The following is a 144,179-nucleotide window of genomic DNA, read 5'->3' on the forward strand; positions in this document are numbered from 1 at the left end:
CTGTTCTGGATACCACTCATATAACCATTTCTTGAGCAAATGCCACATTACAAACAACACAAACTCACCTTAGAAGGAACAGTAAACCATCCTTATTTGTATCATTATAATAATATGAATCCCTGCAGTCACGAAAGCTTTAAATCAAAATTCATCCTTATTTGTATAAAATTACTATGGTGGAAAAGTGTGACAATTCCACAACAATGTGTTCCTTCATTGACTTATGGCATTCAGGCAATGGTGCAAAAATAAGGGTCTCATTTGTGCATGAATTTTGCACCCATCATACGCTAGAATATTTATGAAGAGACGTATGGAGAAGTGTGGTGTAAATGATATTGTAACGTGAACCCATGAGTAAGCTGTCAATCACTAAGACAGGTTCAACGATATTTATTACCTTCGTAGTGCTGGACTATAAAATTTCATGTGGAAGTTCCCTATGCGTTGGTTGTATGCGATTATACATGGCCGTACACTAGTTGCTTGCTGTACTTTCATTCTCATTGACAGTTTAAGACATCATCCTATCAACGAAAAGGAAAATACACATTCAGATGTGCACATGACTTAACATTAAAGATGGAACCGAATAAACATATCGCTGATCTGGTTGACAAAACTCTTAAATTAAGTTTTCCAAATGCACGCCAACCTTCTCTTGTTCAAATTTGTATTTCATCATTTTCATCGTGGTCCTCCTTCAATAACTATCCCACGAATATATATTCAGTTTTGTTTTCAGCCGTGTCCCCGCGATTCAAATCACATAGTTTGATAAACAAGTTGCACGTGACTTAGTTATGATCCAACAGGTCTTGAGCTCGATTGTGCATTTGCAGTTCAATGTTTCATTGGTAAAGCTGATCGACAAACATATCCTACATTATTTTTTGTCCATTTTTCCAATCCAATTTTCATAAAACCTCGTCACTGTGAATAACCTCGGCAAAAACACGTCCTCATGGCCGACTTCCTTCATGTGTGTAGCTATATGGATCCTTGCAGTCACGAAAGCTTCAAATCTAGAAATGTGTGTAGCTGTTCCATTTATGTAAATATTTCATATCTCGGCCTGCGTTTGTAAGAGCTTCGAAGAGTCTCAGGCTGCGCATAAAATATTAATATTTTTTTTAAATCGACATTAACAAATGGTAATTACTGTATATCCAATAAAAACCCATTGCACATTTTCAGATCAAATTCCTACGACAACTCAATAGGGGTCACTATTGACTTGCAAGATCGCATTGAACTGCCTCTATGGGCTCCAGTTACCCATTTAATGTTCATTGAAGCTGTACTGTATGACAAAACACATTCCTACGATAAGCAATCATCGTAATTATCCCAATTACAGTCGCTGTTCTTTAATCACGCACAGCTGTTTGTTCCTCTGCCCTGGGCAGTGGTGGAAATTCCACATTCCCGTGACGGGGGCCAATTTGACCATTGTACGACCGCGACTGTACTTACCCACATCAACGCAATGCTCATTACTCATCTATAATTTTAAACGTGAATCATATTAGAAACAGTGATATATCCGTTATTAATTGCGATTCACGCATTTAATAATTTGGCTTACGCGTGCTATGGAAATTTCACATCCCCACGACGCAGCCTCTGGCAGCACTTCGTGAGCAACACGAACACCCGACTCCCAATACGCCTACAATCGAAAACATTCACACGATTCACACCGAACGGTCGCGTAGTCTCAACACCACATGCAAAGAAGCAGCAATCTCAAAGCGCAGGCTGTTCGCTATTTTAACCGGTTACATGCGCCGTCGACGCCACCAGATGAGGGCCTCACCAGAGAAGTCGTTTTAAAACAAACAAAATCTCCACCCCCACACTCCCCACCCCACCCCCGCCATCAAACCGTTGCTCGAACCGTCGTAACAACCACCACTCAGCACAAAAGAGTCGATTAATTAAGCGTCGCCTCCTATTGTGTCTCCTACTCACCGCTCCTCCGAGGCCTGGTGGGTTGTCAATGGTCGGCGGCGATTGGTGGTAGTGAGGGGATGAGTGGTGGTGGTGAGAGAGAGGGGGGGGGATGGGGTCGATACGCCAGGAGCAATTGACGGTATCGGCGGGCAGGGCCGTGTTTGGTTGCTGCTGCTGCTGTTGTTGTTGTTGTTATTGTTGTTTATTATTTGTGATGTTTGTGTCCAACTCTGCGCGTCGCTTTAACTCACGCGGAGGCTTCCGCTGGGTTCCGGCCACTGCACCGCCCCCGACCGCCGCCGCCGCCTTCGCTTCCGGGTCAGCGGCGGCAACTGCGCCGACGGCATCTACGGTGGCTGCGAGGGCCCTCGGCATTGGGCGTTTGGTAAATCAGGCTAAATGTGCAGGGGCGCTTTAAAAAAAATGTTAACACTTTTTTAATATATCGGACTGTCGATTTTGATGGGAAAAGAACGGGCAATAAACCACTGTAACACGACAACAAATGTAATGTTAATAGCTTAAAAAAGTCAAAAGAGTCTCCCACTTGTTCGCCATCGTTGTCAACACGTGGCCTGGGAATCTTCTTTAGGTGGTCTCCAGAGCCTAGAGGAGGCAGCAGCACATTTTCTCCTTTGGTTCTTTCGCTAAAGTCACGTAGAATGAGAATAAAATAATAAATTGATAGAATACAATAACACGATAAAATTCTCACGACGTTTCGGCCATTCTACGTGGTGACTTTACCGAAAGAACCAAAGGAGATGAATCCTTGCAGTCACGAAAGCTTTAAAGCACATTGTGGCATTGTTGCAAATTCTCAGAAGTGTTTAAACAATTTTTTGACAGCACCCTGTATATGCAGGGTGGTTTAACGCGTAGGTTTTCGAGATCAATATAATCCATAATATATATTTTTGTTAAATCGCGTAAATATAAAAACAGGATTTCTCCACAAATCTGGCTGTTCGCCTGATGATGGCAGTGATAATAACTGGCGAAACGTCGTACTCAGATTGGAAATGTTGCGGCTTGGCTCGTTTTCGTGACAAACCTTACGAATTGATTGTGTCGGGTGGTGGCGGGTTTAATGATACATTTAAATTTACGCGATCTAACCCAACAACAAAAAAAACCCTACAGTATGGATATATACAGTGTACGAAAAATGAATATACACGTTAATCGACTTGTAAGTTTTAGTTTATTAACGTGTTATGGTATTTATGAGATTGTCTCGAATTATTTTTAGACTTAAAACTTTTCGTGACCGCGGGAATTCATATTCTTTGGGTCTTTCGGTAAAGCCACGTAGATAGCAAAAATGTCAAACAAAAATATATCAGGACTTTTTCATCGCAACACAAGCAATCGTCATCAGGTGAAAAAAACAATTTCGCCCCTTTTTTCACCTGATAACGATTGCTTGTGTTGCTATCGAAACGTTATTTTTTTATATTTTTTCTATCTACGTGGCTTTACCGAAAGACCCAAAGAATACAACTAAACATAAACAGCAATTGTAAAGAAATGCGTTTTCCATCTACAGGGTGGTTCAGATTGATTGTGATCCACAATTTATTGACTCCGAATTTGTTTTTCCTTTGCGTATTCATTTCTGTTTAAATAAACCTCAATTTTTGTATTATGTTTTAGAGAATTACATGGGGGGTCACAAGGCATCTGCACAGACCAATTCAGACCTTCATATTCTGTTTCTTTCGATAAAGTCACGTAGATAGAAAAATAATAAAAATTCAGTGAATAAAAAAACCCACTAATATAGACTGTAGCCTGGTTCTTAATCGGAGTGAGTGTGCTGACAGTCTATAATGTAGACTGTAGCCTGGTTATTAACCTGAGTGAGTGTACTGACAGTCTATAATGTAGACTGTAGCCTGGTTATTAAGCTGGGTGAGTGTACTGGCAGTCTATAATGTAGACTGTAGCCTGGTTATTAAATTTGGTGCGTGTACTGGCAGTCTATAATGTAGACTAGCCTGGTCATTAAGCTGAGTGAGTGTACTGACAGTCTATAATGTAGACTAGCCTGGTCATTAAGCTGAGTGAGTACTGGCAGTCTATAATGTAGACTGTAGCCTGGTTATTAAGTTTGGTGCGTGTACTGGCAGTCTATAATGTAGACTAGCCTGGTCATTAAGCTGAGTGAGTGTACTGACAGTCTATAATGTAGACTAGCCTGGTCATTAAGCTGAGTGAGTACTGGCAGTCTATAATGTAGATTGTAGCCTGGTTATTAAGCTGAGTGAGTGTGCTGACAGTCGATAATGTAGACTAGCCTGGTTATTAATCTGAGTGAGTGTACTGGCAGTCTATAATGTAGACTGTAGCCTGGTTATTAATCTGAGTGAGTGTACTGACAGTCTATAATGTAGACTGTAGCCTGGTTATTAAGCTGAGTGAGTGTACTGACAGTCTATAATGCAGACTGTAGCCTGGTTATTAAGCTGAGTGAGTGTACTTATTCTTGGTTCTTCCTTATTCTTAGACTTATTCTTGGTTCTTTCGGTAATAAAAAAAACCACGACGTTTCGATCACAACACAAGCGATCGTCTTCAGGAGGATAGAGGGGGAAAGTCGGGCGGCACTTGTTCCACAACCATTTATTTAACTTTGAAAAACAGTTGCCTGCAGTGCAGTCGCGAAAGCTTCAAATCTCTCATCGACATCAGTTCATTTCATTTATTTTGGTATAGCCCTGTGAGCCATTCGGCTCTTGAATCGGGTGCAACCGCAACAAACACAAACAACATGAACAAGAAAAACATTTTAAAGTGACTACGCGCAAACAAAACAAAATCTAGGAAAAAACAGCAAAGTCTTCCAGAAAAAGCACCGTGTATCAACGCCGTGTGCAAAAAAATCCCAGTGGGATGCAAGTCAAACAATATTTATCTGTTCATAATAAAGGTTTTTTGGGTTAGATCGCGTTATTTATAAATGTGTCGTAACCCTCCACCACCCGACACGGCCAATCAGCAAAAAAAGTGTCACGTTTACAAAAGACAATTAGTTCACTACTTTAGCCCACCGGTGTGTTGAAGAGTGAATAATTCACTACTTTAGCCCACCGGTGTGTTGAAATTGTGAATGTTGTGGATTCACTCTTCAACACATCGGTGGGCTAAAGTAGTGAATTATTTGTCTTTTGTCAACGTGACACTTTTTTTTGCTGATTGGCCGTGTCGGGTGGTGGAGGGTTACGACACATTTATAAATAACGCGATCTAACCCAAAAACCTTTATTATGAATAATATTGGTCGCGAAAGCCTACGTGTTAATATTTATCTACAACCCCTCTCTCTCTGCCCCCCTTCTCTCTATTTAAGGCCTCGACACAGAGGCGTTGTTTGTCTGTGTGCCTATGTGTGTGTGTCTCTCTCTGTCTCTGTGTTGTCTCTCTGTCTCTGTGTTGTCTCTCTCTGTGTGTCTCTGTGTTGTCTCTCTCTGTGTGCCTATGTGTGTGTCTCTCTGTGTGTCTCTGTGTTGTCTCTGTGTGCCTATGTGTGTGTCTCTCTCTGTGTGTCTCTGTGTTGTCTCTCTCTGTATGCCTATGTGTGTGTCTCTCTCTGTGTGTCTCTGTGTTGTCTCTCTCTGTGTGCCTGTGTGTTGTCTCTCTGTGTGCCTCTGTGTTGTCTCTCTCTGTGTGCCTATGTGTGTGTCTCTGTGTGTCTCTGTGTTGTCTCTCTCTGTGTGCCTATGTGTGTGTCTCTCTCTGTGTGTCTCTGTGTTGTCTCTCTCTGTGTGCCTATGTGTGTGTCTCTGTGTTGTCTCTCTCTGTGTGCCTGTGTGTCTCTCTGTGTGTCTCTGTGTGCCTATGTGTGTGTCTCTGTATCTCTCTGTGTGTCTCTGTGTTGTCTCTCTCTGTGTGTCTCTGTGTTGTCTCTCTGTGCCTATGTGTGTGTCTCTCTCTGTGTCTCTGTGTTGTCTCTCTCTGTGTGCCTATGTGTGTGTCTCTCTCTGTGTGCCTATGTGTGTGTCTCTCTATGTGCCTATGTGTGTGTCTCTGTGTCTCTGTCTGTGTCTCTCTCTGTGTGCCTATGTGTGTCTCTCTCTCTCTGTGTGTCTCTGTGTGTGTCTCTCTCTCTCTGTGTGCCTATGTGTGTCTCTCTCTGTGTGTCTCTGTGTTGTCTCTCTCTGTGTGCCTGTGTGTGTGTCTCTCTCTGTGTGTCTCTGTGTTGTCTCCCTCTGTGTGCCTATGTGTGTGTCTGTGTTGTCTCTCTCTGTCTATGTGTCTCCGTGTCTGTGTTTTGTCTCTCTCTCAAATTTAGCAATCTTTGGAAGAACGTTAATCAACCAAGTAGGGTTTCGATTTAAAGCTTTCGTGACTGCAATGATTCATCTTCTTTGGTTCTTTCGGTAAAGTCACGTAAAATGAGAATAAAATAATAAATTGATAAAATAAAATAACACAATAATATTCTACCAGACAGTCTCGCCCCCTTCACCTGATGAAGGCCGCTTGTGTTGTGGCCGAAACGTCGTGAGAATATTATTGTGTTATTTTATTTTATCAATTTATTATTTTATTCTCGTTCTACGTGACTTTACCGAAAGAACCAAAGAAGATGAACCAAGTAGGGTGTTGACTATTGTGTTAGCCGACTCTCTGTGTTGTATTGCATTATATTTCTAAGTTTACTAGGTTTGTTTTTTTCTCATTCATTCGTACCTGATGATGATTGCTTGTGTTGCAATCGAAACGTTGTATTCTATTTTTTAAAATTTTCTTTCTACGTGACTTTACCGAAAGAAACAAAAAGACTATCTATTTGCCCGTATTGAAACGGCTGTACGCCGTATGGACCTGAAAATTATATTTCCCTGTAACAAGAATACGGGGTAAACCGTATGGGTTGACACGGTATGTAGTCGTGTAGTGTATCATGTAGTGTATTGTATAGTAGCAAACCTGTCAACCCCTTATCAGTGCCCTACCTTATTACAAACCAATTTAGACCTTAATGGTCACCCCGTGCCCCTTATAAATCTCAACGTTCATCCTACAGAGCCCCATCACAAGGGGGATACACACAAATACTCACCACTAGTACACTCACCACTACAAACCTGTCAACCCCTTATCAGTGCCCTACCTTATTACAAACCAATTTAGACCTTAATGGTCATCCCGTGCCACTTATAAATCTCAACGTTCATCCTACAGAGCCCCATCACAAGGGGGATACACACAAATACTCACCACTATTACACTCACCACTACAAACCTGTCAACCCCTTATCAGTGCCCTACCTTATTACAAACCAAATTAGACCTTAATGGTCACCCCGTGCCCCTTATGAATCTCAACGTTCATCCTACAGAGCCCCAACGTTAATCCTATACGCCGTATGGACCTGAAAACCCAACTACAATAATACGAGCTTAAACCGCATGGGTTGACAGCTATATATATATTTTTTAAAAATACAATAATAAAACACCAGCTGTTGGGCCACCACGTCACAATCACACAAAGATTAAAGGGGGGGAGGGGCCGCAATCGGGCTGACTCCACCCCCCACCACCACCACCACCACCACTCGCGGACGCAAAGGGGCGCGCGCCCATTGGCTGAGCCGCGAGCACGTGACGCGGCCACCCGCGCCGTTGCGAGGGCGCTCGGCGTCTGGGTAACGGCGTCAGCCACCGCCGTCACCGCCGCCCTCTGCTGAGCGAGACGACTAATCACTCGACTAAGCGTGCATTATAATTGATGATTGCTTTAAGAATTTTCTTCAGAAAGAATCCCGCGCACGGTAAACGCGGTGTCCGGTGGTTTTCTAAGCGCGCGTGTGTGTATGTGTGTGTGTGATGGTTGGTTGGTTCGCGCGCGTGAGGGAAGAGAGGGCCGCTAACGGGAGAGGTCGCTAGAATTGACCAGGCCCACCCCACCATTAGCCGTCAATAGAACATTGACGGTGAAATGTCGTCACTGTTTTAGTCGCTTTAATATATACACGTGTGTGTGTGTTTCATGTCAGCATACATCCCGTGGATTTGTTGTGTGTATCTGGAGTCAATTGTCGTGGGTCGACCGGTATTGTTTTGGAACGTGTGTTAATTACATGACGTCACGCACCTAGGGGGGGGGGGGTTGAGAAATGTGACGTCGCATCAAAATGCGCAACTTTAAGTAAATATAGACAACACGTTTTACTTAATTAAATAGAATTGTATTCTTGGTTCTTTCGGTAAAGTCACGTAGAAGGGAAACAATAAAATAATAAAAAAATATATAAAACAAGAACCAAGAATATGAATCCCTGCAGTCACGAAAGCTTTAAATCAAAATTAAATAAAATTGTTCTAACACTAATTTGCTTCGCTTTCATTATTAACTATTTTAGTATTTAAATTTACTAAGGTCACCTTTTATTCCACGAAGGAACATTTTGCTTCTCCATTGGATAATGGAGAAGAATTACATTTATAATTTTTTTGTAATGATTGCTATTAAACATTTTGATTCTAATGATTCTACCAGGGCTTTTCATTCTGCGGAATGAATATGTGATTGTTATAATTGTACTCTCTATTTTGCTTCGTTCTACAAAGTTTCAAGTATTTTTTATAGTTATAATTGCATTTAATATTTTATAATTATAAGATAATTTCAATATAATATTCTGAACATGTGCAGTTTTATATTCTTGGTTCTTTCGGTAAAGTCACGTTGCAGGGAAACAATAAAATATATATAAAACAATAAAATTCTCACGACGTTTCGACTGTAACACAAACAGTCATTTTCAGGTGTGAAAACCAACGGCAAGAAACATTTGAAAGAAGTGGCGGTTTGTATTTATTTATTTTTAAACGTTAGCACCACGGATAGTTTTAGTTAGACGTTGAATATTTTCAAGTGAATTTTATGCTAAATTTCAGCTTTCCAACGCCTCCTTTATAATAAATGTTTCTCCTACAACATCAGAGTGCAGCGCCACATTAAATACGCACTACAATGACAATAGTTTAAAGCGATTTGAAGCATGTTTTATTTTCCAAATGGAAATATGGTTTGGGGGGGGGGGCAGAGCTTTGTGACGTCATATTTGAGGGGGGTCAAAAATCGTCCAAAATCCCGTGACGTCATTTATGGACGGCCCCTACATATAAAATATCTTTCCCTCATAAATGAGGGCTGCTCTCACGAGGCCGCGGTGTTTCACACACACACAGAGTTGTGCATCGTAGTCTGCACATGCGTGCATTGCCCTTGTACTGGCGTTGTTTTCTGGTCTGACACCGGTGAGACTTGGGCCTCAAGAAGGCTGTTGTTTCTGGTGTAGGGCAATCCGTTTCAAAGACACTGCCATATATTAACAGAGCATGTTTGTTTGCACGTTCACCACAGCAAGGATGTGTGGTTAATGCGGACTTCTTTGGTTCTTTCGGTAAAGTCACGTAGAATGAGAATAAAATAATAAAATAAAACAATAAAATTCTCACGACGTTTCGGCCACAACACAAGTGGCCGAAACACAAGTGGCCTTCAGGTGAAGAAGGCCACTTGTGTTGTGGCCGAAACGTCGTGAGAATTTTATTGTTTTATTTTATTATTTTATTCTCATTCTACGTGACTCTACCGAAAGAACCAAAGAAGATGAAGCCTTGCAGTCACGAAAGCTTTAAATCGAAATTTAATGCAGACTTGATTCTGTGCCAAAAGGTTTCTGTTTGGTGTGTGAACCTGATTTATTTCCAGAAAGGATAAAAACCTGTTCTTATTTTTTCATACTTTGATACTGGCGAAAAAGTCGCATTTTGTAGTCTGTAGTATTTTAACCAACATATGAGGGGAGGGGTGATGTTACTATGTGTTTTTCCCCAATACAAAAAAATGTTGGTGATTCAACAAAAGTTGGCTAATTTCGACTGATGCTGGCACACAATGGGCTGTTCTTTTTTTCCAGTAACGTACACTCTTAAGCAGACACAGCGTATGTGTTTAATGCACCACCGTCTGTGTTATTAACCAGGGTGGTCGTGGTTTCGAACCGTCATGTCACACTGCCTTTTCACACGATTAAGAAGAAACCATTCTAAAGTTGCATTTCAGCATTAAATCATTGCACATTCTTTAAAGTTCATGGGCTTATTTTTTCAATGGTATATTTTGATAATGTTTTACCCTTTATATATTTGATGCACTGCTCTTTTGCAGTGCACGTTACATTGTACTGGTAACAGGGTATTACTACTGTACAGTAGAATGGTAATACGTTTTAGGGAAAAAAAATCCACAATAGATTCACCTTCATTAATTAATATTAAGAAACATCCAGTCTAGACCACATGGTGTGTGCTTTAATGTGATTTCAATCACATCGACATTGATCGCCCGTGCGTGTTCCATATTCTTATAACAATAAAGCTGTTAAATATATTTGCATGTAAAATATAATACATACACTGCAAATATACATCACTTTGCGATATCAACTAAATGTTATAGTCTTTACTATGTTAATTTATATTTAACTGTTAGTTAATTCCTATTTCACATGTATGTCCATTGACATTTAAACTCCCGTGTGAATTTATAATACGCGTTGGATAACGTCCACTTGGAGTTATAAATGTGATCTAAACCGGCAACAGTATACCACACCTCTCCATTATTTGACTCGATGCATGACGGAGTAAAGATAAACACGGGCAATTTTTTAATGGATTAGAAATGAATCCGAATTTAAATAGACCACGCTTGCACACATTCGAACAACAGGCACTTGACCAGTGATACTTTCATCAACGATTAACATTTTGGTTGTCGTCTCTTTTATTCTAGTCGACAACATGTGAAATATTAGTCGAGTCTTAGTCGGTGGCTTTCACTTGGTCATTTTCTTGCTCTATGTGACTAAAGCAATCAAAATTGTAGTCCCCTCTTAGTTATGTAACGTTGGTGTGAGGGGCTCACAGTAACCCCCCTAGATTATCAAGGCCAATTAGTGAATTAAGTTTATCGTTTTGTATATTTATCCGTTTACCTTTTTTAATCAAACTTATGCACTACTGTCACTAATAACATTACTAAATTGTCTTGGTCTGTGTCTTCATTCAGACTACAGTACTTTAATGTGATTATAGTCATGCTGAATTATTTTGTGGGTGATCATAGTCATCATCATGCTTAATAATTTCTGTTCACTCATAGTCATATCGTGGACTAAAATAAAATAAAGTGTTCGTTAAATATTTGTCACTAATTTTATGAACAAAATTAACACAACTCTTTGGTTCTTTCGGTAAAGTTACATAGGTATAAAATAAATTAAATCACGACGTTTCGATTGCAACACAAGCAATCATTTTTTTTATTTAAAGCTTTCGTGACTGCAGGGATTCATATTCTTGGTTCTTTCGGTAAAGTCACGTAGAAGGGAAACAATAAAATAATACAAATATGAAACAATAAAATTATCACGACATTTCGACTGCAACACAAGCAATCATCATCAGGTGTGAAATCCACAGCAAGAAAATTTGAAAAAAGTGGCGTTTTTTTAAACGTTAGCACCACGGAATTTTATTGTTTTATATTTTGATTATTTTATTGTTTCCCTTCTACGTGACTTTACCGAAAGAACCAAGAACACAAGCAATCATCATCACGTGTGAAAGCCACAGCAAATTTGAAAAAAGTGGCGTTTTTTTTTAACGTTAGCACCACGGAATTTTATTGTTTTATACTTTTATTATTTTGTTTCCCTTCTACGTGACTTTACCGAAAGAACCAAGAACACAAGCAATCATCAGGTGGGAAAACCACAGCAAGAATTTATTTTTGCTGAAGTGGGAGAGAGAGTTGCCGTGGAAAGTGGTTATAGAGGTAAGAAAGGGGGGGGGGGAGAATTGCCGTGGTAAGAGGTTATAGAGGTCAGAAAGGGGGGAGGGGCAAGGGGGGAGAGAGAGTTGCCATGGTAAGAGGTTATAGAGGTAAGAAAGGGGGGAGAGAGAGTTGCCGTGGTAAGAGGTTATACAATTTTTTTTCTTGCTGTGGTTTTTCCCACCTGATGATGATTGCTTGTGTTGCAATCGAAACGTCATGATTTCATTTATGTTATTTTATACCTTACGTGACTTCACCGAAAGAACCAAAGAGTATGGATCCCTGCAGTCACGAAAACTTCAAATCTAAAATTAACACTGCTCGACAATTACGTCACATGGTGAATGAGCAGATGACCATCATTACCACTGAAGGTGAAGATGATTGAGAGTTTGAGACCCATTTACAATTAGCACAATTCTTGTTACATTAATATGGAAATGTGTTGTCACTCAGATCTTTCTAGGTGTAATCACTGAAGACATATCTTCATCATGGAGTGGAGGTCATAACAGCTGATGCCATGCCTATTGGTAAGAGTGAATTATGTTAAGGACGTTTACTGTAAGAGTGAATTATGTTCGTTTTGTATGTTTTTGCATCACTTACTTTGCAATTAAAAACAATTATGTAGAGTACAGTAATGTTAACAGGTCCATATTTTTCAGCTTTACTTAAGTATGACAATGTTTTGCTTAATGTGAGTGTGAACTATAAAAAAAAACCACGCAATGCTGTTTTATTTCGAATTTTAATTTGGAAAATTAATTACCCATCCATGCAAAGGGCTGTTATCAGCTTGTATAGTAATACAACTATAATGCAGTTGTCCCATTTACCTTTACTCACTACCATATTCCCGATATATACACACAAAAAATCCACACTGTGGGAAAAGCAAAATGGCTTGGTAAAATTTTAAGCCCTCAGCTCGTTACGATGTACTGCTAATAAGCACAACGGTGATAGCCGAGCTGAGGAGAGCGATTTTGAACGTCAATTTGCAGGGGTGACGGCGGAGGGAGGCGAGGTGCGCTCTCAAAAGACGCGTACGCGCATCGAGGAGGTCCTCAAGTCCTACGCGGGCGGCCAAATCTCGACCGAGAAGAAAATGAGAAAGAAGAAAGCGGCGGAGAGCGACGCTTTCGTCGTGAGTGACCCTTTTCATGCTAAACTAAAAATGTGTTTTTTTTTTTTTTACCATGTAAGGCCCACTGAGCTATATAGCTCTTTTTCAGAAGCGACCTGGTCACAAATGATAGCTCGACAAAGTGGCTTATCGTGCAGAAATTTAAAGCAGCCAAATACCCGAAACGTATGTTCATTCTAAATGTGGAGGGAAAAAAACTGGAAAACCCGGAGGGAAAGTTCCACGCGACCAATGGGGAGAACAAATATACAGGCCTCAAGGTCGGGATCGAACCCACGGCCTATATGCCAGGAGAGGTAGTTAACGTCTCGCCACTATGGCACAACACTGTACAATAATGCAGCCATGGGAAATAGGCGCAGAACAGTGCACCAATTTTGCGATTGAAATGTATTTGTACGCTCTCAATTTATGCATCAAGTATTGTGTGTTATTATTGTTGTGTAAAACACGCAGAATGTATGGTAATATTCTGCTCGGGATAATGGATTAAACCAAACTGTCTAAGCAACATCAAATATGAAACGATGCAAATGAGATGGTAAAAAGATGTGTAAAAGATTCATTTTGTGACCCCCAAATAGGAATTTCAGATATGTAGGGAGGATTGGTAAAGGCTTTAGAATGTCAATTAGTGCTTTTAATATAATGATTATTGTCTGCAATTTAAAATGAATGCAACGATTGCAAGAATATAATGTACATATATTTAGATATAACCGTGCCCTGGATTTCGAAATTAGGTAGATATGTGTCGAAAAGAGTGCAGTAATTAACTCGTACAGTTTTCATACCTATTCATAGTCATGTGACCTTACTATGAAGACCCATGGCTGGGGTAGAAAGTGTGCTGTCCCCCAGAGAACAATGAGAGATGCTGCATCGCACGCTTTCAGATGTGCTTCTGCGGTCGTCTGGAATGCCCTTCCGGTATTAGGATGCCACTGGAGCTATGCACTTTTAAATCTAGATTGGAAACTCATTTCATTACAATTGCCTTTTGTGTTTAGTTTGTTGTCCTTTCCCCACACCTCCGATAAGCACGGTTGGCGATATACAGTAAAACCTTGGATTGCGAGTAGCTTGGTCTGCGAGTGTTTTGCAAGATGAGCAAAAATTTTAAATAAATATTAATTTGATAAACGAGCGAGGGTCTTGCAATACGAGTAGTACGTATACGCTTTGTCTGCCGAGCATCACGTGATCACAACTGATATACGAGTGCTTTGATATACGAGTGCTTTGGATTACAAACACGTTTCCAGAACAAATTATGCTCGCCATCCAAGGTTTTACTGTACGGTCCAAAAGAAGTTCAATATACATGCATGCTATGATGTTAACTATCTCGCCTGGTATATAGGAGGTCGTGGGTTGGTTCCAACCCTGACGATGCCTGTATATTTGGAGTTTGCATGTTCTCCCCGTGGTCGCATTGATTTTATCCGGCTCCTCTGGTTTTGCCCTCCACAATTGGAAATATTCGATTAAAGTATCTGGTTGTAATACATTTCCAGATGGTAAGACACTTCGTTGAGCTATCATATGTGGCCAGGTCGCTTCTGAAAGAGAGCTATATAGCACAGTGGGCCTTACCTGGTAAAATAAAAATAGTTTCTAAGTAGTTTTCTGTACTTTGTGTGTTGACTGTGTTCGTTGTATTTGCAGCTGGAAAGTCTACGCAGGAGTCTGGACCTGCAGAAGAGCGGCGACAATGAGGAGACCATTCTCCACAACACCTACAACCAGGTAGACATGCATTTGGTTGACTCATATACAAGCAACAACAGGTGTTACGATGGCGATCTAATAACAACCACGTTTTTTTGCGATGATGGAGAAGATATTTTCTCTGCATATTGTTTTAATGAACTATTTTAAACGACAATACACATCAGTGTTCATTAAATACAAGCCGTTCACTGCATAACATTAATGTGCATCAACGTGGCATATTGTGCATAATGTTGTAGTAAATAAATAAACGGACAAAATATGTAATATCACGAGCAAATAATACAGGATAACATTTGGGTCCATCAGCCAAAAAGTCTTTCTGTACAAGTGTCTCCGCATTCTCTTAAGTAGGAAAATTCTGGACCAGTTTTTGACATCTCAGTCTCAATCAGGAGGGTGTGATCTGTTTAACAAATTCTGCTGGGTTGCCTGGTATTGTAGGCAAGAGACAGATATCTTGACTTGTTTGGGTCCCCCCCCCCCCCATTGTTTTGTCTCATGTGCTGCCCAGGAGCAGCAGAGCCCACGTTTCAACAAGAACAAGCAGCGGGAGCGGGTGCCCACTGCCAAAAAATCTAGCAATGTCATGGCCGAGGACATAGAGGCCACAGACGCAAAGATCAAAAAGAAGAAGAAAAAGCCACGGCAGTTGCCGTTGCTCCCTCCAGATGAGGACGACCCTGGAGGCTACACCACCAGCCAGGTCTTTACAATATCGGACAAAATCAAGGTATTGGAAACTGCTAATTCATTTATCTCTGATTCTGGTCCCAATTCTGACTTCAATTATCATCTCTACCAATATTGTTTGTTGAGTTGTACACCAGGTGATTTATGTTGCAGTGCTCATGCTAATTGCTGCAACCTGGAGAATTGTAATTCAGTTGAACTCTTAGGCCTTGTGTTTATTGACACCGCTTATTAAGTTTCTTAAAAGTAAAGGTGCAGCTTGGCAATAGCCAGCTGATGCTGTCACTGGTGTAATGTGTAATGTGCACTCACGCCTACTTTACTGAGGGCGATATTGGCACGTAAAGTAAAGATTGATTGATTGACTAAAGGGTTTAAGGAGGCCCCCCTGGCAGGTAATTTGAGCAACTTTTCATACTCTTCCACACACGCGCCCTACTGATTAACTAAGTGTGGTGTTCTTTCGGTAAAGTCACGTAGAATGAGAATAAAATAATAAATTGATAAAATAAAATAACACAATAAAATTCTCACGACGTTTCGGCCACAACACAAGCGGCCTTCACCTGATGAAAGCCTTCACCTGATGAAGGCCGCTTGTGTTGTGGCCGAAACGTCGTGAGAATTTTGTGTTCTTTTATTTTATCAATTTATTATTTTATTCTCATTCTACGTGACTTTACCGAAAGAACCAAAGAAGATGAATCCTTGCAGTCGCGAAAGCTTTAAATCGAAATTTAAGTGTGGTGTACCCATTCATACTGCTGGGTGAAGAGAGGCAGGGGGATTCGAGAGACTCAACTGCAATGCCAGGAGATCGAACATTCGATTTCTTTATTGCAAGTCTTGTGCGTTCATTTTGTGCCACGGCAGCCTCTGTTACGTTTATGTAAACTTTTGAAGTGATTACTATTGGCTCCAGAAACCGTACATGTTTCACTTCACCCTTGCATGAACCAAGCGGGAACTGTCATTGGTAGGATGTACTATGATTACTGTTAGTTGGTAGGTGTCCAAAGCATAAGTCAAGTGAAATCTTAATGAGGCAGCATATCTCCTTTGCAAGGGGGGGATTATAACGTGTCAAATAATGTAGAAATTTTGATGCAAAAATACATTTACGACAAACAGCAATCGTACAAATCCGTAATGTAATTTAAAGTTATCTAAATTCAAAAGGAGCGGTTTATGATAACACTTACAATCTGAGTATGACGTTTCACCAGTAATTACAACGAGCTTCATAAAATTGATTCAGATTGTAAATGTTGTCGCTTGGCTCTCCAACACACCGGTGTGCTGTATTAGTGACGAATTGGCCACGTTCTGTTTACGTGACAACCCTTACTAGTTGGCTGTGTCGGGTGGTGGCGGGTTTTAACGACACATTTATATATTTACGCGATCTAACCCAAAAACCTCTATTATGGATGATATTAGTCGCGAAATCCTACGTGTATACCGGTTTGTCTGCCGTTACATCGGTACATAAACACCAAACTCCACCCCTGTCCAGGAGGATAAGCAGCAACTGATTCTAGAAACCAGCACACCCAGCGATGACCAGCCCAAGAAGCCCAGAAAGAAAAGAGATATGATGACTCAGGGTGAAGAAGTTGTCACGAAGATAAAAATCAAGAAGGAGCCGACCCTGAACAACGAGACGATAGAAGCAGACAGGTCAGAATGGCTATTTTTGTTTTACAAAATGACACCTTTTGCCCTTTATATGTTGTGCACAGAGTAAGAATAATAAGAATGCTAATGATGTCTAGTTTTACATAATGCCTTCTTGGTTCATGGAAATTGCATCTTACAATTGCCGAGGAATCCCAGACCAGCTGGAAATGCAGCCAGACAGTGAGGCAGCATCAACAATTGTCCAAGCTCTGCAGTCCTCTATTAAGATGTTTTCAGTCAATTAATGAGTGTTTATACGAGTTGGAGAAAATCGGAGCACCTATGGGATAAAATAATTACATAATAAGATACATTTAGTGCCCGCTTTAATCACGCGATGCGCGCCTCTTTATCAATGGAATAACTTGGCTCTTAGGATGACGAACAAACACGGGTAATTGGAATTTCCAAGGATTAGGGGCTGTAGATGACAAAATTGTGGATTCGATGAGTTCTAACAAATTCGACAGCTCATCTGTGATGGCTTAAATACATATTACTACTTGATACATGTAAAATTACTTATTTCAAAACAACGAGGCATGTTTTTCTCATGTAATTTGGTTAATTTGTACGTCATTGTGCTTTTGTATGCATTTTGTTTAGAACCATGACCCTAGCTGACCTGGACAATAGCCCCCTGCCAGCGGTTCGGAGGGCAAAGGTTAAGTCGAGGACGCCGTCCAGAGGAAGGGAGGCCCGCACGGCCGAGGCCTCCCCCGAACCACCGGTCCCTCGGCCACGGCGGAGCAGGGAGGGTCGCGCGAAGAGCAGGGCGGCCATGAGTTCAGATCGCCCTGACGAGGAGGTCGTCGCACTCACCGAGGAGGGGGAGGAGGCCGAGAGGCGACCGAAAGCCGCCAAGAGGACCAAGAAGAAGAACGCGAAAGGTGAAGATGAACACTGAACTATTTATTTTGACCTCACCAGGTAAGGCCCAGAGCTATAGAGCACTTTTTTCAGAAGCGACCTGGCCACAAATGATAGTTGAACAACGTGGTTTATCACGTGGAAATGTATAGGGACCAAATACTCTAAACGGACACTGGGTCGTCCAGACACAGAGGGAGTGTTTAGAATGAGCAGCAGAGGAGCCGACCTCTTGAGGCCCAACTATACGGCGACATATATAAACAAGAGTGCTAACCACAATGCCACTCATCCCCTTTTTCTCACGAACAATACTTGGAACAAGGAATTTATACTTATTGTGTACCTATGACCATTGCGCAACGGGGGCAAGCTCTCAAGTCCCGGTGCGTTTCCCTCCTCGCCCTTGGCGACCTGCCGTCTCCTGACGAACGCGTTTGACGGAAAGCGTGGCGGTGCTTTGATTTAACACGCAGCGGTGGCAGGCGGCAAGGAAGCCTCGTCAGCGGAGGTGCCTCAGGAGGCGGAGCGGAGAGAGGAGGACGAACAGGCGTTGGGCGTGGTCGTGCACCGCACTGACCGCCTGGCCTCTGATCCGCTGCTCGCATGTGCCCTGGTGCGCGTGTACGTGGTGGACGCTGCCACGGGGCAGCACGTGCACAAGGAGGACAGGTGGGAGGGGAGGGAGTGTTGCGGGGGGGGGGTGGGGAGAGCTCAGTATCACGCCGTGTTTGTTGTTGCCGTCATCGTGACCACCGCAGTCGGCATCATCATTGTCTTCGTAATCATTGTCATGATCGTCATAATCCTCGCAATCATGATCGTCATCATCACATTTGTCATCATCTCCATTGTCATTACCATCATCACTATTATTGCCATAATCAGAATCATCGCAACACTGCGGGTCCAGCATCATCGTCTTAATTGTCATCATCGCTCTCGTTGTGTCTTCCAAAAGATGTTTGTGCATACATATGTTAAATCTTGACTTAAAGCTTTTGTGACTGCGGGAATTTATATTCTTTGGGTCTTTTGGTAAAGTCACGTAGATAGGTTGACGACCGCTTGTGTTGCGATCGAAACGTCGTCGTTTTTTGTTATTTGCTTTGAACTTATCTACGTGACTTTACCGAAAGACCCAAAGAACATACATATGTTACTCAGTGATGTGTTTGAATACATAATTCAACTTGGAAGGATTTTATACGAGACAGCATTTTTTAGACGTTAACACAAGAGATTTAACAAACATTAAAGAGTCAGACATTGTTATTTTCTATCAGTGTACATTACCTCCCATTAAGCAGTCCCAAGCGAGCGACCTCTCACACGGTTTCCCTTTCCTGCGTCCCGCTCATGGTGGCCGCGTGGCAGCGAGCAACCTGCCGCAGCGCCCAGCCAGCCGGGCTCCTCCGACTCGGAGCATCCTCTGACCACGCAGCCATGCGACGTGCGCGCTCACCGCTCGCTGCTCCCCGAGTGGGAGGAGCAGGTGGTGTTCAACCACCGTCTCGGCCCATTCCTCCGCGTCGAGCCCGGAGCTGTGCGCGTGCTGCTGCTCTTCGAGGTGGGTATGCATGGTGGCAGCCGGTGGCTTTTGGTGATGGCGGTGGTACCCCGTGGTGGCGATGCCAACCTGGGGTAAAGCCTTGGACTCCCCTCTGCGAGCCGGCCCCTCAACACCGATTGCCCCAACCGCTGGAGAGTTTGAGAGGCGGCCTCGTTGGCTCGTGTTGTAGGATTTCATTCTGATGATTTAGTGGGCCATACAACTGGTTGTAATGTGTCTGCTGTGGTCTCTGCAGGCAGGATTCGTCCACTAGGGGCGTTGGGGCGCTGCCACACCAAGCAGCTGGAGATGAGAAATTATTTTTCTAAGAAAAAATTACTTTTCTATCGATAGTTCTGTGTTCATTTTTGTTTTAAATATAATGATTCTTTCAACCTGAATTGCCTTATGAAGATAACATTTTTACTTGTTCATATTAGAAACCGCTGCAACACCACAGTGTGATTTGTGCCTTGGGGAGGTCTCAGGGTGGCTGAGTGAAAGATATCCCTTCATGCATTGCGATTAGCTTCGTATTTTAGCCACGCCGTTTGAGACCCATTCAGGGCGGTGAAAAAGGCACCCATGGGTGTAATTACTATGTCACAACGCTAGGTTGCACTGTGCCAGTGTTGAAGGGCTTTTGTAGTGTGGACTTGGAAGGTCATGGGAACAGCATTTGCATGACATTATGAGACCTCCTTTGCCAGTAACAAGATATAGTAATAGGTTTTTACCCTTTTAGCTGGCATTTTTGACTGCTTGTGTTGTGGTTATTGCAAACATGATCCCTTGTATAAAGGTGTCAGTTTTTGTGCCTGCTAAAAGGGTAAAAACCTATTACTATAGCATTTGCATGCTTTATTTTGTTTTGTTTCGTATTGTTTCTAAATGCCGACCGTTGGTAGATAAGACAGTTACAGTATATCACTTTCACGGAAGGCCAATAACACGACGAAGTTTTTCTTTAATTAGAACACCATATTTTCAGAGGTCACTCACAACAGCCCCACCTAGTGGACATGGCACGAGCCGCTACTGCTGCTCTGCTTGAACGTGTATCAGGTTTGATTTGCTGTACTTTTTTGTTTGTTACCCAGGCCTCCTTCATAAAGGAAATTTGGTCTACTCTTTAATCAAGGTTATAAAGGTTTAACGCAGTTATAAAGGTCATCTGTACTTAATTAGGTATGTCATGAATGAGCCACCAAATTGATGAATTCTAATGATTCAATACAATAAATTATTATTTTGTGGTCTTGATTTTACCATCTCATTTGTATTGGGTTTTTTGTCTCATTTGTACACTTTTGTTAAGTCCATTCTCTTAAATATACGATGAGAATATCACTCAATTGATGTTGAAATGCACTGATGTGCGAGCACTAATTAAGATTGACATAGCACACATGCATGATGATAGGGGTAGTGGTGGAGGAGCCAGCATCATCTCTGTCTCCCTGACTGATGACCACACATCTGTTAATTGGTGAAATGCTATGTCTACCTCTCCATACACATTGGGAACAGATATTTGGTGATTGAAACTTTATACTTTACTCATAAAGCCAGTGTCATCAGGCCAAGTGGCTCTGTGATCTGAGTGATTGACTCAGCGAGTGCGAGTTCAAAATAAGAGCGCGAGTTAACATTCTGTTTGAAGGTTGACTCATTACTTCATTGTTGCATGGTTGATAAAATAGCTACAGCTTTGTGAAAAGACAACGGTGGATGTCAATATGAATGGAGATGTGCACAAGGCACCTAACAAATGGCTTTGGTGTTGGTAATGCTGGCCTTTATGCTTTAGGTGGTGGATCTTGTGAGCATGGACGAAACTCAGACCAACTACTCCGCCCTGGAGACAGACAGCGGCGGCCGGCGGTGCCTGGCCTGGGCCTTCCTCAAGGTGTGCCCCATTGAAACTTTGCCATCAATCAACCTGAGATAGTACATGAGAAAACATATCAAAGTATATATATATAATTGGGGGACAAAGAGACAATGATTATGATTATACATTTGGGAGTGTATTACACTTGAGATTCTGGTTGTGCCGTTCGGCACGTGTGCCGTTAAACAGCTGGTCGGTGCCAACGGTGCGGTGAACGTTGGCGGAAAGATGCGCCTGCAGTTGTTCTACCCGCCGGCTCGGTTTCGTCCCACGGCGGGCGTGTTGCCCGTGTACGAGTGGTACGCGAAGCACGCACGCCTGCGCTACCCGGCCACAATCTACGTCACGGTCAAGGGGCTCCGCCTGCCCTCGCAGGTGAAAAAGAGCCGTCGAGCCAAGGAGCCGCACGCGGCTTCGGAGCCGCAGGTTGCTGACCCCTGGACTAGCTTACCGATGGTTTATAATCATCACTCTCTAGCCAAACCGATGGCTTATGATCACTGTCGGACGAACCGATGTATTGTAATCGCTGTCTGAAAGAGCAATGGTTTATAATTGCCACAATCCATTTAACTCACAAAACCAGTGTCGTATACGAGAAATTAATCGGCAAAAAAAATATCTAGCAGCGTCCTCGTGAAAAGAGTCGCAAGTTTTTGCTTGGTGAGGCAAAGTCTGGTTAAACAAGCATGGAATGGTGCTCATTTCTATTTGTGGTCTTAAGCCAGTGTCATAAATTCCACATTCACATACTGGTCTCTAATCTCTTCTTAGTATGACCACTTTTGACATCCCACAAAGTGGTTCTCGCTTTATTGGACGTCAATATTTGTTACGATAGAAAACTATTTTCAACGATGATTCCCAGTCGAATTCCCCAAAGCATGTCATGACTTTAGCACATACATTTTACCTGGCTTGACAGCACCGCGTGCTCTCCCCGTGTATTTTAACCCCTTCTGTGTCGCGTGCAGCTGGATCCATCTGGGCGCTCCATGATGACGCTGCAGCAGGAGCAAGGCTCCCGAGCACCAGACGAGCCGGGCTCCGGTGCTGCGTCATCGCCCGTGCGCGCCTCCCAGCGTCGTGATGCCCTCAAGTGGAGCCGCCTGCCAGGACAGGTACTGCCACTGATCATTGCTGCCCAGCGGAGTTTTAGAATGTGCTGCCGCTCACTACATACGTACCTCTATACCAGGGGATGGTCGGCAACCTGCGGCTACTTTAAGGGATACTTCGTGACGTTATTTATTAAGGACCACCGTCTCGTATTCACATGCATTGCGGGTCTTGAAAGATTGAGTGTTTTTTTTACTGAATTCGAAAAAAATGGCTCCTCTTGTTATATTGGTTGCCAACCCCTGCTCTATACTATATTATTAAAAGTCTTTCTGGCTGGCTGGCTGGCAAGTGCCCTGCAGTGACGTGACTACGCACGTGGGCATTATGACATCATCCCGCTTCCCGCAGCGTCTAGCCGGATTCGTGCGTCGTGATGACGTCAAACCTCCTCCGCACACCCTCCAACTCGGCCGTGTATCCTGTTCAAATGCTTAGGCAGCACGAGTAAATATGAAATTGCATTGCATTGTTGTTTCATTTATTCATATGTATTTTCCTTTTTCCACGTTATGTTCTATACCTTCAATTTTCTTTCATGCTGCGTGTTGTTACTTTTGAAATATTTTCTTCGATACTTCCTTTCACGTAATTATTCTATATTATGCGAATTTTGTATTTATTTTTGCTTCATACTCAAGTTTGCTAAATTATGTTTAATTTAAAGTTCACTTTGCAAAAGAAACTTCCGGATTCAGGCTTCTTACCTGGCTTTTAATTAAGGTTATTTGTCTTCCTGAGGCTAGTGAAGGGTTTACAGCAGTTTTTGTCTGCAGCGGAGCTTAATGAGCATCTACTGCATGAATGGGAGATTGATATAGTTACCTTATTTTAGAGCATAATCCGTGTCGCGTTACCTCCATATAAGAAGTTACAATTTTTGCCATAATCCTGTCTTATATCACAAATAAATATTGTTAGCGGAGGCAGTGGCCCCTTTACTGTATTACAGTCAGGATGGCATTAATAACAAACTTGGTGAGTGTTTTTAATTCACGTGTGTGCACCTCTGCGAACACAGTCCCTTACACTTTTTGTTTCCATAAGGATGCATTTTGCAGTATAAGGCTTTTCGTTAACACATATTAAATGAATTGACCGCTGCATGTTTCATGAATTAATTATTCTTGGTCATTATCTGCACAGTTTTTCTCAATTAATGTTGAGAAACATTCATTCCATGGTGTAAAGTGCTTTCAGGCATACAAACAGCATTCACAATCAAATTCATATTGGTGCTGGAGGAAAGTATAGTTCGAGGTTTATTGAAAAGACACCTATATATTCTTGGTTCTTTCGGTAAAGTCACGTTGAAGGAAAACAATAAAATAATAAAAATATAAAACAATAAAATTCCGTGGTGCTAACGTTAGAAAAAACGCCACTTTTTCAAATTTTCTTGCTGTGGTTTTCACACCTGATGATGATTGCTTGTGTTGCAGTCGAAACGTCGTGAGAATTTTATTGTTTTATATTTTTATTATTTTATTGTTTCTCTTCAACGTGACTTTACCGAAAGAACCAAGAATATGAATCACTGCAGTCACGAAAGCTTTAAATCGAAAAGACACCTCTTTGTTTCTCTCTTCCCTCTCACTCCTCTGCTCATCTGCATCCACGCTTTCCCCTACACCTCCACTTGCATCATGCCTTGCTTAGTCTCCATATGCTGCTTTCTCTGTCACCACGCATCCACGTCTGTCCCATCCTGCACGCTCTCTCCCCCTGTGCCTGCATCTTACTTCCTGCGTTGTGTCTTAATCTCGTGCCCCCGGCAGACCTGCTACATCCCCAACAAGTTGGCACTGACACTCAAGGTTGGCACGGCCGGCTGCTTCCGCGTGCGCTTCTCTCCGGACGGACGGGCGCTGGCAGCGGCGTGCGCGCACCGCGACAGCCATCCTGTGTTCGGTGAGCGTTTCCCAGCGCCGCGGTGGCGAGATGTTAAATCCCTCGCCCGGTATGAAGGAGGTGGATGGGTTCAATCCCGACCCTGACACCGGCATATTTGGAGTTTGCATTTTCTCCCCGTGGTCACGTGGATTTTTCTCTGGGTCCTGCTGTTTTTCCCTCCACATGATAAGCCACTTCATTAAGCTATCGTTTGTGGCCAGGTCGTTTCTGAAATATAGCTATATAGCTTAGTGAGCCTTACCTGGTAAAATAAAAACGGTTTATTGTTTTAGATTATAGTTTCTTTGTTATTGGCTACCCGCAGCGTTGGTCGTAAAACCACAGCCACTGCCCCTGTTGTGGGCAGTGGCCACATCCTACATTTGCAAGGCGTTATAATCATCACTGAAATTTTTTTTATTGTATTCCTACTAGGTTTGTAATCGGTTCAAATTGATTCTTACTATGAGTGAACCACGTTGCGGGAGATTCACAATAGTGGTTGTCCTATGGAGAGGCTCGCCCATGCCATAGGAAGTTGGAATTTCTACAACTGGCGCAGGGCTATAAACAGGAGATTGGCGTGCCATCTCAATGTTTATTTCATTAAAAAACAATCACTGACTTTTGCATGAAGTATCTATTGAAAACGATCCTCATGACAGTGTGTACAATAATTGTTTATGATTATTCTAATGCTATTAAAATTTAATATTACCTATAGAATTTCATGGATTTAATAAATTAGTATAAATAAGACAGACCGTGACATGGACAATTTGAACAAGATGAGAAAGAATTGATTTTTCAATGTAACGGTGAACTTGAATTATGAATAGAATAGTGGGCGGGATGAATAAATCCAGGGGTTTATAGTCCCCTCTGGAAGGAATCCATGAATCTGCAAAAAAACTCAGAAATGTAAGGATTACCGCCCCCGCGGGTTATGGGAGTTGCCGCGAACTGCAGGGTGCAATGAATTTTAGGATTCAGGGATGATTGGAGTGCGGATCTTTACAAGAAACATAATATTGTGGTAGTGGGACTTGGGGAATCGTTTTATTAGTAATTTTGGTGTAGGTAGTATGCATGGTGGTAAATCTTTCCATTCTTTAGTGGTATAACATCTTTAAATATGTACGAATTGTAATTAAGCATCTTTAACCAATGAAACGTGACCACACCTAGTGACTTCCACCTGTAGTACAAACCACACCACAGGACACGGATTGCGTCAGTAGATGGCGTTGTGGGCTTACGGTAGTCTCACGTGGCATGCTTTGATGAGACACGATTTCCTTAGTAGAGCAGATAACCTTATATCATTCTACCACAATCTGTACGCTTAGTGGACACGATTTCCTTAGCAGAGCAGATAACCTTATATCATTCTACCACAATCTGTACGCTTAGTGGACGTACATGCAGTTTTCTGTAAAATCTGAGTAACCAGTAATGGCAGCGTTTACTGGAATGTGGTTTTATGTGAAAACTCGCATGCGAAACACATTTAATTTGAACTCCTGCATACTCTGGAGCGCAGCTTTGGTGAGTTTATATTTTGTTGGCCAAGGCTCGCTTGTAAACTACACTTATAACATCACGGTGGCCCAGGCAAGACATGTGTTTTGCAAAAACAATAGCGTACACAAACACTACTCATTGCTGTGGAGCATTTTGTGAAAACCAGATATAAGTGTCTAACTACAAATAATGTGTCTAACTACAAATAAAACACATTTTTAGTCTTAATAGCCCAAGCAGGATCTTTTAAGCAATCAAACTATGGGCCATCGGGTTCACATCGGCAGTCAGGCTTGTTAAACAAAGGCTGCTAGATTACCGGGTGTTATTGATAAGTATACGTTTTATAGAATAATATATGTCCAGTCCAGAAATTGCTTAGTTAAACAAATGCTTATTTTGTAACCTTCCTCTGGAAAGACAATAGGCTGATAGAATAAACACTTGTTTTTTTATTATTGTGTGGAGACAGTGTATTTTGGCCAAAAGCACGGTTAGTACGGCTGGTTAAGTACGGTGCGCGAAAGAAGTTCAACATACATACAAAAGCAGGTCAACAATCAAGAGTTGCTGCATGGAGCGTCTAGTTTTCAGGCAAGCTATGGCAAATTTACATTTATTATTTGGTGATACTGCATTGGCAGTGGTGCATAAAAAAACTAAAAAAATATCTGGCTCTACCTCTCTGGCATCACTATGCACTGTGAGCTAAGGCCATTGCCTATTATATATTATAAGGAAGCGCTATTGACAAATGTAAATGAATAAATGCGATTTGTTTATGCTACTGTTCTCTGCTCTGTCCACGTGGTCAGTGTTTGAGGTGCCATCGGGCCAGCTGTTGATGGAGCTCCCAGGACACCTGGGTCTCGTGTATGACCTTTCCTGGTCGCATGACAGCTCACACCTTCTCTCGGCATCATCGGATGGCACTGCACGGTAGTCACCCGCCTATGCGCCACCTACTAAGGAAAGAAAAACATCCCCCGTATAGCCATACAGACTTTTTTCAGCAGGTGAAGCTAGTGAGCACATGTTGAGGCTCGTACAGCAAACAGAAGAGGTGGTGTTGAAAATAACACGTACTCCTGGCTGCCTTTGTCTCCCTTGTATTGATGTTGCCTCTTCAATGCACCAGATGAGAATTTGGTAAGCAGGGTTCAGGATCAAATTGCTGCCTGCGTTTATGGCCTAGAATTTAACCAAAGTTGCTGGGATTGCATTGTATAAGCCTCTTTGCTTTTATCTATATTTAAAAAGGGCTCTCCTCAATGGCATATCCATGTTCCTTAAAATTAATTAAAAAATATACACCCTATTTTTTAAGCGATCAGACGAGGTATAAAATTATCTATTCTTTAAAGAAAGCGTTATGAGCGTCCCATTTGAAATCTTTGCCTGAACTTTTTTATTGGCTTGTTATGCACATCAAGGGCATCCATAGAAACGCTAGCTACGTCACAGCACTCAAAAATCTACACAGATAGGTCAGCTGCAGAAACCTACTTTCTGTACTGCTTCCTACCAGCCACCTCGCAGCCATATAAGTCGGCTATCCCACACATGCGGTGGTGTCTACACGATTCAACAAACCCCGTTGCAGTATTGGACTAGTGTGTCTGGTGTGGCTCACAGAGACCTCTCAGCCAAAGGAACCATGCTCCCATGGCTTCAGAATCTTAATAATAAAGGTGTAATGCGCACAGATTTTGCTCGCTGTCAGAGAGAGGGAATGATTCACAGTTGCGGGAAATCCGAGACAGACGGGAAGGCAGCCGGTGTCATTGCCAATAATTGTTATAGCTCTTTGATCCTATATTTGGACGTATGACCAACTGCATTAATGCTTGTTCATACGTGTGCGAGTTAATTTTGAGGATCCGGAGAAAGCCTACGCGTGCGAGGGTGGTAACACTGAAGTCTCCTTGTACGGACAGATATTAATCCACTCGCTTTACTGCCATACCCTTGCAAGCCAGGAGACGGAGAACTTAACAGTCACAGGCAGGGAGGGAGCTTCACGAACATGTGCGATCAGCAAGTGCTGAAATACTGGGGTGCACAGAACTGTTAACTATTTTTATTTTACCAGGTAAGGCCCACCGAGCTATTAAAGCTCTTATTCTGAAGCGACCTGGCCACAAATGGTATCTCAACAAAGTGGCTTATCACCACGTGGAAATTTATAGCAGCCAAATACCCAGCTCACTGCGGCGCACACTCTCGGCCGCCCTGCCCTGCCCTGCCGCTATCACAGCCTGTGGAACGTGGAGGGCCGCGTGCGTGCGGCAGAGAAAGTGCTGCCCCACCCTTGCTTCACGTACGCGGGGCAGCTGCACCCGGGCGCCACCGCTGCGGTGGCCGTGACGGGCGCATACGACGGCGTGCTTCGAGCCTGGGACGTGGGCGGTGCGATGGGCACGCGCGACGGCCGGCTCCTGCGCGAGTTGGACGGCCACCGAGGCTACGTCAACGCCGTGTGCTTCGACGCGGATGGTAAGTGATGCGTCCTCGTGGTCGTCGTCGTCGTCGTCATCATCAATCGGTCGCCACCATCCTTAACCACTTCAGTTTCGGTTCAGAGGAAATGGAGCCAAGCTGGCGCTGTGGTGGGGAAAGTGGGAGAATCATAGTTGCAAGTACAAGCTCATTTTCTGATCAGATTTGCACAACATCATTACTATTATCTATTGTCATATTTATCTGCGTCATCATCATTATCATTGTGATCATGCGTTTGGTAAAATCTGCCTGTGCACTTCTGAATGACTGCCAATGTACGTTTCTGAATTATATTTTATGTTGGCCATCTTATTAGCTGTGCAACTCGTTGGGATGTTGGCAGTGGTCATTGTAAATCATGCAAGTAACACAACATCCGTTTGTCAATCCACTGATCGATAAGTGCCTCCCCACACAATATCAAGTGTAATTTGGCCCTTCTGTGACAATGTGTCATGTGCTCCACTTGCTCAGAACCACCTAGTGTTAGTAAGAGAAAGATTAAAAAATGTTCAAAATTAATTGTGGAAAGGGCAGCTAATTGTACATGATTGTGACACATCCGCAGACAGCCTGCTGTTGTGGATGCACTCACGCATTTCTTCTGCCCACACATTCTAAATTGTCTGGATTTGCTTGTTGATTGACCCATTGTCTGATGGTCGTGATATTAATTAATCTGTGGAATGCCAGATTTCATAGCAAATACACAAATCACAAAAACATCAGGAATACTATAATTCTGAATGATGCATTTACAATACTGATATATATATTTGAATCCTTTTGCTGATGTGAAAAAAATACATGCTCTGGTCGCTATGGTCAAGGTTATTTAATAATACACGCAAAGGAGAAAAAAAAACAAATCCACAGCATAAAAAATGCACACTGCTTCCATCTCACAACCATGAACAGAATGCTTAGAAACTCAAGCAGACATGTTTTACCTTGGTGGGGAATTTTGCAGCAATTCTTTCAATGGGTGCCTGGGGAACGAGTGTGCACGTGACTTTATTTAGCGTCTAGAGCGGTGTGTTTGCATTTTTGGGCCATACAAAATCCCCACTTGTTTGTTTCACCACAGGCCTGCAGATGTTCAGCGGCGACAGCACGGGAGTCGTTCTTGTGTGGCGAACGTTTGTGAGTCAGACAGCGAACAGCAACCCTGTGCGCGACTGGGCCGTGACCAAGGTACGAGTGGAACGTGTCGAGTAAAGATGCGCTGTCGTACAAGTACAGCGCTTGAGTTGTAATCCACTGCTGGGTGAGAGCCTCTCTCCACACCGTGTGGGGTCGTGAGGGGGGTTATTTCACCAAATTCCCACCTCACTGATCAGTGCGGGTTGGTGAAGGCGCGAAGCAAATACATGGGAGCATCGAAGTACAGACAACAATGAATTTTGCCGCAACATTCTCTTCTCCTGTGATATCCCCCGCAGCCTAGAACACATGTTACGCTTAGCAGTTGGAGAGCTCAGGGAATTCTAAATGGCCATGTTGGGGCACTTGGCTAGTACATTCCATGATAAAACTAGATTCTCGTGTGTAGCATATTTGATGGTCTTATCTCACCAACGCACAGAAACAAGTTAATGTAAGTTGAAACACACTCATTAACATGGAATTGGTCAAACATTTCATTCCAAGACTCAGCTGAAACGAGTCTTAAGATCCCGAATGCGGCTTTTCTGTATAAAGAAAACACATTCCTGCGGAGGGAGCTGGTAGGAACGTTGGGTTGCTCGGTCAATGGCCAGGTCAACGGCACCATGTGGTGTATTCCGCAAATATGCCCCACTGTGAGGGCGGGCACAAGCTGGCGTGAGTAGGTTAAACGTTGAGTTTTATAAGGGCACCACGGGGTGACCAGCCCCTCCCCACCCAGCCCCACCCCTCCCATCCTCCACCCAGCCCCACCCTCCCCACCCAGCCCCTCCCCACCCTCCCCACCCAGCCCCTCCCCACCCTCCCCTCCCCACCCAGCCCCAACCTCCCCACCCAGCCCCTCCCCACCCAGCCCCTCCCCACCCAGCCCCTCCCCACCCTCCCCTCTCCACCCAGCCCCACCCTTCCCATTTTTGGATGCACGATGGACGGATGGACACAATAATCCCCTGTGGGCTGGTGTAACCAGGAGGTTCCTACCAGTATAATGTTATTTAATTGAATATTTAAAATTATTCAGGCCTACCCCATCGCCGGGTGACACAGTTTACAATACTGTTTTGAGTCAGATGGTCGATGTGGAAAATGTGTGATGAAACCTAACACATTTATTGTAAAATTCAGAATATTGTATCAGCTCTGTTCATCACGGCAGATTGAAGGCCTTCCTTAAGCATTAGTTAGAGCTGAATTCTGTTTTAGTGTTCATCATCGGCATTGACCTCTCCACTGGTAGATGAAGACCTTTCCACAACTTAACCGCTCACCATGATCCCATAATGCCATGATCCATCTTGCTCCCACACAAGCTGAGCTCATCGCTGCAACTCTGCAGTGGACATTATCCTGGGCATTGTCTGTCCTTAGGCTGTCCCACCAACCCCTTGTTAGTCTTCACCGCTGGCCGGCATCCCTTTTCATGATATTTCCTGCCCAAGTACACTTTTATAAAGAGTCAATGTGCTATGTCTAATTTGTTATCTGATACATGAGTTCTGCTGTCTGTCTGGCAGTAATTCCCAATGCGCATCTCTCCACGCTTCTGTGCATACCTTTTGAGATGTTCCATTTTTTTATTTCGTTGTGTATGTTTCATGCGTATCTCTGTCTTCTGTTCATAACTGCTGCTAACTCTCAGGTTTTCATTTGTTATCCCATCTCACTGCTTTTACTTTCTTCTTCTTCTTGGTTCTTTTTTGTGCTGTGGCCGAAACGTCGTGAGAATTTAATTGTCTTATTTTGTTTTATTGTTTTATTCTCATTCTACGTGACTTTACCGAAAGAACCAAGAAGATGAATCCCTGCAGTCACGAAAGCTTTAAATCGTGCTTTTACTTTGTTCTATGTTTTGCATATGTTCTGCTATCATGGAAAACATGTGCTTTCTCCTCAGCCCATTTGTTATACATTTTCTCCCAAGTTTGAGATGCAAGAATTCATTGATTTGTCAATTAAATTAATTAGAAATGGCTCTACGATGCAAAATTATTTGAATGTTTTTGGAGTTCAGCCCTATGATAGCTCATTCATCAATCTAATATTGTCATTCAAATATAACTTTTTTAAATAGGATATAAGCCCCCCCTTAATCTGACAGATTGGCAAATGTTAAAATTGATACCTATGCTCACGATACATGCATCATGTATATATCACTATAAATCATTATAAATTAATGACACTACAAATTCCAAATGCAGCAGTGTCAAGCAATAAAAATAAAACATTGATTCGAATCATAAATCATGACAAACAATCAAGGAAACTGAGAATTGTTACATGCCAGTTCCATGATCATTAGACTCAAAAAATGATCGAATGTGAGTAAGGTTTCAAGGTCTGGTGCCAGGCAACATTTCACTGAGCTACCTAACTATTACCAATAGCAGTATTTGAGGAAAGGGACGAACTGAACGCCGGCCATGGTTATGGGAAAAGTCTGTTAATTGTCACGTAACGATGCATTGATTCGTTGGTTAACATTAATGCTTAGACTCCCTATGCACCCATTAAAATATCCACGTGAGACTCATGAAGTGCTGGAGAAGAGGCCGCGCCAGCTGGTCGAGCCTCAGATTCAGGAGGTACAATGCGGGTTCCGTCAGGGCCGTGGAACAATCGACCGGCTCTCTTACCTCTCCCAGATATTTGAGGGGTCATGGGAGTACGCTTCTCCAGTCTACCTCTTGCTTTGTCGACTTGATCGTGTTCCCCGGAATGTCTTGTGGGAGGTGCTGCGGGAGTACTATGTACCGGTGCCGTACTATTCCATGGTATATTCTAATAAATAAAATACGTGACTTTACCGAAAGAACCAAGAATATGAATCCCTGCAGTCACGGAAGCCTTAAATCGAAATTTCTTCCATGGTAGTGAAGCGGGAGTTTATTTCTTGAACAAAGCTCTCGGTTTACAGGTCGATCTACGTTCCACAACCCCTACCTATTTGTCATGACCTTTGGGTAATGACCAAAAGGATGAGATTGCCGGTACAATGGGCCGAAATGAGGTTTCTCCACAGGGTTGCCGGGCTCACTCTCCGTGATCGGGTGAGGAGCTCGGTAATCAGGGATGGCCTCTGAGTCGTGCCAATGCTTCTCCGGATCAAGAGGAGCCAGTTGAGGTGGTTTGGGCACCTGGGAAGGATGCCCCCCCCCCCCCCCCCCAGTAGACTCCCCATGGAATTCTGCCGGGCACGTCCCACTGAGCGAAGACCCCGGGGCCGGCCCAGGACACGCTGGTGGGACTATGTCGCTCAGCTGGCCTGGGAACGCCTGGGAATTCCTCAGGAAGATCTAGAGTCCGTTGCCAGGGAAAGGGAGGTCTGGACCACTCTACTCAATATGCTGCCATATTGAGTAGAGTGGTTTCTCAAGCAAATTGAGAAACGAACAAAAGAATAGAGTATTCATGATTTTTTGTTAATTATATGCGAATGTTTACATTTAGGTGACACAATAATTTAATAATCTCATGACGCTCAATCTTGTCAATTCAATTAATCACTGGGTGGTGAACTTTAAGGGCCTCTATTTATGAATACATTACTCTGGGGTTTTAAATGTAACTTATATGGTGAACATCTCAAAGCAGTGTAGCAGCTGCACATATCAATGCTGCTAAATGCATAATGGGTTACGCATATAAATTAATCACACATTTACTATTGTTGATGTTGCACTAAGCACTTATTGAAAGCAGCCATTCAAGGCCATCTTTATTATGCAGCATATTTCTACAGGAGCCATTCTGCCATTGTGTGATGTGGCCTTGTGAAATTTGGTCTTGAATGGGCAATTTACATAGGTTTTCACTTGGGGCCTGAAATTTTCTGTGGTGGACTGAATTTTCTCCCTGCTGCCCATGCGTTTTTTTTTTGTAGATGTTTGCTGTTCTTGACTTTGTCATGAAACTCATTGAAACTCATGAATGTAATCAAGTAAATTTAAACCCAGGACGATGGTTTGCGCACACCTGTCAACCAGCACTGTGTAGGCGGACTTGATACTGTAGATGATGACTTGTATGCTGACAAACTCCTTTGCCCGTGGCCATAAAGGTGCAAAACCTTAGCTTGCCAGGAGAGGGCAGTGCAGCCAAATTGTAGACTCCACCTGTTCCATCTGTACGGGGACAGAGTGTTGCCCCCCCCCACCCCCCCGTACATGTGGGTTTTCTCCAGGTTCTCCAGTGTCCTGCCAGATGTAAAGCACGCCTTAATTGGCTGATTACACCCAAGTAAATAGAAGACCGCAGTACTTTGGGGGGCGAATTTGACAAGCATCAAGGACAACCCATGCGGTTGTCCTTGACGCTTGTCTGTGGCTCCTCATGACTGTGAGTCGTTCTCTCCAAGAGTAAGCAAATACTGTGAGCGTTCTAAGTTGAGTGTTGTTATTATTGACCAGTGGCGCTCAAGAGTGTGTGCTTGCAAGAAGTGTCCGGGTTGATTCTGGAAACTAATGCCATGTCTCAGCAGTGTAGTGTCATCAAAGAGACACTCGGTTCTCATCCGAGTTTCAGGTAATTGTCTGCTAAGCTAAGTTCTCAAGTTTAGCGAGTGGATGGTTTTGGCGCAAGCCAACAGTGAACGACAAAAAATAACCAATATTGTAATCTAGCTTTTCATGCTATTTCGCATTTTTACACTGTGAGAATGAAAATATTTGGTTTGATTAACATGAGACAAGAGGGGCATATAGTATTAAAGGATTGCATCCATTATCGGTTAAGATAGCCAATTTGAAGTGACTTTAAAGCTTATTCTTAATGTAATTTTTGGGGGCATATTTTCTAATCTAGATTTGTGTGCTGCTATCTGTGAGAAGTCAGAATAAGAATGTCCTTGTCTTATGGCATGATGCCGATGTTATACTAGGAATATAATTAGGTGAAAATGAGTGAAAAGAGAAGAAATAATGGCTTTGTGTGTGCGTTGATTTTCCTCGCCTCCCTTGTTATTGGAGGTAGCACTCGGGACCAACTGAATGTGTAGGACACTCACCTTTAGGGATATGAGTTGGCATGGGTGGCAGTATGGCTCAATTGTGTGGGTTTTCTCAGAATAGTAAAAAAAAAATATCCTGAGTAAAATCACATTAAAAAAATAAATTGACCAAACAGCCCAAGCACAACTCTGCTAAAAACATACTCTTGTGATTCCTCCCTGAGTAAACTCCAAAGTCAATTCAAAAGTGTCTCTCTACTCACCGAGCTTTGGGTGCTGCTAATTTATATTGGCAGTCTTTTGTGGAAATCTCTCATTTCCGTGGTGTCAACCAGACTCTCTACAGAATGGCTATTGTTGACTTATAATAATTTTATAAACTCAGGATGGGCTAATTCGACCTCCAACCATGTGTTAGAGCTCTGAACCATTTTATTGTGAGCTGTATATTGTCATCACACTCCCACGAGCCAGATCAAACATTGTTGGATTATAAATGTGCTTGGATTGTAAAGGCGCAGCTTGGCGTTGGCCTGTTGCCATGTGCCGATTGATGGTCCCTCTGCTCTTCTCCCCCCCAAATAGGAGATCAAAGAGCCAGACCTCAAGGGGGTCCCCATTAACCACCTATGGGCTCATCCCAATGGGCGCAGGCTGCTTGTACATGCCCGAGACAGCGCCCTGCGCCTCATCGACGTCCGAGTGTGAGTGAATGTGCCCCTTGTTATCCGCGGCATCAGGCGAATGTTATGCCTCATTGGGCTTTAAGCGTAGTTTGCATGCGGTAAAACACCAGTGTGCCAATAAAATACATACACATGCAAGCGGAGAACATTCCAAACTTCACGCGTGTAGATGTACATCGGTAACATACTTACTCTGATGCATTCTTCCGATATCAGGAAGCCACTAAAGATATGCACTTTTAAATCTAAATTGAAAACTCATTTTCCAAGAACTGCTTTTTGTGTTTAGTTTGTTGTCCTTCCCCCGCACCTCCAATTGGTTGGCTACGTACGGTGTGAAAGAAGTTCAATACACACATGCTGATTTTGTGCGTTTGCCCACTGACAAAGAAATGATCAGTCTATAATTTTAAGGGTAGGTTTATTTGAACAGTGAGAGACAGAATAACAACAACAAAATCCAGAAAAACGCATGTCAAAAATGTTATAAATTGATTTGCATTTTAAGGAGGGAAATACGTATTTGACCCCTCTGCAACACATGACTTAGTACTTGGTGGCAAAACCCTTGTTGGCAATCACAGAGGTCAGACGTTTCTTGTAGTTGGCTACCAGGTTTGCACACATCTCAGGAGGGATTTTGTCCCACTCCTCTTCGCAGATCTTCCCCAAGTCATTAAGGCTTCGAGGCTGACGTTTGGCAACTCGAACCTTCAGCTCCCTCCACAGATTTTCTATGGGATTAAGGTCTGGAGACTGGCTAGGCCACTCCAGGACCTTAATGTGCTTCTTCTTGAGCCACTCCTTTGTTGCCTTGGCCATGTGTTTTGGGTCATTGTCATGCTGGAATACCCATCCACGACCCATTTTCAATACCCTGGCTGAGGGAAGGAGGTTCTCACCCAAGATTTGACGGTACATGGCCCTGTCCATCGTCCCTTTGATGCGGTGAAGTTGTCCTGTCCCCTTAGCAGAAAAACACCCCCAAAGCATGTTTCCACCTCCATGTTTGACGGTGGGGATGGTATTCTTGGGGTCATAGGCAGCATTCCTCCTCCTCCAAACACGGAGAGTTGAGTTGATGCCAAAGAGCTCCATTTTGGTCTCATCTGACCACAACACTTTCACCCAGTTGTCCTCTGAATCATTCAGATGTTCATTGGCAAACTTCAGACGGGCATGTATATGTGCTTTCTTGAGTAGGGGGACCTTGCGGGCGCTGCAGGATTTCAGTCTTTCACGGCGTAGTGTGTTACCAATTGTTTTCTTGGTGACTATGGTCCCAGCTGCCTTAAGATCATTGACAAGATCCTCCCGTTTAGTTCTGGGCTGATTCCTCACCGTTCTCATGATCATTGCAACTCCACGAGGTGAGATCTTGCATGGAGCCCCAGGCTGAGGGAGATTGACAGTTCTTTTGTGTTTCTTCCATTTGCGAATAATCGCACCAACTGTTGTCACCTTCTCACCAAGCTGCTTGGCAATGGTCTTGTAACCCATTCCATCCTTGTGTAGGTCTACAATCTTGTCCCTGACATCCTTGGAGAGCTCTTTGGTCTTGGCCATGGTGGAGAGTTTGGAATCTGATTGATTGATTGCTTCTGTGGACAGGTGTCTTTTTTACAGGTAACAAGCTGAGATTAGGAGCACTCCCTTTAAGAGTGTGCTCCTTATCTCAGCTCGTTGCCTGTATAAAAGACACCTGGGAGCCATAAATCTTTCTGATTGAGAGGGGATCAAATACTTATTTCCCTCATTAAAAATGCAAATACATTTATAACATTTTTGACATGCGTTTTTCTGGATTTTGTTGTTGCTATTCTGTCTCTCACTGTTCAAATAAACCTACCATTAAAATGATAGACTGATCATTTCTTTGTCAGTGGGCAAAAGTACAAAATCAGCAAGGGATCAAATACTTTTTTCCCTCACTGTACATCCTATGGTTACCTTGCTTTCTTTGCTGGTGGGCATCTTACATGCACAATCTTGTCCTCGTCCACAACCCCAACCTCCCAAGTCGCTGGATCGCGGGCATGAGTCACCCGGAAAGCTGCGCTAACCGTTAGACTCTGGGCAGCTTTCGACGCAGCTGTCCTGAGTCGTGGCACCGGCTGTGTCTGTGCAGGCAGGTGACCAGGAAGTTCACGGGGGCCTCGAATCAGCGCGAGCGCGTGCACAGCTGCGTCAGCCCCTGCGGAACCTTCCTGCTGTCTGGCAGCGAGGATGGCGTGGCTTACGTTTGGAACGTCGACACGGGTATGGCTTCTGGTCTTGGCCTTCTACGTGCCCCGGTGTGTCCTTTAATCCTGGGATCAAAGCAGGCACGTGCGTGTTGGCCAACGTGTCCACGATAAGATCTGTGATCGGTGTGCTTTGGTTTGTAATATCGACATTGTCATACTAATCTGAAATTCCGATTACCACCTTGACTCAAATACTCTTTGAACATCCTGACTAATTGTACGGAAATGTTATTTTTAAAAAACGCAACCCAAAAAACAAAATAGCTGTTATTTGGTAGATACACGCCTGTGTTATGTATCGCAGGCTTCCAAGATGCTTTCGAGGCTTTGTTAATTGGAAAGAAAGATTTAGAAAGAGGATATTTTGGAGTTTTTTTTTAATAATTGCTATCGGTACATCAGTGTCATTCAAGCAGCACTGAAAATGTATTTAAAGTCTTTTTTGTCATTTACAAAGTTTCAACCTCTTGATGGACAGCGTGCAACACAAATCCTGAGTGTGTATCTACGAAATAATAATTGTTTTTGTCGGTTACATATATCATTTAAGTCTTTGCTCAGGTGTTTGTACACAGCGGATTTTAGGAGTGCATCGCAAATTAAACATCGGTATGTTGCTGTAAAAGCTGCGCGGATTTTTACTTGATTGTGCTGTAGTCAAATGTGGGTTGTCTTTCTGCAGCAAATCCCATTCATAGTCATAGGCTAGGAGCACTCAACAGCGGTTTATGTTTCAGGCAGGTGTGTGCGGCAATAGTTTACATCTCTCTTGGCTGACCTCCTCAAGAGGCAGTTGACACCGGCTGACTGACCGCCAATTGTCAGCCGATACTCGGGCCACATTCCTGTCACTTCTCCAAGTCCGTCCTGAATGAGGCTTCTCGAGAGCTCACTCGAAGCGCACCTGCTTAGCCCCGTCTCCTTGCAGGGTCCCCCCCCCCCCCCCCCCTCACATCTGGCAGCCTGCCGCCCTCTTCCTCCCCACGCCCTACCACGCCGGCAGTCTGTGAGCGTAACGTGTGTGCTTGAGCTCCCAGGTCGTCCCTTGATGTCTCGGTCTTCAAAGCGTGGGGGTCCCTCCGTCCTCACGTCTTTTAAAAGTCACCTGCATGGTGTTACGGCTGAGCCCATAGAGTGCACCGTGCTTGGCAGTTAGCGCTGTTAAGCGTTGCCCCCTTTGTACATTTGTGAGCGCTGTTCACACCTTTCTGCTGTCACCTCATGCGTTAGGACCTTTTTTCGAATGGGTTCAACTTCTTTAAATGCCATGTGCATGTATGAGTGTGTGTGGAGAGCGCTGGCGTAGCGGTTAGTGCTCTGTGCTATGAAGCCGCCTTGCAGAGTTCGATTCCCACTCACGGTCAACACCCGTGATGATATCTTAATTGGTTCTGGGGAGATACAAAGGCTGGGTGTGGTGCTTTACTGACCTTCATAGGTGCTCGCTAACAGCACTTGCACCAACAGTCTTTTAAGGATCCTTGTCTCTGTCTTTTATGTGCGAGTGGTGTTGCAGTGGCCACTGAACTGCGCTGTGATCCCAGCTCAATTGGAATTAATTCCTGCCATTGCACCACTCGTGGCAAGTGATATCTAAATAATACCTGGCCTACTGTATGTTAATTCAGCCTTGAATGAGTGTTTGGTCCAGTGTACAAAAGATGGGAGCTGCAAGACAATGGTGGATAGCTGTGCTGCTGGTCACACCATCCACTTGTGCACTCTGCCAATCTTAGTAGGTGCATGTTAACAGCACATGTGTATTTGTGTTTACATACACAAAAAATGCACACACTAACATCGTAATACCCCCTGGTATAATTCATGGCCACAGTATAAAACAGCATTTTTATCATTTTAGAAGGAAGGAAGCGATGAGCCGTAATGCGCTGGGATGTGCATTGGATTGAATTTATACGTATTTTTTCCGGCAGCAAATGTGATGCGTTGAGGTGCATATAATGAGCACCAAGCTTAATGACCTAGGCTCAGAGCTGCTGGTTCCTGGACAGCTGTATTTGCACTGCCAAGGTAATGGCACTGCACCAGAGTTAATAAAAAAAAATCAGTTTTAGTAAAGCGGTGGAAATTCTCTCACCCATTGGCACACGCGCTGTTTGGCCAGCGTGCACGGACACAAAAAGCACAGGAGCGTTGAGCTCATCATCACCACTCGGGTGTGTTTGTGTGGACCCGACGGGGCAAACACAGTTCATCTCTATACCTGGGTGGCCCTTTGGTGTGAGTGGCTCTTTCTCAGGATTGCCACTCTATGCCCACTTATTGCTTACCGGTTCACAGGTACGTTAGCATGTGGCCTTCCCCCTTAGGTTAACGTTGCCAACGGGGGGAGGGGGAGTTAGAAACAAATAAGACAGCCAATCACCTGAGCCCATCTCCTTCGCCCCGATGTCCCGCAGTGGAGGTGTGTGAACTTGAGCTCGCGATGTCACGCCCTTGATGTCCCGGTGACTCTTAGATTATTTGCCTGGTATGCATTTCCACGCGATAAGCCACTTCGTTGAGCCATCATTTGTGGCCACGTCGCTTCTGAAAAATAACTAATAACTCAGTGGGTTTTTTTACCTGGTAAAAAAAATATCTAGTTTATTTTTTTTTATTTAGAGTGATTTGCTTACCTTTCCTACCTTGCACTCCTATCACTGTTTTTGTATATTTGGAACTTTCTGATCTGCCCCTACTCGACATCTCTGAAAAAGAGCTGCATAGCTCATCGGATTTCTCCAGGATAATTACAGGTTCTGATTCTGACTTCAATCCCCGAGCCCATGTGGATTTGGATCATCCTTAAGATTTAGGAGCATCCTTAGGTCTTTAATGATTTGGTTAAGGACAGTCGTGTTTTGCACGATGTTTTCCCTCTATGGACCCCATAGTCTAAAATAATGTTCATGAACATATTCACTATTATGCAGTTTTTTGTTGCATGTGACTTCTTGGTAGAAAAAGCATTTATTTCATTCCACAGCCACTCTTGAATGTGTATGCATATATGTGTGTGTTTGTGCAGATGCCCATTATTTGCTTGTATCAAATGAAAATGTGGCCCTGGTACACAGAATGGCACTGCTTGAATGCTATTATTGAGGCATTTCAATGAAGACCCCAAATTTTGGGTCACATGGGTGAAGTACACCAAGACATGTGCATTCTTGGCTTCTCGAATTCAGCATAGCATCACCTTGCCAGTACAATAACTATAATATTTTTAAAATGAGTCTTATTTTGTTGTTGTGGTGTTTTTCATTACGTTTTTTTATAACCTTGACCTGTAACTTTACTTTATTCTCAGACAGAGAAGGTTGTTCTCAACAGTTTGTGTCGTTTTAATGTTGTTTTTCAATAGATGGATTTCAGTTTTTGCTGCATTTTATTTGTATGACCGTATATACCATACTTTTGGAGAGAGAGAGAGACATAATATGCCCTTTTTGGACATTGCACACTACGCAATAGGAAGCCTATTGCAGCTGAGAACAACTCAGCAGAAGCACATCATGGTCTCGGTCCTGCTGCCTGTCATTTATTTAATTGACTAATCTATACATGTAATACTTAAATGACTAATTAGTAACAAAACAAGTATTATGTCCCTATGCCCAGATGAGCATGAGGTGGTGCTCATATTCTTTCGTGGTTCAGAGCAAGCAGTGAAAATTACACATTCTTGTACTATAGTACAATCGCTGTTAATTTTATAACTAACTTTACCAGGCAAGGCCCACTGAGAAGTGACCTGGCCACAAATAATCATAGCTCAACGAAGTGGTTTATCGTGTGGAAATTTATAGCAGCCAAATACTTTAAACGCACATTTTTAAATGTGGAAGGAAAAATCGGAGGATCCGGAGAAAAATCTACGCGGCCATGGCGGGAGAGACATGCAAGCTCCAAATATACAGACGCCAGGGTCGGGATTGAACCCACGGCCATCCTGTATACCAGGCGAGGGACTTAACATCTCGCGACTGTGGCACTCTACTCACTCAGTGGAGCAGCCTTGATAAGTGGGAGTTCCAAAAGGGATGATGAGGATGGTAATTGTAGACTAAGTTGATGATAGCTATAAACCAAGATCATGTAACACTGGCATAACAAATAACATGCTTTGGATATTATTTTACTATTATTTGTTCCATAACGCATGGCAATCCATCCATATGCTGGTTCATTGGTGATTAAGTGCAACTGTCGTTTGAATTATTGACATACGGAGAGTATTAGATTTGAATACAATTGATCAATTGTTTTAGTCAATGATCGTTCGCATACATTGCATGCTGAGTAACAGAAATGATCACAGGTTTTCACGTGCGAAAACATCGATAGCAAGCTGACGCTTTTATACTGGTTACAATCTCAATGAGCCATATATATTTTGGGCCTTTGCAATTCTCAAATCTGTAAACATGCTTTTCAGAAAGCTCACAGTGTTAACGGTCCTGAAGCTGTTTAAGAGTATCCGTGTTATTTTTTTCCAAGGAAATATCTTCTCTCCTACTCATTGCATGTGTAATGAGCGACTTTTGCGACACGTCGTGTAGAGGGTACTCTTTTCTTTATTCACATTCGGGTACACCACAAGCCAACCTTATCCTCTTCCTTCTCCGAGTACACACGTAGATATTAGCATCCCTACAGGCTACACGTGGTCGATCCCACAGCGTGGTTCCGTCTGCCCACTCCCGGCCTTGCCGCTGGTTGACGGCGTGCCGGCGAGGGTGGTGGGGACTTCGCGGGAGATCTGCCACGTGGCCGAACGACGGAGAGAGATGACGGCGAGCAGCGACCCAAGGCTCCCCACACCGACCACGCCCTCTCATGGAACTTTCTAGCCGGTTCCGGGAGTTTCTCGGCCAGCCCTGCCCTTCACCTGTGGCCCAGATACAGTGAGGGAAAAAAGTATTTGATCCCCTGCTGATTTTGTACGTATGCCCACTGACAAAGAAATGATCAGTCTATAATTTGAATGGTAGGTTTATTTGAACAGTGAGAGACAGAATAACAACACAAAATCCAGAAAAACGCATGTCAAAAATGTTATAAATTGATTTGCATTTTAATGATGGAAATAAGTATTTGACCCCTCTGCAAAACGTGACTTAATACTTGGTGGCAAAACCCTTGTTGGCAATCACAGAGGTCAGACGTTTCTTGTAGTTGGCCACCGGGTTTGCACACATCTAAGGAGGGATTTAGTCCCACTCCTCTTTGCAGATCTTCTCCAAGTCATTAAGGTTTCCAGGTTGACGTTTGGCAACTCGAACCTTCAGCTCCCTCCACAGATTTTCTATGGGATTAAGGTCTGGAGGCTGGCTAGGCCACTCCAGGACCTTAATGTGCTTCTTCTTGAGCCACTCCTTTGTTGCCTTGGCCGTGTGTTTTGGGTCATTGTCATGCTGGACTACCCTTCCACGACCCATTTTCAATGCCCTGGCTGAGGGAAGGAGGTTCTCACCCAATATTTGACGGTACATGGCCCCGTCCATCCTCCCTTTGATGCGGTGAAGTTGTCCTGTCCCCTTAGCAGAAAAACACCCCCAAAGCATAATGTTTCCACCTCCATGTTTGACGGTGGGGATGGTGTTTTTGGGGTCATTGGCAGCATTCCTCCTCCTCCAAACACGGCGAGTTGAGTTGATGCCAAAGAGCTCCATTTTGGTCTCATCTGACCACAACACTTTCACCCAGTTGTCCTCTGGATCATTCAGATGTTAATTGGCAAACTTCGGACGGGCATGTATATGTGCTTTCTTGAGCAGGGGGACCTTGCGGGCGCTGCAGGATTTCAGTCCTTCACGGCGTAGTGTGTTACCAATTGTTTTCTTGGTGACTATGGTCCCAGCTGCCTTGAGATCATTGACAAGATCCTCCCGTGTTGTTCTGGGCTGATTCCTCACCATTATCATGATCATTGCAACTCCACGAGGTGAGATCTTGCATGAAGCCCCAGGCCGAGGGAGATTGACAGTTCTTTTGTGTTTCTTCCATTAGCGAATTATCGCACCAACTGTTGTCACCTTCTCACCAAGCTGCTTGGTAATGGTCTTGTAGCCCATTCCAGCCTTGTGTAGATCTACAATCTTGTCCCTGACATCTTTGGAGAGCTCTTTGGTCTTAGAGCTGAGATTAGGAGCACTCCCTTTAAGAGTGTGCTCCTAATCTCAGCTTGTTACCTGTATAAAAGACACCTGGGAGCCAGAACTCCTTCTGATTGAGAGGGGGTCAAATACTTATTTCCCTCATTAAAATGCAAATCAATTTATCACATTTTTTACATGCGTTTTTCAGGATTTTGTTGTTATTCTGTCTCTCACTGTTCAAATAAACCTACCATTAAAAGTATAGACTGATAATTTCTTTGTCAGTGGGCAAACGTACAAAATCAGCAGGGGATCAAATACTTTTTTCCCTCACTGTACCTCTCCCTTTGGGATAGGATGATGTTTATAATGGTGCCTGTACCGGTGCTTCCCTTTTTCATCCAGTAGATGTCACTATCTCATTACACATGCGCTAGACTCCAGCGTGATATGACAGGACATGCGGCTTCAGTACGTGTTTGCAAGATGCAGCAGGAGCTTACTAAATATTTGGGTTTTATCAGCCAACATTATGATTCATGATTGGTCTTTGGGTTAGGCCACATAGTGATAGAGATCTATCAAAATGCATCTCATTAAGACCCTCCAACACCCGGCACAGCCACACAACTTAAATTGTCACGTATACGAGCCGGCGTTTAACCCATCAATTGCTATTGTTTCAGCTCACCGCTAAGTTGAAGAACAATTGATTGCGAGAATTGCACGTCTTACCGTAGCGATACTAATTTGACCAGATTGTTACCTGGCCTAACCCAAAAATCATTGAAGAATCACAGGATTTACATTTCATGCATTTCATGATAATTGTAAACAATCTGCAAATGTTACATTTAGGCTCATTGAGCGAAAATGAGCTGTACGAATAATATGGAATAAGTGAGATGGTAAGAGGTGCACAAAAAAGCAATAATGACCTGGAGTTGTGACAATCAAATATCTGTGCGTGGGAGGGGTTGAATCGTGGCATGCTTAATAATGACTCACGGGCAGTATTTTCCAGTTGCAAACAGATGACGTCCGTGACTCGACTTGTGCGAACTTTTGCGCCACGATAACCTTGAAACCGTTCGGTTCGTTCGTCTGGCGGAGTTTCCATTCAACGTCGCTTGCTCGCTCCGCAGCCGGGGAACCAGCAGCGGTGAGGTGAACTCGCTTGACCCGCGCCTTGGTGTGCACCGCTTTGGCTGCAGGGGACCAGGTGGCCATGTACTCGGAGCTGGGCTACCAGGCTCCCGTGCGGGACGTGCACTTCCACCCGCACGAGCACATGGTGGCGTTCTGCTGCCACGGGGACGCGCAGCCCGTTCTTGTCTTCGCCTACGACCACAAGGGTGGGCCCCGCCGCGTTGACGCTGACGTTCGTCAGAACAGTTGCTCGCGTGCCAGCTAACCCTCCAGCTATCTATGAGCCAGACGGGGTGTGGTGGCATACACCTGTGGTCCAAAGCTGTTTTTGTTGTAGGCACGGGCTGATGGATCCTGCAGATTTGAGAAACTTTCACACCTGCTGGGCTGCGTGACGGCAGCCAGGAGATGGTACAGCAAGTGGGTTGTGAACCCGTCTGTGCACACTGTTGAGCATTATCCCATCCTTTGCATCGGATTCATCCATATGGCCTGGTTTCCTCCCAAATATCTTAATGAAGCCCTTCTGGAAAAGAGTTTTGAGATTTATTGAGGCTTTTCTGGATGAATCATGATTTTCAGCCCTTTGGCAGTCAACTGCTTGTTCAATGCCACCCCATGCCATGTCAGTCATGAGGTTGATTTACCATCGTCTGCTACACTGGTCCCGTGATACAAGGGGAGATATGTGGTCTGCAGTGTGACCTATCTCACTCCACTGCTAGCAATTTTACTTGTGTGCAGAAGGTATGCCAGTAGACTGATACGGATGCTTCGCTAATATGCAGTATTTAATTCTGCTGCCTCTCTTTCCAGTACCTGTAAATAGTCCGCATGTAAATAAACGTCGCTGAGAAATTTTGATCTGGAAAACCCAGAGTGCAACGGTCGTCTCGGCAATTGAACAAACTCCTTTATCATGAGACATGATCTATCCACTGTTGCTGGATCAAGGCCTCTCCACACCATACACATTTTTTATTATTAAAATGTATTTAAAGTCTGCCTCCCTATTCAAATGAACATGGACACCCATTCCTCTTATTTGCAAGCCTAGAGGCAGTGCCAAGAATTCCACATTCCCATGACAAGAGGCCAGTCTGTCCTTAGCAACATCACTGTTCACTTATCACGAAGTGCTTCTCATACGAGGAGGGGGGATGATGGGTTGAGACATAGCCGAGGAGGACTTGAACTCAGGGCTACTTGGCTTCCGCATGCTCTTGAATAGAGGTTATCGACTACGGACCGACCAGTCGCGTGTCGCTCTACGTGTTCACCGCGGTAGTGTAGCGGTTAGCGCGCTGCACTACGAACCCGTCGACCCGAGTTCTATTCCCAATCACGGGCAACACCAGTGACAATGATCTGAATTGGTCCTGGGCCTCACCTCAGCTTCAAATGAGTACCTGGTGCAATGTGTAAATATCGGCACTAGGGAGATAAAGGTGGCCAGGTGTGGTGCTGACCAACCACCCCCTCGTGTGCCGTGCCCGGCCTGCATAGGTGCTCGCTAACAGCACTTGCCACCAACAGTCTGTTCAGGCTATACGGGGGATCTTTGTGTTTTTTTGCATCGCCCAGTGGCACAGATGGAGGCCCGCAGCTACCGCGACGTGCAGGAGCCCTCGTCGGCCGCACCGGGCCACATGGCGGGGAACTCGCGCGGCCCGCGGTGGCTCGGGTCCACGGGGCCAGCGGGCCCCGCTTCGTGGACGGCCGTGGAGACGCTGGGCCACGGAACCGGCGACGCGGCGGCCGCTTCCACGTCGCTCTTCCCTTCGCGGATGCAGAGCGTTCGCCGAAAACTCGACTCGGTGCTCACGGTGAGCGTGGGGCTGCTGTGGACGCCACAAGCGAGCCAAGAGAGAACAAACAAATACAATATTTGGCAATGCGTTGGAAAGGCGCAATGTTGGCAGTGAATCGCGTTAGCCAACCACACTTGAGCCTTGCCCTTATCTCTAACCACGTCAGACATAAAACTCACCAACTTGTCCCTATCCTTACCCATAATCATACACTGTCCACCAGATCCTAGCCCTACTTCTAACCCTAATCACACTTGTCAACCAATTCTTACCACTAGCCCTCGCCATTAGGCTATCTAACAAGCCGCTAACCCAACCCCTAGCCGCTAACCACACTTGCCAACTGCAATCTTAGCTTTTAATCATAACCACATTGCCAACCAGACTATAGTCCTACCCCAAACTATTACCACAGTATCTAACCATACTCTATGCCAATCCATGCCCTACCTTAATCTTAAGTCCAAGAAAATTGATTCCTAACCCCTTTGTCCTAACTTTAACTTAACCTCATCTCTATAACCCTCACCGTAACGCTTAGGTTTGGTCGGCAAACATTTTCACGTGGTTCAGATGTTAGCGAGTTGATGAGGGCAGTGTGCAGCAGTTACAAATCAAAGGGAAACCACCCTCCCAGAAGACTTTATTTTCAAATTAATCTCATGAGATTTTATTCTCCCCTATATATGAACCTCAATCTGGCCTTCTTACCTGCTCTTTGTGAGACATGCCCCAGAGTTCTTACATTGTCGGGATATAACGACTCAACTCTCCCGACCCCTCGCGATTCAAGTCCATTTATTGCCATTGCAGCACATGTAGAATCCAAAGGGGTATCCATTTCTAGGCTTCTAAGTGATATAAACGTTCCGTATATCCAAAAAAGATTTACAGTTAAAAATAATAGTGTTTCAGTCCGTGCTGCTTTACTGTAGCAATGCTATAGTTACGCTCGGAATGCACCATTGCAGAGCAGACGTGTGTATGTATGTTGAATTTCTTTCGCACGGTACACAGCCAACCGTGCTACTCAGAAGTGCTGGGGAAGGACAACAAATTAAACACAGAAAGCAATTCTAAAGAAATTCGTTTTAAATATAGATTTAAAAGTGCATAGCTCCAAGTGGCTTCCTCATATTCGAAGGAAGAGCATTCCGGACGGCCGCGGGGGCACGTCTGCAAGCGTGCGATGCAGTCATTGTTCTTTGGGGGACAGCACACTTTCTACCCCAGCCTGAGCTCAGAAGTTAAGATCGGTCTTCACAGTTATATCACACCACTATGAATAGGTATGAAAACTGTCCGAGTTCGTTATTGCACTCTTCTCGTATTTGTTCGATGGTTAGCATGCGCGCCTTCACCTGCTTGACAAAGGCACGTTACTCTGGCCGTGGGACGAGTGCGTGCGCTTAGCACGCGTTATGCGAGAGATGCCTGTAGGTGGCGCTGTTGCTCACAATCCGTCATCATTGTCGAACTTTATCTACACCGAGTATTCCAACACGGCCTTCATCTCCTGCTTTGCAGTTTTCATCCGCACTGCCGCAAACGAATAAAGCATTAGCCCATGAGGTTTACGCACTGAAATTCTTACCATTTTTACAGCTACGACATGTTTCAGCAGTTGAAAGCCAAACAATAAACACCTTAAGTTTAAATTTCGATTTAAAGCTTTCGTGACTGCAATGATTCATCTTCTTTGGTTCTTTCGGTAAAGTCACGTAGAATTAGAATAAAATAATAAATTGAGAATATTATTGTGTTATTTTATTTTATCAATTTATTATTTTATTCTCATTCTACGTGACTTTACCGAAAGAACCAAAGAAGACCTTAAGTTTAAATATACACCAACTCGAATATTACGACTCTACTTTAAACTCGTACACTATAAAACCATATCTAAACTGTTAAAAAACGTAACCTCAATGAATTAAATATAACCCCAATCTGTAATGAATTTAAAACTGTCTAAACGCACCTACAATCATAATTTATATACCCTAACTTAAAATAGGTAATGCTAATTGCTAACCCACAGCTTTAAAATGTTGACCGAGTTTTCTAAAAGGCTTTGAAAGCTTGTGTTCAAGTCCAAAGGTGTAGTTCTGGATGTGACCTGGCTTTCTGCTGATAATGTACATTACAGGAAGTGAGCCATATTTGAAACTTTATTTATCTCTTGCATGCATACTCGATATAGCAATCAAATCAGCATCCCCCCCACCCCGCACCACGCTTCATCAGTTCCTTTAAAACAATCAGCTGAATTGATGTCACTATAACGATTACTCTTAAAAGTGACAACACATTATGCCTACTTCCCACATTTGACTCTACACATTTTTCTTACACAAGCCCCTCGGGCATACAGCTTTCTGGGGGCGGTCCATCTTCGCAGTATTGGGTTAATGCAAGAAAACTGGAGCAGCTGCAACATTCATTGTTACATTAGCAGAGTTAGGTTTGCTTGAACCAATCTCATAAAAGTGTTGTTGTCACTGCCAGGCCAAACATGGTCTATGCATTGGTCACTGCTGATTAAAACACCAGAATCAGAATCTTTATTTATACTGTGTTTTGACTATCGGAAATCATAGGCTTTGGAAATAATAAAAAAAATAATCTTTGGCTGCATTCAAGTTGTACGTTTCTCGGACATGAATGGAATTTTTTTGTGAAGGAAGTAGATCGATGCAGCACTTTTGCTTTGCATATGAGCAAGTATGAGCCATGTGTTATCCTTACCACAGGCAATGTTTCGCAACCACGCCCTTATTGTTTTAAGGCTAACCACAAATCCACAAACCCACTTTGCTTGCTTTGTGTTGTATGAACCTCTGTGGTATCTACAGCGATAAGATTAGCAGTGCAATACTCTGGACTTGGTTTTAAAGAGGTTTGTTTTCTGATCGTATGAAGAAAGGTCTCCTATTCTGTGGTTATCATAAGTCTAAAATAAGGCTAAAACGTGATTAACTTATTATTATGAGTATGAGCTGATTTTTTAAATTCCTAAGCTATATTTTAAATACATTTCCTTAGTGACTAACTTAAAACAAAATTAAGTTCCATTAAAATGTTTTTTACAATTCGGTATACGTATTCAAAGTTTCAAAATTGTAACTTGTAAGTTACAAAAAAAATATGTAAGCTTGATTTAAAAGAAAGCATTCGCTCGATAAATTAAAATGCTATTTTAGATAAGCCTCTCCCGTTAAATGCAACATTTGCATGTTGTTGGTAATCCTCGGCATAGATAAACACATTGCGGTTCGGTTCGCTGGTGTGGTCTGTCTCAGGACTCTTTGAAGCCAGGAGCAACAATAGCGGATTACGACACTGGTGAGTTTTTGTTTGTTTGTTTATCTTTACGATTTTACAAGCCCCGACTAATCAGAGCAGCACACATTGAGCTTCCAAATAACAAATGCTTTTTTGTTTGACAGCGCAACTTGGTGAACCCTCGTGGACTTTTTGAAATTTGTTTTCCCCGTCTTGCATAGGAGTTTAAATTTGTTAAAATACTTTTTTTTTTACCACGACGAAGATGTGAATTAGGGGTGTGTTAATGTACTGATGCATCAGATGAGAATGCTTCTTTGTTTTCTTCCATTGTATATCAGTGTGGATGCCACATTCGAAACTCTGCAGTTAGCAGTGCACCACTCTGTGTTCAGAGAATGACTGCAGAAGTTGATATCAAAAAACTGCTTCTGAATGAAATATATCCACACGAGTGAAACACACTTTTTTATACCCTGCAAAATCTTTTTGTCACATCTAAGTCACGTCTCAAAGCTGAGATACGGCAAATTAAATGAGAAACTCAAATGTACGTAATTTTGTTTTTGTGCACTCATTGGACACCAGACTGAGAGCATCTACTCCCTACACTTGAGTGCTTCATTAAATCACGGCTGACTAAAGCCCAGTTATCAACCCATTATCTCAGCCATTCTCGCTCAGTGTTTTGGCCCCTGAGCCACTCGGCGACTTTTGTTTAATGTCGATTCCTCAGCTCGTAATGCACGCATGACACGTGTAGAAACTTGTTGATTTCATTTCGAATTTGGTGCACCAAATGGATTCGTGCGACTCCTCCAGCCACTCGAGGCTGCTGTGTTCACCACATCGTGTGAAACACATTTAATCGCATCCCTCTATTATGGCAAATTGTTAAAAACGTGAAGGTCCGTAATGTTACACCATGATTCGCATTGTTCACTTGCATAAAAAAATAATGCAGTACAGCTATTCAAATGGTTAAGTGTACATGACAAGCGTAAGTAGGTAACAAAACAGTTAAATGCAATGTGGTTTTTCGCTCGTTACAGGATGAAGCAGTGGTCATATCTTGTTTTATGTTTCATACGGTAGATATTTCATGTTCTTATGTCGGAGGTGAGTCTAGCATAAGGGTAACCACTGTTAACTGAGTGAACTCTCCACCACTGGATTTTAGCTATGAGCCGCTTTTGTCACCCAGCCAGTTGTCAACACAATCAGGTGGCATTTAAAGCTGGATAACACCTTTGGATGGAATTACTGCTCGTCAAAATACATCCATTGGTACAATTAGGCGATCCGCTGTCTTTCGGTAAAGTCACGTAGGTACAGTGAGGGAAAAAAAGTATTTGATCCCCTGCTGATTTTGTACGTTTGCCCACTGACAAAGAAATAATCAGTCTATAATTTTAATGGTAGGTTTATTTGAACAGTGAGAGACAGAATAAGAACAAAAAAATCCAGAAAAACACATGTCAAAAATGTTATAAATTGATTTGCATTTTAATGAGGGAAATAAGTATTTGACCCCCTCTCAATCAGAAAGATTTCTGGCTCCCAGGTGTCTTTTATACAGGTAACGAGCTGAGATTAGGAGCACACTCTTAAAGGGAGTGCTCCTAATCTCAGCTTGTTACCTGTATAAAAGACACCTGTCCACAGAAGCAATCAATCAATCAATCAGATTCCAAACTCTCCACCATGGCCAAGACCAAAGAGGTCTCCAAGGATGTCAGGGACAAGATTGTAGACCTACACAAGGCTGGAATGGGCTACAAGACCATTGCCAAGCAGCTTGGTGAGAAAGTGACAACAGTTGGTGTGATTATTCGCAAATGGAAGAAACACAAAAGAACTGTCAATCTCCCTCCGTCTGGGGCTCCATGCAAGTACTCACCTCGTGGAGTTGCCATGATCATGAGAACGGTGAGGAATCAGCCCAGAACTACACGGGAGGATCTTGTCAATGATCTCAAGGCAGCTGGGACCATAGTCACCAAGAAAGCAATTGGTAACACACTACGCCGTGAAGGACTGAAATCCTGCAGCGCTCGCAAGGTCCCCCTGCTCAAGAAAGCACATATACATGCCCGTCTGAAGTTTGCCAATGAACATCTGAATGATTCAGAGGACAACTGGGTGAAAGTGTTGTGGTCAGATGAGACCAAAATGGAGCTCTTTGGCATCAACTCAACTCGCCGTGTTTGGAGGAGGAATGCTGCCTATGACTCCAAGAACACCATCCTCACCGTCAAACATGGAGGCGGAAACATGCTTTGGGGGTGTTTTCCTGCTAAGGGGACAGGACAACTTCACCGCATCAAAGGGACGATGGACGGGGCCATGTACGGTCAAATCTTGGGTGAGAACCTCCTTCCCTAGCCAGGGCATTGAAAATGGGTCGTGGATGGGTATTCCAGCATGACAATGACCCAAAACACACGGCCAAGGCAACAAAGGAGTGGCTCAAGAAGAAGCACATTAAGGTCCTGGAGTGGCCTAGCCAGTCTCCAGACCTTAATCCCATAGAAAATCTGTGGAGGGAGCTGAAGGTTCGAGTTGCCAAACGTCAGCCTCGAAACCTTAATGACTTGGAGAAGATCTGCAAAGAGGAGTGGGACAAAATCCCTCCTGAGATGTGTGCAAACCTGGTGGCCAACTACAAGAAACGTCTGACCTCTGTGATTGCCAACAAGGGTTTTGCGACCAAGTACTAAGTCATGTTTGCAGAGGGGTCAAATACTTATTTCCCTCATTAAAATGCACATCAATTTATAATATTTTTGACATGCGTTTTCCTGGATTTTTTTGTTGTTATTCTGTCTCTCACTGTTCAAATAAGCCTACCATTAAAATGATGGACTGATCATTTCTTTGTCAGTGGGCAAACGTACAAAATCAGCAGGGAATCAAATTATTTTTTCCTTCACTGTATAACGTATAAAATAAATTAAATCACTCGTGATTTAAAGAGTATGGATTCCTGCAGTCACGAAAACTTCAAATCTAGACCAAAGATATTCACAGCCAACACTGGAGAATAAAAAATAAATTAGGAAAAACATGCTGACAATATTATAGCGGCCCCCATGAAAATGAACTCCAGGGAACAGTGGAAGAAATGGTGGCTGCATAGTTGGGCCAACGATTAATATGAGAAAAATTAAAGTAATATCCAGCAAGTTTGCAAAACTAAATAAAGTAGTTGTTGGATGAACGCAAGTGGAACAAATAGCAGAATATAGGAATAGGTTTTACCCTTTTAACTGGCACAAAAACTGACACCTTTATTCAAGGCATCATGTTTGCAATAACCACAACACAAGCAGTCAAAATGCAAACAAAAAAGACAACTCTGATAATATTATGCACTGTCCTTGAATTTGATTGGTCCACACCCGAGACAGCTTTTCTTTGAGCCTAGTCTCCATTGGTGTTGGACCAGAAGACGCCAAAAGGCGTACAACTCAAAAACAGCGCACTATCAGAGTATTGAGGGCTCGGGGTGAGCATTAACATTATGAGACCTCCTTTGCCAGAAACAAGATATAGGAATAGGTTTTACCCTTTTAACTGGCACAAAAACTGACACCTTTATTCAAGGCATCATGTTTGCAATAACCACAACACAAGCAGTCAAAATGCAAACAAAAAAGACAACTCTGATAATATTATGCACTGTCCTTGAATTTGATTGGTCCACACCCGAGACAGCTTTTCTTAGAGCCTAGTCTCCATTGGTGTTGGACCAGAAGACGCCAAAAGGCGTACAACTCAAAAACAGCGCACTATCAGAGTATTGAGGGCTCGGGGTGAGCATTAACATTATGAGACCTCCTTTGCCAGAAACAAGATATAGGAATAGGTTTTACCCTTTTAACTGGCACAAAAACTGACACCTTTATTCAAGGCATCATGTTTGCAATAACCACAACACAAGCAGTCAAAATGACAAAAGTTGTCTTTTTTGTTTGCATTTTGACTGCTTGTGTTGTGGTTATTGCAAACATGATGCCTTGAATAAAGGTGTCAGTTTTTGTGCCAGTTAAAAGGGTAAAACCTATTCCTATATCTTGTTTCTGGCAAAGGAGGTCTCATAATGAAAATAGCAGAATATGTGTACCAAGAACAATTATTTGATGTGGATCGGGATGAAAGTTATTCCATGAAGTAGTGAATGAGTGGAAATTCTGAATTCGATAATGATCAGCGACATAACACTGTAGCGGGTACCTACAAAATAAGTTATTCAATTGGTGCATAGAACCTGCCTCGACACAAACATGGAAAATGGATAAAAAGCTGAAAATATGCACAAAGCATTTAGAGATGCATGCTACCAATTACTAACACCAATGAGAGGCATCCTATTGACTGATCAATAAAGTAAATGGCTTGGGCAGGTTACATCGCTCAAAGGGATGATGACTGATGGATGATTAGACTGGTCACTGAATGGCAGCCAAAGGAGAGAACATACCCAGGAGCATGACCATCTTGGAGATGAAGAAATGAGGTCTGCTCACACCCAGGATTGAAATGGATTGCGGCATCGCAAGACCGTGAGGGATGGCGATGGCAATGGGGGGGGGGGGTGGCTTTCATCCAGCAGTGGATATATTATGGCCGATGATGTATGTTCGTTGAACTTCTTTCGCACTGTACGTAGCCAACCGTGCCAATCTGAGGTGCTGGGGAAGGACAACACAAAAAAACAGTTCTAAAGAAATTAGTTTTAAATTCATATTTAAAGTGCATAGTTCCAGTAGCTTCCGAATATCGGCAGGAAGAGCGTTCCAGACGGCCGCAGAAGCGCATCTGAAAGCGTTGCGATACGGTGACCGTTGTCTTTGTTCGATGGCCCAGCCAGAAGCCGCTGCTGCGAGGATGACTGGAGTTGGCATGACGGTTTATGCTCCATGACCGTGGCAAGAGCCCGATTCATAAAGCTTATACCTGGCCTCATGCGTTTTACGTTGCATCGTTGCGTTGCAGTAATGAGATTCCGTGGTCTGTGCTGCCGACAGACCGAACAGTTGGCTCGTCATTGGCGTGGAACAGCCCGGTCCCTCTCTCCGGTGGGGGTCACATTGCCCAGGTAAGCAGCACCACACCACCCATACCTCGTCTTCGTACTTGACACCAACACTGTTACCATCGATTACACGCCTGGAGCACGGGAGGGAGGTTGTCTTGAGAGTTGCATTGCTCATTGACAATGCATTGAACCAACATCAGCGTAGGTGGGTGTTTAAAATGACCATTATTTATAATCGGGGGAAAAGTCCATTGAGCCCAGAAGTATCTTCAAGGGAGACCCGGAGAGAGCAGAATAGTGATGCCAGTCATTGTAATTCCAGAGCAGTGAAACGTATACATGGACACATTTTTAAACATGAGCTATAGTAGACGTAGCCACACTGTAATTATTCAGGATATTTACTTGAAATAGGATGAAGGCTTTTTTTCAGGGTCAGATTGGTCTGTGTATGTGTGAGTCAGTCGTTGGGTGTATGTGTGTGTCTGTCTAGGTGGGTTAATTTAGTTGGGTTGTGGGGAGCGGTAGTGTAGCGGTTAGCGCGCTGCGCTATGAACCTGGCGACCTGGGTTCGATTCCCGCTCACGGCCAACACCAGTGACGATTATCTGAACCGGTCCCGGGCCTCCCCTAGGTCGACTCAGCCTCAAATGAGTACCTGGTGCGGTGTGTAAACATCGCCACTAGGGAGACAAAGGCGGTCGGGCGTGGTGCTGGCCATCCACCCCCTCGTGAACCGTTCCGGCCTTCATAGGTGCTCGCTAACAGCATTTGCCCCTACAGTCTGTTAAGGCTATATGGGGGATCTTTGTTTGTCTAGGTGGGTGGGTAGGTGCACGGATGGGTAGGTGTGTGGGGGTGTGTGTATACAGGTGGTTGGGGACTGTGTAGATATTTGTGATTGTGTGTATAGGTGGGTGAATGTGTGCAGGGGGGTGGGTGTGTATAGGTGTGTGAATTGTATAGGGGTGTGTGGTTGTATGTAAGCAGGTGGGTTGGTAAGTCAATGTTTTTGTGTGTATAGGTCATGGCTAACAGTGATATCTGAACCCATGTCTGGGCCTTCCCTAAGTTGACTCGGCCTTCAATAAGTACCTGATGCGGTGTGTAAACATCATCACTGGGAAGACAAAGGTAGTCGGGCATGATGCTGGCCACACCTCCCCCACCACCCATGCACCGTTCTGGCCTCGGTGTTCACACACAGCACATGCCCCAACAGTCATCGATAACCCTAAGTCTATATAAATCTGTGGGTGTGAGACTATGTATGTATGTATAGGAGGGTGGGTTAATTTAGTTGCGTGCAGATCGGTGTCTGTGTGTGTAGGTGGATGTGGCGCTGGTGACCCACCCCTTCGTGTGTGCCGTGCTGGCCTTCATAGGTGCTACTCTTTGACAGCACCTATCCCAACGTTCTGTTAAGGCTATGGGGGGGGGGAGGGTCTTTGTTTTGAGTGTATATGGATGCCTGTATGTGAATGTGTCTGTATGTATGGGTGGGTGCATGTAGTTGCGTGTGCATAAGTGGATGTGTGTATAGGTGGTTGAGTGTCACCAAACACTCCATCCCTTAGCTCCCCATAGGTGATGGGGCAGTTGTTGAGACAGTGGAGAAGTTTTCATACCTGGATAGTGTGCTTATAACCAGCTTTGGTTTGGCAGTGTAATATTCACTGAATCAGTCGAGTGACATTTTTTCATCAGCTGTGTAACACTGTGTGGAAGCTACCTGGTCTGTCATGCCATACGAAGCTCCAGGTCTTCTCAGCTGCACTTATGCCCTCCCTTTTCTATACTTGTAAAACGTGGACCGCTCTGAAGAACATCTGTGCTGGTTTGAAACATTCAGGCTGGCCTGCCTATGATCCATGCTGAGTTTAACCAGGCTGGATTATGTGAGGAGCTCACAAATCCTTGAACGATCTGGACACATTCCCATTGGTGTGCTCCTCTGGCAGGCGAGGCTGCATTGGCTGGGTTATGTAGTCCACATGCCTAGCCACCGCATGCCCAAACAGCTTCTGTTTGGCCAGATAGAGGAGGCTAAACGGGCGTGGCACAGCAAGAGATGGACTGATGCTGTAGCAATGGTGTAAAGATCAGCCTCTATGGAGGAGGCCCTTGAAGGACGCTACTAGGCAGTTGGATGCAGTCGCCCTCCAACAACAGCGAAGGACAGAGTGAAGCTCACAACAAAGAGTGGAGCGCCGGGTGGCGAAACACAACAATTTGGCACAGTGGGGAGCACAGGTGGGGCATCTGCCAGTCATCTCAGCTAACCCATGGCACCTGCTGGGTCTGTCTCGTGCCCTCCTGCCAGCGAGCCATTGACACTTTACGTGGCCTCAAAATCCACCTAGCCTGGCACAAGCGCCACGGTGATGTCAAGCGCCACTTAGTGGCGAATGGCGGTTGTTGTTCTGTGTAGGTGGATGTATGTGTCTTTTGTCTTTGTATAGCCTTGTGGGTGATTGTAGGTGGGTGTGTGTGTGCATGTATAGGCATGTGGGTGAGCATGGGTGCGTGAAGGTGGATGTGTGTGTGTATAGATTGGTGTGTGTCTGTATAGGCTGGTGGGTGAATGTCGTGGGTGTGGGTATATGTATAGGCTGGTGGGTGAGTGTAGGTGGGTGTGTGTAGGTTTGTGTATATGCGGGTGGGTGCACGTAAGTGGGTGGCTGCCCTGGGCTTGGGAGTGCTGATCGTAGTGTCCCCACGTTTGTTCTGACACCACCTTGGCATGTCACCTGACAAAGCCAATATTGTGCTCCAAAGAAGAGAGCTATGTGATCTCTTTGAACTTAAAGCTAATTAAAAGATTAAACGTATTAACTTAGCCAGAGGACAGTTTAATCCTTGCACATGTACTATATATACACACACATGCACATTCTTGAATGGGACATTTATCATTCCATAAGGAAGACCAAATACACTACCCCCGTGCGCCAACTAAAGTCATAATAACCATGCAAATCGCAATCGATCCCAGTCATATTTAATGACAGACGCCCGCTTACACCAATCATTGTCGTTCAATCAGTCATCATGAGCGTCAAAGCAATTATCATCATCATGTTGTAGATACTGCTAAAGTATTTTGTCACAATCTTGATTTGAAGCTTTCGTGACTGCAGGAATCCATGCTCTTTGGTTCTTTCGGTAAAGTCACGAAGGTAGAAAAAAAGATATCGCGACGTTTCGATCGCAACACGAGCGGTCGTCCTCAGGCGGAAAAAAATTTGTGGGTAAAGTATTTACATGCAGCAATACTCGACATAGTTCCCTAATGACACCTGCAGTTTAACACAGGCGATAAGAACATTACTTGGCACTTCAATTCATTAGTGTTATCCCCTTGCCCATGATAAAAAAAAAAATATTCTCACGCACCATTCTGAAGACTGCGATAAGGCACCGTAATGGTTTTTTTGTGCTGATTATACAGCGCTGCGGCAATGATTCATTTTTACGAGGTATCCGTCTTTCGGGAAAGCAATTGAACACTTAGTCAGGCAGGTGTCGCGTAACTGTAATTACTTGCAAAAAATTGTTCTTGCTCTGCTCAAAATCCAAAGTGTTCATATCGATACCCAGTGTTTAAGCCATGACTTGGCTGCCCAGCAGTGGCGTGGACTATTTTTTCCCCATGGTGAGTCACAATTGTGGTGAGTACATGCAAGAAATTCAGTAGTGCAGATGTTGCTTCGAGACACCGAATATTTGCGCTTAAGACTTTGCTGGTACACCATTTAGAAATATGGGTGATAACTGTTTGCGGTTCACCTGTGGCTGTTCTGAAACACCGTTTCAGGCACATTGCGTCTGTAAATAGTCTACATGAGGGATGGTCAAAATCAAAGATTGAGATCCAATTAATACAACATTTATTTTCTATTGCTCTAACCAAGCAATAGAAAATAAGGGATGTTGAGGGAGACTTGATGAAGTACTATAAAGTACTATTCTTTACCTCTTGTGTACTTTCAATTTCTCATTCTCTAAGCCTTTTTACCACCCTCATATATATTTGCCCTCTGTTAACTGAGGAAAGTCTTGTTGAGTCTAAAATCTCATTTTCAGAAGGGCCCCGAGTTGGAGTTGTTGGCAATTTCCATGAATACATATTTGGTGTGTGTGTGTGTGTGTGAAGAAACCAGCATACCTGGAGAAAACCCCCATGGCATAATGGACATCTGTGAAAAAGAGCTTTACAGCTCATCGGATTCCTCCAGTATAAATAAATATTCTCATGATTCTGATGTTGAACTTCTTTCGCACCGTACATAACCAGCCATGAGTATATGGCATTCGGTGCCCCAACACGGAGAGAAATAAATCCACAGATAGACCACGCAATCAACTGAACTGCCAACAGCCCCATACCTACAGCACCTGGTAAACCCCTTGGTCTCTCTTAACCAAGTTCAACTCTGATGAGCTTCCGAGATCCAACGAGGTTGGGCATATTCTGGGGCGATTTGGTCGGAGGAACATTTGCACTGCGTCGTACGATCATAATTCATATTAAAGCTTGTACAAATTAAACTCCTCCACGTAAAAAATCCGTGGGCTGCTGGTTACGATTTGTACGCAGAGTGACATTGCGGCAATGCCACACCTCATTTGTGGCCACAGCTCCACCACCACTCATTACTAAAGACCACATACCCTACCATGCGCTTGTGCCAGTCTGCACCTGCCTGTGTGCGGTGAGACAATTTTGCGAGTGCACGTGTGGGATGTTTACGATAAGGATCTATATAATGTCGAGGTTTCTCTGAAAGAGAAGTGGAATTTTTGCTGAATGTGCAAACTGGCTGGCAGTGACTTGGCAAACACGAATGCAGCACGCGAGTCAGGGGGCTTATAGTTTACACTTCTCTTTAGCATTATGGTCGTATTTATGTCTCTTTTATACCTCCGATTAGCACGGTTGGCTACGTACGGTGAGAATCAAGTTCAACATACATACATTTGATTACATTTAATTTGGCCATTATGTTAATTTAATAAGGAAGCAACGTTACGTTGATTTTAAAGTGTATGGAATGTTGTGGGAATTGCCTGTAATTAAAAGTTCTTCATAGGTATTCTGCCCAAGAGCAGGTCCACGGTGAAAGGTCCCTCCATCCCATTCTGCTTCCCTCTCTTTACACCGCAGACGCTGACTCCACACTTGGGTTCTGAAGGCAGGGGGGGTTTGCCATTGCCTTCCTCTAGTTTTTCTAAAGTGACACCTTTGTCGGATACAGTTTAGTGTCATGCCCAGGAAGGGCTGACACTGTGACGTTATAAAAATGTTGTAAAATGGTTGCGAGGTAATGAGCACCCTTTTCATTTAGCACATTTATTTCATCACAAATCTCTCCCCCGTTGTCACATGCCTACACAAGCCCAAACACAATTGCAAGCTGTATTCACACAAATACAAAATCCCCCGTGTAGCCTTAACAGACTAATGGGGCAAGTGTTGTTAGTGAACACCTATGAAGGCCGGCACAGCACACGAGGGGGTGGGTGGCCAACACCACGCCCAGCCGCCTTTGTCTCCCCATTGGCGATGTTTACACACCGCACCAGATACTCATTTGAGGCGGAGTCGAGCTGGGAGCAGGCCCAGGACCGGTTCAGATAATCGTCACTGGTGTTGGCCATGAGCGGGAATCTAACTCAGGTTGCCGGGTTCGTAGCAGCGCTAACCGCTTCACTACCGCCCCCCCCCCCCACACACACACGTACGCGCAAAAACGCTCGCGCACATGCACCTCCCAACACAAACGGGGCCACCGCTAACACAGCGCATGCAAACACAAATACCACTTGCAGCCAAATGTGCAGGCGAGGAGCGGCCCGCCGCGAGATAGCTGAACACGCTCGCGCCACGAGCCTTGCCCGGCACCTTCTGAAGCGGGCAACCGCCGCGTGTTTGTGACCGCACGCAGGGCGGTGGCCAGGGACCGCGGGGCCACGCGTCGCTCGCGCCTTCGCTGCTGTCCCCACACTCGTGGACGCCCGCCTCTGCGTCGCTCGCCTCCCGCATGATGCCCAACCCCGCGCACCAGCCAGGTTCGGTGGCAGTGGGTGGGGGGGGGGGATAAAGAAGCGGAACGTGGCAGCGGTGTGCACCGGCTTGGGATGCGTCACCTGATGCTCAGATTCGAAGGTCAAAGGTCAAACTTGTCTTTTGCGCTCATCTCCATCGTCTGGAGATTCCACGTTCCTTCATTCTTATGGTGTAGGGTAGTACCCCCCCCCCCCGCCCCTCCATAACATGATCACTCTTATTCTTAGTTTTTTCGGTAAAGTCACGTTGAAGAGAAACAACAAAATAACAAAATATATATAAAACAATAAAAAATTCTCACGACGTTTCGACCATAACTCAAACGGTCATCATCAGGTGTGTCGGTTTGCATAAATTTATTTTGAAAACGGCATATTTATTTATTTATATATAAAAAATAACTTTGCGTCACGCGCAACGATTGGCAGTTTGCCAGGACTAGTCCATCTATTTTTTGAAAAGAGGAGGGGGGAGACGAAATTTGTTTTTATGTATGCTGTCTGAAAGCCACTGTAAGCGTGAACAATCAATCAAGAACTGAAATGATTTATCAAATCTTTCCAATGATTGCTAAGATAGAATCCATCTTCTCGGTTGAAATTGTCTCTGTGCTTGTATATGTGGATAGCCTCATGAACGAATCTCTCATGGAAGCCACATATACAAGCACAGAGACAATTTCAACCGAGAAGATGGATTCTATCTTAGCAATCATTGGAAAGATTTGATAAATCATTTCAGTTCTTGATTGATTGTTCACGCTTACAGTGGCTTTCAGACAGCATACATAAAAACAAATTTCGTCTCCCCCCTCCTCTTTTCAAAAAATAGATGGACTAGTCCTGGCAAACTGCCAATCGTTGCGCGTGACGCAAACGTTATTTTTTTATATATATAAATAAATACATATGCAGTTTTGAAAATAAATTTATGCAAACCGACACACCTGATGATGACCGTTTGAGTTATGGTCGAAACGTCGTGAGAATTTTTTATTGTTTTATATATATTTTGTTATTTTGTTGTTTCTCTTCAACGTGACTTTACCGAAAAAACTAAGAATATGAATTACTGCAGTCACGAAAGCTTTAAATCAAAATATGATCACTCTTGTTTTTGGCACAGTCCTACCTATTTTATTGACCACAGAGAGATGATTATAGGCTGCGATTTAAATGTGTTACTTGTTTCCTTCCAATTAATTCAAATTATGTTTGGTAAATTTATTTTAGGGAGTATTTTGCATGTGGGAAGAAACAGGGGGACCCAGAGAAATCCGTACGTGTAATCACATATGAGAGGCTAATTCTCAAAGGTTCGTACAGATTGGTTCAGGTTTTAACCACCCTGCAGCCGGGCAAATTTAGGATTATTTTCGTGATCCATGAACACTTGCCACTAAAGCACCGGCTTACAGGCAAGCGCTACCTATTATTAAACTACTATTTTTATTTTACCAGGTAAGGCCCACTGAGCTATAAAGCTCTTTTTCAGAAGTGACCTGGCCACAATTGATAGCTCAACACAGTAGCTTATCATGTTAAAATGTATAGCAGCCAAATACTCTAAAACGCTTGTTTCTAAATGTGGAGGGAAAAACCAGAGGACCCGGAGAAAAATCCACACCTACAGGGAAACATGAAAACTCCAAATATACAACAGGTGCCAGGGTCGGTATTGAACACACGAGCGCCTGCATTGCAGGCGAGGGAGTAAACATCTTGTGACCGCGGCGCTACTACTTGTGGATTATTGAGTATTGAAACAATTCCTTGGTTTTAATGTGCGAGTCCCTGCATATTTCTTAACGTCGCAAGCCGCAATCCTTCCTATGTACCATTTTGGGCATCTTGTGGGGACAACGAGTGGTGGTTCAGTGGTTAGCAAACCGCACAATAAATCTGGTGACCGGAATTTGATTGCCGGAACATGGCTAACATTGGTAGCCAAAAATATCCGAACTGGTACCCGCACTGACCAGTGTGGGGTAAAGTATGGTCAAAGAACCCACATGGGGAGACATTCGCCAAAAGAGTTGTAAAACATTTCTTTTTTTAAAGAGTCATGCATGAGTCACACGTCCTTGCCAGCGGCAGTGTGTGTGTGCTGTAACTGTGTATATACACAAATAGTTTATATATGCTCGCACAATCCTTTTCAACTTGGCCACTGTCCCCACGGAATAGCCAGTCCCCCTTTAAAGAGCTTCCAGAACAAAGCATTGTCTAGTTTACTCATTTAAAAAAATCCCGCTGCTAAGTACCCAATGTGCATTCATCCCTTTATACGAAACAGTCTGTTATGGTGATGGCATCACCTAAAAAACAGTGCTGAGGTAGACACCTTGAACCCACCTCCACTCTCCTTTCTCCGCTGTGGCTCCCAAGAACCCTCGTATGCAGTGTGGTGTTACGAGCTTGGCACGGGGGGATAAGGGGCATGGGATGAGATGGGATGGGGAGGGTGCTTGAGCCAGGAACGACAGCCGAGGGAGACGACAGTGTCATGCAGCGTCACTCTCGGCCCTCTTCCCGTACCAATCATGTGGTCAGCGGTAACAGTTGGTTTTCACTATTTAAGCACTGGTTAAATGCGCAACACCTGTTCGCACCCATCCCTCAAAATATATCCTTAAAACACCTTTGCCTACACCTGGGAATGTTTTGCTGACCGACAGATAGCACTGTGAGAGTGAACTCTACTGTGATCGGGAAACCCAACTGTGACAAGCAGGTCCATGTTCTGAGGGTGCACGATGTTGGTGCTGTGTCTGCCAGGTGGCCTCTTCAGCCCAGTGGGGCGCGTGGGGCGGCCCCCGTCCCTGCGGCTGCACATGGTACGTTCCGTCGGTCATTTAAGAATAGAAAAAATTGCCATCGGACATTTTAAGACGAGTAAAAAGGATGTGCGTGGAATGGGTCACTTTTTTTAGATGTAGCGGTGAGCTTTTGGAATTTTGTGAGTTCAAACAAACTCTTCCTGGTATCAGTTGACAGATAAAACATTTAGTATCTCTTCATTGTATTTTTGTCACTGCAGTACAGTAAGAGGTTTAGTATAGCATCCAATAATTACAGTAAAACCTACAGAAAAGAACAATGATTTGTTTTTGATAAAGCACTCCACATGCCAGGGCATCCCAGAGCACTTTAAATCGCATCTCACCTCGAATATTTGAAGGGACACTCCCAGTGGCAGCTGTCCCTGTTAAAGCACATGGTGACTCGGCACCTGGCCTGCCGACGGGCATCAGTCCGCCAGTAGGAAGTGATGTTTAATTCCCATTGAGTAATTTGCGGGTAATTTTAAAATTTGTGGCACATTTGGCAGCCCGATGCCGGCACAGGATGGCCTGCTCTTACCCATGACATCACACACTCGTTAGCATCCACTGTGAGTGAAGCAGATGGCGCGAAGTATTAATACGGTTATTACCCCCGCAGGATTATACAGGGCAGCCGCTGGATTCGAACCGTGAACCTCTGCAACAAGCGACGAACTCGCTACCGCTAGGCCATGTCGCCTGACAGAAAGCTGATGTCGTTAGGGGGAGTCCCTATTTGCTCGAGGCGACCAGGTGACTCGTGGGGACTAATGCTGACCCGCCCATCCTGTGAAAAAGAGCTTCATAGCTCATCGGATTCCTCGAGTTTAAATAAAGATTATGATTCTGACAATGCCATGTCAGAGCACAGAGCCACTACCGCTGAGAACTTGAGTTCCAATCTGTTTGTCAGCCACCCGCGTTTAAACTGGATTCTGATGTTTAAACTTAGTTACCAATGGCTGTACAAAAAAACACATTAAATAAACCGTTTTCATATAATTTTGGTTATTCCTGGTGTGAGATTTTTTTTTTATTAAAATGTGATTTACATGTGACAAACAGGTTGTGTTCCCTGGTGTGCATAGAGAGGCTTATTGAAGGGACTCAGAAGTGGTGTTGTGATATCTTCTTGTGTAATGCGGCTGAACCTGCATTGAATTCATAATATTACACCAATAGCCACATATTTGTATATCAGGGAGAAAAAAGAGGCAATAATATGAAGGTTAAAAAAAATATTTTCTTAGAAAGCCAGCTAAAAAGCCATATGTTTACCTGTATTAATGTCTTGTCACAGGTGTATCAACAATTCACTTTACCTTGCACTTGGCAGATATAGATTGTTAGGACTTATTTGTAGTCGAACTTTAGGCTCTTGGTTAAAATAATAAGCACTTATTGCTCTATTATGGTCGATTATCGTGGCATCCAGATTGGTACTAATTGTCTCGGTCACAGAATTACAGCATGGGACCACAGCGCTTTGTGTTCGTGAGTGCCTACTAAGTCCGGCATGGCACACAACATGGTGAATGGGTAACACAGGCTATGTCGCCCCCCCCCCCCCCAAATTCTGGTATTTACATACCGCCACAAGGTACTCATTTAAGGCTGAGGTGACCTAGGGGAGGCCCAGGACCGATTCATCTATTCATCACTGATATTGGTTATGAGCGGGAATCAAACTCAGGTGGCTGGGTTTGGAGTGCGCTAACCCACTACACTACCGCTCTCCACAAACACGAAAAAGACAGAGATCCCCCGTATAGCCTTTTACTTTTGGAGCAGCTGCTGTTAGGGAACACCTATGAAGGCCGGCACGGCATGCGAGAGGTGGGTGTCCAGCACCACGCCCGACCGCCTTTGTCTCCCCAGTGGTGATGTTTACACACCGCAGCAGGCACTCATCAGAGGCTGAGTCGACCTAGGGGGTGGCCCAGAACCGGTTCATATAGCCCGTCGCTGGTGATGGCCATGAGCGGGAATCGGACACGGGTCGCCGCTTTTTTTTAGCAGCAACGCGCACACACACACACACTCGCGACACTCTTGTCAGAAGTGTAGCTTGAACGGTGCGAGTTCCCGTGTACGTGCTACTCGCGCCGCCAAGGCGAAGCTGGCAGTCGGGCAGTGTCAGAGCTCGGCGTTGTAACGCGCGCGACCCACCTCGAGTGGGGTGGTCAGGTAGACTCGCTGCCAAGGACCTTTTAGTTTCCCAAGGATGCGCCTGGCGGGCGCTCGGGTGTCTGGGTCAAGAAGCGGGGTTGCTGCTTCATTTGCGGAGAGTATCACGAGGCGTGCAAGCAGCCACATCCGTTCCCCTCTGCGCGCTGCTTTCTGTCCATAATACAGGTTTTTTGGCTTTCTGCCGTTGGGAGACCTGTCCTTGCACCACAGCTTTCACTCTTCCTGACCCGCTTGACCTGTTGAATCTGAATTTATATTCCAGTCTCCGCTTTTTCAATATTTTGTTGTTTCTTTTATATTATTTTGGTTCGAGTGTTCGGTCCTCCAAGGACTGTGTTTTAATGGTCACGTGCACAAAGAGGAACGCAGTTATGCATATTTTATCATTTGTCCGCCACACATGAAAACCGAAAATGTTATCAGAACTTCATGAATATAGTTATCATTCTCACATTTTTTATAACATTGTGCGTAATATGATATGCATGATGTGTTGATTTACTTATGCGCAATGTAAATTTACATACAGATAACCGCATTATTTTCATATTAATGATTACTCACCGCTTAATTTACATACATATAATTCACTCTGTGCTAGCCATAGAGGATCACCACTGAGGATGTGGCACGATGAGATTTGCCCGTGAGAATTCGCCAGATGGGTTATTGGCATCAAAAGACGATGTGTGGTGGCACTGATGTGGGGAGGCCTTCATCCTGCAGTTGATTGATCATGGCTGATGATGATGAAGATGATGATACAAGCTACCCAATAGCAAATCATATGCCGGTATAATGAAACAAGAGGCTAATTAAGAATAGTTTCAGGGTTTTATTACTGTCATTGAGAGGATAGAATCTGGATTTTTCGGCCCACTGACCCTAATATGTACAATGCCTAACGCTATCACATGCATCACTTTGATGCTGGGCTTTGCTTCAACAGTTTCAATGCATTATGGCCCAGTGTAGACAACACCTGGTATTGGACGATAGCACAAAATCGTCAATTTCTTTGAGTAATTCGCACAATGCTTCCTTCCGAAAGTGTCGTTTACACCCGGTGACAGCCCATTGAGGCGTGATGTGCCTCTTGCAAAGGAGACCTGGGGATACAAACCAATGTAACCGACATGGATCTGCCTACTTTACACGCAAACTAACACTTCCTTAATGTGCAGGTGACGAGGAATAGAGCTGCCTGATCAGCTTGTCGTAGCCTCTGAGGCCGGGATTATTGATGGAGTGCCCACGTGATCAATGATGGAGTGCCCGCGTGTCACGTCCGTTGACTTGCCCTCTCCCTTCCCTTGCTACGGTGACGCAGAACGAGTCTGGCCCGGGGGCGGCCTGCCTGAGGCTGGAGGCGGAGGGTGACCCCGCGGTGCGGGAGACGGTGAGGGCTCGGCCTAAACACTTGCTTCCACGCGGAGTTGCGCTCGGTCAACTGGGGAGTTAATTTAGAGAGGCGTAGTAGCGAACATTATTTTTCAAGACATTGTTTGCTCACCGCGGAGAACACACGGGCAAATTTCGATTTAAAGCTTTCGTGACTGCAATGATTCATCTTCTTTGGTTCTTTCGGTAAAGTCACGTAGAATGAGAATAAAATAATAAATTGATAAAATAAAATAACACAATAATATTCTCACGACGTTTCGGCCACAACACAAGCGGCCTTCATCAGGTGAAGGGGGCGAGACTGTCTGGTAGGACAGCGCTGGAGTGAGAGAGCCACGTTCAGATCACGGCTTTTAAGCTGTGTGAGAGGAACAAAGAACCTTAGAGTCGCGGCATCTCTTCAGAAAGGTGAGACTCTAAGGCTCTTTGTTCCTCTCACACAGCTTAAAAGCCGTGATCTGAACGTGGCTCTCTCACTCCAGCGCTGTCCTACCAGACAGTCTCGCCCCCTTCACCTGATGAAGGCCGCTTGTGTTGTGGCCGAAACGTCGTGAGAATATTATTGTGTTATTTTATTTTATCAATTTATTATTTTATTCTCATTCTACGTGGTGACTTTACCGAAAGAACCAAAGAAGATGAACACACGGGCAGTTCACCGGCGTGCGCGAACCGCGAGCCCCGCCGCACCCGTCGGCGACGTTTCCCCGCGCGAACAGACGGCGTGCGTTGGCCCCCGCCAGGTGGTGGCCCTGTACGACTACACGGCGCGGCGCTCCGACGAGCTGAGTCTGCGCCGCGGCGAGCGCGTCCTCGTCGTCTTCAAGGACAACGAGAGCTGGTGGTTCGGGCAAGCGGACGGGCCCGCCGGCGCTCAGGGATACTTCCCGGCGAGCTACGTCGCCGATCAGAGTGAGCAACGGGGGGGGATTTATGGTCTCAATCATCGTTTCGACTTGTGGTGATGCGTCGCAGTCGTATCCGTTCCCGAAGAGAGAGAGAGAGCGAGCGAGCGGATGGCTCGGAGGCGCGAGGAACCACGGAGAAGCTGGAAAAGCAGCAGCCGGGTACCAAATTTCCCCCCCCCCCCCAAGCTCTGCGGTCCTCTATGTATTAAGGTGTTTTCAACCAATTAATGAGCGCTTCCACGTGGAAGGAAATGGTAGCACCCAGAGAAAACCCACGAATGCGAGGGGGCAATACTTTCCTTACGTATGTATGTATGTATGTTGAACTTCTTTCACACCGTACGTAGCCAACCATGCCGATTCCATGCAGAAGGAACAAGTTGCGAGTCCACATCTTGCTGTACCGCTGTCTTCTCCTGGCGAGCCGGTGTATGGCTCCTCCTCGACTCCCGTGGGGAGGGAGTTTTTCATAACTTTTGTGTGATCCACCAACCCCACGCCTCCGCGGTCCTGGATTGCAGGCGTGTGCAGAGCCACAACAGCACTCTTGTGGGATAATTCTTGCCTGCGCTGTGCCCACAGCGGTCCGACACTCGTTTGAAACTCCACGAATGAGAGAATAGATTGGGAAGTCGCGGTCAGACGACTCTAGTGAAGCCGCTGCATTGATTAATTGGATTTTATTAGTTTGTATTCATTCAAATATTTCGCATGGAGAAATCCCTTGAGATGGATCAATTCGTTTGCAAGGGTATCCAGGTTACCAGTTGAAAATGCATCGTCAAGCCATTTGGCAGTGACATCACAATGACCTCACTCAGGTACATAACATAATGGCATGCCTGACTAATTTTATAACTCACAGTATAACACTATAACTCAGAGTACAATAGTATATGTTTGTCCTTATTAACAAAACATCGAATTCATTTCGATTTAAAGCTTTCGTGACTGCAAGGATTCATCTTCTTTGGTTCTTTCGGTAAAGTCACGTAGAATGAGAATAAAATAATAAAAACTTCGTGAGAATTTTATTGTGTTATTTTATTTTATCAATTTATTATTTTATTCTCATTCTACGTGACTTCACCGAAAGAACCAAAGAACATCGAATTCATGTCAGACAGCCTGGGTTACGCACCTAGGTACAAATGTGCAAGATACTAGTTATTCTTTTTTTGCATTTTTTCTGAAACGAGCGATTAGCTCCCTTGTCAGAGGCCGCACATGATAGCTCATTGAAGTGGTTTACCACGTGTGGGAATTTACAGTAGAGAGAGAGAATGCCCAAACTCCTAATATACAACTGGCATTATCAGAGTCGGGATCGAACCGAACCCACAACCTCATGCATACCAGGCGAGTGAGATGACATCATGGACTGTTGACCAGTGCAGGGAATGTTGGTTCTTGCTATGGGAATGTGGACGTTCCATCATTTTCTCAAGGTCTCCAGCCTCACTGCTCTTCCAAGCAGAAACAACTGACTTATGATTGTTTAACCTTACGCTGATTGACATTAGTCCCGTGTTGCATGCTCCCTACTGTGTGTGTGCATCCGTACCCCATAACCCTTAATCAGTGTGAAAGATTTTCACGTTCTGATGCAACGAACTACGGCATATCAGTTCCTCCCATTGTTTAATTCATATCGAATTTATAAATGTTACAGCTGTCATTGTAATATTCGACTACTCTTACCTTCAGAGCATTTATATATTTAAATCACTCTCTTCAATTTGGTGCTGCCGGGGACGTGGAGTAGAGGCTTGAGTGCCTTGCATACCAGAGGAACTCTGCTGGATAGGGGCACCTGCATCATTCGGGTGCTCGGTGAGAGGCGAGATAAAACACGGTTGCTTCACCAGCCCTTACCAACCAGCACAGTGAAGTATGGTGAAATGAACAAACCCCAATGACCCGACACGTTTAGATCGAATGGCGACGGCACAGCAAGGCCCTCTTGCAGCAACAGCTATACGCAGGTTCATGTAGCTCAATGGGGCTGCCGCGGTGGCGAGATGTTAACTACCTCGCCTTGTATGCAAGAGGTCGTGGGTTCTCGCTCTCAACTCTGACGCCTGTATATTTGGAGCTTGCGTGTTCTTCCCGGTGCTCGCGTGGGTTTTTCTCCGGGTCCTCCGGTTTTTCCCTCCACATTTAGAAACACGCGTTTAGAGTATTTTGGCTGCTATAAGTTTGCACGTGCTAAAGCCACTTCGTTGAGCTATCATTTGTGGCCAGGTCGCTTCTGCAAAAGAGCTCTATAGCTCAGTGGGCCTTGCCCGGTAAAATTAAAATTGTTTAAGTCTCATTAATAACGTGTAAATGTAACCAATTTTTTTCGGCACGTTTTTTGTTGTTTGCGCGGAGGAATATTGTTGTTGAGCCCACAGCCCGGCTGCGTGCGTTGCCACGTGGCTTCCCACCTTCACCGCCCACCGCCGCATGTTGCCCGTGATTGCCGACGTCCCGTTGCGTCGCCCCCCCCCGCCTCTCCCCAGAGACCTATGAGGACGAGGAGAAGTTGGACACGTGGCAGGGAAACTCGGACGCGAGTCGCGACCTCTCCAGCCGCAGCTTGCACAAAGCCAACTTGGTAACCCTAATAAAGGTTTATTTTTTTTCGGGGGGGGTGGGGTTAGATCGGCAAAATATAGTTCGCACCAGTATAAAATTTTACCAGGTAAGGCCCACTGAGCTAAATAGCTCTGTTTTTGAAGTGACCTGGCCGCAAATGATAACCCAATCAAGTGGCTTATTGCGTGGAAATTTATAGCAGACAAAATACTCTAAACGCATGTTGATTCTAAATGTGGAGTGAAAAACCGGGAGTCCCAGAGAAAAATCCACACCAACACGGGGAGAGAGACATGCAAACTCCACATATACAGGCGTCAGGGTCCGGATCAAACCCACGACCTCCTGTATACCAGGCGAGGTAGTTAACATCTCCTAGCCACCGTGGCACCCTTATATTGCAAACCAATGGGGAAAAAATATCATTTGATATAATATATAAAAGCGAAATTGGCGAATATGTGTGTCTGTTCGAAATGTTGAGCATACTTCCTGACATGCTACAAACTTGAAATTTTGCATGTGGGTAGCTTCCATACTGTACACAATGCAAAAAGTATAAAAATAGACTTTTGTATTTTGGGGATGCGGGGGGGGCGCAATAATGGATATATTTTGCACGGCAAGTGAGTGGTGACGTCACATCTGTGATGTCACCCGCATGCGGCAGCGTCACGCAGTGTGCCTGCTGACGTCACGCATCCCCCCTCCCCGCCACCCTCCGCGTAGGCCGTGTATTAATCCAAGACAAGAATCCAAGTCTCGGGCGAAGCCGGGTAGTAAAGCTAGTTTGATATAATTCGTGGAACCGACCGCTGGTTGTTGAATACAGGTGAATGAGGAGGTTGCCAGGAATTTCATGGCAGGATAGGGTAAGCAGCATGTAACAACGCATTGATACAATATCAATTGCTATGTTCACGATACACGCACCGAATCTTGCGTGCGAGAAACAACTGTAGTATTTCGATGTCATGGGTTAACACAACCCCTTTCAGCCACTAAGATGCGCTACGTTCATAAAATAAAAAAAACAGACTCTTGTATTTTACAATAAAGAGCTAGATTGCGTGAATATAAATACGTCGCTAAACCTGCCACCACCCCGACATAGCCAATTAGTGAGGTTTGTCACGTAAACACAATGTGCCAAATCGTTACTACTTCAGCACACCGGTTGGGTTTGGAGAGTAGACCCTGCAGCGCGATGAGTGTTCGGCGCTTCCTTCCCGACAAGTGGTCTCACCGTCTAAAAGATAATGCACCAATTCGTAACGCCAATGCGGCTTTGTGTTTTCAGAGTGTGACATACGACGTATTAACAAAAAAAGGAAGCGTCTAATTCAGTGTGTTCCTGCAGCCAATTCCAAGATTTTACAATTCTTGCGACTTCCGTGCTAAAATCGTAAGGCTTTGCTAATGACCCTTATATTAGCTGCTTTCTGTTCGTGTGACGTGCACGTGGGAATGTGAACCTGTACACAGTCGCCTGTTAAGACAACGGCCAAAATCCATGGCATGCGCAGTTTTCCCCATCGCTGGTGATGGAGCTGTTCAGTCCAGTTTTGCCAAAAATGGTACCGAAGGGAAATGTTCACCAATGCAGCAACGTACAAACGACTGCACCCACACTTCACCCCTTTGGTTTATAACTCTTGTTGATATGCTATAAGTCAACGCAAAGTGGTTTCCCACTCGTACGAGCATAGGAAGGTACTCGTTATCCCATTTACCTGTTGGAAAATCCACATTCCCATGGTGGGGACAGGTTATTTCCATAAAACAACCACGAGCGACTCCCAAAAAGTGGTACCCATTTTATCAGCCCCCTGATGTTGACCTCGCAATCTCCAATTGCAAGCCACGCACCCTCCCCGGTTTGCTATCCGCACAGATATTATTCATAGTATTAAAATGTCGATAACCATCATTGCAAAGCGCGAACATTGGTTCTCATTACAATATTATTTCCTTTATCATCGCCATCGTTTTACAATATCACACTGCCGTTCATAATGATAGCCAGCAATAGGCAGCGAATACGAAAATCCGTTTCTGCCCACTGCAATCTTTTTGCGGTTAAACAGAAAGAGTGCCCTGTGGTCACAGCACGCTTTGCCGGCAGCGAGAGGTGTTGGAAACGCCGCTCTCCTTAACGATTTATGTCACCGCACACGGGCCTGGTAATTCCACCGGTAAAGTGATTTGAAGCGTAGGTAGTCGATGTGTTAAGGCTTCACTTCATGTTCGTCTCTATGTGTGAATGAGAGTGAGCCTGTGCTAACTAATGTTTTTTTTTTATACGCCACTAACCCATTGTTACACCAGTTGGGCTACCCAGGCGACGCTTGCAAGCAGCCTGACTAATACTGAAAAGAAATGGTTCCATATTTTGGAAAAGTTCCAGAGAACACTGTCACCTGTAGGATGTGCAACACCCACGCACTCGCACACACCTAACATTTCCCAGGCTTGGAAATGACGCGTCACTATCCAACGACGGTGTGTTTCTCAAAACTCACCACACTTACGAGCATGGTGCACGTGCACTGATATTAATTTAATAAATACGGACATCCCATTTGTATATTTTTTTTTGGGGGGGGGGGGGGGTGGGTTGGCAATTTGATATTCACGCTGTACTTTATTTCTACAAAATTAATCGCAAATGGTAATTTGTTTAAAGATTTGGAGTATGGCATTGGTGCGCAGTGGTCTTTTCTTGCAGCGTGATTTTGACCAGGGCAAGGGGTCTTTAATGCGGACTTATTGCTTTTGTGCGTGCGTTGGTTGTTCCTCAGTCATTGCTGGGAGGTTATGGGTATTCAACTACAGACTCCGCACAATCTGGCGAGCATGTGAATACATTCGCCATTCAGCCTTCGTTAAACTCGATCGAGCGCACAGCGCATGGCACGCACAAGACAGCCTTAATTTATTGCCGTTATGATTGATTAAACCCAGCTTGCTCATGTGTTTGATGGGCCTATAAATGTTCAGTTATTCTGTTCCCAGTGATATTAGTGAACAATTGATATGCACGCGATAAGCGGCTAATGACTCTGCACGGGTGTAGTGGCTTTCTCTACCATGACCAAATATATACTATCAATCACATTCATTAAAAGACTAATCAATACCAAATGCCATTATTGCCTAACCTTTATAGGTTAGATGATGCAAGACATTTGTGAAAATTGATGCAGTCATCTAATTTTGCAAAAAAACAAACCAAGACCTCTTTAAAAAAATTTGATACATAATTACAATAAAAAATTAGACACGAATCTGGAACGGCTGTATTGAGATAGCACGAAGCAAGTAACAAATCCTAATTAACAGGGGAACCAGACAAAGAGACGTGCTTTGGCCAGATATTCACTGCTGCATTCGACGATGTTTTATGAAAAACGCATTGAAGAAATGAAGGCATAAACGCAAAGTGAAAAAATATATGAACCGTATAGGACTCTCTATCACCATAGTCATAAGCAACCCATTCAAATTAACCGCGGGACAGGTTCGAAGCACGTAATTAAACGAGGTTGCAAAATCGGGGCTCAAGATGAAATGAGCAACAACAACAAAAAAGTCACGTGCAACAAGTTCTCTAAATGATTAAAATTCACTGGTGAGAAGGGCGCGACCGGCAAACGCATCGGAGAGCATTGAAGAGGGGAGCATGATGAAGGGCAGTGTCCACCGTGGAGATGGAGTGATGAGACCAACTCGCGTGCGGACGTGCATCACCATGAGGGGATGGACACAGCCTGGTGGTCCCCTCATCCAGCAGTAGATAGATTATTTTCTATGGTGATGAACAGGCTTTCGCGACGAATATTATCCATCATAGAGATTCTTTTGGGTTCGATCGCGTAAATACGAATGTGTTGTGGGTTTACTCTCCAACACACCGGTGTGCTGAACTAGTAACGAATTATACTCTTTGATTCTATTCGGTAAAGTCACGTAGGTAAAAAATAAAATAACAAAAATCACGTTAGGGGATAATTGGCTGTGTCGGGTGGTGGCGGGTTCAACAACACATTTATATATTTACGCGATCTAACCAAAAAAACCTCTGTCGTGGATCACGATAAACTTATTATTCTTCACTCATGCCCAGTTTATTTTAAAGCACACCTGAGGTTAAGCTACCAAATCTGTGTGCAACCTACCCGAGGTCAAAAATATGGCAAGGACCACTTTTATAAATCGAAAAAGAATGAAACACACTCGAGTGCTTTGCAGGTTTATTTAAGGGGCCTTGTGGGGGTGAACGAATGCGAAGGAGAAAACAAAAAACGATGACAATCTCAGCAGTGAGAGTTGCTTCCCCGTAACGTCCCATTGTGTGTGACGTTATGGGGAGGCGCACAAAGGACCTTCAACCAAGACCTCTCACCCCCCCCCCCCTTTTCCTGAGCGTGTGAATAGAACCTCTCTAACTTCAGCTTTTTTCCTTTATTAATTATTCTCAATGGAATTAAATGGTGGGGGGGGGGAGGCGCATAAAGACACTTGCGCTTTTGTACAGTGCAACACTTTTGTATTTGCCATTTCATGATTATTAACGTGGCAGTTCAAGATTATGGGTTTGGGCATAGCTGTATTGTCTCAATGTCTCATAACGTGGCCATAACATGTTTTTAGATAGAACCCATCTTGAACCACTAGACCAGAGACATTGACCACTGGTCACCTTCAGTTACTTCGACAACGCTAGAAAGGTTTTCAGAAATTCAATGAGCCGCATATCTTCGATTTTATCTAAAAAATAATCATTACTCTGAGTTTTTAAACTTAATTTTTAAATAGATTTTATACTTAAAGCTTTCGTGACTGCAGGAATTCATATTCTTTGGGTCTTTCGGTAAAGCCACGTATATTAGAAAAATAATAAAAATAAAAATATTTTTCTATCTACGTGCCTTTACCGAAAGAGACCCACAGAATATATTTAATACTGTATTGCAGTTTCGTTTAATATATTATTTTTACTACAGTGGATGTTTACATATTTTTGTATTTATTACAAATGGTTAAAACAAGAATGTAAATCCCTGCAGTCACGAAAGCTTTAAATCAAAGGTTAAAACATTGTTTTGGAAGTAGAGATTTAGATTTTTGTTTTAACGGTGTGATATACATAATCACACTACCCTGTCTCCAAAATATCAGTGGAGTTATGGAATAGAGGTATCCTTATCCCAAAATAAAGGTATCCTCACCACAAACCTCCAAATATTAATACGTATGCCAATCTGTCCATGTTCCGTAAGCTCTTTATAACCTAACCGCTTGTCTGTGAGCTTCACCATTGCTTTGCTTTCCTTAATTTGGCTCCGCGTGCCGTGCGTGGGACAGTACTTTACGATCGCCCGCCTCCCGTGCCGTTCCAGACGGGCGACGCTGCCAGCCGCTCTGAGGCCGTGCCAGAAGCCGGGACGGCGGACAAACCGTGAGTGGTCGAACGCCACTCTTCCGCTCACCGCGTTGGATGGCCTGCGCGTGCGTTCGTGCGCGCGCGTGCGCACTGCGCGGGGTTAATGAATGCACGGCCGGGTGAATAATTTGCGCCGTGAAAGTGGTCTCGCTGTCGAGATCAATAATCGGCCGTGACGCTGACAAGCTTGGGCCCATTGACGGCGGCGTACTCAGAGCACAAAGCGCACTTTGGTTGGGGGTCAAGGTGTCGGGCCCGGAGGTCGTCGGCACCCGACAAAGACGGCGATTGTGAATGTGTTTTTTTAAAGGAGCTATTTGTGGCAGCAAACTTTTTTTCGGGAGCCTCGCAAGGCTCTCGATTGATTAGAAACCTATACATCATGCGAATGGAAACGAAAGCTTTAGCCACGGACGTTTTCATCAGTTAATATTCTACGTTTTAAGTTCAGGATTTTTTTTTGTTTCCAACAGGTGTATTAAGGGGTTGTGTGTGCTGTGCTGTGTTGTGTTAAAATATTCATTAGGTGGCTCGTTTTAGACCTGTTACAGGTGGTGTCTTGCTAACCACAACCCTGCTCTTTAAATTGAACAACCTCTTTTGCACTATTTGCTGCACATGTGGATACGATTGTATATGATACCCTTCCATTCAGCAGTGGTACACAACAATACTAGAAGACTGGCTGAGGTTTGGCACAGGTAGTTTGTACAAGTGAATTTAGTTTTTTTATAATCTTTCCACTTTGAGGACAAAGTGAAACTTGTATGCCAGTTCATAACGGTAGTTTTTTTTATTGCACAGCTTATCACTTATGTTTTGATTCATTGCGTTTTTTGGTGTTGCAATTATTGGTCACCCAGCCAATCGTACAGTCTCTTTGGCGTGCGTGTGATAGCGGATTCCCATGTCACGTCGATGCGCACAACTTGTAAGAGCCTCGCGGTATTGACTGGCAGTAGCCATGAAGAATGACTTGTCAATGACTCCCCCCCCGCCTCCCCCACTCCAGGAGAGCTACGCTGAGACGAAAGAAGACGGTGGCCAAGTCGGATTCTATGGATTCTCTTTATCCGGCGGTGCCCACCAAAGGTCCAGAGGTGATCACAGGAGCCGGTCACTTTCTGGTGGCCGGGGACACCAACCTCGAAGCAGCGGTGAAGAAACCGCGGAAGAAGAAAGTAGCAAAGGAGAGCATGGACACAGGAGGCAAAACCAACAGTGCATTTGATCCTGAGTAAAATGCCGTGTCATTTCGTAGCCGTACTCCACGCTAAGTATGCTATGTCTGTATACGCTACGCGTAGACATAACGGATGCACGTTTGCACGTACACTTTCTTATTACGTATTCATCTGTTGGGCGACAAGTCCATTTCACAGTTTCAGCGAATAATATCCCAGAGGTGGAGGGTGGGTGGCAGTACGAAAGTTGTCATCCGAGTTCGGTTCCCTGCATTGGCTCACGTCAGTGGTGAATGATGTCTGTGCTGGTCATTGGAATCCTCCCTTAACCAACCTGCGCTGACCAAGCTTGGTGAAGCATATTCAAATAACACGCCGTGACTGTAGGGCGTGGGTTACGGCTGACAGGTCCAGTAGCAGAGACGCAGTGGATGTGAGTTTGCTCATTTGTAGTTTGCACTTGCGCGGGCTGGCTCAAAGAGCATGGACAGTGTTGGCCTGTGACTGACTTTGTTACTGCGAGGAGTGGAGAAAGCCCCCTTTGTGGGTGACCGATGTTAGTTGGGAGGCAAGGTTGAGAGAGACGCTTGCACCGAGTGGATTTTCAATGAGACCATCAACTGTTAACTTTGTTATGATTTGTAGTCTCCTTTAACCAGGACACGGTTTGTTAAATGTCCTCATAAGCTAATTCATGTAACTTTTTGTTACATTTTAAGTACACTATGTAACGTATGAGATTGAGTCTGAATAATGATAACCAGCAAACTTGCGCAAAAAAAATTAACGCTGCACAGTTTATGTACTGTCTGTGTGGAACTCTTTTATAGCCTACATGGGGTTTGTATGTTTTCTACACTTTTGTATTTTAATTCACAGTACGCCTCAAAATGTTACGTATAAAAAAATAATGTGAGCGATACTTTTAAAAGATATAACAGCACTTTGCTTATTGTTACACCGTGGGAACTAATTTATGCTTTGGATTGTTGATTAAATTTTTTTCTAAAATCAGTATTAAAATTTTTGCAGTGAAGCCGATTCCAAAGCCATTTTATATTTACTTTTATTGTATTGTGCTCAGTAACTTTTGTGTCAAATTATTTTATTATTAATAACCCACTTGTTGTTGCTGAGATCCATGATTAAACCTGGATCTCGAGTGTCATGAGTTGATTAGCTCAGACCCAGGTCACTTATGACCACACACAAAAAATAAACCTAAAACATAACATTTTCGTTTTTTATTTAGTTTTACTAAAATCCAGCGCTTAGACTTAAACACATTCATATACGTATAGGTTTTCCCACCATGCGATGGCCGTTTCTCTGTATCCAGGCATTTGTGGGAAGGCACGTCAAACAAGTGTGCCTTAAAAAGAGTGATTGAAAGGCGTCACAAGTCGTAAGTCCGAAAGGACCTCCTGTGGACTGATCTTTAGCACATGGTGGGGCAGGGTGGGGGGCCATGCCTTGCTCTGCGAATGGACACATCGGCCTGTGACAAAATGCCGACAAGCACGATTTGAATGAAGTTGGGAGCAGAAATTAAATAACACGGTTATGTTAATGGCCGTGTTTCTCTATATTAGTCTCCGTGTTGACATGAGATGCAACTCCTCACTCACTCTTCAGACGTAGTATTGAGATTCCACTGCGTTAAACCTTGTTTGAGAACGCGGAGGTGTGTCGACTGTTAAACTATGATTATACAGTGCCAAATACAGTGTCATTGAAATATCAGGATAATTCAGGGGTGGGAATTTTGGCATATCCGTTTTCTGAACAAACCTCATTTCCATTTAGACCAAATGTAGCCTCTTTACAGCTTGTAATTTTATTTCAGTGGTCAACTATTAAAATTGTATTGAAACACAACTACTGTAGTGTATAATGTATTTAACTAAATGCAAATAGAAGCATTTGATCTGTAGTGGTGGTAAGAGCAGTCCTGTGCTGGGCAGTAAACCATAAACCTTTTTTTTATTTTACCGGGCAAGGCCCACTTATTCTTGGTTCTTTCGGTAAAGTCACGTAGAAGGGAAACAATGAAATAATAAAAATATAAACAATGAACAGCAAGAAAATGTTCTTGCTGTGGTTTTCACACCTGATGATGATTGCTTGTGTTGCAGTCGAAACGTCGTGAGAATTGTATTGTTTTATACTTTTATTATTTTATCGTTTCCCTTCTACGTCACTTTACTGAAAGAACCAAGAATATGAATCCCTGCAGTCATGAAAGCTTTAAATCAAAATTTAAGGCCCACTTAGTTATATTGTTCTTTTTCAAAAACGACCTGGCCATAAATGATAGCTCAACGAAGTGGCTCATGCGGAAATTTATAGCAGCCAAATACTCCAAACGCGTGTTTCTAAATCTGAAGGGGAAAACTGGAGGACCTGGAGAAAAATCCACGCTACCACGGGGGAGAGAGACACGCAAACTCCACATGTAGAGGCGTCAGGGTCGGGATCAAACTCACGACCTCCTGATTATCAGGCGAGGTAGTTGTCTCGCTGTTATACTGCATGGTGTGCTGGGTTCTCCAGTCCCCTACTATTTTGTGCCCTGTAAAACCCCTTTGTATAGGAAACATGCAATATCCACCCCACGTAATTTCGAGGACAGAGTTATTTCAGAAATGCGGTGTTAAAATGCAATAAGTGGCGTTGGTATTGTGCCTACAAAATTGTCAATGGTAAATACCAGCCAGAAAACTAAAGCAGTAAATGTAATATTTGTATCACAGATCAAGGCTATTGTAGCAATGTGACTATATCCTTTGGCTTAAACCTGAATAAACACATCTATAGTCCATGTGAGTGTAGAGCTCCATCTAATTGTGTTATGGTCTCCTGTCGACAAACGGTATTTGTAATATGTTTATATACCCAGTAAGCATCAGCAAGGATTATTTCAGCCTGTTTAATAAGAGGACGGCACTCGTTCGTGCTTCACGGTGGCCGTGGGGGGGGGAGTGGGAGTCCCATTGCGCTTTTAACCAAGTCCCCGTGGGACCGAGTACTTAGCAGACCTACGTTAAGTGTTCCACGCGGACCACTTCGTTTTGAGATCCTTGGTCTCCTCGCTAATGAAACATTCATGCGATCGCGCTCCTTACAAAGACCACAATGAAAACCCCGTAAGGACAGCGAAACGCGTGCGCCTATTGTCGTGCGGAGAAACAGGTGGCCCGGGGCGAAATTTGCTTCTCCACCCCCTTGTGTTTCCCTCCCACCCGCAAACCAAATTTTAATTCGATTCGGCTTTGGCAGGTGCCAGTCTGTGGACCTGACAAGACACCCACAGATGTGGGCGAGAAAGTGATAAATAATACAGCATCGATTCGCGCACAAACGAAGCCACCACTCACCCCGCCGCCACCCGTAACACCCCGAGAGCCTCCTCCTGCTGCTGCAGCCCCTCCGCCCATCTCGCCGTCCCCCGATTGGGTTCATCAGCAGGCTGAGCGGGCCTCCCCCTGGCCCGGGGACGAGACAATGCGCCGGCCGAGACAGATGGCAAACAGGGCCCGTGGCAGATGCCTGCCATCTCGCGCCGAGGTGGGTGCCTCATTACTCCGCAGATCTCCTCCTCCTGGCTCCCCGCCTTTTCTGCTTTCCTTTCAGCTCGTGCGTGTACGACCGCTTTGCAGTGAAACTCATTATATTCGGCACATGTTTTTTTTAGAAGTGGTTCCTCGATGGGGGAGGGGGGGGGGAGGTGTTACACAGCTCCCCGAGTAATTTTAAACACTTGGATTTTAAAAAGTGTTTTTGCCAATCCACATACTCGGAACCATTACCGAGTGTAGTTCCTTCCACGGACCTTAATCCACATCAGACGTCAGGGATGAGAAGTATAAAATGGTAACATCTTGAATGAACACAAAAGAAGCAACTATTTTTAAAACACACTTTATTAAGACAACTGAGCCACATCCACCACTTTGTTTTCACTTGTAAAATGTAGGTTAGCATTGTTTTGCAAATGACACTGAAATGGTCGACTTAAAACAGGTGTTTATCAGACTTTAAAATTTTCCTTCCAATCTGATAAAAAAACCTAGAAAATATGCATTTAGAGTCTGACAAACTCTCTAAAAAAATTGTGGCACAAACAGCAGCGTCCTTGGCAGTGTGTTTCGTGAACAAAACATGGTCCCTTCAAAGCACATTCACTTATCAATTACAAAATGAACAAAATCCTATTTGGCAGTGCGTTACATTCAGGAAAAAAAGCACGCTGGCAGTTTGAACACACAAAACAACTACTGGCAATCAAACCAACAATATTAACTTGCAAACAAATTAATTGTTTTTAAGGAACCAAACTTGTATTCCTTCTCAGCTGCTGCTTAAAGTAACTATTGGTAGACAGTGCAGTACCCAATGACATACGAGCAACTGTTTCGAAAGCACGTGAGAATCTGTGAAGGAAACGTGACATCGATAGGTTTACATCTCCACCTTGCTGGACACCGGCTATTAACGCCACAGTTCTGTTGTTAAAAAGACAGATGATTTAATCATGGCAGTTTCCCGGTACATTTAGCAAGTTACAAAAAAACACCAAGGAAATCCAAATGGCAGATATCAATAGTTATGGCTGACGAGTCTGCGTAAAGACCGTCTAATATCGGTCAATTAAATTTCCTTTTATTTTTACTTGGTAAGTTACGAGCTCTACGGATAGTGTTGTGTTTGAAAAAGAACAGCATTGAGTTCAGCATTTATGAAAATTAAGAGGATCACTGTCGCACACGTTTGGCAATGGAGACTGCCTCAACAGCCGAACATATTTAGGGTCAGTGGGTGACCGTACACTCGGAATCTGTAGTAGCTTTCACTTTTAATTCACAACACTTAGTGCTATCATGCTGTAGCGTCTATATTTGTACAGCGAAACAGAAAAAAAGGTGCAAACGTAACGCTTAAAAAAACACCTCACGCACAATATACAAACTATGAACAATCAAAAGGTCACAACACACATCTAAAATAACTAGTCACACCTCCCCCCCCCCTACCTTATAGTTCATCACCAGTAAGGGTGCAACACACTCCAAACTTTACCAACTACATTCTATCGTCGTGCAGTGCACGTGTGTCGTGCGGTTCCCTTCATTTTTGCCTTTCGAGGTGTGCTCGCCATTCCCAGTGGCTGTGTTGTCTCCGGGTTTGGCAATTTGCCTTCCCCAGGTCAGTGCTCAATGCCCACTCCGGTTTGTCATAACGTGTCTCACCCCCCCCCACCCCACCCCCAACGTTTAAAGCCCACAGTGACACCTTTCTCAAGTCGCAACGCGAGTCGTTTGCGCCACAAAGGCTTTGTTTACAGAGCCGTGATAACATTGGGTGCACGCTTTCGAGGCGGGTTACGCGACTACTGAAGGCTAAAAAAAACACAACCGATCCATTAACGGCTTCTTGGAACGCGTTCAGGTGTCACCGTCGAGGGGGGCTGCGGATGGTGGTGGTAGGGAGGAGATTCTAAAGCACGGGTTCCAAATGCAGCACGCGCGTAAACTATGAAGTGCAGGTTTTTTTTCACGCATCTGTTGACGAGCAGGCGCTTGTACATTCACAATGGCAAATGTAGGGTGACGAGAGGAGCGTGCGCGTGCTGCTCGGGTAAGTTTACGCACGCCAACGTTTCAATCGCTGCCCCAATCCTTGCTCGAGTCCCGAGCCAAAGCGTTGACGGTGCAACACGACTGCGAGGTGCTTGCGCGCACAGCTGTTCTAGAAAGCCTCGCATGTCACGAGCGCCGATTTCTTCATGCTATTCAAAACAATTGTCTGCAGCGCTATTTTACTTTGGTTCAAGACTCTTTGACAACACGTTCTCGCCACTGGATTTGGGGACAAACATTTACGACGACGACGACAAAAAAAAAATACCTTGCCCTTGTTTTAACTTAAGGAGTGTAAAACATTACTCATTAACTAAAAAAATGAATGACCTTTAAAAGGTACATACATTGAATAATTACATTGTACACAAGGAACAAGTATAATACAATAACTACATTAAATACCACTGGTCTGGACACTGCAGCAAATTACCTTTTTTTACTCTTTCGTAAAAGCAGCACATCAGTATTTTGTACAAAATTAGTTCCTCAATTACTGGCTTTTAGCCAAATAACATTTAAATTGATATGAAAAGTTAATTTACCATACCTTTACAAGCAACATCTGTATACTGTCAAAATTTAAATGAGTACCACGACATTCTGTATAAATGGATACAAAAAGATAACCCCTGCCAAGTGTTGAACACTTACAAAAACTCCCAAGTTTGAATTGATTTCAAGTCAAATACACGAGAAACGCAGGCATTTCTCAATGAAGAAAATAGTTTCTTCAAAATAGTCTGTTGTAGCAAACATCAGTCGTGTTTTTAATATACAAGACCGTCCGCTATGCAGCCTACCCAAGCTTGTAATGTAACGCAATGACTGCGGTGCTGACATTCACATTTTGTGAATTAAACCTCTCAACCATCTGCATCCTTAAGCAGAGATGAATCCAGGTGATTTTTACAGGAGCAGAAAAAACACAACACCAGACGGGCAACACTGCCCAACTTGTGAGTGGGGAGCCTTAAGGGTGACAACTATGTCTCGTAAATCGATACAAATCAACAGCAAGACCCCCCTCCGGCCAGAATGTGGAAATGGCCACTCCTGCCCCAAACAGTGTCGTAAGAATTCCCGCTCCAATGGATACAACACTGCACCGATTTCATTATTAGCCATAAAATACTGCTACTAATTGCTGGAATAAGTGCAAGTTAACAATATTAATAATTACATTTAAAACGATGGGTAGATGGACGTATACTCAACGAGTGTTTCGCCACTCATGCGAGCCCTAGCCCGGACCACCTATTACATCTCCCATTGTGCGCTCGCCTCTCTGGAGCTACAAACCCCCCAGGGGATGTGACCATGGCCCTCATCGCGGTGAACGTTCTGCAGCACTGGAACTACATTCAAGGTGGCCCAATAGCAGAAGCAATGAACAACACAAATATACACACGCACACATCAAATGTATGCGCTCTCACTGCCTATAAAAAAATATTTTTTTGTTGTTGTAACAGGTGTCCGTTATACAGACTTTCATTGACTTGAGCAGTTTGTAATTATGCCTGTGATTACTTAAAAAATGCATGTTTAATGTCTTGGGAAGCCAGTGGCAATCAACTTTCACCAGCAGCGCAACTTGGAAATACAGGGGTGGGCTATATTCGCCCAAACAAATATATGCCTTTGCATGTTGACAATAAATAACACAATTTTCTAAAGTAAATTCCAATAGGTTTTAAGGCGGTCAATGTAAAAATATTGATATGTAACAAACCTCGGCGATTTTGTGAGTGTTATGGTTGAGTATATTTAGAGTTAAATCTGTACCCTAAAATTTCCTAAACTTCAGTTCGTTGAACGCTCCCTTAAATTGTCAAAAAAGTAGTAAAAAGTACATTTAACTAAGTGTAATATATTAATAGATACTGTATATTAAATATGCTTACTTCTGCATAAAGTTATGCTAGCCTCATTAACCCAGAATGTGTCAAAATGCCCCCAAGCAGTCTATTTTTTTAAAAGCCAGCCTGGTAAAAAAGTATTTCTTGGCTTTTCTGACCGTACCGACAAGTGCATAAACAAAAAAAAAGAGCTTACAAAAAACACATCCACCGACTCTTGCATCCAACAATGTATAAAACTTGCTTTCAAACTAGAACCTTACATCACTCGCATAAGCGCCCAATGACCACCAATCACACAGCGACCCATGTTCGGGTCCGTCAGTAGAGGGCGGCCTTTTTTAAAATCAATTTCACCATGGGGTGAAGAAAGGGGAAAGCAAGCGATAGATTTGCTTGAAAATCGAACCGGACAATCGAGCGAGGCCTTCGGGCTTGCAAGCGACCGAGCTCTGCGGGATCTAACTGGTAGGCCAAGCGGCGTCTATGCGAGTGGCTTCGGTGGTGGGATGGGGGTGGGGGGAGTGCTCGCGAGGCTACAGGTAAAGGCTGCGAGGAACCAGGCTGCTCATGTACTTGCGGGCTTGCTCCGTCACTGCCGCATGCTCCTCTGCCGTCTTGCCCAACGGCGTCACCTCCCAAGACGCCGCGGAAACCGGCTTCACGGGGGGGGGGGGAGCGAGGGGGCGCGTGGGTCGACAGGAGGGTGGCAGGTGGAGGGGGAAAAGGGGGGAGGCGGAGAGGAAGAGGCCAAAGGGGGAGAGAGCGGCAGAGCGGCACCGAGGGAGGATGGGATGTGAGTTGGGGAGGTGACGGTAGAAGCAGATAAAATGGTCAGGAGTGACAGAGTGGAAGTCGTGCAAGGGGCAGAGGAATGACCGAGTGGGAGCAGACAGGATTTTGGTCAAATACGTAGGATTTGGGTAGAATGTTAAAGTCGGGTTGAAACAGGGGAGCGGAAAAAAAACACAAGGAATTGTTAATCATTAGCACACCGAGAACCAACACCAAGAGTGAAGAACACATTTTTTTTCTCAAAAGGCAAAGTAGTGCAAAGCAGAACAAAGTAAATAAAACTCTCCAATTACCCGGAAGGTGTCCGCTTCTGAAAATAAGCAATTCAAAAGGTTGTATGCAAGAGGAAACCATTCCTTTCCACACCCCAGTACAAAGCAATTAAATATTTTCATTTTACAGAGGTGAGGGTACGATGCATACACACCGCAGGCAGATCGGTGCAGGGGTTTTAGTAACTTTTTTTTTACAGATTCTGTTAGCAAGAGGCAAACATGAGCACAAAGGACAAAAAAAAATGGGAGAGGGATTTAAAATTAAGCGGAAGCCGTGCCTTCATGGCACAACATTTTTTTTTTGGCCCCTGAGTGCCCTCGGTCTGAGTTGAGGTGTCATGTCCTTACAGGAATGCTTGCAACCACACGAGTGTCAATGAGTGTACATTCATGTCTACGCCAGCATGAGAATGTGGCAGGCAGGCAGCGGATACGCATGGAAGCACCTGGAAAAGCCCTGCTTTCTCAGTCTCACGCTTAAAGCAAATACAGGTGACGCAACGGGCACCAGTTCTCGACCGTGTCTGACGGACGCGATTTCTTTTGTGTGGCTAAACGCGTTGTCCCGTGTTCACCGTCCGCGCTTGCCTCTGTGCGAGAGTGCGTGCGCGTGTGTGTGTGTGTGCGAATGCACGTGGGCAAGAATGAGCAGAGGCGAATCTGCCCTGGTGGTCTAAGCTCTGTTCTGTTAAGAGCTTGAGCGATTGGGGCGAGGAGTTTCACTGAGATATGACCTCGGCAGGCAGGGTCCACGCATGATCCGACATGCAGAGCGTAGGAAAGTGCTGAGGGAGTTAAGAGCACAACGTTACTTCCCAAAACAAATACAATTAAAACAAAAGTCAATGTATGCTTGTCTTTAAGACTCCGTTAACAATTACAATGCAAATTTAGAATGCGTTAAACGCGATCCGGCGATTGTTATGAATAATAAAAAAATGTTCCTGATTTTACAAGAAAGCAGGAAAAGTTCAGCAGACACTTGTGCAAATGTTTAGCTTTGTTATCACAAAGTGGCAGGCAGTGTAAATTGTGATGTAAGCGTATGCGATTAAATCCACTCTGCTCGGGGGGCTCGGGTATCAAATGCGAGTTTTGGGGAAATTGTGCGTTAATTCCATGGGCTTGAACTTGCAACGGCATTCTGCCTCCAATTGAAAGTAACCACGGACGGGGAGACAAACTTTTTGCGTGCCGCTCGTTTTACCTGGACGCTGATAAGCGTTGGCCCTTCATAGACATGCACCAAAAGCTCAGCCAACGTCCATGAGAAAGCATAAGTCAATGTGTAAAGGCTACTTTAATTTTAGTTTTAGGTGGAGGCACAGATATATCAAGGAGATTCATTTCGTTACTTATACCCTCCATGACAACACTAATATTGTATTTTGCATTGCGTTACGTAGTCTAATATACTTTTGCATCAAGTATGTGTGGGTAATGCAGACTTGATGCCTTGGTGTTTGAACATCTAATCACCTCCTGTTTTATAGTAAAAAGGGTAAAAACCTATTGTTATTTTTCGTCAAACTAGGATTTGTATCTAACGGAGATGGTATGTGGCTCTAAGCACCTGGCAGTACACCATCATTGCCTAAAGAAAACCTGATGCAGCTGATGAGACACTGCATGTCAAAACCAGTCCAGTTTTCTTGTGTTGAATAAATGTGTAGTAGTCGTAGATGGAGACGGAGTTGTAGTAGGAAGCAATACTTTTATTTATGTCTTTAACAACGACTCACTAGGTCCTTAACACGAAGGGGTAATGGCCCCTTCTACCCACAACCTGTGGAGGTACAGCCTCCGTGCTATTTGTACCCTAGCCGTTGGCCCGACTACTGCTATAGCCCTACGGCTAGCTGGACCTAGGGGAGGCTGACCCACCGCTGGCACCGGTGGGTCTCTGACCACTGGCCCGTCCAGACACGGCCCTGAGAAGGACGTCGGGCTGAGGGAACCTCAGGGTCCTAGCCTGCTGACCACTGGCAACCGCACTGAGCCCCGGTCCTCAGAAGGAAGTCGGGGCTTGGGGTCCAGGGTCTCTTCTTCAGGCGGCTCCTCGACTTGGGCTTGAGGCGAACTGACTCTGCTCTCAGGAGCCCGCCTGTTATACGATTCCCCACCGAGGGGCGGGGTTCTGAGGGATCACAGATCCCTCGCAGCCCCCTCCCCTCAGGAGCGGTTCTGGCCACAGGAAGCCCAACCAATCTGTTTGTTTGATCCCGCTTTTCTGCCTAGGGCCAGGGTTCTGGGGGATCCCACACACACACACACACTTCACAGCCTCTACCCCTCAGGCGGGGTCTTGGTCAGGGTTATCAATGACCCCGCTCTGGTAGGAACTGTGTAGTGTGTGCGTGTTTACAGAGTGATCACCACAAATGAACCAAACCCACTCTCACAAGGCTGTGCAGCGAATGGGATGTAAAAAAAAAACCCTTATTTTTTACATGGAGGGACAAGATGGGTGAAGGAGGCATAGTTACATGCTTATTTAATGTGCTAGAGGCTCGCTGATTAACCACAGCACACCAAGTGTGCACAATTGCACAGGTGTCTTCAAATAATGTGAACGTTCCAAAAAGAAGAGCAAGCCAGGGACAGGCAATGAATGCCCTTACGTTGGTAACCGCTCCAGAGCTCGCGTGGATGCTAAGGGCCGCAAGCGTGCAGGGGAAGCGGGCGGGGAGGAACTGAGCTCACCGAGGGTGTGTGTCCCTCCGTCCGGGTTCGTAGCACCGCTGGAATTTGCCGCCACCTCTGCACGGAGCCCGCGCTTCGGTCCTCCCTTCTCTCTGCCTCCACCCCCGGGACCAACAGCCCCTTAGTCTACATGCACACACGCATGAACACACACACACACACGCGCGCAGAGCAGGGGCGGTAAAACAAAGTTTTACAAACGGGTTATCGTAAGTACGCACTGATTTACACACATTGCATGTCTTACCACGCAGCGATCCCTACGGATACAACACATAGTATTTCTCGATTAGATCGTACCAGTCTCATTAGATATATTGCTTGCATGCTTTTTTTACAAAGACAAGTTCCCCTGTATAGCCTCAACAGACGTTGTTAGCGAGCACCTATCAAGGTCGGAACGGAACGGTGGCCAGCACCACGCCCAGCCACCTGTCTCCCTAGTGGCGTGGTTTACACATCGCAACCAGGTACTCTTTGAGGCCGAGTCAACTTACGGGAGGCTCAAGACCTCCCCTAAATTTTCTTTGGTAAAGCTGTGTTTGTGACGTGACCTCACAGGTTCGGGTCTGGTGAGTGAATATTTAATGCATGACCAGGTATTGCAAATGTCGTCAACCAATCAATGCATTACCTAGTTCAAGTTCTTTGCCAGGTAAGCAATAAAAAGTAATAAATACATAAAATGTATTTTACACCACTCCCAAAGGTTTCCCATGCACAAGAGTCAGGTGACCTCAACTGGGTCACCTGGCAGGCTGTACTTATTTTATGACCACAGTAAACACTGTTGTTTGCACTTCATTTAAGACTAACTACAGTATCTTAAAGGGACAGCAGGACAACTCTTTCGTGCATATTTATAAATACAAATGCACTTCATCATCCTTTACCTTCTGATTCACTAGACTAGGTTATCCAATGGAAATAAGTACAACTGTGTAATGTCCTGCCATTGCAGGGTTCCAGCGAAGGTGGAGGCAACGAGCTAGTCATCACTCCTGAAGAAGCAAAACCCATTTTTAACACTTTGCATTTCCAGAAAATTGTCAATCTTCCATCAAGCATTATTGCACAAATGTAAACGGAAATTAAGTTCTATGTTTAACGAGTTTTGTCTCAGCTCCTGCGGGCAAAGCGGATTTGCACGATTCCTCCAAGCCCACCACAGGTAAAAAGCCCGGGACGGCGGGAGTGTCGCGGGACTTTGCAAAGCTGCTTCCTCACCAGTACGCCTGACAGCGCCACTCCCTCGGCGTCGGGCAGCAGGGTCTGCGACGGCTCTGGGCTGCACCGCTCCCACACGTCCAGGGAGAGGGAGCGGCGTGCCGACTGGGATGGAGAATCCGCCTGTAGCGCGCAGCAGCGGCAGTGCGGGGGGGGGGGAACATGCGCGCGCCAACGAGCGCTTAACATCACGGTGCTACCGTCACGATGCGCGGTCGCGGTTCGATTCGAGAACCAGTTCCATCTCAGCGATCAGGAAATTTCCGCTCTTTATACTTGCCTCGTTCATTTCACCTGTAGAATGTCACGTGCAATATTTATACCGTCTCGTACGTTTCTGCCCTCTCGCTCTTCCGTACCGTCTATCTCATTATTTCTACCTTTTTTTTGTTCCGTCTCATTTATCCAGTCTCATTCGTGCTGGTATTATTCGTTCCTTGAACTGAAATTAAAATACTGGCATTCATAATACATCTAAAATTAATTATTTCTCAACACATGCAATTCATCGCACGTTTCACGAGCTTCAGAATACACGTTAATTAATTCTTGTATGGCCGAGCAATTAACACATTATTTACTGCCACAAAAGGCACGACTTTTAGCTTCCAAGTGGATTACAAAGAGTAAAATTAAATTTGCAGTCAATGAAGAATACCGTAACAGATAACTCTTAGCCAATCTACATTATACGGCAGTGTTATCATCATGCTATAATATGACTCGGTTTACGAAGCCAATAAAAGACAGTGGAGCTGTGAGAACACTAGCCCTTTCATGGCGAGGTGTCATATACAGATGTGCTCTTTGTTTATGACTCAGGCACAGACACTTTATTTTTTATTCCGACAGGCAAAAACCCTGTTGCAGAAATATAACCTGCAACCTTACAAGGTGCATTACTTTTGCCTGCATCGCCACCATAGAGCGCCGTTCTATCGCACCACAACGTCCACCGAGTGTGGCGCACGGTCCCCATCGCTGGCGACCACGGAGGCGCTACCTCGCGCTTGATGTGGAGGGGCAGAAAGTGTCCCTCCGAGTCCGACCCGTGCTCAACTTCTACTTTGACCACATCGGTCAAGTCTTCGGACAGCTGACTCGTGGTCTGCGGCTGGAACAGAACCCAGGGGAAGGTACCTGTTAAAAACTAAACATTTTTTTGGACGGGAAACTTCAATAGCGTCCAGTTCAAACAACCGTTATATACGCATGCCCAAGAAAGCCCGAGTCTCATGCATACTTTAAAGAGGGGCCATGACATGAGATGCACAGGCAATTTATTTTGTTAAGAAAAAAGGAGTGTTCAAAAACATTAAAAACGATTGGTCAGCAACTTATTTGCTATGCAGGCGCCTTATTTTACCCTGTACGTTGATGTCTCATACATGTCACAACTCCCTGTTTGTATGATCCGCCAACCCCACTTCCAGGTCACTGGTGTGATTATAGGTGTGTACAACCACACCTGGTCTTGATGGGGACTATAAAAACGACCTTTAAAACAACCTAGTTAATTTTCAGGCAATGGTTCCTTGGTAACGTTTAGGTCCAAGGAGCACGATTCACAATGCCCCACAGCTGTGGGGCCCTTATCTGTGGCAATAAAACCAAGAGCAAGGCTGCAACGTGACCCGGGTTATGACTTCACAAGGTGCTTTTATCCTGTTCGTGCCTCCTTCTCGCGTACCAGTATTTTGAGAGGCCCGTACTTCCGCTCCTGAGCTGCGAGTGCATTCTTAAACGGTGTCGGGGTTCTGGGAATCGCCTCCACCACCCACTTCCTCGGTGTCCTGAATCTAAAAACATGAAACAGAAAATAACTCTCGATTACCGTGAAAGTCCGTTTGATTCAAAATCTTTTGAGTTGAAACATGTCACGCAAAAAAATATAAATTCTCAGTGCTCTGTGCAAAATTACATTTTTCAGTCTTAAAGCGAAATATAAAAAAAATGTTTTCCCAATTTCTCTTTCTTAAAAATATAAATTATGTGCAGAGGATTCTCCATGTAAGGCAGAGCGACAAATACTGCTACCCAAACCCTAATTGAAGGCATGTCAGGCGCACACAAGGCTCGGGCTATTTGTACGGCTGAACGCCACTCGAGGCCTGCTTTCGGCTGCCCATCAACCAGCCTGTGTAACCCTTGGCCAGCAGCCCCATCCACACACACCACCTTTACTTTCTCCATTTCCTCCTGTTCGATGACCAAAGGTCCTTTGATCAGTGTCTCAATTGCACGAAGCAGAGAGCATTACTCGAGTGGTGCTGGCCGGAGAGCAAACACCGCCTTTCCCTGAGCAAACACGAGCACCTCGCTAGCCTTTCCACGCAGGTGGTCAAGACAATTGACAGGGCCCACACACATTACCCCTTCCCCCACTCTCCACGGCTGATGCCTATAATAAAAAACGCTTTTGGGCAATTGCAAATAATATAAAAAATAAATATATTTTTTGACAAAAAATGTTTGCTTTGCTGGGTTGTTTTTTTCTCTCTCATTTTATATTCTTTTCTCCTTTGCTCACGGTACACAACTCTTGGAGAAGGAGGAGGTGGTGGGGGGGGGGTGTTTAAAACTGCAAATTGTGTACGTTTAGTGGCCGGGGGGGAAAATTATAAAGCAGCGGCGGTGAAGCTTGTCGTGTTTTCACTTTCAGCTGAAGATTAATGATCCCAGCGGGCGAGGGAAGGAGATGGGGGAAATATGGACGAGGGTCACGACCTGCCCACCTGTGGTGACTGCCACACCTCTGCGTATCCCGTACGTGAGAAAAACATGCGCGCTCATACAAGCGAGGAAGGTACACACGCCCTGAAAGGGGGTCCACGGTCTTAGCGGGTTATAAAAAGGTTCATCAACTATTTGCCCTAGCATTTCTTGTCAATGTAAAGCACCTGTATCAACTCACGTTTGCAGAGCAAACATGTTTAAATATTACCCTGAAAGGACAGATGTTTTTCACCTTCAATTCTCAATAAAATGATAATGCATTGCACTGATGATCTTTTGCCTGATCTGAGAAAGCCTATGGGCTAAGTTTTTGTTTTCCTGAGCAAACTTTAAAAAAGCTGATATTGTACTTGTATACACAAAAAAAAACCTTATCGTAATTAGAATCATCAGTAATAATAAAAGAACATGAACGATGCACACTCTTTACTGGCATTTACTGGAATTGTGAATTTTATATATTCATATATACCTACTTGTAACCCAAAGTAATAGTTTTATTATCCCACGTGCCTTCAGTGACTTCACATCATCGTTACAATGTTTGCACGAGGCAAACGAAGCTCACGAGCTATGCAGGCGCATTTATTTATTTATTTGCAAACCTTTTGTACAAGTGCAATGTGTATCTCCATCCATTATAGCATAATAGCACTGCACTGCCTCCACTAGCACAATGATCTGGGCGATGATGCAACTGTTAAGCACTGACTAAATAAATGCACGACTCAATGAACTAAACAATTGCTCGCGTGCTGTGCATGTCAACACACGTGCCTGTACAGAATCCGAATATTTATACTGGAGGAATCCGATGAGCTAAAAAGCTTTTTTTTTTACAGATGGCTGCCAACTTTTTCAAGTAAACTCTCATTTACTTTGATATTTTATGGAAACATTTTTTTTGGTGGTTCAGTGCTTTAAGTTGCGACGTTTTGTTTTTCTATCCTGTTTAAATATTTCACTTGGATAAACCATTGCAAGGGGTGTTCAGCGGTGTCAATTGACACATACATAGCAAACATATCACTTATAAAGTTACGCATTCATACAATGAAAATTGCACCGAGTCAAACACATAAATAAACACGTAAGTAATGAAACGGTTCACAACACCCGTTCATGTAGCAATAGTTGCACGGTGCTGACTGAACTTAAGGGTTGAACGTTGCTGTTATCGCTACCACACGGTAGCACGCTTCTCCAACTCACTCACACCTTTGCTGTGATGCGGATCAGACGGTGACTAACAAAAAAAAAATAATCAAATCGGGGGCCCAAGAGCGTTTGGCCAAAAAAAAAAAACCCACCGAGAGAGAAAGGTGCGCTGCTAAACACTAAACACGGCGATGGTATCTGTCCCGCCTCGAGTTCACGGCAGGGGCGAGGACAAGCGAGCTCGGGCTCGCGGTGTGCGGCCGCGTGCGAAGCCCCATTACCCGTTGTTCTCCTTCTGCACGCGCGAAGCGTGGTCCCGCGCCGTCGTCGGGGTGGTCGCTGCCGCCTTGAGTTCGCACACGGGCGTTGAGGTCAGTGTCGGGGAGTCCGTCAACAATGGCAAATCCAGCGGCATCAACGTGTTCAGAAACTGAAGGTGGGGTGGGGGGGGGACCATAAGATTGCGAGACAAGGGGGAGAATAATAGTAATTGCCTGCACGCGTCATCATTGACTACGTGTTATCATTGACTACGCGCGTCCGGCGGTAAAATGGGTTGGCTGCAATTTTAAGGTCAAGCGCGATTTGTAAAGCGTTTGTTTTTGGTGGAATGTAAGGTGGGTAGCCAGATTTTTTACTATTTGTTTGTTGTGTAAATGCAAGTCATTTTTTTCGAGTATTTATAGGAACGGCATTTCTATTACCATTAGAATATATAATGTGCTTAAATTTCGATTTTAAAGCTTTCGTGACTGCAGGGATTCATCTTCTTGGTTCTTTCGGTAAAGTCACGTAGAATGGAAACAAAGTAATAAAAATAAAACATAATAAAATTCTCACGACGTTTCGGCCACAACACAAGTAGCCTTCTTCAGGTGAAGGAACAGAACTGTCGGGACGACAGCGCTTCAATGAACGCTGCTAAGATTCGCAGCGTCTTTTAAGCTAGGTGAGAGAAGTAAAGCGCCTTGACAAAGGCACCGAGTACAAATCAAACAGGAGAATTTAGCATTGAAATAGCTGAGTGATTAGCTTGTGACTGGTCACAGAAATGGCTATGTTAAAGTCAAAGCCTACACATCCACAGAGGCACCGAGTACAAATCAAACAGGAGAATTTAGCATTGAAATAGCTGAGTGATTAGCTTGTGACTGGTCACAGAAATGGCTATGTTAAAGTCAAAGCCTACACATCCACAGAGGCACCTAGTACAAATCAAACAGGAGAATTTAGCATTGAAATAGCCGAGTGATTAGCTTGTGACTGGTCACAGAAATGGCTATGTTAAAGTCAAAGCCTACACATCCACAGAGGCACCGAGTACAAATCAAACAGGAGAATTTAGCATTGAAATAGCCGAGTGATTAGCTTGTGACTGGTCACAGAAATGGCTATGTTAAAGTCAAAGCCTACACATCCACAGAGGCACCGAGTACAAATCAAACAGGAGAATTTAGCATTGAAATAGCCGAGTGATTAGCTTGTGACTGGTCACAGAAATGGCTATGTTAAAGTCAAAGCCTACATGTCCACAGAGGCACCTAGTATAAATCAAACAGGAGAATTTAGCATTGAAATAGCTGAGGGATTAGCATGTGACTGGTCACGGAAATAGCTATGTTAAAGTCAAAGTTTACATATCAACAGAGGCATTTAGTATATGGACGCTAAAGGACTGCAACTACCCAACTATCATACAGTAAACCGATGTGAAAAAACTAAGTGTAAACTACATCAATATAATAAATGTACTCAATATATTCTTCAATAAGCTGAGCTATTAACACAAAGCAACTGGGTATACACTACACAATATAATGAATACCATATAGTAAACCAATAAAAAACTAAAATATAAACTACATCAATGTTATCAATAAACTCTATATACTCTCCAATCAGCTGAGCCACCAACAATAAGTCGTTATACATCACAATGCCATATGTGCCATATGTGCTTTTTATACAATGCAAAGCCCTTTCTAAAAGGTAAGAATATGCCATGCATTTAGCACATACATATCCAAACAAATCCAGAATACTCACACATTATACATACTAACACACACATACATACAAATAAATAAAATAAAGCACAAGAAAGTTTGGCTAGAAAAATAATCATGGAAAAGGAATGTTTCAAGGTTGTATATAAAACCCAACAGTAAAGAAGACAATACTGCTGCAACTCTTTCACAGTGTCCACTTCAATATTTTGGATTCCCCCAACCCACACCTCCTGTCCAACAAGATAATGCAAATTTAGCTCAATGTAAAAAAAAAAAAAAACCTAAATATTTTTGGGAATTACATTCTCAAAGGCGAAACCCCGGCCGGACAAGGTCGAACCTTACCTGTGACGGAGAAAAGGGCATGGACTTTGTTGGCGTCCCCTTTGGCGTGAACTCGGAGGAGCACAAGTCTTCGAGGAGACCGTTCTTCAGGCGCTTGCGGGCGCGTCGCAGGAGGCCGGGCGGCGCCACGGCGGGCGTGCCGTCCGTTTTGCCGCCGGGTACCTCGTCTCCGGCGAAGCTGCACGCCGAGTCGCACGCCTCAACCTTGACCACCATCAATCTGGCGGCGGCGGCGGCGGCGGCATCGCCGTCAGCGTGGCCACGGTCCAGCCCCTCCAGGAACTCCAGCGTGTGGAGGTCGCCGAGGCAGGACGGCTCCTGGACGCGTGGGGGCAACGTGTGAGCCACGGTGGCTAGGAGATGTTAACTACCTCGCCTGGTATGGAGGAGGTCGTGGGTTCGATCCCCGACCCCGACGCCTGTATATTTAGAGCTTGCATGTTCTCTCCCCGCGGCCTTGTAGAGTTTTCTCCAGGTCCACCGGTTTTTCCCTTCATATTTAGAAATGCGCTTTTGACTATTTGGCTGCTATACATTTCCACGTGAGGAGCCATTTCGTTCAGCTATCATTTGTGGCCAGGTAGCTTCTGAAAAAGAGCTATATAGCTCAGTGGGGCTTTACCTGGTAAAAGAAAAAGTTCCATAGTTTGTATTTTAGTTTAGCTACCCGACTACCACCACCCAACCCTGGACCCACTGCCAGTGAGAGGTTATCTCGGTCAGTCAAACAATTTTAGAGCTTTGTGTCTTGTTAGGTAGAGAATGAGTCACACCCCTTCCAACTCCCCAGCAATGTGATTTTTACTGTTACAATTTGGGGTTGCGATTGCATTCAAGAATCGATTCTTATCGATTCATGTATGCCGTTTGTAGTGTGTTGCTTTTTGTTGTCTTGTTTGCTTAAATCATTGATTCAGACACGCAGGAATTCAAGACCAAGAGTTATTGTTAATTGGCGAATAGATCAATCGCTTACACACCTTATAATTATACAAGTTTAAAGTTAACACAATATTTTCACGTGGAAGGTGACATCTGAGTATGGAGGAGAAAACCCACACAAAGAAGGGAGATACCATTCAGAAAATCCATGCAGCATTATCAGCTATCAACTAACATGGCTCGAAAGACCACCACAATTTTGCAGGCTGGTGTGTATCTCACACACGCGTCGTTTGCACTATCTATCAACAGTCACCACCCCCCAGACCGATTTTCTTTATGTATGAAGCTGCTGGCCAGTAAGCATTCTAGGAGAAGGAAAATAACGTCACTTACTGTGTCCATCCCGTGATAGGCTGGCGGCACGTGCACATTGTAACCCGTCTCCGAGATGCCAAAGTTGCTTTGTCCATCCAGGCAGAGGTAGCTTGGGGGTGTGAGTGCGCCTTCAGCCTGGGGAGGGCTCGTGTTGGTAGCGAGAGAGCAAGCGGGCCCCTGGGAATGCGTGAAGGCCGCTAGCGGCTCCTCGGGGCCACCCAGCGGGCCTGCCAGGCTGCCGTCTGACAGGATGACGTGGTCCGACAGGAGGGCAGAGCCCCAGCCCCCACCATACTCCATCTGCAGATACAATCGCTCAGTCACTGCTGGGTGCGGCAAGACCACAAGTGTGGCCCCAGAATGTCTAGAATGCAACCAAGGGTTTTTTGAACTCAGTGGAGATGCTGACCGTGAAGTTCTGCTTTCCACGAACTTCGTTTTCCGTGGACATCAGTAGCATGGTGAGCTCCTTTATGCGCTGCTCTCTATCTGGGTCCTCTTCCTCCCCATAGCAATTCTGTGCAGGTACAAAACACAGGACATTTTTAAGCGAAGGGAAAATGGTTCGAAAAACAATGCAAAACACACATTAATGGAATTGGCAAAGGCGATGTTTACCTCAGGAATCGAATGGCATTAGTCTTGTGTTCTTACTGGACATGGCAAGATCTCTTACATTTTCTTTAAAAAAAAAAAATCCCTAAAACCTCTTAAAACATGGAACTAGGTTTTTGTCCAATGATGTTGAGCTTTCCATTGGTGACCACCAACATGTTCCACTCTCCACTTGTGTGTTCCATCGCCACCAGAAATATTTTAAAAACAAAAACTCAAGCCTCCCGGGTGGAACTGTGATTCCACATAGACTTTTATCCCCTATCCAGGCTCTTGGATGGAGTTCCAGCGGCCGCGGCCACTGCGGCTATGGCACGCAAGCGGGACTTCCCGCTTTTACTATTATACTGTTTTTTCATTTTACAATTTAAAGTCCACTGAGCTATGTAGCTGTTTTTCAGAAGCGACCTGGCCACAAATGACAGCTCAATGAAGTAGCTCAACGTGAGGAAATGTATAGCAGCCAAACACCCTAAAAGCATGTTTCTACATATGGAGGGAAAATCTCGAGGACCTGGAGAAAAACCACGTGACCACGGGGAGAACACGCAAACTTCAAATATACAGGCGTCAACAGGATCGAACCCGGGGACCTCCTGTGTGCCAGACGAGGTACTTAACATCTCACCACCGTGGCGCCCACGATTACTTGGGAGCCCAGGCGAACCCCGCTAAGCGTTTCACTTCTTAGCGTTTGCCCCCTAGGGATGGCGAGGGCTGGCAGGTTCCCCCCCTCACCACCGTAAAACGGCGACTTCCTTCACCATGCCGGGCCACCAAAGCTGCCTGCCTGCCTGAGACGGACAAAGCCCCCCGTGGACTCATGCTCATGACCCGGGCACGAGAAGCACTTTTAAAGTGGGCATTTTGTTTGCACTTGATGGGGACGCGACACTGCGCAAATAACCCCTAGTGGAGGAAAGGCCATGTCTTCTGTGTGTATGTTGAACTTCTTTCGCACTGTATCTAGCCAACCGCGCGAATCGGAGGCGCGTACGTAGCCGAACGTGCTCTGGTGTCGCAAGAGGTGAGCAAGTTAAGGCATTTCTCTGGCCAGCAGCGTTACCCGACTCCTAAGTAAAAACTCACGCCCGTCAATGGCTCTAATACTGCTGAAACTTGGGTTACAGGCTACAACGGATTGTTTCGACTAATTTTAAGCAAATTTTGTTATATTAATCATCAAAAATATTATCTCGGTGAGTGAGCAGCTAACATTTATTGGTGATCGGAGCCATAAATATCAAACATTAAAGGAGGGCGCAAAGAGTATAAATCACGTGAAGGCACTGGGAGTCGTGATAATGTGTACAGGCGGCACGAGTTTTTGTTTTTTAGAGATTTACGGTGGTGTTGGAACGCGGAATTGGATCATGTCGACGACCAATGCGAGGAGACTTTTAACTCTTTTGCAAATAAATTCCTACTTGCATATATAAATTAAGCGCAAATGCCACCATGTATCAGGGTGCGTGGTCACACAGTGCAGTTTGAAGAGATAACCTGAAAGTTCATTCCTTGGCCGGTCATGTTGAAACGCACAGACACCTGGTAATTGTGACGCTGGGCGGCCATCTGCGAGCAAACAATCCAAGAAAAATAACCACACACGTGACTCAAAGGTTACGAGTAACAGAGCTTAAATTATATGAATGCTATCGTGAATTAAAAATATGAATGCTGACAAATCCTGTTTCTACAAACTGAAGCCAAACAACATTTGCAAGATAGGCTATTCAAGTTGCTGACTTTCAAAGAACACATTGCACTTCAAAGTAAGTATTTAGCTACACACATTTACTAACTAAACCTGGTTGAAATAATAAAATCTCCTTAATTATGGCCCTATTCTTATATATGGACAAGATCCTGTGCTTGGCAAATAAACCATTTCAAGTGTTTGCACTGAACTTACTGAAGTCCAATCCACTTTTACACACTGCATTCAGTTCAGTATTAACTTTCTGTCCCAATCAAGTGCTAATGGTCCTGTTCAGAGTGCATTCTTGAGGAAAAACAAGATCATCTGAAGACCATGACCTTAAGTCCAAGGGATTTTTGAATCCACACATCATGAAAACAACCAACAAACAGCTCAACTCCTTACAAGGGAGAAACAAATTATTTCCGAATATTCCAATTGTGCTATCAGTTTGATGTCATCAGAAAAATACATTTACATTCCAAAAACTTACAAAAAGCAGTGGTAACATTGCCCCACATTACAAAACTGCTTCTAAAATGTACGACTACAGCACTTCCAATTGATTTGTATCCACACTAAAACACTGCACCATCTTAAAAGCCAGGCCACACATGTTTATTCCAAGGACATTAACTTAACATTTTTAGTGCTCAGATGGCAACATGTTGACTAACCTGTCAATCCATTTTATTCCGCTACACCTGGAAACATTTTATTAAGCAAATCACGTGATGATGCTGCACTGGCATTGATGCACAAGCACAATTAACGAAAACAACTCAAACGTTTGTCAATAATGCTGCATTAAAAGAAAAAATAAATGTACTAGACGTTTCAGGCCATAGGTCTTCTTCATAGCACACGGTACTTTGAAGTATGTTTTCGAAATACCCAGGTTCCAAACTGTCATCTTGGTAATCCTGGCCCAGTGCTCCAACACACATTCACTCTGTTCCGTTCCGAGACGTCTGCAAGTTGCAGGGTGGGTGTCCCATTCACCGATCAACCTCAGAACGTGCAAGCGGTTCGGCGTTAATTTTATTTAGAGGCGTAGCGTTGCTATTTTTAAAGACACTGTACTGTAGTCACCGCAGAGAACCGTAGCCACACGACCGCACTCTGTGACTGCTGGCGCCAAGCTGTGCCACACGCCCTCCCGCATCGCCTTTTACTTCAGATTCCATTCGGAATCGATTCCGTTCCGATGACGTAAACGTACGTAATCGAAATGGACTCGGAAAAAAAACTGATGACGTACACCCTACGTCATCGGAACGGAAGAGGGTTAAATTAGCCCCCTGATATACCTGGCCAGGCGCTAAACACGTACCTCCTCGGTCTCTGGATATGGGTAGTACTGGAAGGTGGCCGAGGTAGGACAGTTGGAGCGATGGGGCACGGTGTCGCGGTAAGGGGGCATGGGCCCCGAACAGGTTGTTTGGTACAGCGCCGCTGGCAGCTGGAAGCCCGGGTCAGGCGAGTTCTGCAGATAGCCCTCCTGCTCCACTTTGCGTCGCATCGTCGAATTCCAGTGGTTCTTGATGGCATTGTCGGTCCTTTTGGGCAGAATTAATGAACACCAGTTACAATGAACAACTCGTGTTTTGGGGAAAGAAAAAAAACATGGACTGCATGCGACTTTATTCACGAATGTTGCATTTTTAAAACTCTGATCGACCACACATTCAGAACATGCTTTTGTGCCGAAACAAAATGTGAAAAAGTTTGTATTAACACTTTATTAACGTGATTGTTATGATGACTAAGAGCCACTCTGCCATCATCCCCATCTTTTCCCATAAACCAAATGCTGCCTCCATTAACACCACGACCAAAGGGACCTTTGCAGAATAAATGAATCACTTAATGTACTTCCTCTTTAACATTATTTCCAGAAATATTTTTGTATCAAAAAAGCAGGGGAAGTTTACAGTGTAAGGACACACATTTTTAAACAGTCCACAAATGAGTGTAAAGCATTATGTTGCATTACTATAGTCTGTTGAATAGAAAGGAAAATCTAGACTTATTTAAACATTCAAGGAATACGTTGGCATTTCTGCTCATGTTCTAATAAACAAAAATTAACACATTCATCGTTAATACTCCTTTCTAACAGGGAATGCACGGTGGCTGGTGTTCATTTATCTAACAGGTATTGCTCATGTCAACTTTATTAGAATCTCTCAGTTTTGTCAGGGTCCATGTTTAAAGTAAAGTAGGCTTTAAATTTATAAAGCCTACTTTATATTTTCCCTGTTATAAAGCAACATCAGTGATAAAAGTGGGGAGTTTTTTTAAATGTTATTTGTGATGTACTTTTACATTTTGGGTAATTTTCAAATTTGGGGAAATGTCTTCACACCACACAACAGCCCACCCTTGCAAACGATATCACAACAATTACGGTGCTTTTTCAATCTTCTGTTGGATGAAGGCCATCCCACACCATGTTTGTAGGTGTTGTTCGACCATACTCCACCATGCCGGTCAGTGTGGGATGGTGAAGGGTACCGACAAGGCCCAGTTTGCAGATATCACTCATTCAACGTGAGATCACCGATTCCACAGTGCGGTGCGCCTTCCACCAAACCTTTGAATTACACTTTAAGGTCAACAACGCTCGAAGAAAACATCACCCTGCAGTAAGAAAATGATCGACGGCTGAAGAAATGAAATCGACGACTGTGCAACCATCCCTCGGTGGCGAGTGCGCCGACCGGTCATTGCCACTCCGCTATGCAGCCCGTACCTGCCAGGCAGCAGCTTGGCGATCTCGGCCCAGCGGTTTCCGAGGCGCTTGTGCGCCTCGAAGATGACACGGTCCTCCTCCTCGGTCCACGACGACTTCTTCACCTCAGGGTTGAGGTGGTTGTGCCAGCGCTCGCGACACTGCTTGCCCACGCGGCCCTTGAGGTGCTTGGCGATGAGCGACCAGCGCTTGGGACCGTACTTCTGCACGAGCTCAATCACCTGCGCGGAGGGCAGGGACAAAGCTCAATGACGGAGCCTGCTAGTAATGTGACACGAAAGCCCTCGTTGAAGCGAACCAGGAGAGATTTTTCCGTCACGGATAAATTAGTACACACTTAAGGCAAATAGCGTTCCCGAGTGAAATCGTTCAACAAAAAAGCATCTCGCCAAACTATTATTCGGTTCAAAAATATCATTATTTTGTTATCTTCAAACCAATTTCATAACTCCAAAACGAATCGTGCTTGAGTTAATGAGACAAAAAGGGAAAACACATGCAAGCAGCAAACAAGCATCCAAGATGTGAACACTCGCTGTTGAGAATGATGGACCTGGGCGGGGAAAGCACTGGAACAAGACAATGGGTAAAAGGTTACAGATCGGCCAAGAGGAAACAACGAAAGAGAAGGTGGAGCGATGCAATTGGGGCACAGGAGAGAATGAAGTGGAATTAAGGCCGTGTTAAAATACAGGCAGTGGTATTACATTATAAAGGCTTATATCTGGTAAGGAACAGGATATGTGCTGATAATATTTTATTGAACTCTACAAAATGATATATATAAACCCACTGAAGAACAATTCCTTATTTAATCACAAAAAGGAACCAAGACTTTATTACTTTCACATTTTCACATTAACAGTGAACAGGCCCGCTTGCATACCTTATGATCCTCTTCCTTCGTCCATGGCCCCTTAATAAGCTCAGGATTGAGCACTTTCTGCCAACGGTGTAGGCACTGCACGTCGGAACGATTCTGCAAATAGACAAGAGAGCGTCCCGTTAATCGTGACAAAACACGCAGCACACGCCGACAGGTCCAATGAAAATATCACAACGCCTCGAGTGACTTCTTGTTCCTTGAACCGGAATGCACCACAACACTTGGGGAAAAAAATAGCACGGAAACTTATCAAACCGCGCACGAGGTCAGGGTTATTTTTCCACTGCCGAGAAAGGTGAAAAGGTAATCGAATGCAGTCACTGCAAGGGGGGGGGGGGGTGCTTACTGTAAAAAAGTTGGCGATGAACTTCCAGTCGCCATTCCCATGTTTCTCCACCAATCGTTTCAAAAGGTCGTCCTGGGTGTGAGAGCACAGTGCGGCTATCAGCACAATGCAGCGCTTTCCAATACAAGAAGCTTCATAGATTTCCTCGCGAGCAAATTTGACTGGAGAGGTACATTGAAACTTAAAAGCTATTTCACCGCGCAGTTTTAAGTGTTGAGAGACAAGCTTGAGTGTTGATGTTATTCGTGCCGTACATTAAAGATACATGTTTGTCAATGTCATCTTGAACACTCTAGGTTGTTGCGGAAAATATACTTGATTTGAAAATCACTGCAAACTCTAAACTAATATATAAGTTTACCCAAATATAAATGTTACATCCTGGTAATGCTCAAGTTGCAACTAAATGTAAATTCCATTGGCTTATATGAGGCATGATAAGGTCTAAGGTAAGACAATTGCCTTAAAAGCTGTTCAGTTAACATTAGTTATCAAATTACAAGCTTACAAACAACATCAATGTACAATTACTGCCAAAAGGTCTCTGCTGAAGGCAGAACAAAAACATCTATTTGCGCTTCAATTCGACAAGTCAAAACGTTAACTTCAATCAAGTGAGTCCAACACTACAAGTCTCCTTTTCAGGAGAAACCAGCAAACAACGCAATGTGTAACAAGAAAATTAAGTATCGCATACCATTGACACAATGAAAGCACATCAAAACCAATCAATAGGCGTTATTTTGACTAATTCATGAAGATACTAACTACAACAAATGCATTTATAATTTCTTAGGAATTAATCCAGTTTATCATCCTCAGATGGCTCGGAGCAAGAGATCTTGGGATCTTCGGTTGCGGTTGCTGCGGTCAATTGCCAAGTTGATACAGCAAGCTGGGGTGGCAGGTATATAACAAAAAAATCCCATATTGATCGTTACATTCTTTGAGGTTTTGCATACGAATAGCAACATTGAGGTGGGTCAAGCAACATTCCTAAATTTTTCGAGATAGTAAGGTTACAAGGACATTCCTGCGAGTGCCAACAATGGGACAAATAAACTTAAAAAGTACTGGGCAATCTGCATTATTTGTAATAGGTAAAAAAACACTACTGACTCAAAATCTACGTGATCCTCGAGCGGTTATTTAGGAGCATATTAAATACAGTAAAGTGTTGCATTTCGGACGAGATGACACATGGCCTTGAAGCCCGCTTCTGCTCAACATTGCAGGGCTCAATTTAATCTCACAAAGGCTGGCAAAAGGAGTCAGATTGGTTTGTCCACAATGCTCTGCACATGTCGCAAATGATGGATAATATACCACGCAGGTCACTTAAACCATATTCGAGGCAATTTTTTTGAAGATGTTAATTTATGACAGAATTAATGATAAAGCAGAGCCTCAAATTACGTGCAAATATAAAACGTGAAATAAATACAACACAAATACTACAATATTTTTCAAGTTTAATTTGAAAACTTGACTACAAGGGACTTGCCCCATCACTCTTTACCACAGGGCTAAAAATGTCACGTAATTTCCACAGCGAGATGCTCCCCTACACTTCGCAGGGTTATTATTCCGAATCTTAAAATGTCCCGTTGTGACATTTGTACTAACTGCACTGCAGAACCTGGGCAGCATACATCCCTCCGGGCATATGCCATAGGTGTGACCTGTTGCATGTCATGCGAGTGACAAACTGCTGAAAGATTCCGAGCGGCAAAACCTTTCCTTTTCAACAACCAATTGCGCTTCAAACAATCTGAATCTGCAAGAGGTTGCGGACTAAACCACCTGTAGCAGCAGATTGGGATATACAACTATAGGTGACCGTGACATGAGGTTACACAACTCTATAGTGTAGCACAATCATTGAAGTGTTCGGATTATTGGGTTAACCTTCAGTCTTACCCGTTAATTTAAAGCTGCAGGATATCGGCTACTCGTGGTGTTTGCATTACAAACATTGCACAGATACAACCAAAGAACACGTGTCAACCCTTCTATTTATCATACCTTTAAAAGGAAATAACAACAGATCAAGTCCGTAACTAATAAAAGTGTTACACAACTATCAATTGTAATTTGTTAATACACTGGGATATATTATAGGCTTGTTATTTTTAACATTGCAATTGCTTATGATTTTTACAAAAATGCAATGTATTACCTAACACACTGTATTAATTCACGACAGCACAGATGATCTTTCTAAGTGATCATTTAAAACCAGATGAGAGCCCATTCAGACTAACAGTTTTATATTCAACTGAGAGATGGCGCACTACAGAATAGTTCAATATGACTTAATGTTATACACAAATAAGGCGACACAAATTATGAAATACAATTTATAACTTAAATGAAGCTCAAACAATTCCATTGGTACAGTTGAGGTAAATCATATATTCTCCCAATACCGAACAAATACACAACTATCAAAACATACTAAACACCAAACTCAACCATGCATGAATCCTCATGCTTTGGAGTCACAATTTAATTCAATAATATAATTGTTTCTAATTGTTGTAGTTTTGTCTGCCCCATTATCCTAAATCTGAACATTACCATATCATTATCACAACTCACAAATACTCACATCGTACACATACTACAATGCACGCACTGTGATAAATAATCGCAAACGGATGATTTAATGCACTTCATAAACCTGCTACATACAGAACATCGAAGCGACCGTCTCCTCCAAGCTCAAAGCGACTGACGTTGCAAACCAGCAGGACAAGCCTGATGTTCAGAGCACAAGACGACGAACACACTAGCATCTTAAATTAAGATTGAAAGCTTTCGTGACTGCAAGGATTCATCTTCTATGGTTCTTTCGGTAAAGTCACATAGAATGAGAATAAAATAATAAATTGATCAAATAAAATAACACAATAAAATTCTCAAAATGATGAAGGCCGCTTGTGTTGTGGCCGAAACGTCGTGAGAATTGTGTTATTTTATTTTATCAATTTATTATTTTATTCTCATTCTACGTGACCTTACCGAAAGAACCAAAGAATATGAACACTAGCACCTGGTCTCCTCCGACCTCTAGGCTCCCGACGTCAGAAACCAGCAGGACAAGTCCGACACGAGGCAACACACTAGCGGAAAACTTGCCTCCTCGCGGGACCAGCGCGCCTTGGAGCCGGGCCGCTTGCCGCTTTCCTTCTGGAGGCTCGTCTCGTAGTCGTGGTCTCTCACCTCCACCTCCTCGTCGTCCTCGTCACTGCTGCACGTGCTGCAGGGGAAGAGCAGACCCCGCGGCGCGGCGTGATCAATCGCACACCTCCTCAATGGCACAAACCCACCCGCCGATCGCTTTACAGACGATTAAGCTCGGACAGAATTTTGCAGTATAACAAAAAAAAAACCCATTGTAAAATATGTGCGTTAAAGAATCGGTTCGGCTGTCAAATGCCGTGCGGGTTGAAGGTTCTACTTGGCGACTTCACTTTTCAGGCACATCGGTACGACTTCAATGGGCAGTTTAGTTGTCTGCATCGGTGCAAACGGCACTGCGGCCAATTCAATCGCGTCTCGTAATTCGCACCCACAGCCGACACAAACTGCCGAAATACGGGCTATATGAATATCACAATGAGAGCGTGACCGAACCATATCACGGCGACTTTAATCTCAGTTTTCTTTCCCACTTAAAACGAGACTTTCCAAGCGCCAAACGGAATGCTAAAGTGTGTGTGTGTGCGCACGTGCCCCCGCGTTGTTTTCATTCGTGACCATAAGACAGGAATCTTTCAAAAAGACTACGTGCAAGAAGCAAACGCGGCTGCACGTATTATTATTATTACAAGTGCACGTACGAAGTAAACTTCATGGTCGCGGCAGCCCGAGCGGATGAGCCGTGCGCCTCGTGTGTTTGTGTACAGTCTATCGGCGTGCAGGCAGCCTTTATTTCAGTCGACACGCCGCGTTCAGGGCACAAAAGGCGCACTAATCGGGGTCAATCACCGTCTCCGCCTCCCCCCTTCTCTCTCTCTCTCTGGCTCTCTCCCCAACCAACTTGCCCGGCTCCCTCTCTCACCCCACCCCACCCATCATCGGCACCCCTTCCTCCAAGTGGGCGGATTTATCGCGATCCCAAACTCATTGCACAAACCAAACACGGCCGCTCCCGACCCCTCGAGAATATCCCCAACTACTTGCCCCTGGCGTGTGTGTACTTAAAGCGTTCAACTCATAAAGGCGACACAGGAAACACCTATATCAAAACATCAATGACGACTTTGTGCTAAGGGCTTTGCATATAGGGTTATTTACGTGAGCATGCAATACACTCGGCGGTGTTAATAAACGCACATGTAATGTCGTCTACTGCGTCAACACATGCAAAAGGTGGATAGGATGCTGTGTACTGATCCCCATAGCTCACGAAGCTTTGGGTCACTGAAGAGCACCATCATTTACAAATTAAGACTCTGGATCATGCAAACCCAACTTGGCACAAGAAAGCCACAACATTTGCAGTGCACAGCTTTGGTCTTGTGTCTGCCTTTACATACAGAACACGCTACACAGCACATAACCCTTTTACAGTTATTTATGTAACTGCAACTTGTCATTGAAAACTTTTCAGTTTCGACTAAAATTCTGCCGCCACTATAACATATTTGTTTTCACGTGTCCTGCTTGCAGCAGGCAAAATGAACAGCAAAGAGAGTGTATGGCTCTGCATAAGGAAATCATGCTTGTCACACGTGCATCTTTGCATAGCAATGTGAAGGGGAGAAAAGAAAATCACGTTTTATGGTCATTCCCACCCACGGAAAAGTCAAACAAGGTGCGCTTTGTGTACTTAGCAGGGTTTGCAGTGGACATCCAAAGCAACCGAGAACTTATTACGAGACTCGACAAACACTTTAGTGTATGTTTAGGTTGATGAAGACACCGAGCACAGACACAAGCATCGGACTATATCTGTGCATGTTGGTGTAGGAAAAGTGAATGAGAACAAGGAAGAGTGGCTTGCAATTAATTATTGGCAATCACTTTCCTTGGCTTAAACCAAAGTCTGCCTTCAAAGGGCTGTAACTACATTAGATGGGGTAGATGTTATCGACTTTACAGCACTCGGTAAACCGACCATAAATGCGCACGAGGTAAAGTGAAACCAGTTAGTAAATACTCAACCAAAACCTTCCTCATTCATACTCAAAACTTGTCAGAAAAATGCATCAATTTTAAACCAAGTCTTTGAACCGTACTAACAACAGTTACAGGTAAAATAATACAGCTCACTTCCTTTCTGTCTCCACACATACATGAAGACAATGTTTAGTACGAGAAGCCTCTTGGCTTTTCCAGATCAATATTATTGTTGCAACCACCAAACTCTGGACCCCTTACCATGTTATTGGCGTGAGCACTCCATTTAAATTAGGTGCAACGATATCGCAGTGCCATCACGACGATTACGTGGGATGTTAAGACCTAAGAATACCACCCGGCAAAGGTAACGTCAGCGCAGGAGCTGCGTGGCCGTTCGATTCGAGTTTCTTAACAGAGTTGCTTCAAAGCGGACTCAAGACACGCGTTTACGCCTGCCGCGAATACCAAAACCGTCGACCACGTTTGTACACAACCGCCGTCTTCACTGCTTTAATAGCAGGCAATTTCAGTGGATATACAACATCTAAAGATTACATCTTTAATCTGCTGCTACCAATCCATGCGGAAGACCCCTGGCGAGTGAACGCGACGGGTTTTGTTGTCGACTATCCTACTCTGCGATGATTTTGGGACGTGTTCAGGGCCTCGCTCGCTCGCTCATCTTCACGAAGTTTCTTTTATTCAGAAAATTGCGAGCCAACAAGTACTCCCCGTGCCAGTTTTTGTTTTACTTCCTGCCGTAAAAAAAAGAGAGAGCCCGGCCAACAGCTTTCCTTCGCATTAATTACTGTAAACGCACTTGAAATAAAACGCACGTTTTTTCGTCTTCTTCCCGCCACTGGCTTTTTGGCATGCCGCGTTCACTTGGCGGCATTATTGTGCAACGATGACCGTAAAAGCCAAAACCTACGCACGATACGTCTCTTTGTCGAGTTCCTCATTTTGTTTGTCATACATTACATCGAAACTCGCACGAGTTAATCGCTGTTCAAAAAAAATATCCCAATGTATAAATTCACTCACTGCCGCACAACTTTTTTGCGTAGGTGGCCACCATTCTAGAGGTTGGGACTTTTTATGTAACTTATTTCAAGTGTCATATCACGCTAGATAGCTGCATTGCGCGAAGGTACACCTAATAAAACTCACATATTTCATATCAGACGCTGTAAATGTCTATTGCGGTATGACTACGGATGTAATGACTACGGATGTCAATTCGTGAGCATTCACTCCACATTATTCACCCCAGCCCCTCCTGTCCACGGAGCCGAGGGAATCGCACGAAGGCCATGGACAGACGATGAGCAACGTGCCCAAGAATGTTTGCACAAGCGCCGTCTCTTGAGACACACGTGCACTTTCTCTGGGACGTTTAAAGGCGCGCTCGGCATCACGCGTCCCCACCCGCCTACCCCACAACACACACAAAACCTTTTACAACAATAATTAATCACGCAGCACAAGAGTTAATCATGGGCCACATGACTGTGCGATGATGATGATGTGTGACCGCACGCCACGTGCTTATGGCGTTTAATAATCACTGTGTTCGGTTGTTGTTCGCGCCACGTGTTGAAGTGTGAAAGTCGCGGAACCGAAGGCGCCGTTCTGGGTTTAACAACCACAATGTTTATTATTCTATACCCACCCCCCCCTCTCCCCCAAGGGCGACCAACACTGCCGCGGGCTGCTGTACGTTTATGTTGTCTTCTCGTTCCACCAAGGCGATTGTAAGTTTTCCCCGCAAACTTTGGGCGAGCGTGATGGTTATCAATGATAATCTCCTCGTACCGTCAATCATCAGCACGTCTGTTTACGACATCGTACTGATACTACAACAACACAATGCTGCGCCTGTGTGTGTGTGTGCGCGATCAAAGAATACAGCTAAAATTAAACTGCAGTTAATTTAACATGACCTGCCCCTACCAAAGCTAAGGCGGCTCGCATCTAGATACTATATACATCCAAATAGTATTGCGCATTACTCTGGTAGTTGTGAGACCCCCCCCAAACGAAGCGCTGTTATTAAACCAGCAGCAAGGGATTCCCACTTTGTGCGTATAACCACGCCGTACTGTACTCAAACACGCTGCATTATTGTACGCCAGAGGCAATACGGGCCGACTGTTCCACATCTTCACTATAATATATGCGCAGCCGGTCGAACGAGATCTCCGCATAATCGCGCGAGTTTATTAAACAATAAAGACAACACGAAGAGCCGCAGCAAGCCAGCCAGGGCCGATGCTCGCTTTGGGACTGCATGCAACACGTGCTTTTTGACTTAGCACTGTATACTGTAGTACATGGGGGGGGGGGGGCGTTGGTCACAGCTCTCGCTTGCTCAGCGTTTGACTCTCACTTCTGTGCGCTAGTCCAGTCAGCAGCAGCAGCAAGCAAGCAGCGAGGACAACACAACCGTCTGGTCACCAACTTCATGAATTTGGTCACCCGCTTAACGAAGCATGGCGGGAGGGGGGGGGGCCCACTCTTCACTCAACAGGCATTACCACCATCACTCCCCACCCCGCCCGCCTCTCGCCAGACGTCGGCTGCAATGAATGCAACCCCCTAGTAATTATGTAAGGGGTTCGTCGACAACGGGCCACGCTAATTGAGCCAGTGGACACAAAGACGCACACGGACATAACACGCAAGGACAAAAAATCCGCCGTGTAGCCTGAACAGACTGTCGGGGCAAGTGCTGTTCGAGAGCGCGGTACACGAGGGGGTGGGTGGCCAGCACCACGCCCGGCCGCCTTTGTCTCCCCCAGTGGCGATTGTACATAACACACACGCCCGAGGAATAATGTAGCTAGGTATAGACCAGCAGACGAGCCTTGGGGGGGGGGGGGCGTTGAGCAAATTAGGCATTGACAATTTATGTAATGGTCTGCATTGTAACATCACAGTATTGGCTTGCACGATAGAGCGCTCCTTCTTGAGAGAGAGCGGCTTCAGGACCCTCGAATATCGCCGAATTAAAGTTGACGAGAGCCCATTCACACGGGACTTGACCGATGTTGCGGGGCGAGTGACATACGGTCAATAATTGCAGCGGTTTCACGGCTCAGCCGCGGATAATTTTACAATGACAAGGCACATGTCCTGCGTTTTTGGTCGGAACTACACGATACCATTAACGTAATTATTATAGCGCTTTGACCAAGGCCATTTACAGAGTTAACAATCATACATTAGGAATGTAATCGTGAAGATGAGGTGAACAAAACAGACGAGAGAACGGTAATGGGTGAACCTGCGATGCGTGAATTAAGTCAAACAATAAAAATGCGAGCAAATGATGGGATTGGATGGATGGGTAATCAGTGGTTAGCCATGGAGAAAGATTGTGAAGCAGGAACAGGAACGAAAATGGTTCGAGAAGGGGGAGGATAAAAGGGGGTTGTCAGGTGAGCTTGGAGAGGGGAAGGTGAGTTTTTTGTTTATGAGAGGAGCGGAAACTAGTCCGCAAAGATGCCTGCTTAACGTCCACCTTACAGCGGACGGCGACCTTGGCGTTCCAAGTCCTCTACACTACTGTCAGCTCCGACACCACTCAGCCTCCACGCTGTCCCAGCAGCACTCACACACCTGCACACAGCATAGCCGCAGACACGTGGGGGACGGTTTTGCGAGTGCTCTAATTAGCCACGTGGGGTAGGGGGGGGGTCCATGAAGACTAACTCGGGACTTTCCTCTGTCCAAAGGTGCACAACATATGCCACGTAGCTCCCCCCCCCCTTCACCCGTCAAGCGCACGTGGGGGGCACTCACTCGCCCCTTCACAAGTTCACGCGGTGCAGTTGCACTCACAGCAGCAGCAAAGAACACGCGTTATACTACTGTACGTACTGTACGATGCGCAGTAATGCTCGACACGAGGTCGTCTCGGGCCGACACGTGCGCCTTCGCTTACTCACTCACCTCGCTCGCTCATCTTACTCACCCACTCACCCCACTCGCTCATCTTACCCCACTCACCCTGCTCGCTCATCTTACTCACCCACTCACCCCACTCGCTCATCTTACTCACCCACTCACCCCACTCGCTCATCTTACTCACCCCACTCACCCTGCTCGCTCATCTTACTCACCCACTCACCCCACTCGCTCATCTTACTCACCCACTCACCCCACTCGCTCATCTTACTCATCCTCTCACTCACCCCGCTCGTTCACCCTGCTTACTCACCTCGCTCACCCGCTCGCTCGCCTTACCTTGCTCGCCTCGCTCACCCCGCTTACTCACCTCGCTCACCCCGCTAACTCACCTCGCTCACCCCGCTAACTCACCTCGCTCGCTCACCCCACTCACCCACTCACCTCGCTCACTCACCTCACTGGCTCATCTTACTCACTCACCCCACTCGCTCATCTTACTCACTCACCCACTCACCTCGCTCACTCACCTCACTGGCTCATTCACCAACGAGGCCATTCCGTCGCCGGTCACCGATTCGCTCACGCAGGCACTCCCCAAGTCAGTCGTCTCAAGTCACGCTCACCTTTATTCGCGCACCCGAGCGAGTCGACTCGCGCGGCTCTCGCGGTGTCACGCGCACGCTCCACCGTTCGTTCATTCATTCGCCTCGTCCCGTACGCGCGCGCTCGTGCGTGTGCGCGCGCTCGTGCGTGTTTGTGTACGCGCGCGTGTTTGTGTACGCGCGCGTGTTTGTGTACGCGCGCGTGTTTGTGTACGCGCGCGTGTTTGTGTACGCGCGCGTGTTTGTGTACGCGCGCGCGTGCATATGTTTGTGTACGCGCGCGTACACACACATGCACGCTCGTGCGTGTGTGCGCGCGCGCTCGTGCGTGTGTACGCTCGTGCGTGTGTACGCGCGCGCTCGTGCGTGTGTACGCGCGTGCGTGCTTGTGTACGCTCGTGCGTGCGTGTGTACGCGCGTGCGTGTACGCGCGCGCGTGCATGTGTGTGTACGCGCGGGCGTGCATGTGTGTGTGTACGCGCGCGCGTGCATGTGTGTGTGTACGCGCGCGCGTGCATGTGTGTGTGTACGCGCGCGCGTGCATGTGTGTGTGTACGCGCGCGCGTGCATGTATGTGTGTACGCGCGCGCGTGCATGTATGTGTGTACGCGCGCGCATGTATGTACGTGCGCGTGCGTGTGTGTGTGTACGCGCGCGTGCATGTGTGTGTGTACGCGCGCGTGCATGTGTGTGTGTACGCGCGCGTGCATGTGTGTGTGTACGCGCGCGTGCATGTGTGTGTGTACGCGCGCGTGCATGTGTGTGTGTACGCGCGCGTGCATGTGTGTGTGTACGCGCGCGTGCATGTGTGTGTGTACGCGCGCGTGCATGTGTGTGTGTACGCGCGCGCTAACCCGGTACGCGGCCTTCCTCCTCTCACCTGTTCCGCGAGCGCCTCGACATGACCGGGGTTGGGGGGCAGGAGACGGAACGGTCGCCGCGCTGACAAAACAATAAAAATTACCCAACTTAAAATTCGAATATAAATCGTTCTAAAAACAAGACAAATATAAAAAAAACTAATTTTAATATAACTTTGTCAATCGACAAAGCGTCTTGCTAATGTTAATCGTCTCGCTTTGGGAATTTTATTTTTACATAAAAACGTAGTCCGTTAATTATTTTAACCGATGTTTGTTTATTTCACGCGAGAGAAAGTGGAGCGCGAAATGCCCGCGAACGACGTCGGCGGCGAACTGCGCCGCGCTCGCGCCAAATCTCGCGCCCAAGGGCGTATTTGAATGTGGCGCATGCGCAGTCGGCGCCGCGGGCTCGCGCGGTGGGCGTGCCCCGGCGGTTAACGGGCGTGGTCAGTCGGAATGGGCGTGGTCAAGCTGTTTTGGGGGCGTGGACTGTGGCGGTGGTGGGGGGGGTGGTTTTCTGGGCGCGCGCCGTCGGGGCGTTATGTGGGGACGCGCGCGCGACTAAAGTGGTGGGGTGGGGTGGGGGGCTCGTCCTGATGGGCGTGGTGGGAGGAAGGGCGGGACAGGGGGGTAGGGGGGTGGCGGGGGGAGGGGCAGTGGGGAGTGGCGGGGGGGCGGCAGTGGCGGGGGGGGGGGTGGCGGAGGGGGGGCGGTCGTGGGGGGTGGCGGGGGGCAGTGGGAGGTGGCGGGGTGGGGCAGGGGCGGGGGGGCGGTAGTGGGAGGTGGCGGGGGGGTCATTGGGGGTGGTGGGGGCAGTGGGGGTGGTGGGGGGCAGTGGGGGTGGTGGGGAAGGACAGGGGCGGGGGGGGCATGGGGGTTGACGGGGGGCAGTGGGGGTGGTGGGGGTGGTGGGGGGGGGGAGGCAGGTGGGGGGGGGGGCGATGGATTCTGCGCGTGACTTTAGGGTGCCGTTGGAGTTTGTGGTCCGCTCGTTATTGATGGGCTTCTCTCTCGAACGCGACTGATAGGTAACTAGTCACGTCAATTTAAAAACAAAAAACTAAATATTCCTCAGGAATATTTAACGATATTAATTCACACCAAGCCCTGTGGTGGCAACGTGCAGCCTCCGACTGTTATCCAATCCATCTCTCTAGCACGTGCTATGAAGAAGGGCCAGTGACCCGAAACGTCGCCTATTATCTACTTTTATAATTGACGAATGAGTTGGGGTCACGGCGGTAATGGCACGTGTGATGCCAGGTTTATAGACGGGGCTGAGTGGGTTGAGGCGGTGGTGGCATAATTGTTCAATGTAGTATCAGGCAGTGCCAATGTTGTTATTGATTCACACATCCGATGTGAAACCTTGTAAGTTATAAAGTGTATTCCCAGATCTACTTCCAGCCTGCAGTGAGAGTAGTTTGGGGTTTTGTGTCGTCGCTATCTTAAGCCACTGAACCCAGCGTTTGAAAGTTTATTTCTGTGAACGCCCATCCTGTGACCAACTAATTATCTAAAGTATGCTGTAAAATTAATGTTATAGAGCCAGTATTGTCAAGATTTGCTACACGCGTGTGTTGTTATGTGTTGGTGTTTTTGTGGCTCATAGCCAACATGTATTTCTAAATTATCACAAATTTGTATGAATCTTGCCAGGAATTACATTGGCATCATTCCTGGTGTATCTCTATGTGGATATGAATCAGCTTTGCATTTGTACAATATATTTGCAGTTATCAAAAAATATATCTCACCCACAATGCAGCAAACTACGTATCTTGCTAACTCCCTACATACATTACCCGTTTGGTTTGGGAAATTTAAACTTGTGGACGACTGGCTCTGGAGAACACATTTTTACAGTGTAGCTTACTGGTCATGCACATCTGTAGTCCAGCAACTTGGAAATGTGAGCGTGTGTCTAACCATAACACACATACACGGCAGATTAAATAAGCAATGTCTCCTTCCCATATCTTGTCTCCAAAATAAAATATATTTTTACACAACCCACACTACTTTCTGGGAGTACTTTTTCAGAAGTTTTGGTTTCATACACGTAAACTATGGGCTGGTTGAGATTCAGTGTCTCATCAACAGTCGGGCTTACTTAAACAAATGCTGGTGAGCTGTCATGTTTATAGAATCAGAATATTTATTTTATCCTGGAGAAATTCGATGAGCTGTGAAGCTCTTTTTCACACATGTCCAGTAGATTTCACAGATGTCCAGTAGGTATGGACCCCACTTTTATATATACATCGTAGTTTGCCTCAAAACTAGTACATAACGGGATCCTGTCCATGGCTAAGTCATACGTGGCTAAACCATGGCTTATACTAGGGAAGAATGCAAAAATCCCCATTATCTAGCAGCGTGGCGAACAGGACATGTGGTCACTCATCAAGACCGAAAATGCTGTGGCGATACTGATACACTCATCATTAGCCCAAAATTATGAACGCTATATGGGTGAAAACTCACATCTTGGTGGAATTTTTTGGAAATATTCCCTGTATTGTTGGTGCTGGAAACTTAATTTCGTGATCACAAAAAAGCGCTGACAAAAAGCCACTCTGTGTATTCACCTCTATAACTTTATTGAATTGTGTATTCAACTTGTGATAACCACACAAAATGAAAAATTTTATGTCAGCTAAATAATAAAGGTGTTGTGCAGATAACACAATTGCAAGTAATTATTAGTCACATTGGGAAGTATGAGGCATTTTAAGAGTTGATTTTGAATTGCAAATTCATCCAATGACTCCTAATTAAATCCCAAGGCATTCACTGGCATGGCCCTTCTATACGCTTTCATTTAGTTTAGTTTAGTTTCATTTATTTGGTATAGCCCTGTGAGCCATTCGGCTCTTGAATCGGGTGCAACAGCAACAAACAAAAAAACAAAAACACGAACAAGAAAACATCTTAAAGTGACTATGTGACTGTGCAAACAGAAAATCCAGGAAAAAACATCAAAATATTCCTGAAATAGCACCGTACACCAACGCTGTGTGCAAAAATCCCAGTGGCATGCAAGTCAAACAACAACAACAAGAAAACTTAGATTAAGGCCATCAGTCTAATTCCATACTACAATAAACAAAAACATGGCCAAACCAAAAAACTTTTAGAAATCACCAAAATAAAGCCATAAATGCTATGTAACAGTGATCATAGGAACTGTGACCGAATTTTTTTTTAACAATAAACAACATAAATGACATGTAGCACCAAACCCTAGAGTCACAGCTGGCTGCATGAGTCACTCCACAAACAACAGGAGCATCAGTCGGAGTATCACATTTTTCAATGCACCTTTAAGATCAGCACACTAAATCAAAATACAGATAATACTTTGCAGCGGTCATCCGGAGCGAAACATTTTATTTTAGGCCACTGAATAGCAGTGGCAGCTAGGGGTGTACAACTCCTCTAGAGCAGTTTTGAGTGAAGATCTCATAGGTAGTGATTCAAGTTGCAGTGTATTGGCAATAGCATTCCAGACCCTGGGGGCATCAATAGCAAAGGCCCTTTCTCCGGTTTTTGTACGGAAATAGGGAATGTGAAGCTGGTAGATGAGCGAAGACCTGAGGTCAAATTTGTTCTTTGAAACAGAGAGGAGATCCAGCAGGTAGTCTGCGGATATTTTTGTAATTACATCGTGAATAAATAAGATCTGGTGTACAAGCCGTCGAACATTAAGAGATGTTAAGTTTGACCCAATGTAGAGATCACAGTGGTGAGTCCTCTATGGGCAGTTCAATGCAAATCTTAAGGCTGAGTGATAGATGGAATCAAGCTTATTCAGTACAGTACTTGGGGCTGATTTATACACGATATCACAGTAATCAAGTAGAGGCAGTATGGTAGCTTTTATCAATTCCAAACGGAACATAGGGGGGAAGCAGTGCTTGTGTCGATACAGAAAACCAATTTTTATTTTTGTCTTTTTACCAATATAATCAATGTGATCTTCAAAATTCAGTTTTCAATCCAGGATGACCCCAAGATACTTATAGATCTTGACTTGCTCTATTTGATAATTATTTAAGGAATGTAATTTGGGAAAAATAACTTCCTGCTTTAGTCCCGGTGAGAAGCTTAGCACCTTGGTTTTGGAGGTATTTAGGACTAGTTTAAGAGCAACTAGCTGATGTTGTAGTTTGTTGAAATCACCCTGGAGCTTAGCAATCACGTCATCTGGAGAGCGGCCAACAGTAATCAGTATCGTGTCATCTGTAAAAAGATTTACCCTGGAATGATCCAGGTCAGTGCCCAAGTCATTGAAATAAAGAGAGAACAAGAGGGGGCCGAGGATGGAACCCTGTGGAACCCCTTTTGTTATCTTAACACCATCTGTGAATACAGTTTGGGTGCGAGAAAAGAGGTAATTTTTAATCATTTTACTGTGTTTTTGAAAAAACCGGGGCAACTTAGTTTACCAAGCAGGGTGTTGTGGTCTACTGTATCAAAAGCTTTGGACAGGTCAAGAAAAAGACAGGCACAGTACTGGTTATTATCAAGGCTACTGTAAATTTGATTCAGAGAGTCTAATGCAGCAGATGTGGTGCTGTATTTTTTTCGGAACCCAGATTATTTTAGATGTAGTAGATTGTTGGTGGACAGGAAACTGCTAATTTGGTATTTCAATAATTTTTCATCAATGAGGACAAAATTGAGATAGGTCGGTAGCTATTGGGATCATCTTTAGGGCCCCCTTTGTGAAGTGGACGGACATAGGAATGTTTCCATTCTAGAGGAACTGATGCTTCTTTGATGAACAGGTTGAAAATATGGGCTATAGGTTTGTATACTAGGGTACCAACAGTTAGTAGAGCAAAGACGGGAAAACTATCTGCTCCGGTAGAGGAGGACCCTTTGAGGTAGGACAGCTGTTTCAGAACATTACTTTCGTGGATTGGCTGGAAACTAAATTCGTTTAATGTTTGGACAGGGGTGTAGGAATTTGCATGAGCAGGGGTGACTCCCAATACATTATCAAAAAGATTACCAGCTTCAGAAAAATGAAGGTTAAAATTGTCAACTATTATTTTGGGATCTGAAAAATATTCCCCATTTCGGTTTAGCTCAACGGGCAGATTGTCTGTTTTGGTTGCCTTTTGGATACATTTGATTATTTTCCAAAAAATCCTGGCATTTCCATGTGATTCCAGGAGAGTGGAGGAAAAGTAGGCATTTTTTGCATGCCGTATTTTTTTGACGCATCTATTCCTTAAAATCCTGTACTCTAGCCAGTCATTTACCAAATTACTTTTCTGAGCACATGCCCAAGCCTTGTCCCTAGTTTTCATGAGCTTTGTAATCAAAGGATCATACCATGGTGGGTGGTTGCCTTTAGTTTTAAATCTAACCAACGGAGCATGTTTGTTAAGAATTTGGAGAAACGTGTACCTGAAAGTCTCCCAAGCCGTAGTCAGGTTGGGGATATCACAGACTTTGTCAATATCCGAGTGAAGCACATCATTAGTAAATGCCCGAGTGCTGAAGTGCCTCAAAGAGTGCTTCTCAACAATTTTAGGGGGGGCTTTTGGTCTGGCTGATGATCTCCCCCCAAAAATGAAGGAGTGATCACTAAGGTTATTACCCAGAACACCAGTCAGTGCGAAATTGTGAGGTGCATTTGTCAATAGGACGTCAAGCAGAGTTGACTGTCCCAGATTTTTTAGGTTGGGTCTTGTGGGGACATTTATTAATTGAAACAGGTTAAATTCATCTGTAAAATTTGTGGCCACGGCCGGCGGGTTTAGCCAATTCCAATTTAGATCACCCACTAAAACTATTTCACCTTTTGGGAGGCCCTCAAAAAGCTCTCTCAGTGCAGATGCAGCTTCACAATCCTTCCCACTAGGCGGTCTATAGCAGCACACTACTAATATCTGTTGAATATTTGGGAGAGTTATTCTGAGAGCTAAACCTTCAAAGCAACATTTTTTAAACAAGGAGTGAGCTGGTGAACATGCAATAGTATTACGAACATAGATGGCAATTCCACCTCTTTTAGATCCTCGGTCAAGCCGAAAAAGGTTGTAGTTGTCAATCGTAATCTGCAAGTCATTGACGGCAGGAGTGAGAAATGTTTCTGTTAGGCAAAAAAATGTCCGGGTCAAGATTTGCCACTTCTAGTTTTAGTTGACTTAATTTAGTCACAAGCCCTCTGATGTTGACATGTAGAACACCAACTCCTTTTCTGCCAGAAAAATCTGCAGAATTATACGAGTTCTTTACATTTGGGCCAGGATGAAGCTCAATACCACCCAGAAATAAGAAAAGTAGAATTAATAGTTTGCACAAGTATTTTCTGTGAAAGGATGAAGAGCTGCGAACCTTGGACGAATAGCAGCAGCTCGCAGATGGTGTTATTTTTAAGAGCAGAATGAAGTTTGGAAGGAGTGCTGGTGAATAGGACAAAGATATGGTTTAAAAGGATACAAAGATGGAGTGTAGAAGTGTCTATGAGCTGTTTCATTTGCAGGTGTAGTGGCAAATCGAGCAACCAGTATGGACGCAAAGTAATGAGTAATGAGTCGGTAACCGATCCAAATACCGCCGCGAGGTCGAGGCTTCTTTCCGAATCCTCTCTCTTCACATCCTTTCCCAAAGTAATGCAGCGTGTTCTCACGTCCTTGTCGACAAACTATTGCGACGTCTTCCTCGGTCTCACGCCCTCTCCCGGCCTTCTGGCAACGTCCGAAACATCTCAGTCTTTTCTCCCTCAATGTCTCCACAATCGACGCTACTGCCAGTGCCAGATTATCCCAGTAGCAAAAGTAGCTACATATGCTACGGGGCCCGCACTTTCAAGGGCCCCACGCTAAATGGTTAAAGATATCAATTCCGTTTCAATGATTCTGCACTTGCTCTACCACTATAGTACTATACTGCCTTCAACTTTTATGAACGACTGGGTGTTTAAGGTTAGCGATTTGTCGTATTATCTGGCTGTATAGCAAATGAAAAAATACAATTACTTTACTTTGCAAGTGAAAAAATAATGTTTTAATGTGTTTTTTTTATATTTAGGGAACCTTTTTAAACATATGCTACAGGCCCCGCACAAGCTTAATCCGGAACTGGCTAAAGCCTATGTCGTCTCACTCCTTTCTCACTTGTCTTTTCTGCCGATGCCACAAATCCATCACGGCGTTCTCTTCTCTGTCAATCAATGTTAGCTCGCCGATTAGTTCGTGTCCAGAACTCTGATCTATACATCAGTACTGGTGTAATCAGGTGAATTGTCATTTTTTGACACACACCCACTCTGCTCACTTCCCTCCATTTAAAAAAAACAATTTCAGGGTGGGAAATGTTCTCAAGTCTTCAATAAAAAATAAACCTTTCAATTGATAAATAAAAAAGGTAATATTTTGGGTAATGGGCTTTCCGTAAAAAATATCAGTCGGTCAGTCATATCCTATTTCAGCCAAGTGAGAACTCATTCAGGATTAAAACATGTTTTATTAAAGGTGACAAGGTTTAAAATGGAAAATACAGGAAGAGACAATGGCTTTCAGACCGCATCCATTATTTACGTCTCCCCCCTCCTCTTTTCCGTACATAGATGGACTCGTCCATCTGACCAAACTGTCAAATCGCTCTCCGTGGTGCTAACGTAAAAAAAACCGCCACTTTTTTCAAATGTTCTTGCTGTGGGTTTCACACCTGATGATGATTGCTTGTATTGCAGTCGAAACGTCGTGAGAATTTTATTGTTTTATATTTGTATTATTTTATTGTTTCCCTTCTACGTGACTTTACCGAAAGAACCAAGAATATGAAAAATGGCACAGAAGTTGAACATTCACTGCAAAATAACCTAAATCATGCTCGCATAAGTAAAATATTATTCATATTAGCCAAGGCATCAGTTTAACAAATTTTAAGAGGCCTGCTTTTGTAGTAGAACAAGCGAGTTGTATTACGACTGAGATTTGCAGTAAAACGAATACGCACCATAACACTACAGTCGCCTAGACAACGTGGGATTCTTGAGTGGCTGATTGCATTTGAAAGTTACGTTCAACGTTTGGAACGCGGAATTTACAAAAACGCTTGACGTTTGAACCGCTCGCATTTTCAAACGCAAAAGCAGTCCGCCCTAAAAAAAAAAAAATCCCCGAACACTGCTCTACAGTTGAATGACTTGGCTGTATATGTACAGGTCATTTCCTGTAAATGTAAAAAAATACAGTCCAGTCTTGGTAGAAGTGTAAGCCTGTGTGTGTGTGTGTGCCTTTCGGTTGAGATCATCCGAGGAATACGCGAGACGATTCACAATGCAGTGGCGGCCCCTTGTGGCGATATTCTCGTAGAGTAGCTTACCAAATACTGCACTGCCAAGAAGCCTTACAAACACCTGTCCAATGCACTGCCAAACGAGACACCACGTGAAAGGCGGCTTTAACTTTTGCGGCTTTAACCAATTATATGTATTAAACATTCATCACTGTCGCAATCGTGGCCTGTTGAATGTGCACTCAAAGAGGCGAACGAACACGTTGGCAGTGGCACTAACGTGCCGGGCGGACTTGTTAAGGAGGCTGTCACATGGCTCGGATCTACGTGGGCTGACGTCCACTCGCATATGGCCATACATTTATTTATATTGCCTATCTGGTGCTCCGTGTAAAAGTCACGTGTAAAAGCATTCGCGAAATAAAACATGACCCCAAAGTCCAGTCACGTTTGGAAATCTTTCAGGATATGTCAGGAGGTACCTGGGTGGCTTAGGGGCCGTCCATAAATGACGTCATGCACCTGGAGGGGGTCAGACATTTGTGACGATGTGTGACGACGGGGGGGGGGGGGTCAAAAATCGTCCAAAATCGCGTGACGTCATTTATGGACGGTCCCTTCGTGGGCCAGCACTGTCAAAAACACCACCAGGCGACCCTATCCTGAGCACGTCGTTACACTGAACACAGTCCAAGACCGTGGTCGTTTTAATTCGGCCCCAACAGTGCATGTCATCAATTGAGTTTGACGTGCACTGTGAAGGGTGAAACCGGAGGAACCTGGAGAAAAATACACGCAACCACCGTGGGGAAAGGATCACGCGAACTCCAAATATACAGGCGTCAAGGGTAGGGATTGAACCCAGGACCTTCTGCGTAGCAGGCGTGGGTGAGCACACCGGCCTCTGAATGGCCAAGAACAGAAAAAAAAGTAATAAATCCCCACTCTGCCGTAAAGGTCCAGGTGAATGTGGAGGTCCAGAGAAGTGTTTCTGCTGGGCCCACAGCATCTGGAGGATAGACCGATCGTTGATGACCGTGGATGCTGATAAGGCCCTGCAAAAAAAAATATTTCATGAAAAAAAACACGTTTAAAAGTATTAATTTATTGTTTTTGTTTCAGCGACATGTTGTAATACACATCCAGGTGAAATGCAATGAGTTATGTTGAAACATTTGGCAGATAAAAACAATATTCTTAAAAAGTTGTGATTTTAATGTAAACAAATATCTTGTTTCAAGTCTTTAACATCTATACAGTGAGGGAAAAAAGTATTTAATCCCCTGCTGATTTTGTATGTTTGCCCACTGACAAAGAAATGATCAGTCTATAATTTTAATGGTAGGTTTATTTGAACAGTGAGAGACAGAATAACAACAAAAAATCCAGAAAAACGCATGTCAATAATGTTATAAATTGATTTGCATTTTAAAGAGGGAAATAAGTATTTGACCCCCTCTAAATCAGAAAGATTTCTGGCTCCCAGGTGTCTTTTATACAGGTAACGAGCTGAGGTTAGGAGCACACTCTTAAAGGGAGTGCTCCTAATCTCAGCTTGTTACCTGTATAAAAGACACCTGTCCACAGAAGCAATCAATCAGATTCCAAACTCTCCAACATGGCCAAGACCAAAGAGCTCTCCAAGGATGTCAGGGACAAGATTGTAGACCGACACAAGGCTGGAATGGGCTACAAGACCATTGCCAAGAAACTTGGTGAGAAGGGGACAACAGTTGGTGCGATTATTCGCAAATGGAAAAAACACAAAAGAACCGTCAATCTCCCTCGGCCTGGCACTCCATGCAAGATCTCACCTCGTGGAGTTGCAATGATCATGAGAACGGTGAGGGATCAGCCCAGAACTACACGGGAGGATCTTGTCAATGATCTCAAGGCAGCTGGGACCATAGTCACCAAGAAAACAATTGGTAACACACTACGCCATGAAGGAATGAAATCCTGCAGCGCCCCCAAGGTCCCCCTGCTCAAGAAAGCACATATACATGCCCGTCTGAAGTTTGCCAATGAACATCTGAATGATTCAGAGGACAACTAGGTGAAAGTGTTGTGGTCAGATGAGACCAAAATGGAGCTCTTGGCATCAACTCAACTCGCCGTGTTTTGAGAAGGAGGAATGCTGCCTATAGCCCCAAGAACACCATCCCCACCGTCAAACATGGAGGTGGAAACATTATGCTTTGGGGGTGTTTTTCTGATAAGGGGACAGGACAACTTCACCGCATCAAAGGGACGATGGACGGGGCCATGTACCGTCAAATCTTGGGTGAGAACCTCCTTCCCTCAGCCAGGGAATTGAAAATGGGTCGTGGATGGGTATTCCAGCATGACAATGACCCAAAACACACGGCCAAGGCAACAAAGGAGTGGCTCAAGAAGATGCATATTAAAGTCCTGGAGTGGCCTAGCCAGTCTCCAGACCTTAATCCCATATAAAATCTGTGGAGGGAGCTGAAGGTTCGAGTTGCCAAACGTCAGCCTCGAAACCTTAATGACTTGGAGAAGATCTGCAAAGAGGAGTGGGACAAAATCCCTCCTGAGATGTGTGCAAACCTGGTGGCCAACTACAAGAAACGTCTGACCTCTGTGATTGCCAACAAAGGTTTTGCCACCAAGTACCAAGTCATATTTTGCAGAGGGGTCAAATACTTATTTCCCTCATTATAATGCAAATCAATTCATAACATTTTTGACATGCGTTTTTCTGGATTTTTTTGTTGTTATTCTGTCTCTCACTGTTCAAATAAACCTACCATTAAAATTATAGACAGATCATTTCTTCGTCAGTGGGCAAACGTACAAAATCAGCAGGGGATCAAATACTTTTTTCCCCTCACTGTACAAGAGCAGTCACAGTACTCGAAATAACTTTCAGTCTCAACTTGGTTGCGTGCAACTAAATTGATAATTATACGTGGACGTCTCTGCAACCAGTTGTACGCGGTTGTGCTCGCCAATATGTAGCGATGTATTTCGCCACGCGTTGCACTTTCGCGAACCGCAACTCGTCATTGCAATTCCTGAACGAGCCGTTAAATTAGCTTGCTGCGCAACCACTCGCCTATACGTGGACAAAGCAGTTGGGGGGGGGGGGGGCGATGGTTGAGCTGTATGGTTTTGAGAGAACGATGTGATTGCGCCAGTTGCTAAGGTGTTGAGTCAGCTTCTCACCTGTTACATGAGCAATATCCATTAGACGAGTAATTTTTTTGGTGAATGTTTATTTGCGCAGAAAATTCGTGACCGTGTGAGAACCTTGGCATCTGGATTTAAATTCGGGGATCTCTGATGCTAGCTCAGTGCCCGGACATGTTTAATGCATGCAGGAGCGTGCTGTCGTAAAAAAAAAACCCGACAAACATTACTTAAGTGTATCTGTTGTGAGGCCAACGCATTTCTAATGAGCTTTTGCTCATCAAAATGTATCCTGTAGTTTAAATGCTGTAGGATTGGCAGCAGAAAATGTAAAACCCAGGAAAAATATATGGTCTCAACATCAGCCACGCCTCCCCAAGCATTTTCCATCTCTCAAGGTGTCAGGATGCCAACAATCTAGCTCCAACGCACAAGCCGATTCATCACTCCATGTCCGAAATGGACATCCTTTCGGGGCATGTTCCCTCCACGCCATCTCGCTCAATCTCTCGAGCCTTGACCACAGCCATCAACCCCCTCTTCGAACGACATGTCCTGCCCAAGCCCACTTAACTTTGAAAATATTTCACGAAAAAATGTGCACTCGTTCAACTGATCCACGTGTTCCTCTTTCCGTCCCAGTGCAATTCTTCACGCTTCTTTGTTCACTCCCCGTGCCACACGAGTCGACAGCGGGGAGTGGATACTTTGCCGGCGGCGGCGCGGTACGAGTCGAAATTATGTTGAATCTTTCTTTCCTCAACGGGATAATAAAACCTGCACACGGGCGGAGGACATGCTCTCACTTATTTATCGCAGGGCAGGTTGTAAAATGGCGCAGCAGCAGCAGCATCGGCGCACACAATGGGCCATTCTTAGTCGGAGGGCATGAGATAGTAGCGTCCACACGTAGGGAAAACCAAAGCAGGCTTCTATTATATTTTTGCGTCGCAAATACAGAATAAATCCATGCTTTTCAACACGAGAGGTCAGCAAGTCGAACTCTGCTGGTAAGACACGTGAATGTCAAAGCAAGACCAGAGCTTGCTTATACGAAACCAACGCTGCTGAAAAACACGCACTCCCACAAGGCTGTGCGGCCGATGTGATGTGGTGTACACACGCCAAAAAAATCCTTTATTTTTTCCATGGAGAGGCAAATGTGGGAAGGAGGTGTTAAAAGTCTGTGTATTTATTTTGTTCGTAAAGGGTGGCCATCCACATTTGTACCCTGGCCCCATGGGTGGTTGCCAGACGAGTGCCCCTTTCAGTGATGCCATAAACCCTCAAAGCCACCCCCAGAGCCACTTTCGGCAAAGTCACGTGTACCTTACAGCGTCATCCAAATCCCAATGTGACCACTGCTTGGAGAGTCAATAAACCACCCGAGGCTCAACCCCGATAGCCCTCACCGTGGTTCAAAGGCTGTCGTGTCGTATTGCATGGTGAACCAACGAAAAGCAAACACTGTAAAACTTTCCTGGGCCGGTGGGGGTGGCGGGGAAAACCCAAAGACGTGGAGCTAAAGCGCCCAATGAGCAGCGACGGCAAATAGTACGGCCCCGCAGGGACACAGCGGTTTGGGTAGAGGAAGATACTTGAGACAGGTTATTTTAACATATCCAGGACGAGTTATTAGAGCTTGCATCTTGTCAACCGCATTTCACCGCCGATAAGATCCTCAAGTTCTGCAAAACAGCACCTGCCAGCACCGCAGAGCCCCAACCATCTGCGCTGACCCTACGCGGTTGTCCGGTAATGATATGGTCTGACCCCCCTCCCCCCCAATGACTCAATGAGTCAATTATTGGCGAATTACAAAGCATGTGGAGAGACATTTTTATAGTTTAACACGTAGGCTTTGCGACCAATATTATTCATAATAAAGGTTTTTGGGTTAGATCGCGTTATTTATAAATGTGTCGTAACCCTCGACCACCCGACACGGCCAATCAGTAAAAAAAAAGTGTCACGTTGACAAAAGACAAATAGTTCACTACTTTAGCCCACCGGTGTGTTGAAGGGTGAATCCACAACATTTACAATTTTTGAGTACGACGTTTCGCTGGTAATTACATCCAGCATCATCGGGCAATTCGCCAGAATAGTGAAGCCCTCCACCTGCTCCCGGTCTTAAATAGAGCAGCAGGGTGACATCATCATTTAACCCAATCAGATGCAGAGATTAGAGGCAGAGAGGGGGAGGTATTGTAATTATATAATATATTATTAATCAGTTAATTGTTATGATTAGTAATCAGTTGTAGATTAATAACTAGTTGCAATGTGTATTATTTAATAACTGAACCCAATCACTATACCCAATATGGTGCAGGAATCAGAGGTGGGGGGGGGGGGTACTGTAATTATATACTACGTTAGTAATCAGTTAATTAGTATGCGCTTCCCCCCAATAAGGAATTGTAATATGTATTATTTAATAATACGCTTCCAGGCCGCACTAAGCCTGTAGCTATCAGAGGGATTAAAGTTATTTGTATTTCTCTCAATTCCAATGGATTATCTAATTAGTCTTGGCCAGTCATAATTAGTTTTACACAACACTTCAACGTTATCAAAATCAATTGAGCGGCCTTGTTGGCAAGCATGTTCTGCCACTGCCGACAGTTGTGTTTGAGATAATTTAATATTTCTTTGGTGATCTTTTAGTCTTACTCTGATGTTACGTCCCGCATTCACGCGTCAGTGCATTGCCAAAAGGGCTGCTACTTTTATCATTATTATTGTAAGGCCGTGTTAATGACGTAATAAGGGTGGCGATATTTTCTTATGTTCTTCACACTTTAGTGACAATTCAACATGGATCATCCCAATCTTTGCTTGTCATTCTGCCCATGCCTTCTCATGATGTGGGCACAACAGCACCGCGGGCGGGTGCCGAACTCACCCCTTTTTCTTCGGGTCCCTTCGGAGTCTTATTGCCAAGCGGCGCCTCCTCGTGACTTGCAGCTTGCACTTGCCTGTGCGTTGCCCTACGAGGAAGGGGGGGGGGGTAGCGATGGGGAGAATAATAAACGGCCCTCCAAACCAGCTAGGGTGGCAAACATTGACAACGCGCGCCGAGAGACAACTTGCCCCTTGAAGGCGTCACCCACTGACCCCTGAATTATTGCAGAGTCGAATTATTGCAGAGTCGAATTATTGCAGAGTTTAATTATTGCAGTCGAATTATTGCAGAGTCGAATTATTGCAGACTTTAATTATTGCAGTCGAATTATTGCAGTCGAATTATTCGAGTCAAATTATTGCAGAGTCGAATTATTGCAGAGTCGAATTATTGCAGACTTTAATTATTGCAGTCGAATTATTGCAGAGTCGAATTATTCGAGTCGAATTATTGCAGAGTTGAATTATTGCAGAGTCGAATTATTGCTATCGGTGGGTGGGGCGCCCTGGGGAAATCTGTCCCTTCCCCTGCCGCCCCCATCCCGCCCTCGCTACGGCAATGATGAAATACTTCACCACCTGGCACGTTCAGCGAAATACCGCCGTCCCTGTCATTGTTTAAGGCCTCGGGCGCGTTTTAGCACTTGAACGTTAGCTACCGCGGTCACCAGGTTCTTTAAACCATCCAGAACACGGAACACGACCATTTCCACAAACATCGTCTTCCGACTGCCGGATCGGATCGAAAAGCGGGGAGGTGGATTCGAATCATTAGATCGGTATCACGGCAACTCCTCGAAAAGCTCCGCGACGTTGTCAAAAGCAGCCGAGCGCACGAAGGGCGGACGCCCAGTTGCTGGTACTCACAGACTTGTGCTTAGAGCCCGTGGTATCAGACGTGGAGGTGAGCTGCCTGCCACTGGGTCCAGCGGCAGAGTTGTTCCTGCAACAAAAGCACCGGACGTGCACCACCTCCGTGTCTTAGGTGCCGTCCATAAATGACGTCACGCGATTTTGGACGGTTTTTAGACCCCCCACCCCCCCCACCCTCGTCACACGGCGTCACAAAAAGTCAGACCCCCCCCCCCTCAAATATTACGTCACAAAGCTCTGCCCCCCCCCCCAAAAAAAAGATATAAAACATGCTTCAAATCGCTTTAAACTATTGTCATTGTAGTGCGTGTTTAATGTGGCGCTGCACTCTGATGTTGTAGGAGAAAACATTTATTAAAAAGTCTATTTAATTAAGTAGAACGTGTCGTCTGTATTTATTAAAGTTGCGCATTTTGAAGTGACGTCACATTTCTCAAACCTCCCCCCCCCCCCCCCCCACTCGTCACAAATGTCTGACCCCTCCCCTCAGGTGTGTGACGTCATTTATGTGCGGCCCCTTACTCTCGTTGGCACACCAATATTGACCGATTGCAAGAAGGTATTCCCACCTATACAAACTCGAGAAACCAATAGACACTGGGGGGCAGTGACGCATGGCCGAGCGGTGGCGCGTTTGCCGCTCGTTGCAAAGCTTCGTGGTACGAGCCCAGCGGCCGCCCTGGTTAATGCTGCAGCCGTATTCACCGAACGTACGTGCCCCTTCTGCTTCACGGCTGTATGCGAGAGATTCCCGTGACGTTATTCGTCAACGTCCAAAGTTTACACGCGGAGAAAAATGACTCGCAAATCACCTAATTGGGTAAAATCACGTAGGAACAGCGCCTCCTGCCGTGATGAAACGATTGCACACCGAGACTCGCCGGAGCAACACGGCGTTTTCGCGGTAACGCACTCTGTGAGAACAGCGCGAATGCCCAATGTGCTCACGATTTGACAAAGTACAAGGCCGAGCAATATACGGAGAATATTTGTCCAACAAACTCTCCCCCTTTCCAATACGCATTCTTGGAGGCCATGACTTGACCTGGATAACGGGCGACAAGCCATTTCTCGCGTGGCCAGCGAGTGAGGTTTACCGTTCCTCGCCACTAGAGGTCAATGATGAACCATTCGCTAAACCTCAATTGCTCATTTGAACTGGAAATGGCAGGTAGGAGAATGGGCACGGTGGGCAGGTCTGGCAAAGGGGGCACGTGAAAAAGCTCGCGGGTTTTAGGAACCACTGCCGCCCAGCGGCGTACGGTGGTCCTAACCGGGGGACAATTGGCCACGTGGACCCAAGCAGGAGTACGGGGCACTGCTCTCCCGCGCGTGGGATGAGGAGGCTTACCCCCTCCGGGCCCCGCGGCCACGCGACGAGGACAGCGGCGGTGGATAGTCGGGCACGGCGAACACGGGCATGTCCGGTAGCGGTCTGGACAGAAGGAAAATCGAAAGAGGTCAAGCGTCACGCCTTCACCGTGGTTAAGTTGCGCCCATGAACTTCGCTCGTCGATTCCCCGAGCCGCGTCGAGGACTCATCGCAAAGTACTTGGACATGTACAGCGAGGGAAAAAAGTATTTGATCCCCTGCTGATTTTGTACGTTTGCCCACTGGCAAAGAAATGATCAGTCTATAATTTTAATGGTAGGTTTATTTGAACAGTGCGAGACAGAATAACAACAAAATCCATAAAAAACGCGTGTCAAAAATGTTATAAATGGATTTGCATTTTAATGAGGGAAATAAGTATTTGACCCCCCCTCAATCAGAAAGATTTCTGGCTCCCAGGTGTCTTTTATACAGGTAATGAGCTGAGATTAGGAGCATAATCTTAAAGGGAGTGCTCCTAATCTCAGCTTGTTACCTGTATAAAATACACCTGTCCACAGAAGCAATCAATCAATCAGATTCCAAACTCTCCACCATGGCCAAGACCAAAGAGCTCTCCAAGGATGTCAGGGACAAGATTGTAGACCTTCACAAGGCTGGAATGGGCTACAAGACCATTGCCAAGCAGCTTGGTGAGAAAGTGACAACAGTTGGTGCGATTATTCGCAAATGGAAGAAACACAAAAGAACTGTCAATCTCCCTCGGCCTGGGGCTCCATGCAAAATCTCACCTCGTGGAGTTGCAATGATCATGAGAACGGTGAGGAATCAGCCCAGAACTACACGGGAGGATCTTGTCAATGATCTCAAGGTAGCTGGGACCATAGTCACCAAGAAAACAATTGGTAACACACTATGCCGTGAAGGACCGAAATCCTGCAGCGCCCGCAAGGTCCCCCTGCTCAAGAAAGCACATATACATGCCCGTATGAAGTTTGCCAATGAACATCTGAATGATTCAGAGGAAATCTGGGTGAAAGTGTTGTGGTCAGATGAGGCCAAAATGGAGCTCTTTGGCATCAACTCAACGCGCTGTGTTTGGAGGAGGAGGAATGCTGCCTATAACCCCAAGAACACCATCCCCACCGTCAAACATGGAGGTGGAAACATTATGCTTTGGGGGTGTTTTTCTGATAAGGGGACAGGACAACTTCACCGCATCAAAGGGACGATGGACGGGGCCATGTACCGTCAAATCTTGGGTGGGAACCTCCTTCCCTCAGCCAGGGCATTTAAAATGGGTTGTGGATGGGTATTCCAGCATGACAATGACCCAAAACACACGGCCATGGCAACAAAGGAGTGGCTCAAGAGAAGAAGCACGTTAAAGTCCTGGAGCAGACCTTAATCCCATGGAAAATATGTGGAGGGAGCTGAAGGTTTGAGTTGCCAAACGTCAGCCTCGAAACCTTAATGACTTGGAGAAGATCTGCAAAGAGGAGTGGGACAAAATCCCTCCTGAGATGTGTGCAAACCTGGTGGCCAACTACAAGAAACGTCTGACCTCTGTGATTGCCAACAAGGGTTTTGCCACCAAGTACGAAGTCATGTTTTGCAGAGGGGTCAAATACTTATTTCCCTCATAAAAATGCAAATCAATTTATAACATTTTTGACATGCGTTTTTCCTTATTTTTTGTTATCTGTCTCTCACTGTTCAAATAAACCTACCATTAAAATGATAGACTGATCATTTCTTTGTCAGTGGGCAAACGTACAAAATCAGCAGGGGATGAAATACTTTTTTCCCTCACTGTACACGTGCAGATAAAATAAATTCAGAATTTTTTTTTTTGCTTTAAAAAATGTCCAGTTTGAAAAAGTGACAGCATTTCAAAAAAACTGTTTTAGGTTTGGGGTTAGATCGCGTAAATATAAATGTGTCGTTAAACTCGCCACTACCCGACACAGCAAATTAGTAAGGTTCGTCACGTGAACAAAACATGCCAGTTCGTTCTTAACTTAAGGCTTTCGTGACTGCAGGAATTAATATTCTTTGGGTCTTTCGGTAAAGTCACGTGGACCCAAAGAATATGCCAGTTAGTTTCTAGTACAGCGCACCTGTGTGTTGGAGAGTAAACCCACAACAGTTACAATTCGAGTGCGTCGTTTCGCCGGTAATTACAACCAGCCTCTTCTTTGGTTCTTTCGGTAAAGTCACCACGTAGAATGAGAATAAAATAATAAATTGATAAAATAACACAATAATATTCTCACGACGTTTCGGCCACAACACAAGCGGCCTTCATCGGGTGAAGGGACGAGACTGTTTGGTAGGACAGCGCTGGAGGTTTTCGATTTAAAGCTTTCGTGACTGCAAGGACTCCAGCGCTGTCCTCCAGACAGTCTCGTCCCTTCACCTGATGAAGGCCGCTTGTGTTGTGGCCGAAACGTCGTGAGAATATTATTGTGTTATTTTATTTTATCAATTTATTATTTTATTCTCATTCTACGTGGTGACTTTACCGAAAGAACCAAAGAAGATGAATCCTTGCAGTCACGAAAGCTTTAAATCGAAATACAACCAGCCTCATCAGGCGGTGTGCTGAAAACGGCACCTTCTTGCCACAAGAATGGCGCGCGTGCGAAATGTACTCAACGACTTGACGTTTTACAACGGTTTGTGTGTGCATTCTTGTATAGATTTTTTTTTACGTGCAGGGCACCTTGTTTTACTGCGGGACATGGCAGATATTCCCCAGATGTAAGGCTGCTTCTCGCCATCTTCTTCCATCTCTGCAACAAAATAATCGAATGTAGCCGCTCACCATAAAACAAATCACGAAATTGATGGCAGTGTCATCGATTCAGTGATCATCTGTATTCCTTATTCACCTGCGTCCCAATCCTCCTGGCATGGCTGTGCCTCCCAGCTGCTCTGCGGCACCAAAGAATGACCATCTCCTCTCTCCGCACACGCCGCCCCTGTGAGACACGGTGTTGAGATGTTAACTCCCTTGACTGGTATACAGGAGGTCGTGGGTTCAATCCCGACCCTATATATTTGGAGTTTGCATGTTTTCCCTGTGGTCGCGTCGATTTTTCTCCGGCTCCTCCAGTTTTCCCTCCACATTTAGAATCAACGTGCATTTACAGTATTTGGCTGATATAAATGTCCACATAAGCCACTTCGTTGAGCCATCATTTGTGGCCAGTCGCTTCTGAACAAGAGCTAATAGATCAGTGGGCCTTACCTGGTAAAATAAAAATATATAGTTTCGAACTCTAGGGTTCAAATCCACCTGTAATTACAATGGGCCCTCTCGTGTAACTGGGTAATGCCTCTCATCAAGTCACTCAAGATGAATAACCTTGGCTCATTACCGTTTTATGAACACCTCGCGATTTGTCCTGACACCATTGACCTAAAGGTGGTTTATCGGTAGCACCAGCTGGGTGCAAAATAATAATAATGTCTAATAGTGTATTGTATTAAATTGCTCTGTTTTTTTCTTTTTTTTACCTTTTCTTGTTTCACTGTATGTAATGGCAGAGATTAGGGATTAATAAAGTACAACCATAACCACAATCATAAACAAATCTATTTTATAGCAATATATTGGGGGGGACATTTTGAGCATATTTGAATATTGGGGGGGGGGATGTGTCTCCCCCAATATATTTCATAATTACGGCCTTAGCAACCTGCAGTACGTTTGATCGGGAACACCATTTTGGAAAGGAGGGGGAAAAAAACAACAACTAAAAACTGAACGTGTCGCGAAACGTCTCCGGCGCATCCAAGTGGTAGCAAGCGTTGCGAGTAAAACCGACAGAGATTCAAAGCTGGACGACCCTGATGAGCGCTACGAAGCTCACGAAGCTCCTTGCCACAGGGTGTCCAGGCGGTACGTCGACGAAGCTTTCTGCCCGTGGCGGATACTACCCATGGTGACAGCCTGCTGGCATTATCCCCACCCACCAAACAGGTGGTACTGATCAACTCACTCGAATCGGGGGGGGGGGGGGGCGGAGGGGCGGCTAGGGGCTAAATAGCAGGAAATGTGAAAAGGTGCACCACACCTCGTGTGCCAAATGATGGGACCCTCGGCAGCAGTTCGGCGGAGTCGTCTGGATCTCCGACACAAGGCGATGGCGCAGAGCTTCCCTATCGGAATGCCTTCGCCTCGTGGCACGTCGCCGGACATCAAAGACAACAACGCGTCGACGCGATGGCCGCAGCGCGCAACGCTTGGCGAGGCGATTGCCGAAACCGCCGCGCGGGCGCTGCGCCACGCCGGCTTGCGAGCGTGCGGGGCGGCGCCACTGACCTTGCGCCACCTCGGTCGGGCCGACCGTCCGGTCGGGGCACTGGGCCAGATGCTCGGCCATGCTACTCCTCAGTATCCGGTGGCGAGCGTTGAATGGGCACGTGCGCATCTTCTGTGCCACCTTCTTGTGCGTCTGAAAGGGGGGGTGGGGGAGGGGCGTCGCACTCTCGATGATTTACACGTACGTTTATTCACCCAAGAAGAAAGTCGTTAACAGAGGAAGAGTCCCGCTATGTTGTGCAATTTTGGGGGGGGGGGATTGTTTTTTTTTACCTTAAATTTGGACAGTGACGGTGCAGTACATTGTTTACATTTTCCTAATTATGTGATGGGATCCTTCCCCACCCCCCCCCCCTCTCCCCCACTGTGAAGTGGTCGGTGCATATTTTTCATGGTTCATATACCCTTGGCATCAACCAGGGCGGCTGTGGGACCTGAACCCATGCATCTCTGCAACAACCAGCAAACGTGCTACGACTCGGCCGTGCGATTTGACAAAACTCCTACACATATTGGTTCTTGAGATCATGCCTCATTTGAAAAACAAAGCTTATTGGTTTCAAATCGGCTTTTATCGTGGGGCGGTGGCATTACTTATTTGGGATCTCACACAGCAGCAACAATCGTGGCCCCCGAGACTGGCAGACTAACGCCCGATTAATTATAGATTTGAAGTTTTCGTGACTGCAAGGATCCATACTCTTTGGTTCTTTCGGTAAAGTCACGTAGGTAAAAATTTTTTTTTTAATAAAAACTAAATTAAATCACGACGTTTCGGAGGCGACACAAGCTTCCTTTATCAGGTGTAAAAAGCACAGCAAAATTACTGTAGAGAGAGCTATTTGTGACGAGAGATTAATTATATAGGGTAAGTAATTTTGCTGTGCTTTCTACACCTGATGAAGGAAGCTTGTGTTGCCTCCGAAACGTCGTGATTTTATTTATTTGTTTTCATCTTTGTTTTAATGTTGTTTTTTTTTTACCTACGTGACTTTACTGAAAGAACCAAAGAGTATAATGCCCGATTGCAGGCCAGGTTCCGAAGTCGCCTTGTGCCGCGCGCAGGGACAGCTGCCACTGGGGGATGCGCCCTTTCAAATGTGTTGAGATACGATGCGTCCGATGCAAGTCACTTATCGCGCTTCAAGCGTTCCGAGACACCCCGGCGTGAAGCGCGCTACATCAAAAACAAATAAAGATTATTTACCAAGGCCGACATGGCACACCGAGTGGTGGCTAGGCCCAGGACCGCACACCCAGCCGCCTTAGTTTCCCCAATGCCGACGTTTACGCACCGCATCCGTGTGCTCGTTTGAGGCCGAGTCGACCTAAGGGAGGCCCAGAACTGGTACAGATATCACCGCCTGGTAATCAAACTTGGGTTACCGCATTCGTATAGCGGTACGCTAACCAAGGGGGTTATTTGACCGTACCTCACCACACTGGTTAAGCGTGGGTTCAGGACCTCAGAACCGGCTCAGATATCAATGTGCCACCATCACCACCATCATCATCATCATCACGACACTGTGCTTCCCGCTGGGTGCCCTTACCAGGCTACACTTGGCCACGTGATAGGTGTAGCGCTTCGCGCACAGGATGTGACTGGGGTCGTAGGGACACCGAAAGAGCGCGTCAGGGTCCACATCCGTCATGCTTGGCAGGGGGTGTATCTCTCCCAGGTCCTGCGACATGGTGACAGCCTCCAAGGATGGCAAACGCGTGCCTGCACTGCACAACTCAGAGGGTCCGTCTTCAGCACACACACAAGACAAACAATGAGGATTTGCATTTGTCAGACGATTAGCAGGCGCAGTGGTAACCCTTGTGCCTCTTGGCAAAAAAAGGGCCTTGGGTTCAACGCCGGGTTTTGCGGCATCGACCCAGAATTCCTCAAGAACCTGGACACAAAAGGACGGATGTAGCTTGCCAACTTTGCCTCCAACATCCTTGACACTGGGATAAGTGTGGCACCACTCCAAAATCGTTGCCATCATAAAAGCCAGGAAGAACAGCCAACAATCTCACGAGCTACTGTCCCACTGCCCTTCTGAAAGCGCTTAAAATCACGCTGGCCATTCTGGGAAACGGCAGCCAATACCCCGGCAGCGGGCACCAACCCACTATACAGATGGGACGGAATCGTGGGACGCGTGGGGCAAAGAACCGACGTCTCGTCACTGACTCGGCAGCAGAGGTCCCTGAGAAAGACCTCCCCCGAAGACCGCGGACGACACTCGGACCGAACCAGCGCACAAGAGCACACGGGGCAATACGGCCACCAGCTTCACGAGCAGAAGACGAGGGATGTGAACCCAAGTGCGAGCGTGGCCGTGAGTCCCAGACGATGAAACATATCCCATCGACCTGCCTGCCCACCGAGATATTTTGTGGGAGGCACTTCATTTCGTCACTTTGCATCTCAGGATTCCATCGAGCGGCTCACCAAATTAGACGCACCCCAGTGTAAGCTTTTCCCCGTCATGCACAAAATTAGACTTTTGGCTTAGAAGAAGTGTAAATAAGAATGGGTAAACTATGACACTGTGATTCGCATACCAAGTTTGTACTTGCAAAGCTGTGGAGCCTTTTGTTTAAAATGTGGACCGTGTTCTAAACTGCACTCATCCCCCATACAATGTCCTAGCAGAAGCCGACTGCCGTATATACAACACGTGAGCACCCATACAGCAGCAGCAATACAAAGACAAAGAGCCAAAGATCCCCCGTGTAGCCTTAACAGACTGTAGGGGCAAGTGCTGTTAGCGAGCACCTATGAAGGCCAGAACGGCACACGAGTGGGGTGGCCGGCACCACGCCCGACCGCCTTTGTCTCCCCAGTGGCGATGTTGACACACCGCATCAGGTACTCATTTGAAGCCGAGTCGACCTAGGGGAAGCCCAGAACCGGTTCAGATAATCGTCACTGGTGTTCGCCATGTGTCGGAGCGCTAACCGCTACACTACCGCTCCCACCAGCAATACACACTGACACACTGACAAAAGATCCCCGCGTAGCCTTAACAGACTGTAGGGGCAAGTGCTGTTAGCGAGCACCTATGAAGGCCGGAACGGCACACGAGGGGGTGGGTGTCCAGCACCACGCCCGACCACCTTTGTCTCCCCAGTGACAATGTTTACACACCGCACCAGGTACTCATTTGAGGCTGAGTCGACACTGACACACACACACTGACACACAACAACAACCGCCATTCGCCACTAAGTGGCGGTGACGTCACCACGACACTTGTGCCAGGCTATGTGCACCCTGAGGCCACGTGAAGTGTCGAACGCCCGCTGGCAGGAGGTCACGGGGCAGACCCAGGTGCCACGGGTCGAATGACTGAGATGACTGGCTGATGCACCACCTGTGCCCCCTACTATGTCAACCTGCTGTGCTTTAGGCACCCGGCGCTCCGCTCGTTGTTGTGAGCGTCGCTTCTCCGCCCTCCGTTGTTGTTGGAGGGCGACTGCCTCCAACTGCCCAGTAGCGTCCTTCACGAGCCTCCTCCACAGAGGCCGATCTTGACACCGCTGGTACCAGTCATCGGCAAGTCCACTCAGCTCCACGTCCTCCTGTACCACATCACTCCATCTCTTCTCTAGCCCGTGCCGCGCCCGCTTAGCCCCCTCAATCCGGCCAAACAAAAGCTGTTTCGGCATGCGGTGGCTGGGCATGCGGGCTACATGACCCAGCCATCGCAGCCTTGCCTGCCGGAGGAGCTCACCGATGGGACCGTGCCCAGATCTTTCAAGGATTTGTGAGCTCCTCACACAATCCAGTCTGGTTAAACCCAGGATGGATCGTAGGCAGGCCAGCCTAAATGTTTCTAACCGGCGAAGATGTTCCATTAGGGGGGGGGGTCCACGTTTCGCAAGCGTAGATAAGGGAGGGAATGACCGTGGCCGAGAAGACCTGAAGCTTAGTGCGGAGCGACAGACCAGGTAGCTTCCACACAGCGTTACGCAACCGATGAAAAGATATTGCCGCTCGACTGATTCACAGACACACACACTGACACACACACACGTGTGTCGACAAAGTGCAAGATCAGAATCGCAGTCTTCCGATGATCACAAAGTGAATTATGTGAGCAATGCCGGTCTGTGGTTTGAGTCAGGCCTTGCATCCCTTCCTTGCTCGCCCCATGGACAACACTACACATTGGAACTCGATTTGAAGCTTTCGTGACTGCAGAAATTACTCTTTGGTTCTTTCGGTAAAGTCAACGTAGCAAGAAGATACATTAAATAATCGAGTACGACGTTTCGATTGCAACACAGGCAACCGCCATCAGGTAGAACTAAATGTGAGAGAGAGAGACAAAACACAGACATGGAGACACACAGACAGACGCACAAAGCAGAGAGAGACACACAACATAGACACACAGAGGCCCAATGCCATTCACGCAGATATAAACTAAAAAAAAACCCACGTAACCACGTTACCATGATTAACACACCGTTACCTGTAGCCGCTGATCCTAACGGCACTACCACCAACCACGTTGTCGCGATATTCAAAACCCAACAGCGCAGTTTGGTTAAACGTCCGTTTTAAATACAAGCGTGGGGCTTGTACACGTGGGTGTGTACAGTGCTTGTACACGTGGGTGTGTACAGTGCTTGTACACGTGGGTGTGTACAGTGCTTATACACGTGGGTGTGTACAGTGCTTGTACACGTGTGTGTACAGTGCTTGTACGCGTGTGTGTACAGTGCTTGCACGCGTGTGTGTGTACAGTGCTTGTACGCGTGTGTGTGTACAGTGCTTGTACGCGTGTGTGTGTACAGTGCTTGTACGCGTGTGTGTGTACAGTGCTTGTACGCGTGTGTGTGTACAGTGCTTGTACACGTGTGTGTGTACAGTGCTTGTACGCGTGTGTGTACAGTGCTTGTACGCGTGTGTGTACAGTGCGTGTACGCGTGTGTGTACAGTGCTTGTACGCGCGTGTGTACAGTGCTTGTACGCGCGTGTGTACAGTGCTTGTACACGTGTGTATAGTGCTTGTACACGTGTATGTACAGTGCTTGTACACGTGTGTATAGTGTTTGTACACGTACAGTACTTGTACACGTGTGTATAGTGCTTGTACACGTACAGTACGTGTACACGTGTGTGTACAGTGCTTGTACACGTGTGTGTGTACAGTGCTTGTACACGTGTGTGTGTACAGTGCTCGTACACGTGTGTGTATAGTGCTTGTACACGTACAGTGTTTGTACACGTGTGTGTATAGTGCTTGTACACGTACAGTGTTTGTACATGCGCGTTTCTATAGCGCCTCGCCGTAAATGCGAGGCGCGTGTTCGTGCATAAACAAACACGCGCGGCGCAACTGCGTGGGACACGTGGGAGCAGTTTATGACTCTCCCCACACACACACACAGAAATCACAATACACCGATATTCTGAACTGAAGTTTATTAAGGGCGCGTCTCAAGAAAAAAAAACAACTGCGCGGCACCGGAGTAAAATATTCTACGAGCAGCGCCTAGCCGATCCCTATTCTCAATCCCCGGGTGTTGCCCCCTCACTCTTACTACTTCTTCTCGCACCCACGGTGTGTCGCACGGACGTTGTGGGAGTCGGGAGGGACGATGATCCGAGAGGTATCTGCCTGCTGGGGTCGAGTCGTAGCGGCACTCGCTAGCCGGCAGACGTGGCCAAAGTACGGCCCGTCGGGCTTTTTTTAAATCCGCAATGCCCCCCATTTCCCCATTAGATGGCGCACTTTGACCGGGAGTTACGACATGTTTTTGTATTGTTCGTGTTCGTGCAATTTGTTAAATTGCCTTGCAAATAAATGCTTTTGCTACCTGTTAAAGGCCAAATCCTTTCATGTAATGATTTTTAACACGTCATTTATATTTAGCTCACACAAACACTCCGTCCGTCTGCTCCTGGCCCAGCCCCTCTGTCAAATTTTAGAACCCATGTGTGGCCCGCGAGTCAAAAAAAAAATTGCCCACCCCTGCCGGCTAGCGTCTCTCGGACGCTGCGAGCGGCTGGGAATCGAAACCGGGCGGCTGAACGGTTGGAGGAGAACCCCCTGAACGTTTTTTTCCCCCTCCCTCCTTTTATGCCTTGGGAATCCGAAGATCCAGGATCACATGGTGTTACACTTGCGCGGCCAATCGGGCGCCTACCTTTCGATTTTAAACCGATGCCCTTACCTGGAACGTTACTTTCCGTTGTGCCTTGACCCATTGTCTACGCACCTGTCCTCTCCACCCCGGACACAACCGGTTTGGTCGGGGTGGACCGTGGCGATGGCTAGGAACTTCCCTCCAACCTCCTCGTCTGCGCTGCCCGCGAATTATTTCCCCCCTCTGGCCCCTCCCCTGTGCTGTGAGTGTCTCATCGCGGTTAGCCCGGTGAGCTTCGGAGCGCCCATACAAGGTTTAGCCAATTTAAGGGGGGCCCGCAATGTAAATTGGCCTGGGGGGGGAAGGGTCGGCCAATCTCCTGGCACCGGGAAACCGTGGGACATCCCTGCTAGGGGCCCTTCGGATGAAAACCCATGGTGCCAGGCAACCCCGCCCAACCTGGGCCCTACGTGTGTGAATGTGTGCGTGTGTCGGGTGCGTTCAGGGCGGGGTCGCAGCGTTGGTGGAGTTGCTCTGAGGTCGTGGCACCACAAACTCATCCCACTCTGTCACAGACGGGGTAGGGAAAGTGTTGTCTTTGTGACCATACTTCAACGCACGCTGGTGAAAGGTGCAGGTGCGTAGGTGTGCAGGTGTGTAGGCACCTGATATCAGCTTTGTCCCGGATTAGAACCTCAGGTGGCTTGCGGGGGGGGGGGGGGTGACTGAGCCAACAGCCCGCGATGAAAAAACCCACAGTACTCGTACATTGATAAACGAGGGAATTTGACTGTCGATATGTATAGACTCGTTTATGTCCGTATAGTATGCAACGTTTACGTACGTATAGTGTGCAATCTGTGCGGGTGGCTTTCCTGTAGACAGTGTCCCAACGAGCCGTCAGGTCTCTTCTCAAACAAAACATCCAGGAATGGAAGCTTACCATCCTTCTACACTTCCATGGTGAATTTAATGGATGGGTGTATGGAATTAATGTGGTTGAGAAATTGGTTCAATGCTGGCAGGCCATGTTACGTCTTTTGTTAACGTATTAATCTTATTGTTGTTTCAATTGTGTACAGTCGTTTTAATTGGTCTTGTAAAGCACTTTGTATTTGTATTTCATGCACGAATTGTGCTATGTAAGTAAAGTTTTATTTGATTTGAATCCTAAATCCTATTCCACACACAGCTCCCTCGTTCATACACGGCTCTCTCACAGCTCTCTTGTTCTCCCTCTCTCTCGCCACTCTGCCATCCCCTCTTATTTCCTTAGTCCCCTCTCCCATCATCCCCTCCCATCCCCATTCTCTCCCCCATCTCCTCTTCTACTTTGTCTCCCCATCTACAGCCACCAATAAGCCCCTTTGTTCATAGCGGGGTGAACTCATGGGTCAGCTATGTGAAGGACGTCAGCGTGTAAGGGGTTAGGCAATGTTGATGTTGTAGTATGGTATATACACAACCATAAATGATACATGTAACACCCAATAAAACATTTGTATATATAAGATATACAATTATTATTAATGTTATTCCTATGTTGTAATTGTTATTCCTTTTTTCCAAATGGGAAAGGATGTGGTGACGAACATATTTTAATGGTTTAGTTTTACCGAATTTCTGTAAAAAATAAACGTAATTTCTCGTATATTGAACTACCTGGAAATACCCGGCATTGCCCAGGTACTTGCGGCTATCCTTTGTGAATGTAGGAGGAGGGGGAGGGGTTATCTCAGTGGTGTTACAGCAACTGTCAAGAATTTGCTGTGCCATGGGGTCCTGTAATGAAATCAAATATTACCTGCCCCCCGCAATGGTTTTTATTATTATTACACGCTTTCATTTAACTCACTCTGTTGTTGTCGTTGTATCCTCAAATATTGTAACTCAATTTTAACCCATTTGCCAATGTGGTATCGACTGCGAACTTTGTATACTTATGTCATACTGATGACGATACTATATTCTATCATAAAAAATATATTTTTAAAAATTCATTTTTATAGGTTAGATGTTTCAGCTTGGGTCTAATTGTCCACGCTCAACTGACTTTGGCTGTAATTGCCCACGGCCCCCTTACGTTGTGGCAAGCTTCGGGGCCACTTCCTGGAGTCGTGGAGTTCTGCCATTATTAGTACATTTCATAAAAGCGTGTTTAAAAAATAGTTTTTTTTAATAAAAATATTACTTTTTTTATGATACGATAGATATAGCGAAGCTTTGTTTTGAATCGTGAGTGATGCCACCGCGTTATTTGACACGAGAGGGTTGCCCGTTAATTGCAATCTAACAACGGTTAATTTGGGTGATGCAGTCAACGGCAATTGTTAGATGAACTTAATGAGTAGGAAGGGTTTTGGGGGGGGGGGGAGTCATCATGCAACCATTAGGTGTGCGGGGCCAGGTGAATGTGTGCTGGGTTACGGATGGTGACGTCCCTGGGAGCGTGCGGGGGTGCCGTTTGGGGGGCTCCGGGTTCCCTCCCCCCCCCCCCCCATATATATTTAAAAAAAAAACTGGCTCGCCATGTGGTCCAGGTTGTATGCGGGGGTTTAAAAGGTAACCCTGCAAAGTTTGGTGGCGATAGCTTCAACGGTGTGGATTTGTACCAGGCACAGGCAGGCAGACAGACAGACTTTAATTTTTCTATATATCAATAAGATAAGATGAAAGTAATTTGCATTTAAACATAAGATAGCTTAGCTTCTTATATTTGAAGGTATTTTACCTTCACTATTTACCGTCATTTTTACCGTTTAATTTATGGATGTATATTTTTAACAGTTTACAAACCGCGCGGTGAGTATACGATATATTACGGCACACGCACTCTTATGTACGCTAACCACTCAACGCACACCACCCTCTCACCGTTTAATCCACAACACCACGCTACAATGGTATGTTTTAAGCCTTGATTAATCGAA

General features: G+C 45.2%; 4 protein-coding genes across 12 annotated transcripts in view; 1 reads left to right on the plus strand and 3 right to left on the minus strand.

Moving 5' to 3' along the window:
• The window catches only part of TBPL1 (TATA-box binding protein like 1), a 16,601-nt gene extending 13,871 nt beyond the window's left edge, over nucleotides 1–2,730 (minus strand). The window contains exon 1 of one of the 4 annotated variants that reach the window (XM_032959573.2): nucleotides 2,211–2,730. In XM_032959573.2, the coding sequence (XP_032815464.2) occupies nucleotides 2,211–2,334 (124 nt within the window). In that variant the 5' untranslated portion in view covers nucleotides 2,335–2,730. Of the gene's footprint in view, nucleotides 1–1,591; nucleotides 1,767–1,822; nucleotides 1,841–1,977 lie in introns of those variants that run through there. The other 3 variants (XM_032959572.2, XM_076068991.1, XM_032959574.2) reach the window with 3 other exon arrangements.
• Nucleotides 2,731–7,558: 4,828 nt separating this feature from the next.
• AHI1 (Abelson helper integration site 1) lies at nucleotides 7,559–80,293 on the plus strand. Of its 2 annotated transcripts, XM_032959575.2 has the most exons (29): nucleotides 7,559–7,742; nucleotides 12,278–12,354; nucleotides 12,829–12,971; nucleotides 14,640–14,720; nucleotides 15,220–15,438; nucleotides 16,915–17,078; nucleotides 17,685–17,968; nucleotides 18,425–18,620; nucleotides 19,326–19,518; nucleotides 21,311–21,409; nucleotides 21,584–21,769; nucleotides 22,369–22,515; nucleotides 24,292–24,424; nucleotides 26,746–26,869; nucleotides 28,188–28,426; nucleotides 29,520–29,626; nucleotides 35,133–35,251; nucleotides 37,362–37,492; nucleotides 44,798–44,938; nucleotides 46,317–46,558; nucleotides 49,846–49,888; nucleotides 54,859–54,929; nucleotides 60,818–60,941; nucleotides 63,717–63,775; nucleotides 67,284–67,352; nucleotides 68,101–68,269; nucleotides 70,770–70,864; nucleotides 76,248–76,306; nucleotides 77,304–80,293. In XM_032959575.2, exons 2-29 carry the CDS (start codon nucleotides 12,345–12,347, stop codon nucleotides 77,530–77,532), a joined length of 3,876 nt encoding a protein of 1,291 aa, XP_032815466.2. In that variant the 5' UTR covers nucleotides 7,559–7,742; nucleotides 12,278–12,344; the 3' UTR covers nucleotides 77,533–80,293. The 2 variants fall into 2 exon arrangements, with proteins under 2 accessions (XP_032815466.2, XP_032815467.2); XM_032959576.2 differs by lacking the exons at nucleotides 67,284–67,352; nucleotides 68,101–68,269; nucleotides 70,770–70,864; nucleotides 76,248–76,306; nucleotides 77,304–80,293 and adding an exon at nucleotides 64,383–64,772.
• Nucleotides 80,294–81,380: 1,087 nt separating this feature from the next.
• Nucleotides 81,381–114,662, minus strand: MYB (MYB proto-oncogene, transcription factor). Of its 4 annotated transcripts, none has more exons than XM_032959577.2 (17): nucleotides 114,313–114,662; nucleotides 112,447–112,539; nucleotides 106,930–107,050; nucleotides 103,789–103,860; nucleotides 103,443–103,535; nucleotides 102,557–102,777; nucleotides 101,135–101,360; nucleotides 99,603–99,674; nucleotides 97,894–98,001; nucleotides 97,503–97,784; nucleotides 96,225–96,542; nucleotides 94,152–94,300; nucleotides 91,667–91,775; nucleotides 90,980–91,090; nucleotides 89,977–90,099; nucleotides 88,750–88,875; nucleotides 81,381–85,635 (listed from the first exon to the last, which is right to left on the minus strand). In XM_032959577.2, exons 1-17 carry the CDS (start codon nucleotides 114,333–114,335, stop codon nucleotides 85,513–85,515), a joined length of 2,370 nt encoding a protein of 789 aa, XP_032815468.2. In that variant the 5' UTR covers nucleotides 114,336–114,662; the 3' UTR covers nucleotides 81,381–85,512. The 4 variants fall into 4 exon arrangements, with proteins under 4 accessions (XP_032815468.2, XP_032815470.2, XP_032815471.2 ...); XM_032959578.2 differs by having other exon boundaries at nucleotides 85,534–86,831; XM_032959579.2 differs by lacking the exon at nucleotides 112,447–112,539 and having other exon boundaries at nucleotides 114,313–114,661.
• Nucleotides 114,663–121,760: 7,098 nt separating this feature from the next.
• On the minus strand, nucleotides 121,761–139,792 carry LOC116945243 (gametocyte-specific factor 1-like). Of its 2 annotated transcripts, none has more exons than XM_076068992.1 (9): nucleotides 139,629–139,792; nucleotides 136,707–136,906; nucleotides 135,154–135,286; nucleotides 133,718–133,807; nucleotides 133,549–133,618; nucleotides 130,842–130,925; nucleotides 129,485–129,560; nucleotides 128,619–128,703; nucleotides 121,761–123,612 (listed from the first exon to the last, which is right to left on the minus strand). In XM_076068992.1, exons 2-8 carry the CDS (start codon nucleotides 136,845–136,847, stop codon nucleotides 128,647–128,649), a joined length of 651 nt encoding a protein of 216 aa, XP_075925107.1. In that variant the 5' UTR covers nucleotides 136,848–136,906; nucleotides 139,629–139,792; the 3' UTR covers nucleotides 121,761–123,612; nucleotides 128,619–128,646. The 2 variants fall into 2 exon arrangements, with proteins under 2 accessions (XP_075925107.1, XP_032815472.2); XM_032959581.2 differs by lacking the exon at nucleotides 121,761–123,612 and adding an exon at nucleotides 123,643–126,487 and having other exon boundaries at nucleotides 139,629–139,791.
• Nucleotides 139,793–144,179: the final 4,387 nt, after the last annotated feature.

Source organism: Petromyzon marinus, chromosome 23 (assembly GCF_048934315.1).
Source record: "Petromyzon marinus isolate PM22_M1 ecotype Great Lakes invasive population chromosome 23, UKy_Petmar_22M1.pri1.0, whole genome shotgun sequence".
NCBI classification, from domain to species: domain Eukaryota; kingdom Metazoa; phylum Chordata; class Hyperoartia; order Petromyzontiformes; family Petromyzontidae; genus Petromyzon; species Petromyzon marinus.

Bases quoted from the DNA above. Each gene is read 5' to 3' on its own strand.
- AHI1 (XM_032959575.2), top strand. The intron at 37,493-44,797 runs GTATGGCTTCTG...CTTTGGCTGCAG, and splicing joins CGTTTGGAACGTCGACACGG to GGGACCAGGTGGCCATGTAC. The intron at 67,353-68,100 runs GTGAGGGCTCGG...GGCCCCCGCCAG, and splicing joins ACCCCGCGGTGCGGGAGACG to GTGGTGGCCCTGTACGACTA.
- MYB (XM_032959577.2), bottom strand. From the start codon at position 114,335: ATGTCGAGGCGCTCGCGGAACAG. The intron at 91,776-94,151 runs GTAATGGGGCTT...TCATGTTTTTAG, and splicing joins GTGCAGAAGGAGAACAACGG to ATTCAGGACACCGAGGAAGT. The intron at 88,876-89,976 runs GTGAGGAAGCAG...GTGTGCATGTAG, and splicing joins TGGCGCTGTCAGGCGTACTG to ACTAAGGGGCTGTTGGTCCC.
- LOC116945243 (XM_076068992.1), bottom strand. From the start codon at position 136,847: ATGTCGCAGGACCTGGGAGAGATACACCCCCTGCCAAGCATGACGGAT. The intron at 130,926-133,548 runs GTGCCCTGCACG...CCTTCTGTCCAG, and splicing joins ATGTCCCGCAGTAAAACAAG to ACCGCTACCGGACATGCCCG. The intron at 129,561-130,841 runs GTAAGCCTCCTC...CTTTTGTTGCAG, and splicing joins GGCCGCGGGGCCCGGAGGGG to GAACAACTCTGCCGCTGGAC.